Source organism: Aotus nancymaae, unplaced genomic scaffold, assembly GCF_030222135.1.
Source record: "Aotus nancymaae isolate 86718 unplaced genomic scaffold, 86718_ANA_hifiasm-v0.15.2.pri h1tg000036l, whole genome shotgun sequence".
Lineage (NCBI taxonomy): Eukaryota > Metazoa > Chordata > Mammalia > Primates > Aotidae > Aotus > Aotus nancymaae.
The window spans coordinates 91,534,825-91,639,141 of record NW_026988450.1 but is presented as its reverse complement, the minus strand read 5'-3'; the positions used below and the strand labels follow the sequence as shown (position 1 = coordinate 91,639,141).

Below are 104,317 nucleotides of genomic sequence, written 5' to 3'. Positions count from 1 at the left end.
AATGCTTCCTGGAAAAGCTTCAGGCACCAGACTCTACCCCACTGGAGGTGGAGCAAAGCCATGAGTGTGGTGGCCTGAGGCCCTGGGGACCCAACCTGGTGTGTCCAGGAAGCGACCCATGGAGTGAAAAGAGATGATTCTCCAGCTTCAGGATTTAGCGCCTTCCCTGCAGCGTTTTGGACTTGCTTAGCCCTCCCTGATGAAGTGGGAATGTCTGTCTTTTGCCTGGACACCATTATTGTATCTTGGAAGTAGATAACTTGTTTTGATTTCACAGGCTCACAGATGAGATTCTGGACTTTGGACTTTTGATTCCATGCTGGAATGACTTAAAATCTGGGGACACCTGTAATCCCAGCACTTTGGGAGGCCAAGGCAGGTGGATCATGAGGTCAGGAGTTTGAGACCAGCCTGGCCAACATGTTGAAACCTCGTCTCTACTAAAAATAAAAAAATTCACCTGGTGTGGTGGCGGGCACCTGTACTCCTAGCTACTCAGGAGGCTGAGGCAGGGGAATCATTTGAACCTGGGAGGCAGAGGTTGCAACGTGCCAAGATGGTGCCACTGCACTCCAGCCTAGGCAGCAAAGCTAACTCCGTCTCAAACAAAGAAACTGGGGACCATGGGATTGGAACAGATGTGTCTGTGAGAAGGATATAAGTTTTGGACAGAATACTATGTTGAGTATCTGCTCCTCCAAAATTCAAATAGGAATTTCATCCCCAATATGGCAGTACTCAGAGGTGGGGCCTTTAAGAGGTGACTGGATCATGAGGGTGGAGCTCTTATAAATGAATTAACCTACTCTGGCTGGGCGCAGTGGCTCAGGCCTGTAATCCAGCACTTTGGGAGGCCGAGGTAGGTGAATCACAAGGTCAGGAGTTCGAGACCAGCCTGGCCAACATAGTGAAACCCTGTCTCTACTAAAAATACAAAAAATTAGCTGGGCATAGTGGTGGGTGACTGTAATCCCAGCTACTTGGGAGGCCGAGGCAGGAGAATCGATTGAACCCGGGAGGCAGAGGTTGCAGTGAGCTGAGATCATGCCACTGCACTCCAGCCCGGGTGACAGTGAGACTCCGTCTCAAAAAGAGAAAAAATCTGCTCATGGATTAATGACTTTATGGGTTATCATGGAAGTGGGCTTGATAAGAAGAGAGAGATCTGAGATATTATACTCAGCCCTCCCCACATGATGCCCTGTGCTGCCTCTGGACTTGGCAGAGTTCCCACTAGCAGGAGAGACCTCACCAGACGCAGTCCCTTGACTGTGGACTTAGCTTCAGCAATTGTTAGAAATAAATTCCCTTTCTTTATAAATTACCCAGTTCATGTATCCTTTTACAAGCAACAGAAAATGGACTGGACAATTGGCAAATGTCCAGCTACACTGATCAGGAAAACAGAGAAGAAACAAATTACTAACATCAGGAAAAAAAGAGGACATACTTTTAAATACAATTAAAATAGAATGTAAAGGCCGGGCACAATGGTTCACACCTGTAATCCCAGCACTTTGGGAGGCTGAGGCGGGCAGATCACCTGATGTCGGGAGTTCGAGACCAGGCTGACCAACATGGTGAAACCCCGTCTCTAGTAGAAATACAAAATTAGCTGGGCGTGGTGACACACACCTGTAATCCCAGCTACTCAGGAGGCTGAGGCAGGAGAATCACTTGAACCTGGGAGGCAGAGGTTGTGGTGAGCTGAGATTGCACCATTGCACTCCAGCCTGGGCAACAAATGCAAAACTGTCTCAAAAACAACAAACAAAAACAACAAAAAGAATGTAAAATAAAATGCAATAAAATGTAATGGAATGTTCTGAACTTTACGCCACTAATTCACTGTTTTACATGAAATGAATAATTATTTGAGAGATAAAAGTTACCAAACTTGGCACAAGAAGAAATAGAAAAACCTGAAATGTTATAGTTGTTTTAAAAAACTGTTATTTATGGCTGGGTGCAGTGGCTCACTCCTGTAATCCTAGCACTTTGGGAGGCCAAGCCAGGCAGATCAGGAGGCCAGAAGTTCAATACCAGTCTGTGCAACACGGTGAAACCCCGTTTCTACTAAAAATACAAACATTAGCCGGATGTGGTGGCATGCGCCTGTAGTCCCAGCTACTAGGGAGGCTGAGGCGGGAGAATAGCTTAAACCCAGGAGACAGACATTGCAGTGAGCGGAGTGACACACCACTGCACTCCAGCATGGGCGACGGGGTGAGACTAGGTCTCAAAAAAAAAAAAAAAAAAAAGAATGGACAAAGGAAAAAAAAAATTGAATTTTTAATTTAAAAAAATCTTCCCACAAAGTACCAGGTTTCTCCAGAGTGAACTCTCCCAAACATTTAAGGAAGAAATAATAATATCATTATTACATAAACAACTTCAGAAAACAGATGATGATAGAGTAATTCACAAATCTTTGGGAGTAACAGTATCCTATCAAAACAAGGATGTACTCTCACCAATTCTAAGGAAGATGGAACAAGATGTCCTACTCAGTACAATGAGAAAAAGGAACAAAGTCCATATGAATTGGAAAAGTAAAATTCTTTATTCACAGATGATTATCTACATCGAAAATGCTAAAGAATCTAGAAAATGCTACTGGAACTAATAAGTTAACTTATCTAGGTTGCTTGATACAAGGTCAATGTGCAAAAGTCAAATGCATTTCTACATACTAGCAATAACTAGAAAATAGCTTTTTAAAAACCTTACCACTTGCAAGAGCATGCAGAAATATTAAATACATGAATTTAACGAAATGTGTGAGACCTGTAAATTGAGAGAAATTACGAGATCCAAATAAATGGGGCAGTATACCGTATTCAACAATTGGAAAGCTCAGAATCGTTAAAATGTAATTTCTCCCTAAATCGATCTATAAACCCCAGGAGGCTTTCTTTTTGTAGAAATTAGTAAAACTTGTTTTCTGTCGTTAAGATGGAGTTTTGCTCTTGGTTGCCCAGGCTGGAGTGCAATGGCGTGATCTCTGCTCATTGAAACCTCCCCCTCCTGGGTTCAAGCGATTCTCCTACCTCAGCCTCCTGAGTAGCTCGGATTCTATAGGTGCCCAACACGCCCGGCTGATTTTTTTGTATTTTTAGTAGAGATGGGATTTCACCATGTTGGCCAGGCTGGTTTCGAACTCCTGACCTCAAGTGATCCACCTGCCTCAGCCTCAAAGTGCTAGGATTACACAGGCGTGAGCCATGCGTCCAGCCTGAAGTTGATAAAAGTTAACTCTAAATTTTATATGAAAATGCAAAGGATCTAGAAGAAAAAAAAAAAAAAGGAAAAAAACAAAACCGAAGCTCTTCTAGTACCTGAGTATGATACTTATTGTAAAACGACAGATGGCCCGGAGTGGTGGCTCATACCTGTAATCCCTTTGGGAGGCTGAGGCAGGAGTTCAACACCACACTGTTCCACATAGTGAGACCCTATCTCTACAAAAAATGTACAAATTAGCAAGATCTGGAGGTGCATGCCTACACTCCCAGCTACTTGGGAGGCTAAGGCAAGAGGCTCACTTAAGCCCAGATGTTCGAGGTTACACTGAGCTATGATTGTGCCACTACACTCCAGCCTGGGTAACAGAATGAGACTCTGCCTCAAATAAAACTACAGTAATCAATAGTGTCATATTGGTGTAAAGCTATACACAGAAGAAAATAAGGATGGTGTCCAGAACAGACCACGTCTATGTCACTTAAGTTGGGAAAGTGGAGTCTTTCAACAAATAGAACTGAAACAAGCAACTATCCACACAGATACAAAATCTTGATCCTTATTGCATATGGTACACAAAAATGAACTCAAAATGGATCACAGACTAAAATGTAAAAGGTAAAACTATAAAAGTTCCATAAAATAAAACACATAGGGAAAAAATGTCCTTTGAGTAGGCAAATTTCTTAAACTCAAATTATAAGATCTCATAAATCATCATTATTATTATATCTCCCTCACGGCAACCTCTGCCTCCCTCCTGGGTTCAAGCGGCTCTCCTGCCTCAGTTTCTCAAGTAGTGGGACTACAGGGGCACAACGTACCCAGATAATTTTTGTATTTTTAGTAGAGCCGGGGTTTAACCATGTTGGCCAGGCTGGTCTTGAACTTCTGGCCTCAGGTGATCTTCCCACCTTGGCCTCTCAAAGTGCTGGGATTACAGGCATGAGCCACTGCACCCAACTCTTTGATAAATTAGACTTAATAAAAAATATTCAAAAGACACCATTAAGAAAATGAACAGGCAAACCAAACATGAAAGGAAAATATTTATATTTGTCACAAATAGAGACAAAGAATTATATATATTATGTATGTGTTTTTCATCTAGAATATGGAGAGAACTTGAGTCAACAATAAGCAACCCAACTTAAAAATAGGCAAAAGATACGAACAGACACATCACAAAAGATGACACAGAACAGCCATAAGCAGATGAAATCATAGGCGTACATTATCCAGTGCGCAAATACAAATTAAAATCATACGACTAGAGTGGATTAAATTTTAAGAGACTGAAATACCAAGTGTTAGCAAAGATAAGGAGCAACTGGAATCTTCCCATACCATATAGGAATGTAAAACGATTCAACCACTATGGAGGGCTGTGCAACAATTATTATTTTCTTTAAGGTGGAGTCTTGCTCTGTCACCCAGGCTGGGGTGCAGTGGTGTGATCTCAGCTCACTGCAATCACTGTTCCCGGGTTCAAGGAATTCTCCTGCCTCAGCCTCCCAAGTAGCTGAGATTATAGGCTCACACCAGCACACCTGGCTAATTTTTGTAGAGATGGGGTTTCGGCCATGTTGGGCAGGCTGGTTTTGAACTCCTGACCTCAGGAGATGCACCCGCCGTGGCCTCCCAAAGTGCTGGGATTATAGGCGTGAGCCACCATGCCCAGATGACAATTTCTTAGAAAGTTAACAACACTTATTTCAATGGACTGAATGCTTACATCCTTGCACGATTCATGTCAAATTCCGAACCTGCAAGGTGACATGACGTGGGGTCTTGGGGAGGTAACAGAATCACAAGGGGAGAGCCCTCACAATTAGGGTAAGTTTGCTAGTCCATTTCCACCACGTGCAGTTACAGTGAGAAGACAGCTACTTACAAAGGAAGCAGGCCCTCACTAGACACCAAATGCTGACACCCTGATCTTGGACTTCCCAGCCTCCAGAACTGTTTAAGACATAAATTTCTGTTGTTTATAAGCCTCCCTGTTGACGGTATTTTGTTATGGCAGTCTGAATGGACTAACACATTTATAACTCAACAATTAAAGTCCTAGGTACTTACCCAACAGAAGTAAAAACACATGTGCAAATACATACTTTTACACAAATGTTCATAGTTTGAAGAGCTGAGACTGGAAACCCAATGACACATGGAAGTATAAACAAATGTTGGCTCATCTATACAATGGAACACTATCCAGCGAGAACTACTGAAACAGGAAGCAGCTGGTTGAGTCTAAAAGCATGTTGAAGTGAAAGACATCAGACACCAAAGAACACATACTAAATAAATCCACTTGTATGAGGTTCTAAACCAAGCAAAACTAATCTACATGGATACAAGGTGGTCACCTGCAGCTGGAGTCAGCTTAACTAGGAAAGGGCGAAAGGGAACTTTTTTGGGTGATAGAAATGTTCTTGGTTCTGGTGGTGATGGTTAAACAGGTATATGGATTTTTCAAAACCCTGTACACTTAAAATAGGTGTTTTATTATATGAAAATTGAATCTCAGTAAAGTTTATTAAAATGGTGTGGTAAAATCTACAGCATTTGAAACAGCTCTAGTAATGCTGATTTTCCAGAAAATGTAGATGTCTTTTTTGAATTATTTGTCCTCTCAAGGGTTTTAGGGTTGGTAGTAGTTAAGAATTCAAACTATGGCCTCATGAGAAAAAATATATATATATCATTACAAAACTGGACTTTTGGGGTTCATGTTCAGATGAAATTCAGAGGCAAAGACTAAGTTTTGCCAGGTGGTGGTCCACTGTGTATTTAATACACCTGCTTTTGCACAGCCCTAGCAAAACGGCTGTCATGACTCCAGGTTTCTTCAGGATCCTATTTTTTCTCCTCTCCTGGATCATATTTGCTTCTTTAGCTGATCTCTGCTGATCTCTCTGGCTCAGCTGAAATGTCACCTCTTCTGTAAAGCCTTCCCGGCTCCGTGCCACATCAGTCAACCCCCTCATCTGGGCTCCTTCACAACTGACAGCACACACTTGACTCACTGTACTGTGATCTCTGTCTTCCCCACTACACTGTGGGTGACTTCGGGGTGGTGTGTTGCTCATCTGTTCTCCCAACATTTAGGACTATTCCTTATAGATATCAATACATTTTCAAGTAAATGACAAAATGAACCACAGAGCGTGGAAAATGACAGCTCAGTTCAACCTTAGAACTGCTAAAACAGAAGAGTTACATAGTGCACTGAGATTGTCCCCTTGGAGACAGATACAGACAAGTGAGTGAAGACCTTCTCTCAAGACCTGCCTCCTCCTGTCCCCACTGTTCCAGCTGAGTCAGGTGTCAATGCCCTCCAGATCAAGCGGACAGTTCTGCGTGAGCTGTAAGGCAGCACAAAGGTGGGCATGGATGTGCACAGGCTATTGCCTGCAACTACTCAGTTAAATAGGAGCAGCAGACGGTAGCAGGCTGAGAAGATACTTCTAACAGAATCACAGATTATACTGATACAAAATGAACAACCAACCAAAAAACAGCCAAGAGCTGAAATTTTTTAGAATGGCAGTATAGAAAGGACAAAGCAAGAGATGCCAATTACACATAGACTTGGGGGTGCATTTTTTATTGCCTTGTGCTAGACAGTGGACACATGGAAATCAATCAGATCTGATCACTGTCCTCAGGAACTGACAGTATAATGAAAGAGTGTATCAAGTCATTCTGGCATATGCAAGTAAATACAGTAATAGCAGTGATTACTGAGCCACAGAAGCATGGAGAGCACTGCCAGCTAAGCCTGAGGGAAACAGTCCCTGACATGATGTCTGAGGCACGTCCTGAACCATGATTCGGAGTTATTTAGCTGAGAAGAAGAGACCTTTCTTTCTTTTTTTTTTTTTTGCCAGGCACCAGGCTGGAGTGCAGTGGCACAATCTCGGCTCACTGCAACCTCCACCTCCCGGGTTCAAGCAATTCTGCCTCAGTCTCCCAAGTAGCTGGGACTACAGGCACACGCCACCACACTCAGCTAATTTTTTTTGTATTTTTAGTAGAGACGGGGTTTCATGATGTTGGCCAGGATGGGAGGAGACCTTTCAATAAGAACCAGGGTGAGAGGGGCAGGAAGCTGCGTGGAGCATGGGGAAGATGAAGCAGTCAGTGTTGCCACAGCATCAACTGTGTGGCAGGGAGTCAGGCAGAGGGAGACGAGGCTTGAGGAAACAGGAGGCCTTAGAGCACACGTTATGGTACACGACAGGAGGCCTGGAGTTCCTCCTAAGGACAATAGGGAAATGGCTTGGGGGTTATCTTTCAACTTGATTTAATAGATCAAAACGTGATAGGTAACATTCTCCTAAGTAATAAGATTAGATACACAGTTCTGCTCTAAAAGGGATTTAACTCAAGGATGGACTGTAACTGTGGATAACATTTTTTAAAAAACCTTTTCTTGAGACCTGTCTCCTCCCTGCCCCCAGTGTTCCAGCTCAGAGTCAGGGGTCAAGCCCTGTGACTCTCCCAAGGACAGCGCTCACAGCCGAGAAAGAGGGCTAAGCCTGGTAGTGCCACACAGTGGCAGGTGGCACCCACTCCAAAAACAGCCCAATCCATGACTCACAAAATTCTGACATGTCCAAATCTTAAGATGCCACATGAATCCTAATTCCACACATTTCCTAACATCACTCATTGGGCAGAAGAATTACTATTTATAAGTTATCTGTGTGTTCCCCCTGATCTACAGACCTCTCACTCAAATGTATGGGGGTCTTACTCAAGGAAAGTCCCTCTTGGTGAACACTTTGATTATTTTTAAAGTTTGTGGCTGAGTTAAAATCTCTCCCATACTGACTACACTCATAGAGCTTCTCTTCAGTATGAATTTTCTGGTGTTGAAGGAAGTTTGACCTCTGAATGAAGCCTTTCCCACAATAACTACACACATAAGGCTTTTCTCCAGTGTGAATAATCTGGTGCAGAAGCAGCTTGGAGCTCTGGATGAAGGCTTTCCCACAGTCTTTACATTCAAAGGGCCTGTCCCCAGAGTGGATCTTCTGGTGCTCAGTGAGATGTGCTTTCTGGAGAAACGCCTTCCCGCATTCCTTACATTCATACACCCTCTCTCCGGTGTGGATTTTCTGGTGTCGAATAAGGTATGAACTCAGAAAGAAAGCTTTCCCACACTCGTTACATTCATAGAGTTTCTCTCCAGTGTGAATTCTCTGATGCTGGGTGAAGTTTGACGTCTGGCTGAAGCGCTTCCCACACTGATTGCATACGTAAGGCCTCTCCCCAGTATGGATCCGCTGATGCTGAATGAGCTTTGAACTCCGAATAAAAGCCTTCCCACACTCATTGCATTCAAAGGGTCTCTCTCCGGTGTGAATTCTCTGGTGCTCAATCAGGTCTGAGCGATGACGGAACGCCTTCCCACATTCCTTGCATTCATACTGTTTCACTTCTGTGTGGATCTGATAATGGCGAATGAGGCTCGAGCTCCTTATGAAGGATTTCCCACATTCGTTGCACTCATAGGGCCTTTCTCCTGTATGAATCCTCTGATGACGAATAAGTAAGGAGCTTTGACTGAAGCCTTTTCCACACTCTTTGCATTCAAAAGGTCTCTCTCTGGTGTGAACTCTCTGGTGCCTAATCAGGTCTGAACTGTGACAAAACGCCTTCCCACACTGCGCACATTTGAAAGGCTTTTCTCCCGAATGAACGCGCTGATGCTCAATGAGGCCTGCATAGCGAATGAAGTCTTTCCCACACACATTACAGACATAGAGTCTCTCTCCAGTGTGAATTCTCTGATGCTCCATGAGGTGTGAGCTCTGGCCAAAGCCTTTCCCACACTGATCACACGTGTAAGGTTTCTCCCCAGCATGCAAAATCCGATGCCTAACTAGGTCTGAATTAAATGTGAAGGTTTTGCCACAGATATCGCAAGGATTGGCTTCCCCCTCTATGAGCTCTCTTTGAAGTATAAGAAGGTCTGAGTTCAGAACAGGGTGTCTCCCTGACTTGGTGCACACTTGAGCTGTCTCCCGTGTTTGGATCTTCCAATGGGTTACTGTCACCTGCTTGCAGCCCCTGTCCTGAGAGGGGGAACTCCCCAGGCTCTGAACTTCTGGATTTCCCAAGAGCTCCTCTAATCTGGGCTCACAGACTTCCCCAGACTCAGGGGAGGGGAGCTCCATCGCTGTGACTTTGTCTGACATTGTCCTATGTGAGTTTTCATCCTCAGAAATCCAGGATTCAGTCACCTTCTTCTCACCAGTTCCTACATTAGAATCTGAAACAAAAGACAACAAAATCATCTCTCCCCTCACTTCACGGATGGGGATGTCCTCAATGAGGGCAGGATGAAATTCATCTCCAAGAGGTGGGAAGTGTTTCCTCTGCCCCTCGCTCCTGACCCACCATGCTGCTACCCACAGCTCTGGTCTCACACCCAAGATGGCTTCTTTGTGGCTCCTCTTTTAACATCCGACACCAGGACAGACTGGCCTGTAGTGCACAACACTCCTCTGACCCTTAGTGAATCCTGGATGAGTTGCAGAGGGGTGGGGATATGCTTAGACGCCATTAAAAAACCAAGACAGATATTTTAAACAAATGTAGAAACGTATCAACACTGTCACCTCTTCACTGTCCCTCATTCCCTCCTTCATGTCCTCTTCTCCCCTCTGTAACTAGCTTAGACTCCATAGTCTGGCACTGTGTTCATTGTTAAGTTACATGAGAATCACCCTCCTGCATAGAATCCCAGCCCCCTGACCTTTCCTGCCTCCATCATACTTGGATGGGAAAACCCAAGCTTTGGTTAAAACGAGCCTGCGTTCTGATTCATGCCTGCACTCTTACTGACTGAGTTCTTTAAATTCAGAGCTGCTTGCCTAATGGGGCCTGAGAGCTGACAGTAACTCCTACCCTTCCCACTCCCTGACAGGACCACCCACTTCTCCTGTCTTCTTACAGACCCAGCACTCCGTCCTCCCTCCCTACCGGTGACCTTGCTTCTTGCTTCAATGAGAAAACAGAAGAAATGAGGCACGGACAGCCACTGCCTGCCACATCTCCTGCCAGCCTGTATCTCCACCCATCCTCTGCCAGACTTGTTACTTGGGTTAAACTGTCCTTGATTTGACCTAAGGTCAACACTTCCACTTGTGTGTGAGCTCCCGTTCCCTCTTACACATGCAGGGACAGCACTTGAGCGCCCACCCCTCTCCCCATCTGAAGTCCCCGCCCTCCAAGCCCACCACTCTCCTCATCATAAAGAAACTCACCAGTTCCCAGCTACCCGAAAAATGCATTTCATGGGCCCCATGTCCCACTAATTACTACCCCATGACTCTCCTCCTCCACAGCCACATTCAAACAGCCCTCACCCCATGCTCCATTTCTCTATTTCCTCCTTCTTTGAGTCCACTGCAGTGGGGCTGTCACCCCAAACATGCACCACATCACCAGATCAGGGGTCAGCTGTGACCACACTTCCAACTCAACCTGCGGCGGCACTGACACAGCCCCAATCCTTCAAGTCACTCTCCTATGTGAATCCGGGACAGCTTCTCTCTGTTCCCTAACTGCCTCACTGATAGCTCTGACGCCTCAAAGTCCTGGTGTGTCTAGGGCTCAGCCCTCATCTATGTCTATTACAGAGGGGAGTGCACTCATTATTGAACACCAATGCCATCTATGCTGAAGACTTATATGCCTGCCTCCAACCTGGCCTTCTTCCAGCCCCTACACCTGACCAGCTGCTCACCTGACACCTTTATTCAGGCATTCTCAGAAGTTTTTCAACCCTAATGCATCCAGCCTCACTTCTGATTTTTCTCCTTCTATAGTTTTCTCCATTATCTCATTTGTTCAGGCCACAAATGCTGCAATAACCCCTGACTCCTTTTCCCTTTGTTCACATTCCACATCTACTCAAAACCATGCCCAGCGCCAGGTCCCCCCAACCTACAGGGCTGTCATCTGCACTGCCTTACTCCACAAAGTATGACTGCCTCCCTCCCACCTTCTTACTTCTCCCCTTCTCCAGCTTTTTTTTTTTTTTTTGAGATAGAGTCTTGCTCTGTTGCCCAGGCTGGAGTGCAGTGGAACAATCTCGGCCTCCTGGGTTCAAGTGATTGTCCTGCCTCAGCCTTCCGAGTAACTGAGACTACAGGCATGTGCCACCATGCCTGGCTAATTTTTAGATTTTGAGTAGAGACGGGGTTTCACGATGTTGGCCAGGCTGGTCTTGAACTCTTGACCTTGTGATCCACCCGCCTTGGCCTCCCAAAGTGCTGGGATTACAGGTGTGAGCCACCAAGCCTGGCCAGAGTCTCTGGCTCTTTTCTACACAATCAGCAGAATTACACTTTAAAATCATAACTCAAATGTCACTTTTCTACTCAAAACTTACAAGGGTCTCCCATCCCCTATTCAGGCCCCACAAGGGCCCCTGGGCCTGGACTCCTACTGCCTCACCCTGCCCTCCCCTTCCCCCTTCTTTGTCACACTGGCCTCTGCAGTCCCTGCCCACTCAGAGCCTTTGCACTTTCGTAGAAAGACTCCAAAGATATTTGCATGCTTCACCCCCAGAAGTCCTTCAGGTATCTGTGTTGACATCACCTGATCAGAGTCCTTCCTAGTCACATTATGAAACAGCAAGCCACCCCCTTAGCATTCCCTCTCTCCTACCTCTGCTTCCTCTGCCCAGTTCTGACCACTTGACCAATCATAAGTCACCCAATCAAAGCAGCCATCGATTGTGGCTATATACTATTCTATGTACCATGAAGGAAAATAAAAGTACCAATTTAAATGAAAACACTCCATCAAGTCAGGCACAGTGGCTCACTCCTGTGATCCCAAGACTCTGGGAGGGAGAGGTAGGAGGATCACTTGAGACCAGGAGTTTAAGATCTGCCTGGGCAAGATAGAGAGATCTCATCTCTACAAAAAAATTTTAAAAAATAGCCAGGTGAGGTAGCATACCTGTGGTCCCAGCTACACGGGAGACTGAGGCAGGAGGATCACTTGAGCCCAGGAATTTGAGACTGAGTGAGCCATGCTTGTGCCACTGCATTCCAGCCTGAGTGACAGAGTAAGACTCTGTCTCAAACAACAACAAAAGACACTCCATCAATTCTAACAGGCAACTCAATTTCAGAGATATTAAAATATGGAGATGGTATGTCTTAGAATCAATATAAGTGAGTGTGGGCAGGAATTTTGTTCTGTTCTTTGTCCTCAGCAACCCAAACAATTCTTTGCATAAAGCAATACATTTCATAAGTATCTGTTGCATGAATGAATGTTCTAATCATGCATACATAATACACTCAACACATGTTAATAAGCCAGGTACAGTGGCTCATGCCTGTAACCTCAGCGTTTCTAGTGGCCAAACCAGGACTGCTTGAAGCCAGAAGTTCAAGACCAGCCTGGGCAGCATAGCAAGACCCCATCTCTAAAAAAATTTTTTTTGATTAGCTGGGTGTGATGTTGCATACCTGTGGTCCCAGCTACTTGGGAGGCTAAGGCAGGAGGATGGCTTGAACCCAGAAGTTTGAGGCTATAGTGAGCCATAATTGTGTCAAGGAACTCCAGCCTAGGTGACAGAGTAAGACCCTGTCTCTAATTAAAAAAAAAAAAAAAGCTCCAACATTTCTATTATTAAATGCTGAAATAAAAGTGTTATACGCACCTTTAAGAAAGACAGATTAGTAGTGCTTACTAAATCTGTTTTAGGATGTCTAGCAGGTTTCTCGGTTTTTATTGGAAAATCTCCCATAAAAAAAAATTAAGAGACACAAATAAGACAATTATTTACCCACTTACTTTAATGCAGGGTCCCGGGTGGCTGGAGCCTATCCTGGCAGCTCAGGGTGCAAGGCAAGAACCAGGCTGGATAGGACAGGGTTCCACCAAAGGACAACTCACACACCCACACTCGCTCATGCTGGGACCAAGGAGACACCCCAATTCACCTAATGTACACATCTTTGGGACGTGGAAGGAAAGTCAGGCCGATGTGGGGAGAATGTGCACATTCCACACATGGTGTTCCCAGCCAGGAATCACTTTTTCCCTCGTCAACGTTATAATCAAACAAGGCTATTTGAGGCCTTGCTATGTCAGAAAGGGAAGCAGCAGCCAGAATCCACTCTCTGAAAGCTGAAAGCAGAGACCAAAGGAATGGTGGCTGCTGTGAGGGAAAGTCTCTTTCCTGGCACCTGCATTTTACCAGCCTGAAGTCTGAGGATTTGTATTTTCTTTCTTTTTTTTTTAAGACAGGGTATCATTCTGTTGCACAGGCTGATCGCACAGTGGTGCGATCTCAGCTTACTGCAACCTCTGCCTCCCAGGTTCAAGCAATTCTTGTGTATTTTTAGTAGAGATGGGGTTTCTCCATGTTGGCCAGGCTGGTCTCTAACTCCTGGCCTCAAGCGGTCCACCCACCTTGGCCTCCCAAACTGCTGGGGTTACAGGGGTAAGCTACCACACCCAGCCTTGTATTTCCTTTTTAATTTCTATACATATTCTGCTTATGCACTGAGGACCCATTAATGCGGCTCAGGAGAAAGCTGACTGCCTTGCCTCAAGAGCCTTCTCTGTGGGGTTCTTGCTGGGCAGTGGGAGCCGGGCCACTGCAAAGATCAGTAATGCTGCCTTCCCACCCATTACTACTGCCTCTGTTACCTCAAGGCTGCTGCCAATACAATGAGAGGGGGGATCAGCTCAGCCCAGAAGCCAGTAAATAAAACTAGAGGTTCTGTTGGTTTACAAACCAGAGCTGCGCCAGCTGCAGTGGCTTAGGCCTGTAATCCCAGCACTTTGGGAGGCTGAGGTGGGCGGATCACTTGAGGTCAGGATTTTGAGACCAGCCTGGGCAACATGGTGAAATCCCATCTCTACTAAAAATACAAAAAATCATCCAGGCATGGTGGCGCATACCTGTAATCCTAGCTACTCGGGAGGCTGAGTCAGAATTGCTTGAACCCACGAGGCAGAGGTTGCAGTGAGCCGAGATCGTGCCACCACACTCCAGCCTGGGTGACAAATGAGACTCCATCTCAAAAAATAAATAAATAAATAAAAATTATGGGACTCACTGGTAGCAAGCAGCCCCAATGGTGATGATATTTTCAAGGGAATTAGGGTGCTGGAGAAACAGCAAGCCTGCCCTGCAGAAGTCTGTAGCTAGTGTTCTCGACAACACTCTAACACCCTAAATGCCCAGCAAGAGACGATTTGCACATAACAATAACGCATGGGGAAAAAACTGCCACACACAAAAATGCAGGTGGACCTCACAGATGAAATGCTGAGCAAAAACAGCCAGGCACAAAAGAGCTCATATTGTATGACTCCATTTACATAAAGCTGGAAATAAGAGCCAAGCCCTGGTGGGAGGATGTAAGCAGAAATGGTCTTCAGGAGACACTGCTGCTGGCAGAGGCACACGGCGCTCTGAGTCACACAGGTGCTCACTTTATAAAAGATGAATGGGCCTGAGATTATACAACCTAACGCAGGCACTGGCAGGCTCTATCCGGCCCCGAGGTTGAGGGGAATGTCCCAGCTTGCAGTTTGGGAATTGTCACTCTGGGAACTGCTTCCAAGGGGGGGACTCCACCCACCCAGTGCCAAACCCTCTCTCATTCTGTTAGTTGTCCACTGCTGCAAAAACAATTTTCACAAACTCAGCAGCTTAAAGCAGCATACATTTGTTACCCCACAGTTCTGCAGGTCACACAACCAGGCCAGCCCAGCTGGGACCTCCACTCAGGGTCAGACAAAACTGCAACTGTATGTCATTAGGCTGAGTTCTCATCTGAAGGCTCTGGGGAAAACCGGTTTTCAAACTCATTCAGATTCATGGCATAATCCAGTTCCCTGCAATTGCAGGACTGAGAGCCCTGTGTGCTTCCTGGCTGTGAGCAGGAGCCACCCCCAGGGGCCACCTGAAACCTCAAGGGAGGCCCAGCACATCACATTTTTCTCACGCGTCTAATCTAAGCCTCTGTTCTCCAACCAGATGGAGGAACCTCTGCTTCCCAGGGCTAGCATCGTTAGGTCAGGCTCACCCAGACGGCCTCCCTTTTCACCTCACTGACTTGGGACTTAAGGACATCTGCAAATCTCTTCACTGCAGGACCAGATGAATGTCTGAGTAACTGGAAGAAGGGGTGTGTTTATTAGGGGCCAGGAATCTAAGAGGCCATCTCGGAAATCTGCCCTCCACACTCAGGCCAGGTAACAGGAATCCAAAACTACGGCCACTGCTCAGGGCACCATGAACTGCACCCATGTAAGAGGCTGAACTGATCAAACACACAGTGTGTGTTCTACAACCACCACTGACCAGCTGTTCCCATCTCTCTCCCTTTCCTCAGGCCTCCCTCTTCCCTGGACACAATGTTGAGATGAGGCTAATTAGTCACCTTATCACAGTCTCTAAGAAGTGCTCACATGAAAGGTGGAATCCCACGTCTCTCACTTTAAACCAAAAACTAGAGATGATTAAGCTTAATGAGGAAGGGATCTCTAAAACCCAATCAGAAAGCCAGGCCTCCTGCACCAAACAGTCAAGCAGGAATGCAAAGGAAAAGCCACTGAAGTAAATTAAAGGAGCTGCTCGAGTGAAGACACAAATGACAAGATATAGTAAGACAGCCTTATCGCTGAAGTGGAGGAAGTGTGAGTGGTGTGAAGACTAAAACAACTTCCCCTGATGGTTGGTGTGACTGGCAACCAAAGCTGAATCCACAGCAGCAACGTCCTAATCATCCTCAATTCTACGAAAGCTAAGACAGGTGAGGGAAGCTGCGGAAGAAAAGCAGAAAGCCAGCAGAGGTTGGTTCATGAGGTTTAAGGAAAGAAGCCACTTCCACACATAAAAGTGCAAGGTGAAGCCGCAAAAGCTGTGGGAGAAACTGCAGCAAGCTCTCCAGATGTAGCTAAGATTGTTGACTAAGGTGGCTACGCTAAAAAAATTCTCAACGTGGATGAAACAACTTTCTATTGGAAGAAGATGGCATCTAGGACTGTTGTAGCTAGACAGAAGTCAATGTCTGGCTTCAAAGATTGAAAGGACAGACTGACTCTCTTGTTAGGGGGCTAATGCAGCTGGTGACATGAAATAAATGCTCATTTCCCATTCCAAAAATTCTAGGACCCTGAAGAACGATGCTAAATCTACTCTGTGTTATGACAAAGCCTGGATGATGGTGCATCTGTTTACAGCACGGTTTACTGAGTATTTTAGGCCCACTGCTGAGACCTACTGCTCAGAAAAGGACTCCATTCAAAACACTACTCGTTGACAATGCTCCTGGTCACCCGAGAGCTCTGATGGAGACGCACAGGGGGACTGATGTTCTTCCTATGCCAACACAAGATGCATCTGCAGCCCGTGGGTTGGGAGTTACTCCAACTTCCAAGTCTTATTATTTAAGAAATACGTTTCACCAGGCTGTAGTTCCATAGATAATGATTCCTCTGACGGATCTGGGCAAAGTCAGTTGAAAACCTTCTAGGAGTCATCATAGATGCCATGAAGTACATTCATGATTCATGGGAGGAGGTCAAAATATCAACATTTGATATTTGGAAAAACTCGATTCTAGCCCTCAAGGATCTTTGAGGGGTTTGAGACTTTAGTGGAGGAAGCAACTGCAGATGTGGTGAAAACATCAAGAGAACTGGATTTAGAAGTGTAGCCTAAAGGTGTGACTGAACTGCTTCAATCTCCTGATCAAATTTGAATGGATGAGGTGTTTCTGCTTTTTCTTTTCTTTCTTTTTTTTTTTTATATGGAGTTTCATTCTTGTTCCCCATGCTGGAGTACAGTGGCACAATCTCGGCTCACTGTAACCTCTGCCTCCTGGGTTCAAATGATTCTCCTACCTCAGCCTCCTGAGTAGCCGGGATTATAAGCGCCCACTACCACGCCTGGTTAATTTTTGTATTTTTAGTAGAGACGGGGGTTTCGCTAGGTTGGCCAGGCTGGACTTGACCTCAGATGATCCACCCACCTTAGCCTCCCAAAGTGCTGGGATTACAGGCATGAGCCACTGTGCCTGGCTGAGGTGTTGCTTCTAAGAGATGAGCAAAGCAAGTAGTTTCTAGAGATGCAATCTGCTTCTGATGAAGATGCTGTGAACACTGTTGAAATGACAACAAAAGATTCTGAAGATTCCATAAGCTTGGTTAGTAAAACACAGGCAGCGTTTGAGAGGCTTGACTCCAATTCTGAAAGAAGTTCTACTGTGGGTAAAATACTAGCAAACAGCTTTGCATGCTACAGAGAAATCTATTGTGAAAGTAAGATTCCACTGATGCAGCAAACTTTATTGTCCCATTTTAAGAAACTACCAGTCACACCAAACTACAGCAACCACCACCCTGATCAGCCACCAGCCAGCAAGAGAGGCAAGAGCCTCCACCAGCAAAATGATTACAACTTGCTTAAGGCTCAGATGATCATATTTTTAGCAATAAGGTTAAGATATTTACATTTTTTTTAGACATAATGCTACTGCATACATAATACTGACCACAGTGTAGCTTAAACAGAACTTTGATATACACTGGGAAACAAAAACACCCCGGTGACTTGGTTTATTGTGCTATTCGCTTTGTGTAGTGGTCTGGACCCAAACCTGCAATATTGCCTAGGTTTGCCTGCATGTCCCATGTGTGGGATGAAAGGTCCAGAGGACACATGGGTGGCTGCTGTGGTTCCCCAGCATTCCTGTTTCCTTCATCCTTTTAGTGTTAGAAACCCCGTCAAATTACTAATGAATGCCCCACAAATGACATTTCCTAGTGTCCCCTCAAGTTAGGTGACTTTGTGACCAAGATGAGATGAGAAGGGAAGTGATGCGTGCATGCCGTCCACTCTCCTCTCCCCACAGTGCTGAAGAGGCAGGGCAGCCAGAGTCCCTGGAGAACACCCCCCACCTTTGAGAGAATAAGAGAACTCAAGTTTCTTATTTGAAACACGGTATTCTGAATCTCTGTTACAGCAATTTTAACCTACGTCTTAAATAACGCTAATATACAACCCAAATATTCAGATTCAATTCTCTTCGTGATGATAAAGAAATTCAAACTGGGCCAGGCGTGGTGGTTCCTGTTGTAACACATAGAATTTGCTGCATAAAACATCACCTGAATAAAAAAAAAATCACCACCTGAGGCCTCGGGCAGTGGCTCACGCCTGTAATCCCAACACTTTGGGAAAAGGAGGCAGGTGGATGATGAGGTCAGGACTTTGAGACCAGCCTGGCCAATATAGCGAAACCCATCTCTACTAAAAATACAAAAATTAGCCGGGCGTGGTGGTGCGCACCTGTAGTCCCAGCTACTCGGGAGGCTGAGGCAGAAGAACTGCTTGAACTCGGGAGGTGGAGGTTGCAGTGAGCCGAGATCGTGCAACTGTACTCCAGCCTGGGTGACAGAGCGAGACTCCTCAAAACAAAAACAAACAAACAAAATCACCTGAAATTGTCTCAACTGCACATGTTGTGTATCATCGGCAGCCACAGCAGTGGCTCTGGGGTGTCTAGGGATGTCCCATCCGGCACTAGAAGCCCCCAGCTCTTAACTCACACTGGTAAGGGGATATTCCAGCCTCAAGCTCCCAGCCAGAGTCACTGTGTGTAGCTTACAGCCTAAAGAAATAGAAATAAACAGGAGGATACACCAAGCTTCACCCTCAGTAATAACAGAAAAAGCAGAGCCAGAGGGCAACCGAGTGGGACAGTGACCAGAGACCCACCAACATCCGGCCTCCTTGCCCCGTGCCATCACCAAGGGGCCTGCTGTGTGCCACACGCTACGGAGGGAGGGCTTGTCTTCCTAGTGCTCCCCACGATGCCCTGGAGGTTCAGAGAGCGAACAAGCTTAAGGTCAGAGAACTGGAGCCAGCTGCCAGCTGCCCCCGCCCCACCCAGACCACTTGGCTTCTGCCCCCAGCATGCTGCTCAGGGCTCTGCCCAAGCACAACAGCGAGCCCGGTGTCCTCTGCCGGGCCATCTTCCACGACTGTGAGGCAGCGCCGACAAGCTCGGCAGCTCCCTGAGCTGCTTCACACCAACTACCCCAGTCTGAGGCCCGCAACCAGGCGCTGCTCAGACCTTGAAGGTCCCCGGACCATGATGCAGCCTGTGTGCGGAGGGGGCAAGACAGCCTTGACATGAGCACAGAGAACGCCCCCTGGGATTCTTAAAGACTTGAAGGGGAAAGGGAACCTTCAGGGAAAAGCAGGACCGCGCAGCCACAGCACCTCTTCCCATCGGGCAATTCTCCTCCAGGCCCACGTCTTGTACTTAACTCTCATTCTGCTCACCACGTTTCCCTCCCCGCTCCCATCCCAACAGCACCGAAGACGCCGGCGCTGCACCTCCTCCAGCACCGAGAGGCCTCGATGCCCCCGGGAGCAGAGACGAGGTTCAGACACCGCCGCAGGAACGCCACACCCGGTCCCGTGACACCCTCAAAACCTCACGCAGGCCTGGCGGGCCGGAAACTCAAGCCCGCGGCTCCACGGCCTGGGCTCAGGGCGGGTGACGGGGAGCGAACCAGAGGTACCCACACGGCGCTCCGCAGGGAGAACACCCCAGGCTCGGGCCCGAGGGTGCTCGCTGGAGAGACGCTGCAGCCTCGCGGGGGCGGCCATGGCTGCGTCGGGGAGACCGGCTCGCCAAGGCGCGGCTGCTGACGCCCTTGCGGGGCGGGCCGCGGCCCGCGGACCCCGCCCGGCCCCTGAGCCAGCCGGGGCTGCGGCTAGAGCGCTGCCCGACCCCGACCGGAACGCGCCACTCACCCGGCGCGAGCGGGGAGAGGGCGGCGCGAGCCCGACCCCGCAGCCGCTAACGGGACCTCGCGGGCGCGGGCCCCGCAAACCCGCCGACAAAGCCCGCACCGCCGCCAGCCCGCCGCGGCCGGAAGTCGTCCGAGGCCCCACCTGGGCAACTTCCGGCGCCGCTCTAGAAGCGGCAGGGATTGGCTCCCCTCTCGGTAGTGCGGACATCCGGGCGGGGGCAGTGAAGACTCCGGGAAGGGCGCGGGGCGTCCGGGCGGCGCGGCCTCGCTCTGCGGGTGAGAAGAACGCGGGCTCCGAAGCTCCGGTGTGGCGGTCGCGGCGGGGCCCGGCTGCATCCCAGCGCTAGCCTCTTAGGAGGCGCGGACCTGGGGTACTTCACCGCCTTCTGCGCCCCAGAGATGTGGGGAGGCGGCGCGCTGTGGGGTTTTTTTGGTTTAAGACTGTCTTGCTCCGTCGCCCCGGCTGCGGTGCACGGCGCGATCTCGGCTCGCTGCCTTGACCTCCCTGGCTCGGGTGGTCCTCCGTCTCGGCCTCCGAAAGCGCCATCGGTCGGCTCGCTGATGCTTGGTAGACAGTACTCGTTGCTAGAATGAGTCACAGCCCGAAATAATTACATTATCCTGCCCGCCCCCCGCAAAAAAAATTACATTCGTATTTTGGGTTTTCTTTTCCCAATTTTCTGCTAGCACTGAGGAAACTTCTTTACCTAGATAGATGGGATTGGGAGGAATTTTGTTTTTAGCAATGACGCTCAATTTCTTTAGCTTCTTATGTATATGCAAAAAATACACAGCAGTTTATCACCAAGTGTACTCGATGACCTGTTAGTTGACCACTTGAATAGGTCCTTTTTAAATTTGGATGGAAGCAGGGCCTGGCGCGGCGGCTCACGCCTGTAATCCCAGCACTTTCGGAGGCTGAAGCAGGCGGATCACCTGAGGTCGGAGTTCGAGACCAGCTTGGCCAACATGGAGAAACCCTGACTCTACTGAAAAAAAAAAAAAAAAAAAAAAATTTAGCCGGGCGTCGTGGCACATGCCTGTAATCCCAGCTAATCGGGAGACTGAGGCAGGACAATCGCTTGAACTCGGGAGGCGGAGGTTTCCGTGACCCGAGATCGCGCCTTTGCACTCCAGCCTGGGCAACAGAGGGAGACTCTGTCTCAATAAATAAATAAATAAATAAATAAGGCCAGGCACAGTGGATCACACCTGTAATCCCAGCACTTTGGGAGGCCAAGGCGGGCGGATCATCTGAGATCGGGAGTTCGAGACCATCCTGACCAACATGGAGAAACCCCGTAGCTACTAAAAAAAAAAAAAAAAAAAAGTTAGCCACATGTGGTGGTGCATGCCTGTAATCCCAGCTACTCAGGAGGCTGAGGCAGGAGAATTGTTTGAACCTGAGAGGCAGAGGTTGTGGTGAGCCCAGATCGCGCTATTGCACTGCAGCCTGGGCAACAAGAGTGAAAGTTTGTCTCAAAAAAACAAAACAAAAATTTGATGGAAGGGAACAAAGAATTAGAAGTAACCTAAAGTGCAAAACTACAATAGGTCTTTCCCAGCCAATAAATTCACCTACTTTCTTAAAATCAACTGCAGAATTTTGAATTGTCCCTTTGGTAAGGAGGACAGCCCAGGTACGAGGGTGAACAAAGGAAGAGAAGCAACGTGGAAGAAGGAGCAATGGCCGGCCAAGGGGGACACGCTAGGTGTGCGCCCTCATCCAAGGGCCTTCTCTGAGAATTCCAGGGCAGAGTCCATGTGGAAGTCCTGCTGTGATTCTCCAGGGGCTTCCCAACTCTTGGAAAGGCTTTTGCGTTCCAGGGGTGTGTGTGAAAGCCCTGCATTGAGCAACCCCACCTTTCGTCCAGACCCAGAGACCTCAGCTGCTGCAACCCTATTGCCAGCTTACAATCACGGGGCCTGACTCTTAAGGCGAGAAGGGCTTGGGGCCTCTTCCCCACAGGGCTTACAGACCTTTCAGCCTCACTTTCCCTGGACCCAAAGAGCTTGAGAACACACCTGAGCAGGTTGTCACAGACCACATCTCCTGCCTTGTATGCCTGACGACTGCCACTTCAACCCCAACGACAGCTAACACGTGGATGCATCTTGGCACTTAACACTTTGAGTTTACTCGTTTGGTATTGATTGTCCCTGCCAGTAGGAAGAAAGCTCCATGAGGTCAGGGACCCCATCTTATTCCATGTCTAGCCCAGCGCCTGGCCCACGTGGGCCTCAGCAACTGAGGTGGATGCTGTGATGACAGGCCCAGGGAGATCCTTCCAGTGACAGGCTCGGTGTCCCACTTGCTGGGGATGTGGTAAGTGGTCTTCAGCCATTGGCTGCAACTCGCCAGGGTCACACCCTTCCCTGGGACAGCCCACATTGCAAAGTCTCAGCCATCTTGGTCCAACCGAGGACAGCCCTGAGGGCCACTTCTGTTGCAGAGCTCCCTGTCCTTGGTGGCATCACACCCCCCTCCTGCAGCTGTGTCTTCCCCCACAGGTCCAACACCACTCCACAATACATCTGCTACCCGCTTAGGAACCCCCTTCGGCCACAACAGCCTTGTCGGATGACTTCTAATGTTATCTCCATTTTACAGATGAGGAAACTGAGGAATAGAGAAGCCGAGTGTCTCACCTAACACATCAGCCCGGACGTGCTGGAGGAGGCCTCATATGTGGCCATCTGTCTCCAAAGCCCTTGACCTACAGCAAGTACAAAGCCAAAACCAGGGGGTGTGGCTGGAAGGCAGAGGCCCAAGGGGAGGCTGCCATGCAGGATGAGGCTGGCACTGTTGCCATAACCAGAGCTCAAGAAAAGAAATCTGTCCAAAGAAACTGCATTCAGCCAGAAAGAGATTTTGTAGGGGTTTGAGGGGACGGAGCCATTCTGAAGATGAGCAAAAATTCCAATAAAAGATCCCAAAACATAGTTTCAAGCTATCTGGTGTGTGGGGTTTAGGAAAACGCCATGGTGGTCTTGGTGCGGGAGCAAGCCCAAAACTGTCTGGAAAATGGCCCCGAGGAAGGGTGGAGCCACTATGTCTGGGCGGAGGGCAGGGGGCGGTGGGCCGTGAGCAGAGCTTTCCTGCTTTGGGCGGATGGGCGAATGGGGTCTGGGGACAAGTTGATAAGAATGGAGGACTGAAGACACTTGCGAGGGACAGTCTTTCTGAAATAACTGGGTGGGGCAGATTGTGTGGTCCTGGTCCCAGCCACGTGAGAAGCCCATGCAGGCTTCAGAGCAGGAGTGTGACAAAACCCAAATCACACTGGAAAGACACGTTGGCTGCGTGGTGACCGTAGCCATCAGCTGCAGCCCACCAGGGTCACACCCTTCCCTGACAGCCCACGTTGCAAAGTCCTGGATCTATTGGTCGGTCTTGTTTACACTGTTTCTGCTAGATGTGTTAAAATCATAAAGCTATCGGTTTTATGATATTTTCTGATACTTGTTCAATTTTTCTGTGAGCTTGTATCTTTGGATTTGAGCCTTTAGATTTTGAGGTCTAAACAGATGGCCATAGTGAGGCCTGGAAACAGTGTGGAGGGGTTGGGTCCTTCCGGCTTTGGATCCTTTTACAGCTGTACTTTGATCTTGGGCAATGCATCTAGTACATAATTAAGATTGCTTATTTCCTATGGTTTTTACTGAAAATTGGCTGGATATGGTGGTGTGCACCTGTAGTCTCAGCTACCACCCTGGCCAACATGATGAAAACCTGTCTCTACTAAAAATAAAAAAATAAAAAAAAAAAAAAGCCAGGGCTGGTGGCAGATGCCTGTAATCCCAGCTACTTGGGAGGCTGAGACAGGAGAATCACTTGAACCCAGGAGGCAGAGGTTACAGTGAGCCAAGATCGCACCACTGCACGCCAGCTTGGTGACAAAGCAAGACTCCATCTCAAAATAAATAAATAAAATAAATCTCCTTCAGTACATCTCCATCAGAGCACTCAGTGATAGACGTGTTAGCCCCACAAAAGAGTCAGCATGTCCTTTGTAGCTTTGAAGCCTGGCATTGATGTCTCTGTAGCTAAGAAAGTCCTAGCTGGCATCTTCTTCCAATAGACAGTGTTTTGTCTACGTTGACCGTGTGTCGTTTAGTGCAGCCACCTTCCTCAGTGGTCTTCGCTGGATGCTCTGGATGACTTACTGCAGCCTCTCCATCGGCACCTGCTGCTTCACCCTGCACGTTCATGTTACAGACACAGCATCCTTCCCTGAACTGCACATCACAGATAGAAATTCAGGATGAGGACGTTTTCTTCTACTTCTAGTTTGTTGAGTGTTTTTATCATGAAAGCGTGCTGGCTTTTGGACAGATGCCTTTTCTGCATCAGTTGACATGATTGTGAATGTTTTCCTTTATTCTACTAGTATGGTGTATTATACTGATAGTTTCTGTGTGTTGCACCACCTTGTACTCTGGGATAAATCCCACTTGGTCATTGTGTATTATCCATATGCTATTCAGCTCTGTTTCTTTCACTCTGTGATATGGCTCGGCTCTGTTTCCCCACCCAAATGTCATCTTGCATTGTACTCCCGTAATTCCCACGTGTTGTGGGAGGGACTCGGTGGGAGGTCATGTGCATTATGGGGGCGGTGTCCCCCATACTGTTCTCGAGGTAGCGAGTAAGTCTCACAGGAATTGGTGGGTTTATCAGGAGTTTCTGCTTTTGCATCCTTCCCCATTTTCTCTTGCTGCTGCCATATAAGAAGTACCTTTCACCTCCTGCCATGATTCTGAGGGCTTCCCAGCCGTGTGGAACTGTGAGTCCAATTAAACCTCTTTTTCTTCCCAGTCTTGAGTATGTCTTTATCAGCAGCATGAAAACCAATTAATAACACTCTGCAATTGTTTTTGTTTGTTTTTGAGACAGAGTCTCACTCTGTTGTCCAGGCTGGAGTGCAGTGGCATGATCTCCCCTCACTGCAACCTCTGTCTCCTGGGATCAAGCCATCCAGCCTCAGCTCCCCAGGTAGCTGGGACTACAGGCACACACCACCACACCTGGCTAATTTGTGTATTTTTTGTAGAGATGGGGGTCTTGCTATGTTGCCCAGGCTGGTCTCAAACTCCTGGGCTCAAGTGATCCTCCCACCTTGGCTTCCCAAAGTGCTGGGATTGTAGGCGTGAACCACTGCACTTGGCCTGTGACTGGCTTCTTTGACTTAATATAAGGTTTCAAGGTTCATCGATGACATAGCAGGTGTCAGGATTTCCCTCCTTTAAGGCTGAATATTCCACACGTGTAGATGCCGCATTTGGCTCATCTATTCATCCCTCCATAGACACTTGGGCTGCTGCTACCATCTGGCTCTTGTGCATAACGTTGCTATGAACATGGGGGTACAGGTATCTGTTGAGTCCCTGCTTCCACTCCTTTTGGAAATATACCGGGAAGGGGGATTGGTGGATCATATGGTGACGGAAGCCATGCCGTTTTACATCCCAACAGCAGTGCACAAATGTTTTTCCATATTCTTAACAACACTTTTATTTTCTTTTTTCTTTTTATTTTTTTTAAGAGTCTCACTCTGTTGTCCAGGCTGAAGTACAGCGGTGTGATCTTGGCTCACTGCAACCTCTGCCTCCCGGGTTCAAGCGATTCTCTTGCCTCAGCCTCCTGAGTATTGGGGATTACAGGCACCTGCCACTACACTTGGCTAATTTTTGTATTTTAGTAGAGATGGTGTTTCACCATGTTGGCCAGGCTGGTCTCCTGACCTCAAGTGATCTGCCCACCTCAGCCTCCCAAAGTGCTGGGATTACAAGGGTGAGCAACCGCACCCAGCCCTAACACTTATTTTCTATTTATTCATTTATTTATTTTCAAGATAGGGTCTCGCTCTGTTGCCCAGGCTGGAGTAGAGTGACATGATCTCGGCTCACTGCAACCTCTGCCTCCCAGGTTTAAGTGATTCCTGTGCCTCAGCCTCCCGAGTAGCTGGGATTACAGGCACCTGCCACTATGAATGGCTATTTTTTTGTATTTTAGTAGTTTTCAAATTAATTTTTATTAGTTTTTATTTTTGTATTTTAGTAATTTTTTATTTCACCAAGTTGCCCAGGCTGGTCTCAGACTCCAGACCTCAACTGATCCACCTGCCTTGGCCTCCCAAAGTGCTAGGATTACAGGCCTGAGCCACCACACCCAGCCATTTTCTCCCTTTTTATTAGTAACCATCTTAATGGGTATGAGGTATGTTTGGTTACAAAAAGAAATTTTAAAAGTCCTTGTGTATTTATCTGGTTTGCTGTGTACTCGATAACCCTTTGCGCTGTACTGCCTCACCCTTCAAAAAAGACACCACCATAAAATAGACTTTGGGAGTGTTAGGAAACAGATGCTCAGTGATGCAAAGAAAAATCAGCGCTGAGACAAAGGATCCCTCAGCAAGGCAATTTTACTTTCTGTAGAAAAGGTGCTCCTGTTAGCCATCTTGCCACAGGAGCACAATGAACAAAGGAAAGCTGACACATTCATCCCTTATGCATTTGGGGTCGTCCTTACTGCTGTGTCTGATCCCCATTGGTGGGAGCCAGACCTCACAATCTAAACTAAAACCTGATTGGCTGACAACTTAAAACCTTTCTAAACAGGTAAAAGCAATGGAGAACAAAAAGGAAAAGAGGAAGTCCAAATCAGGAAGGGACAGGAAGTTCCTTATGAAAGGTCTTAGAAAAGTAATAACATAATATCTTGGTTAAAGCACATGGACACAGAATGTACTTATTCCTTTATATCTAAGAGCTACATAGGATAGGGTAACAAAGAATTACTAGTAAAAATCAAGAAGGCTTTGAAAGTTAGTTTTTAAAAGAGACTATTATTGGCTGGGTGTGGTGGCTCACGCCTGTAATCCCAGCACTGTGGGAGGCCAAGGCGTGAGGATCACGAGATCAGGAGTTCAATACCAGACTGGCCAACATGGTGGAACCCAGTCTCTATGAAAAAATACAAAAATTAGCTGGGCATGGTGGCTCGTGCCTGTAATCCCAGCTACTTGGGAGGATGAGGTAGGAGAATTGCTTGGACCGGGACCTGGGAGGTGGAGGTTGCAGTGAGCCGAGATAGCTCCACTGCCTTCCAGCCTGGGCTGCAGAGTGAGACTCCATCTCAAAAAAAAAAAAAAAAAAAAAAAAGACTTATTTATAACATTTATTCTTCTTCTTTAACAAGAAAGGAAACTTTGAAGAGGAATCTACTTCCCACAGCCATGCTCATATCTAATGGCAAGACACACCCTCATAGACAACAAACACCAACTGCTATATATTTTTTTCTTTTGTTCCAGTAACGGCTATAAGCAATCAACTGTTATTTTTAAATTGGTTACTAAATTTAATCAGATTGTGCAATGCCAAGTCATGTTGAACAAACAAGATTTTTGTCTGTACTGATGAACTTCCAAAAATGAAAAGAAATTGAGATTAATGAGCATTTCATTGCTTGTACAGTTTTAAAACAGTACAGATTTTGACATAAGTAAAAAAGACTTCTTTTAATCTCAAATTTTATGCACTGATTCAAGAGATTTTTGAAGGCAAACCTACGGACATGGAGCTAAAATGATTGGTAAATTAAAAGGTGAACAGCCAGGATTTGGACTGAAGCAGCAGAAGTATTATTTATGTCATTTATGGCACAATTGGTGTTTTTTTTGGGGATGGAGTTTCGCTCTTGTAGTTTAGGCTGGAGTGCCATGGCGAGATCTCAGCTTGCTGGAACTTCCACCTCAGCCTCCCCAGTAGCTGGGATTACAGGTGCATGCCACCACGCCCAGCTAATTTTTGTATTTTTAGTGGAGACGGTGTTTCACCATGTTGGTCAGGCTGGTCTTGAACTCCTGACCACAGGTGATCCACCCACCTTGGCCTCCCAAAGGGCTGGGATTACAGGCGTGAGCCACTGTGCCGGGCTGATTAGGTTTTTTTGTTTGTTTTGAGACAGGGTCTCACTCTGTCATCCAGGCTAGAGTGCAGTGGTGCAATCATAGCTCACTGCAGCCTCAACCTCCTGGGCTCAAATGATCCTCCTATCTCAGCCTCCCAGGTAGCTGGGACCACCCACATGCACCACCACATCCAGCTAATTTTTTCTTTTTTGAAACAGAGTCCCACTCTGTCGCCCAGGCTGGAGCACAGTGGCACAATCCCGGCCCACTGAAACCTCTGCCTCCCAGGTTCAAGCAATCCTCATGCCTCAGCCTCCCAAGTAGCTGGGATTACAGGTGCCTCCCACCATGCCTGGCTAATTTTTTTTTTTTTTTTTTTTTTTTTGAAGCGGAGTTTCGCTCTTGTTACCCAGACTGGAGTGCAATGGCGCGATCTCGGCTCACAGCAACCTCTGCCTCCTGGGTTCAAGCAATTCTCCTGCCTCAGCCTCCCGAGTAGCTGGGATTACAGGCGTGCACCACCATGCCCAGCTAATTTTTGTATTTTTTGTAGAGACAGGGTTTCACCTTGTTGACCAGGATGGTCTCGATCTCTTGACCTCGTGATCCACCCGCCTTGGCCTCCCAAAGTGCTGGGATTATAGGCGTAAGCCACCGCGCCCGGCCCTAATTTTTGTATTTTTAGTAGAGACGGGGTTTCACCACGTTGACCAGGCTGGTCTGGAACTCCTGACCTCAGGTGATCTGCCACCTCAGCCTCTCAAAGTGCTGGGATTATAGATGTGAGCCACCACACCTGGCCTCTGGCTAATTTTTTATTTTTTCTAGAGATGGGGTCTCACTCTGTTGGCCAGGCTTGTCTCAAACTCCTGCCTCAAGGGATAAGCCTCACAAAGCACTGTGATTACAGGCATCAGTTACCTGCCTGACCCACTGTTTTAAAAGAGGGGTCCCCAACCCCCAGGCTGTGGACCGGAACCAGGCCATGTAGCAGGTGAGTGAGCATTTTGGCTTGAGCTCTGCCTCCTCTTGTATCAATGGTGGCACCAGATTCTCATCGGAGCACCAATCCCATTGTCAACTGTGCAGTCAAGGGATCAAGGTTGTGCGCTCCTTATGAGAATCTAATGCCTGAGGATCTGAGGCGGGACAGTTTCATCCTGAAACCACCCCCACCCCAATCCACAGAAAAATTGTCTTCCACGAAACTGGTCCCTGGTGCCAAAAAGGTTGGGGACTGCTGCCTTAAAACAATTCAGAATCACAAATGCTATTAATATCTTTTTTTTTGGTCTCTTTTTTTCTTTTTCTTGGTGTATTCTCTTTCTTCTTTTGCTATTAATATCTCTTGTCTTCTTTTTGTTAAGAGACAAGTTCTCACTCCGTCCGCAGGCTGAGTGCAGTGGCGCAATCACAGCTCACTACAGCCTCAAACTCCTGGGCTCAAGGGATCCTCCCGTCTTGGCCTTCCAAAGGTGCCGGGACTGTAGGCATGAGCCACTGTCTATTCTCATGCCTTAAGAAATATTTCTTAAGTTAGCCCAAATATTTCTTAAGTTAGCCCAAAGATGGCACATCTTGAAGAAATATGGACCCATTTTGACCTTGAACCCTTCCCTGCGTGGACGCAGGATAGGAATAGTGACTAAATGTTAATCAGATACAATGTAGCCAGGATTTGAGAATCTGAGAGAGAAGGGAAATAACATGAGATACCCAGATGAAGATCCAATTGTCTTTCATGGGAAACAAAGTTAATTTTGAATTTTCACTGCCACAACTCATGTTATTTTTTATTTTGAGATGGAGTCTTGCTCTGCCACCCAGGCTGGATTGCAGTGGCACAATCTCAGCTCACTGCAATCTCGGCCTCCCAGGTTCAAGTGATTCTCCTGCCTCAGCCTCCCAAGTAGCTGGGACTACAGGTGAGTACCACCATGCCCGGCTAATTTTTTTGTATTTGTAGTAGAGACGGGGTTTCACAGTGTTAGCCAGGATGGTCTTGATCTCCTGATCTCGTGATCTGCCTGCCTCGGCCTCCCAAAGTGCTGGGATTACAGGCGTGAGCCACCGCACCCGGCCCGTCGTCTCTAATGTTTTGCTGACTTACAGTCAGACAAGAGCCATCACTTTAAGGATGTTTTTTTTTTTTTTTTTTTTTTTTTTTTTTTTTTTTGAGACGGAGTTTCGCTCTTGATACCCAGGCTGGAGCGCAATGGCGCGATCTCGGCTCACCGCAATCTCCGCCTCCTGGGTTCAGGCAATTCTCCTGCCTCAGCCTCCTGAGTAGCTGGGATTACAGGCACGCGCCACCGTGCCCAGCTAATTTTTTGTATTAGTAGAGACGGGGTTTCACCATGTTGACCAGGATGGTCTCGATCTCTTGACCTCGTGATCCACCCGCCTCGGCCTCCCAAAGTGCTGGGATTACAGGCTTGAGCCACCGCGCCCGGCCTAAGGATGTTTTTAAACGTTATAATGAAACATCCTTTTATAGCAAGATGTTAAAGTGTAGGGGCGGAGCACATTTCCTGACCCTTGTCAGCTTGAGTGATTGCATTTATTTATTTATTTATTTAAGGTGGAGTCTCGCTGTCACCTAGGCTGGAGTGCAGTGGTGCAATCTCGGCTCACTGCAACCTCTGCCTCCCAGGTTCAAGCGATTCTCCTGCCTCAGCCTCCTGAGTTTTGGGGATTACGGGCACCTGCCACCATACGCGACTAGTTTTATATTTTTAGTAGAGATGGGTTTTCGCCATGTTGGCCAGGCTGTTCTCAAACTCCTGATCTCAAATGATCCACCCGCCTAGGTCTCCCAAAGTGTTGGGATTACAGGCGTGAGCCACTGTGCCCGGCCGTGAACCCTTTTAAATGCTTGCATTTCGATAGATGACCAGGGCCTCCAGAAGCCAGAGCTGGGCTGCCACCCCTCCCGCCCCCAGCAGCAGGACTGGGCTCTGACCAGCAGGGGTTAGGGTCCAGTCCTATAAGGTTCAGCCCCTCCCTGCTGGTGCAGAGACAAGAAAGTGTAGAAATAAAAGACAGACACAGAGATAGAGAAAAAAGAGTTTGGGCTTGGGGGTCCACTGCGAAGCAAAGCGCGGGGACCTGCGGTGGCACCAAGTGCCTGGACGCTCTGACTTTTATTGAGTACAAAGCAGTGGGCAGGGAAGGTCGGGTGATGTAGTGGTGGTCAGTGATAGCGTCAGGTAATCACGTGTCTTAAAGATAGAGGGGACCAGGACTTTCAAGTAGCCCAGGCGAGGAGAAAACCTAATGCGTCAGGGCTCTTTGCATATTTATCCGAAATACCAAGGACACTAAGACTGTTACTATCATTAATTCTTACCTTTTAAGAAAAAGAAACCAGGTGCGGAAGCAGGGCGTGAGAATAGACATGGAACGTGACCACCGAAGCACGGCATCACATAGAGACAGCTGAGCCCAGGAGGTCTGCGCGCCTCCTGGCAGCCGTCAGGCCTTGCAACAAGAGCGTGGAGAAGCGGAGTTTTCTCCTAACTTCCCAGGAAGGAGACGTCTCGGCCATGTTGGGCATCTCCTCCCCAGCGCTGGCGCTGCGCACAGCCGGGGCGCCCTCCAGCAGCCCTTATGCGGGCGTCACAGAGGGCTTAGGGCAGCTTGCCTTAGGGTCACTTTGTTCACAGTGTCACCTCAGTTCCATGCTTCATAAGCCGATAGTCATTAGTAAAATTAAAGGTTATATTGAGTATATATCTTTACGATAAGTAACTATAAGATTATACATGACTGTATAAAGGAATAACTACGTGCCTATATTTCTAATTCTTTTTTAAATCAATACATGGGAACAGGCTGAGGCTTCAGAGCCTTGCCCCGCACTTGTGGGGTTCCGCCACACACAGCGGCCTCGCAGGCAGCGGAGGGTAGGAGCAGCTGGCAGCTCGCAGCGCCACCGTGGCCACCCACGGAGACCCACTGTGAGCCGCCGCGATCGTCCTCGACTCGCCGTGACCCGCCGTGACCCATCGTGACCCGCCGTGACCTCTCGTGACCCGCTACTGCCCATCGTGACCCGCCGTGACCTCCCGTAACCCGCCGTGACCTGCCGTGACCCGCTACTGCCCATCGTGACCCGCCGTGACCCGCTACTGCCCATCGTGACTCGCCGTGACCTCCCGTGACCCGCCGTGACCCGCCGTGACCCGCTACTGCCCATCGTGACCCGCCATCGGGATCCGCGGTTGTTTGCTGCACGAGCCGTGGGCGCGAGCGACAGCGCACGTGCTCGGGACGACAAGTCGGGCTCCTCGACGCGTTCGGAATCCAAGAGGCTGGCCACGGGGTCTGCGGGTTCGGGGGCGGAACCCCGGGAGGGGAGCGGAGCAGAGGGAGACACCGCAGCGCGAGCCCGCCCGGCCCCAGCGCCCGCAGCCCCGCGCCCCGGCTATGCGGAGGGCGGCTCCCGAAGCGGTCGCGCTGCTCCGGGTCGGGCTAAGGCCGCGCCCGCGAGGCTCCTCCCGACGCCGTGGGCCGTCCGCGCGGCGCTGCCCTCCGGCCCTCGTCTCCCGCCCCCAGCAGGGGATCAGCCCAGCCAGGGCCCGACCCGCTGAGGAGGCCGCGGCCCCAGATCGCCCCCGGGGTCCCGCCAGCGCACGGAAGGCGGGAGAGACTGCGCTTCCCAGGCTGCTTTGCGGCCGCGAACTCCATGTCCCGGCAGCGCCCAGGACGCTGCGCGTCGCCGGGACTCCATTTCCCAGAGTGCCCCGCCCCACCCCCCGCCTCCCACCTGGCGCTGCGCAAACTCGGAGCGCACCCGGCCGGAAGCTGCTGTTGGGAAGTCGGAGGTGGGGCGGGACGCAGGTGAGGTGACACGGGGCATATCTGCGGTCTGGGCCCTGGATGCTCCGTGAGAGTCAGGGAACGCTGTGGGGGTCTGGGATCGAGGGGCGTGGGGTCGACCTGGGGCCGTGGTATGGGGTTCGGCCGCGGTGGGGTCTCCCGGCATGCAGGGGAGCCGCGCGATGCCTGCGCAGGGACCCCTCCCATAAGGGCTGGCCCTGGGGCCCTGCCGCGGAGCCCGAGTAGGTTTCTGGCTCCCAGGATAGGATCATGAGGGTGGCTGCGCCCGGAGGCCTGTCCTGCCCTGGAGGAATCTGGCTCCCCAGGGCTTTCCGGGACCAGCCTGCCTGTGGTGGGCATGGGCTGCACACAGGCGCCGCCTCTTGCCTGTCCCTAGCATGCGGACTTTGGCTGCGAGCCGTGTTAACGACCTGCGCCAGGGGCCGCAGCCCCAAAGTTGTCTGCCTCCCCTCTTGTCAGCCATAGGGGAGTATAATGTACCTTTTCTTGGTCCAGTGGGTTGGGACCAGCTGCTCTAGGCTGAGTGGTAGCTCAGGACCCCTGTGGCGCTGTAGCCTGAGGGCTCCCTGGGGAACAGGGCTGCGACGAGGGGGGTGCCTCGATCCAGCTGGGTCTTTCTGGTTGCCAGTGGACTACGTCCCCTCCCTGAGGGCTTCACTCTGTACCATTTGCCCCAGAAGAGTGGGGCTCCAAAGGATGGGAGCATGATGGCCTCAGCCTCCCATTATTTGACACTATAGGTGCAGCTGACATGGGTGAACCGCAGGGGTCCATGCGGATTCTAGTGACAGGGGGCTCTGGGCTGGTGGGCAAAGCCATCCAGAAGGTGGTAGCAGATGGCGCTGGCCTTCCTGGAGAGGAATGGGTGTTTGTCTCCTCCAAGGACGCCGATCTCACGTGAGAGAGCCCATCCCCAGATCAGCCCTTCCTCCCCATCCTACCCTGCACCCTAGAACTAAGCTCCAGGCTGGGCCTGTTCCTGAGTCTAGCAGTAGCTCTGTGTCTGGGTCCTCCCTGCCAGGTGGCTGGCCTGGCCTGGTGTACTTGGCTGTGTTCCTAGACAAACATCCTCCCATCTCTTCCCAGAAGCCTGCACCCTCACACCAGCCAGGCCCTGGGGCCACCCTCCTGTTTCGCTGTCCCTCCTGCCATAGTCCCACCCAGTCCCTGCACTTCGCACCCAACCCTGGGGTGCTGGTTCCCTCCAGAGCCTCCTGACAGCCTGGCTCCCTCCAGGGATGCAGCACAGACCCGCACCCTGTTTGAGAAGGTCCGACCCACGCACGTCATCCATCTTGCTGCAATGGTGGGGGGCCTGTTCCGGAATATCAAATACAATTTGGACTTCTGGGTAAGTGAGGGTGGCCCCAGCAATCGCTGGAAACCAGGATCCCAGGTTCTGGGAACTTCCTGGCGGGCTTCCCACTCTCACAGGCCCACATTCCCAGCCCAGGAAGTCCCTGAGGACCAGGGCTTGGCACAGCCTGGTGGGGGCAGCCCCTGAGGTGCTGAGGGGCATGCAGGTGGGCCTGGGGCACTTGGCCCAGTCGGAAAAGCTGTAGAGCTGACCAGCGGCATTGGGAAGCTGAAAGGAGCCAGCAGCGACCATAGGAATGGGAGCTGGTTCCTACCCCGTGAGTCCCCAGGGCCTCCAGAGCCTCTGGCTCCTAGGACTGTGCTGGCCCAGCTCCCCTGAGCTGGGCCCACCACACACTCTGGGGTACAGGGGCGCGAAATACGCTCTGTGCATCTCGTCCTGTGCCTGGGGAAAGGGGGGCGTGGTGTAAGGGCCCTGCCCCGGCTAGCTGTGCCCCGGAGGGTTGGCCCCACAGGTCTCTCTGGGCAGCAGCCTTGCCCTAGCTGACTTGTACGAGGCATGGGTCAGCAGAGGCTCAGACCAGATTCTGCCCAGCGGCCTGTCACCCCAGAGCCCTCCTTGTCTGTGTCTCAGCCTTCTCAACAGGATGCCTGGCCACCTCCTCTCCCTTCTCCCAAGACCAGTCCCCATGCTCCAGCCACACCTTGTCCATTTCATGCAAGGGAAGTGGGGCTTGGTGGGGGGAAGTAGACTGCCCTCTTCCCCGTGGAGTGGGAGACCCAGCCCAGCCCAGGGCCAGACTGGGCCCTCTGGGCTCCTTCCCAGCCTCCACTACCTGCCCTGACCTCTGCAGCCTCCTGGGTAGGGCCCAGCCCTGAGCTGGGGGTGTGATTCTCTTCTCACACCCGGAAGGCAGAGCCAGCCCCTCCTTCAGCCCTGTTGTGGGGTAGAGTAGTGGTGTCTGTGAGCCCGAGAGCCTCTCCTTGTCCCGAAGCAGTTAGGACAAGTAGGCTTGGGTCCTGCCACGTCTGAAAGGCCAAGGCTAGGATCTGACCTGGGAAGCCTGATCTGTCCCGCCTCACCCCTGCAGAGGAAAAACGTGCACATCAATGACAACGTCCTGCACTCGGCCTTCGAGGTGGGCGCCCGCAAGGTGGTGTCCTGCCTGTCCACTTGCATCTTCCCTGACAAGACTACCTACCCCATAGATGAGACCATGGTGAGGGGCGGGGCCTGGTTGTGGGTGGGGCCGGGGAGCCTGTGGGCGGGGCCTGGAAGTAGCGGCCTCTGCCTCTCCCGCCCCCGCAGATCCACAATGGGCCGCCCCACAGCAGCAATTTTGGGTACTCGTATGCCAAGAGGATGATCGACGTGCAGAACAGGTCCTCACACCCGTCCCCCTGAGGCCCAGCCAGGAGTGGGAGAGAGGACCCCGGGATGGGTGGGGCCAGCCGGGTCGGGTCTTCATGCCAGCCTCAGTAAGAGGCCAGCGGCAGCGTTGGGTGGGATCGCGGTCCCAGGACGAGGGCAGGAGACGCTGTGCCTCCGCAGGGCCTACTTCCAGCAGCACGGCTGCACGTTCACCGCTGTCATCCCCACCAACGTCTTCGGGCCCCATGACAACTTCAACATCGAGGATGGCCATGTGCTGCCTGGCCTCATCCACAAGGTGCACCTGGCCAAGAGTGAGTGCATCCACCCCGTCGGTGGTGCCCGGGCTCAGCTCGGGAGGAGGCGATCCAGTGCCTCTGACACCCGCTCCCTCCCCGAATCTGCAGGCAGCGGCTCGGCCCTGACGGTGTGGGGTACAGGGAAGCCGCGGAGGCAGTTCATATACTCACTGGTGCGTAAAGGAAGGCACAGCTCTCCCCAGAGAACCTGCCCCAGTGAGCCCTGGGCTTGCCCCTGCTGGTCTGCAGGGAGGCGGTGCAGGAGGGAGCCTGGGGCCAGGAGAGGGACGGGGCTGAGCTAGAGGAGCCGTCTCTGGTCCTCACGGAGGCCCCGTAGGCTCATGTTTCCAGAAGATACTGGTTTCACTCTGAGCTCGGAAGGAGAAAGGAGGGACCCCTGGTCCCCAGGCTGAGCCCCCACCGAACAAGAGCAGGAATGTGGACTCCCCGGCAGGAGCGTTTGGGAGAGGGGACCTGTGGCTATCTCCGTGGTCTCTGACCCTGCCTGTCTGGCTCTAGGACCTGGCCCAGCTCGTTATCTGGGTCCTGCGGGAGTACAATGAGGTGGAGCCCATCATCCTCTCAGGTGGGCACCACAGTCCCCAGCCCCCTTCCTCCATGATGGGACAGGATCCACGGCTGTCCTGGGAGGCTGGTTGAAGGGTGGGAGCAGGAATATTCATGGGCAGTTGAGCAGCAGCGACGGGAGGCCTGACCCAGTGGCTCCCTGCAGTGGGCGAGGAAGATGAGGTCTCCATCAAGGACGCAGCTGAGGCGGTGGCGGAGGCTATGGACTTCCATGGGGAGGTCACCGTATCCTCTGGCTCCAGCGCAGGGGGTTGGGTGGGCTCATCGGCCTCCCAGTATAGGGCCAACGTAGGTGGGACACTGGAGGGAGGACACTCACCCTGGCAGGAGGAGGGGCTCTGCTATGCTTCCCCTGGGAATGGCAGAGGTTCAAGGGCAAGCTGCAGGGGTTGGGAGTGGAGGTGCTCCTCTCGCTGTGGCCTTGACAAAGAGTCCAGTTTGATACAACCAAGTCGGATGGGCAGTTTAAGAAGACAGCCAGTAATATGAAGCTGAGGACCTACCTGCCCGACTTCCGGTTCACACCCTTCAAGCAGGGTGAGCCCCGCCCCACAACCCTCTACTTGGTGCCCCCCCACACCTGATGGCCTCCCCTACCCCCTCCCGCATGTTCCTTACCAGAGCAGGGGTGAGGCCTCTCCCCCACTTCCTCCCGTGAGCCTCTGGCCCTCCCTGCCCCTGGCCCTCACCTGCCCCCTCTGCAGCGGTCAGGGAGACCTGTGCATGGTTCACTGACAACTACAAGCAGGCCCGGAAGTGAAGCTGGAAGGCAGCAGCGGGCGCCTGCACACCATCAGCCGGCTGAGCCCCGGGGCCACTACCTGCCAACCGTGCCAGGAGCTGAGGGCATCACCCAGCGACCTGGGCCCATGTTCCATCCACTCTGCAGCCCCAGGCGTCTGTCCAGTGGGGCCTCCATTCATGACGGTCCTCAGGGAAACCAGGGCCTGGGCAGGCCCGGCCCTTTGCTCCCCACACAGGCCCCCAGCCCTGCGCGTGCCCACTCTGATCCTGCATCTCACTCCCTGGGAGCCAATAAAGTGCATTTTCACAGGCCTGGCCTTGGCAGCTCTGCTGAGCCGTCCCCCACAATCAGGCACTGGCCCCCAGCCTGGCCAGACCCGGACTCACTGTCCCCCTGCTTGCTGTTCAGCCCCTGAGAGCTGGCGACTCCCTGGGGTGGAAAGGCTGCAGAGGCTGGAGCTGGGAAGGCATGCATGTGGGCGGGCAGCAGGCAGGCAGCAATGATACTGGCATGGACCGTTAGCTGGACAAGGATGTGCAGGGCAGGGCCAGTCCCAGCCTATCCACATGAGGCCACCTGCAGGCCTGAGGAACCCGGGCTCACCCAGGCCTCCCTCATCAGCCTGAGAGCTCTGGGGGAACTGATCTAGTGGGCCAGCTGAGTGGGGCCCATGGATGGATCTGAGGGGAGGCTGATGACTGGGTGGCTCTGGCCTCTCATCTCTGTGGCTCTCAGGCTTGGGTGTGGGTCCTCACCTGCCCTCGTCCCATGGAGAGGAACAGGTGCCTGCTGGACAGGTCAGCTCCAGCCACTAGAGGTGGGCATCATTGCTCCCTGCCATTCTCAGAGGGGAGACATCAAAGTCCAGAGTGGTTCCTGGGCAAGTGCATCAGGCAGGCAGGGTGGCGCTGAGGTCCAGGCCCCGGCTTGCCTGCCACCCTCTTTCTCAGTGCCTCACACAGAGGGAGCCCCTAGGCCAGAGCCCTCTGGTTCCTGGCCCAACCCTGGGCCACCCCTTCTCAGGGTCCCTCTCCTGGGTGGCCTGTGCTGTCCTCATGCACATGATGCCTTCTGACTGCAGGTCGCGTCTGCTGCTTCATTTCTTCCTTTGTTCATTCGGGCAGCAGTGGTGTGTCTTCCCTGTCCCAGCACCAAGTCCAGACCTGTGGCCGGTGCCCAGTCAACCACTCACCTCATATGTCACTGTCCCTTTGTGTCTGGCAAGCCAAGGTGTCCTCCAGGCCTCCCTGAGACTGACCCCCTCTTGGGTCAAGGCCTCCCCACCTTTTAGGCCTCAGCTGGGATGGCCCAGCCTCCAAAACACCTTTCCTGATGGCACCTTCTCAGCCCCTCTCTGAGCATCCATCTGACCTGCTGGGATTGTGTTTTGTCTGAAAACTTCTGGGAGCCCTGCCTCGACCTCCACCCCTCATGCCAATATCCCAGGACCTGGAGCTCCAGGAGGTGGGTTGGCCTCCTTCACAGTGTATCCCCTGGCAACAGCCCTTCATTGATGAAGCCTCTGCCCATGGGGGTTCAGGAAAGGCCTCCTGGAGAGGGTGGTGCCTGTGTGCCCGCCTGGATCTGCCAGGTGAAGAGCAGTGGGAAGAAGCCCCACTAAGAGCAGAGAGGTGCCTTGGACACAAGCCGTGGCTGGCTGGATGTCCAGGTCAGCTGAGGGCTCCCAGCCGATGCTCAGAAGCCCGGCCCGGCATGGGACGGAGAAGCTGAATGCCCCTAGGCCTCTTACCTACTGTGGCCCTGGGCACTCAGCCAGCAACCCTCTTCACCTGGCCTCAGTCCACGTGTTTATGATGAGCTTTGTCCTTATATATGATGGCATGGCGCTGGATGCCTCCGGCCCCTCCCACCTCCCCACAGCCTTGGTCCCAAGCCATCACTGGCCTGGGGGGCCTGGGAGAAAATCCAAGGAGTCGGTTTGGGAAGGGGCTGGCAGGATCCTAGGTGGCAAGAGAGACAGCTGCTGGCACTGAGAGCTGGTGCAAAGCGTCCACCACCTAGCTTTCTTGGCTGTGGTGGCCGAAGCAGCCTCCTGGTGGCTTTCCGTCCCGCTCCGAGTCATTTGCTTCAGAGCCTTACACTCTGGCCATCCCTTGCATGTGCCGACTGGTCTGTCTCCATTGCCAACAAACAGGGCAGTAGGGTGTGATCTAGCTTGTCCCATCTGCTGCTGTGTGGTGGTCTTGCCCAGGCCCAGGGCAGGGCCCAGAGGCTGCAGATGCACAGTAAATGTTGAATCAATGAGAGGATTTAATTCCTGAAGAGTTCAGGAAATGTCAAAGGCTTCAGAAGAAAATAACAAAACATCTGTAACATGAAGCCTTAGATTGGATGATGAAAACAAAACCAGACTCAGATGATCAAACCTAATTTTTCTTGTGTTATTAAAATGACGGCCAGGAGCGGTGGCTCATGCCTGTAATCCCAGCATTTTGGGAGGCTGAGGCGGGCGGATCACAAGGTCAGGTGTTCAAGACCGGCCTGGCCAACAAGGTGAAAGCCCATCTCTACTAAAATACAAAAAAATCAGCCGGGCGTGGTGGCCCGCGCCTGTAATCCCAGTTACTCCTGAGGCTGAGGCAGGGAAATCGTTTGACTCTGGGAGGTGGAGCTGAGATCGCACCACTGCACTCCAACCTGGGGATAGAGCGAGACTCCGTCTCAAAAAACAAAAACAAAAAATCCCGAGCACCTCCGCTCCCCCACTGTCCCTTCCCCTCCCCGTCGGTCTCAGGCCCCTGGCCCCGGCCAGCTTTCCGTGACCTTGGCCTCCGCCCCTAGTGCCGCCCCGCGGCTCCCCCGTCTGTGGTCGGCGGAGCCTCAGGGACCGCATGCTCTAGACCAGCCCCGCAACCCGCTTCGCGACCCCTCCCCTCCGAAAAACCAAGATCCGTCCCTCGCACGCGCCTGGGACCCGCGACCCGGCAGCTCGGAGCGCTACTGCCCCGCCCGCCCCGCTAAACCTCGGTTCCTCTCAGCCAATGGGGAGCGAGGGGCGGTGTAGCCTTTTCGGGCCAATAAGCAGCGAGAGGCAGAGCCCCCGCGCCTTGCGAACCAGTAGAGTGCGGACAAAAAACCGGGCGGGCCCGGAGCGTGCGGGCCCGGCAGCCAATCGGCGACGGGGGCACGGGGAGGCGTGTCCCATTGGTGGGGCCGAGGTCTGTGGGCGGGTCGCGGCCTGCGGATGGGCGGTTAGCGCGGCGGCGGCCAGTGCGACAAGATGGCGGCTGCAGGGCCGGCTCCGCGGCGCGTGGGCTTCGTGGGTGCCGGTCGCATGGCGGGGGCCATCGCGCAGGGCCTCGTTAGAGCAGGTGGGGAGGCGCGGTGCTGGGCTCGCGGCCTGGCATGGGAGCAGCCCCGAGGGAGGCGTCCTTCCGAGAGAGTGGGGCGGAGGCCGCGCGCCCAGCCATCCGGGCCTCCGCTGCGCTGGGCGCAGCCGGGACCACGCCTGTTTACTCTTAATTTTTTCACGTGGCTGCGGGAAGATTTGAGTTACACGTGGCTTGGTGCCGCTTCCGTGGCCGGCTTCCTGGCCGCGTGGCCTTGGCCAGGTTCACCTTTCCCAGCCTTTGATTTTCTCTGCGCGCCAGCCCCTCTCCTGGGGAACAGCAGGGCTTCTCCCCAGACACCTTGGCTCTAGGGACACCTGGGCCAGACCATCCGTCCTTTGCCAGTAGCACCCCCACATTGTGACAGCCAAAAATGCCTCCAGACACTGCCGAATGTGCCCTGGGTGGGAGGAGGAGACAGACAAAATCATCTCCGGTGGAGAACCACTGCTCTATAGCCGGGATATTTATGCTGATCATACACTTCTCCAGGCATTTAGAAGCCTTTCTGCAGATTGTGGGTAGGGAGAGCTGGGTGACTCTTGGCTCTCTGACTTCAGCCATACTTCAGGGTCCAGAGGAGTCATGATCAATCGGAAAATAGCTTACTGTGAGTCTCAGAAGTTTTACCTGTGAAACCCGGCAGTATTACATGCCTCCCAGAGCTGTACAGGGTGATTAGATATATATGTGTAGTGTTGAGGCTAATACTGCTGTGTATGGCTGCCACTGTCATGATTAGTTGCTGTGTTCAGGTTGTGGTGTACACTTCTGTCTTCCTGTTCGACCTTACCAAAATCTAACCCTGTCTCCCCACCCCTGTACCCCACAAAAGCATATGTTTCTATCAAGTAGGCATTTAGCCTCTTCTTGGACATCCCAACAGACTCTCCCTCCTGAGGAACCTGGGCCCCCATTGGGCCTTCTGTGGCCAATCAATCAGCTGCCTTTGTACCCACCACACTCCTCCAAAGCCCGGTGTTAGAGGTACTGCCCCTTCTGCTCCAGGCAGCCTTCCCTTCCCTGGAGGCAGAGGCCCCAGGGATCTGTGTCCTCACCAACGAGACAAGCTCCTGGCCTCCATACCCAGCAGCAGTCAGGGACGTTGACTGCCAAGTAGAATCAGTGGATCTGAGTGCCTGGGCCCAGTGAATGGCGCATCCCTGGTTTGGGTTCCTGAGACCAGAAGGGGGCCTAGGATGGGCCAGGCGTGGCTGAGCCTGAGAGGCCAGGCGAGTTCCTCCCTCTCCTCACTGCCATCCTACCCTACCCTTTCAACCCCTCTTCCTTTTCTTTCTTTCCAGGGAAGGTGGAAGCTCAGCACATACTGGCCAGTGCACCGACAGACAGGAACCTATGTCACTTCCAAGTGAGCACAGAGCCCAGGTTCTTCGTACACTCGGGAGCTCAGGATAACTCTTAGCTCCTGTCCCACTAGGATATTTACCAGAGCCAGGGGGGTGGCTTATTTAACTGAAGTTTGGAGACTGGCTGGTCTGGGCTGGGGAAAGGGATTTTAGAGACAGGGAGGAAAGTAAGGTTGTGGAGAGCCAGAGCAAAGTGTGTGTGTGTGTGTGGGGGTGCGTGCACACATGTGCGTGTGTGTGCATGTGTGAGTACATGTGTGAACGTGTGTGCATGTGTGCACGTTTGTGTGCATTTGTGAGTGCGTGTATGTGTGTGAGTTCATATGTGCATGTGAGTGTGCTTGTGAGTATGTGTGTGCACATGTGTGTATGTGCGTGCATGTGTGTATGTGAGTGCATGCTCATGAGTGCATGCATGTGCACATGTGTGTGTGCGCATGCTGGGGTGCTCGCCACGGATATTCATGGGATGGAGGGCTCAGGGCTTGGGGAGGTGCTGACATCAGAACTGCCTGTGAGGAGGAGGGCTAGTCTGGGTAAATCTTCGGCACTGGTGAAGTGGGGGTGGTCTAGACACTTGCAATGGGAGAGGCCCTGGGACCCTGGGAATGTGTGGCCTCCGGCAGGAAGGGCTGTGGTGAGGAGGGTGTGCTGCTCACACAGCCCCTGAGGCCTGGTCCTGGTGTCCCTGGCTAGGCTCTGGGCTGCCAGACCACCCACTCCAACCAGGAGGTGCTGCAGAGCTGCCTGCTCGTCATCTTTGCCACCAAGCCCCACATCCTGCCAGCTGTTCTGGCAGAGGTGGCTCCTATGGTCACCGCTGAACACATCTTAGTGTCCGTGGCTGCTGGGGTCTCTCTGAGCACCCTGGAGGAGGTGAGTGTCCCTTGGGCTAAGGCCTTGGTCCCAGCTTAGGCTCTGCTGGCCAGCTTGGATGGCAGGCAGCCTCCCAGAGAGCCTGAGAGGTGGCCAGGTGGCCTAGCTGGGGGCAGTGGCTGAGCTTAAGCTTCCCTCCTGGTGCTGTACCTGGGACGCAGCCGCTGGAGCCTGCAGCTAGCTGACGTGGACCTTTCCTGAGGCCCCTGCTGAGGCCTGCCCAGCAGGGCCCAGTCCCACAGGCTCCCTGATTCTAACCTCTCTCTGGCCAGCTGCTGCCCCCACACACACGGGTGCTGCGGGTCTTGCCCAACCTGCCCTGCATGGTCCAGGAAGGGGCCATCGTGATGACGCGGGGCCGCCACGTGGGCAGTAGCGAGGCCAAGCTCCTGCAGCATCTGCTGGAGGCCTGTGGGCGGTGCGAGGAGGTGCCCGAAGCCTACATTGACATCCACACTGGCCTCAGTGGCAGTGGCGTGGCCTTCGTGAGTATTGCCTTGTCTGTCCCCTGCCCCACCCTTGGTAAAGAGGGGGCCTGCCCAAGTCCGTCTGACGGCCTCTGCCCTCAGAGTCCAACCCTGGGGCCTGTGTGGCTGGTCCCAGGCCCACTGGGGGCTCTGCTGTCCCCAGAACTTCACTGCCTTGGGGACCTTTGAGGCCAGCCCCTTTGCAGACTCCTGGGCTCAGGCTTTGGTTCTGGCCATCCATGGCCAGTGCTCTGGGCCTTGTTCCTGAAAGTTCTGAGCCCCCCGGCTTTGAGACCTATCCCTCCGCCACCATGCCGGTACTACAGGTGTGCACATTCTCCGAGGCCCTGGCCGAGGGCGCCGTCAAGATGGGCATGCCCAGTGGTCTGGCCCACCGCATCGCTGCCCAGACCCTGCTGGTGAGTGAGGGTGGCTCCCGGGGACCATTGAGAAGGCCCAGGCGGTACCACTTTCAGTGGGCAGGGAAATAGCAGGCTCGAGAAGCTGGGGCCGAGGTTGAGGGAAGCAGCGAGGGCGGGCCGCACAGTGGGGGCCGCGCCACCTCCCCGGGTCACCAGGCCCTCACGCTTTCCTCAGGGGACAGCCAAGATGCTGCTGCACGAGGGCCAGCACCCAGCCCAGCTGCGCTCTGATGTGTGCACCCCGGGCGGCACCACCATGTACGGGCTCCACGCCCTGGAGCGGGGCGGGCTACGAGCGGCCACCATGAGCGCCGTGGAGGCTGCCACCTGCCGGGCCAAGGAGCTCAGCGGGAAGTAGGCTGGGCTCTGGCCATCCTCGCCCGCCTTCATGCCCCCACTCTCCCTGTGCCCCTTCCCCTGAGGACTGTGACTTTCCCTCCTGCAGGAGGATCTCCAACCGCTCCTTCTCCCCCTGCCCAGGGAAATGCACGGGGCAGGACTTGAGAGGTTCCAGTAGGTGGGGGAGCCCTTCCCAGTGGGGACACTCCTCCCTCCCCCATGGGCAGAAGGCACTGTGGTAATGGCCCTGCCCCTGCTGCAGTGAGCCTGCCTTGCTGTAATGTTGGTTCTGAGGGGCCCAAGAGATGGCGTCTTGGTCAGGTGTCCGCATGGTTGGGCTGTTGTTCAAGGCCATGAACAGAACTTACGGCACGGCTGGCCCAATGCCTGGTCTGGAGCCGGGGCCTGCCTTTGGCTTTCCAGGTGGCTCCATGCAGCTACAGCTAGGCCAGCTGTCTCATCTCAGCTCTAGGGGACACAAGCCATACCGGGTGTGTATAAAAGACCCTCTCCCCCGTGGGCAGCTGGAGCCTGCCCTGAGAAGAGGGTGGCTGTGTGCTCTCCCCTGCTAAGGAGAAGGAGCTGCTGGGCCAAGTCTGCAGCAGTGCTGGGCGGCACCAGGCAGGCAGTGTTAGATGGGGCGGCTTAAGGTCTGGGAGGGTAGCCCCGGCCAGCCAGGATACACACAGACCCCGGCTTCAGCTGGGATACAGGCTCACTCTTTCCTCCTGACCCTAAGCTCCTGGCAAGTGGCCAGGTGGCTCTGGTGCCTCCCAACTCTCACGTGGGTCAGGGGTCCTGGAATGCCCCGTGGCTCTGGCACCACCACACTGGCCTCTGACAGTGGGACTTGGCCCCTCCACATCTCCGTGACGGACAGCAGGTCAGGAAAGCCAGGACTTGGGGGTGAAGCAAAGCCCCAGGATCGAAGGCTGAGGTTCTGGGGCCTTTGGGTCAGGAGGGTCTGGGCCAGACGGCCTCAGCTTCGTCCCCTGCCCCACAAGATTCACCCTGGCCTCTAGTTCCACACTGGCCCATGAGTGCAGCAGCTCTCAGCTTCTACCCAGCAAGCTCTGGAGGCGAGGCGGGGAGCAGGTTCCGCCGTGCTATCTCCTAGTGCAAAATAGGGCTAAGGGCACCTGCAGGAGAGCTGCACGCTCCACCCCTCATGCTCAGCTGCCTCTGGCCATGGACTTATGCCCTCCGCCTGCTCTCTCTTACTCCCTTGAGCCTAGCCCATCCCCAAGCTCCCACCCCCGTCTGCTTCCCAGGGCAGACTGACTCAGTTGACTGGTCTAAGCCTGGCCCTGGCACTTGTGAGGGTCAGCCTAAGGAGATGGGAATAAAGATGCCAGAGAGCACCGAGTGAGCTCATGTTTCACCAGAGATGGATAAAACCAGGTTCCTGGCCGCACGCGGTGGCTCATGCCTATAATCCCAGCACTTTGGAAGGCCAAGGCGGGCAGATCACAAGGTCCGGAGTTCAAGACCAGCCTGGCCAACACAGTGAAACCCTGTCTCTACCAAAAATACAAAAATGGCTGGTGTGGTGGCTCACGCCTGTAATCCCAGCACTTTCGGAGGCTAAGGTGGGTGGATCACCTGAGGTCAGGAGTTTGAGACCAGCCTAGCCGACATGGTGAAACCCCATCTTTAAAAAAAAAGAACAAAAAAAAAATACAAAAATTAGCCATGTGTGGTGGTGCACACCTGTAATCCCAGATACTCAGGAGGCTAAGGTAGGAGAACTGCTTGAACCCAGGAGGTGGAGGTTGCAGTGAACTGAGATCATGCCACTACACTCCAGCCTGAGTGATGGCAAGATTCCGTCTCAAAAAAAAAAAAAAAGTTCTGATGCCTGCCTCATCTAAGCTGAGGCCCAGACCCGTGGGCTGAAGGACAGATGTCAGGCGATGGCGCAGGTTCTGTGGACAGCAGAGGCCCCCTTCATACCCGCTGCAGGTCTCTACATCACCTGGGAGCTTTGTGGGGCACAGACTTGCAGCCTCCCCTGCACCCCGTTACTGCAGGGGACAGTGCGCCAAGCCTGGGCAGGTCTGGGAGGCTGGGGTCTGGCACAGGCTGCCCCCTGAAGGAACATGAACAGCTCTTCTGAGGGCCACCTGCATTCACACTGAGCCCATCTGCAAGGAGAAATCACTGGCTTTGAGCCAAGGCCTGTCCCCCCCGGGACCTCTGACGAGCCCTGGGCACTAGGTGAGCTCAGCCCTGGAGGTGGAGGACCCAAGCTAGCCACTCGTGGCCCAGCTGGCGAGGGCCTGTGACAGACACACCTTTAGCTTCTTGGAGCACGGCAGGGAGTGTTGTGGTCATGCGTTACCCAGGCCTCCCCTGTGCCTTCTATCGCCAGGCAAAAATGTTCCTCAAGATAGAAAACGGTGGATGTGATCATGATATCTTTTTTCTTTAAAGACTTGAGTCTTGCTGTGTCACCCAGGCTGGAGTGCAGCAGCGTGATATCTCGGCTCACTGCAACCCCTGCCTCCTGGGTTTAAGTGATTCCCCTGCCTCAGCCTCCCAAGTAGCTGAGATTCCGGCGCCTGCTGCCTCACGCAGTTAGTTTTTTGTGTTTTTGGTAGATACGGGGTTTCACCACGTTGGCCAGGATGGTCTCAACCTCCTGACCTTGGATTACGGAGTCTTCTTTAATCAGTGTTCCCCTTTTATGCCCTGTGCCTCAACTATTCATCTAGGGGTATTCCAGATCCAAGCATTGGATCAAGAGTTACAAAAATAAGACTTCACAACAGGGATGCTCACGAAGTGGGCATGTCTGGCCTTTATTAGATAAAGCCACTGGGCCCATCCGAGCAGGCAAGCTCAGCTGTAAACAAGCTTGCCAGTTAGAGGAAGGGTCCTCCACAGGTCATGGGCCCCACAAGCCCAGGGACCCTCATGTGCTGTGGGGATCGCTTCCCATGGGCATCTCAACTAGGTAGGTAAGGGGCTGAGATCCCTGCGGGACCACCCCCAGTCCAGGGGTGCTCCCCTTTTCCACCACATTCTGATGTTTCATCCACAGCTCAGCGGACATCCAGGGAGTCCCCCAAGCCTACAGGTTCCTGGGGCAAGGCAGTGGTCTCATCCCCCCGACAACGTGGGTCAGGTGGTTTTAACAGGACCTGCACTCATCTTTGCCTCAGCGCCTTCCCTTCTCCAGCTCCCATCCAGCCCAGGAGCTCTAACAGTGACGCTGACACAGGATCACTAACTGGAAGAGCAGTGAACAGGAGCTGGGGGGTCTGGGGGCCATCTGAGCTGAGGACAGCTGGCTCTTAGCCCCCGCCCACCTGTGCCAGCAGGGAATGTGCAGACTCTGCCAGAGCAAGAGGCCATGCTCCGAAGGCGGTCATGGCTGTTGGAGGAAGCAGATGCAGCCTCACCCCAGCCCGAGCCTGTCACCACAGCCAGGGCCTGGCAGGCAACGGCACCAGCACAACCTTGGGAAAGAGCCTCCCGAAGGGTTCCCCCACCCCCAGGGTCCAATACAGCCACCAACCCTGGGGTCTTTCCATCACTTCAGACACTGAGCAGAACCCAGAGAGGGTTAGTGAGCTGGAAGCACGGCTGGGACAGGGCCCCGGGAATCCATGGCTGGGGCTGCCCTCGGGGCCAGGCATGGGCAAAGCAGCCTTCTGAGCAGTGGGGCCCAGCGGCCCGAGCCTTTGCCACACAGCGCTGTGTGCCAGTGCACCCCATGCTAGGGAGATGCTTTTTAAGCCCTCTAGGAGGATTCCCCGTCCAGTAAATGCCAGCAGGCAGACCCACTCTTCACAGCCTCCTAATGCCCCCACCAGCCTGCACCTGCTTTTTTTTTTTTTTTGAGACGGAGTTTTGCTCTTGTTACCCAGGCTGGAGTGCAATGGCACGATCTCGGCTCACCGCAATCTCTGCCTCCTGGGTTCAAGCAATTCTCCTGCCTCAGCCTCCTGAGTAGCTGGGATTACAGGCACGCGCCACCATGCCCAGCTAATTTTTGTATTTTTAGTAGAGACGGGGTTTCACCATGTTGACCAGGATGGTCTCGATCTCTTGACCTCGTGATCCACCTGCCTCGGCCTCCCAAAGTGCTGGGATTACAGGCGTGAGCCACCGCGCCCGGCTGCTTTTCTTTTTTAATAGCAAAAATCAGTACTGCCTTGTTTACAGAAAGTGACCATCCAGGGACTGCGGGACAGAGGCACCCAGATGAGAGGACGGGGTCTGCCAGCACCAGCGCCAGCCTTCTGGGACCCAGGCTAGCAAAAGAACCAAGACGGGAAGAAAGGCTGGAGATGAGAGCCTCATGGAAGACGCAGCGGCAGCGAGTAGCTGGGCTTGGGCGGCCCCAGCTGCAGATGAGGCCCAGGTGTGCAGCCCTGACTGGCGCTGTGGCCGTGAAGCGGCTCCTCCTCGGAGCCCAGGAGGCAGGCCTGGCAGAACAGAGGTGGTATCCCCACCTTGGGTGCCTGGGCCCCTGAGAAGGTTCTGGCCCAAATGCCTCAGGCTTTCTGCAGACCATTCCTAGCAGTTCAGGCCAAAGGCTCTTCCTATAGGTGGGGCTGGCCTGATGAACTCAGCAGGCCCACCCGGAGGCTGCTGCTCTGAGCTCTGCTTGGGGAGTCTGCTTCTTCCCAAATTTTCCACACCTCCCTCAGCTCTCAGATTTCAGATATAGATATATACATATATATGTATAAATTTTTTGACTTGCGGTAGTTCCAAGGAACTGTTTGTTTTTGGACCTGTACAGAAGTCACTTTTGGGGAAACTCCCTCCAGCTGCCCCACTGCCAAGCTGGTGCACAGCCCGACCCTTCCCTTCCCTGTGCAGGCCTCAGGCCTACCCTGCACTCTGAAGTTCTGGGTTCTCGAGGTTCCCACTGCTAGGACACTGGAGGCAGGTGGGAATGAGGGGCCAGCACCTGGAGGCAAGCTCGGGCAGCGTCTCTGCAAAGGCAGCCCCCACCCCACCTGGGGAGGCATGGGCATCCCCGGCCCCAGTGCCACTAGGACTTAAGCCTAGACCTGGCCGAAGCAGAACAGGACCAGGGCTGGACAGGCCCTGGGGCCCTTTCCACCTTTCAAACTAGGCCTCCCAGGGGCAGCTTGTCAGCCACGGACTGGGAGAGGCAGACAAGTCTGAGAGGCAGTGGGGGAGGAGAGCCCGAAGAGGGTGGCGCTAAGGCACTGTGGATTGCCTTGGTGGCTATTAGTGCCAGGGCCTGCTTCCAGGTATGTCAGGTGGCTCCGGGCCCTGGGGCCAGACAAAATGGTCTGTGGCCGTTGAGGAAGCAGGGGAAAAACTCTCCTGCCATTGGCCAGGTCACCAGGGCCCAAATCCAGGCAGCTGCCAATCCCATGGAGTAAGAGATCTGTTCAGATCAGAATTTTCTTAGGAAAAACTAAAAGTCCAGGGAAACGGAACTCCACCTCCCTGTTGTACCCAGAATCTAAGGAAGCCCCGACTACGGGAATCCATCCCTTCCCACTCCACTGTGATGCTCCAGTACCTTAGGTGTCTGCCTCTGACCTCCAGAGCAACCGCAGGGTGGCCCGAGATCAGCCCACCTGGCCCGTTCTCACGGCCCCTCTGAAGAGTATCTTTAAAAACAGATTTAATGTGTTAAAAAAAAATAGAACCAATTGGTGTGCTTCGCCACTGAGATGATCGCGCCGTGGCTCGGGGACCACGTAGCACCAGGGCTTGACAGCAGACAGGAGTGTCAGGCCCTTGTCCAGTGCATGTGACTGGTGCAGGGACAGAGGCCCAGCCCCACGGGGGCCAGAGCGGGAATGTTCCGACAGGCTCTGTGCCTCGTATGCCCTGCACACGTGCCTGCCCTTGGAGGAGCATGGGCCGAGCCTCTCTTCCAGCTGCGTCTCCAGGAGACTGGGGTGCCAGTGAGGCAGGGCCACCTCTCACCAACAGAGATCCTCCAAGCCAGGCTGGGCTTGGATTCCTGTAACCCCATACCCATGGAGTGGGCCACCCCAGGGGGAGGAGAGGAGAGACAGGAGGCTGTGTGCATCCCCTTCCTCCAAGTGCAGCAGGAGAAAGGTCACTGGGCTGGCCTGGTCACACACTGTCATAGGGGCCTGCTGGAGTGTTCCCAATGCCCCCCAGCCTCCGCGCCATGCTGATGAGTGAGCGCAGCTGCACCAGCCTCAGTGGCCCCACTTCTCTGGGGTCCTGGCTCTCCAGCCACCGCAGAGCTGTCTCTAGCCCCCGCACGGCCTCCCCGGCAGTGGGCACTGAGGCCCCTCCATACTCGGTGGCCTCCTCCTCCTCCTCTCCACCCCCAATGGCAGAGGGCAGGCTGGCTGGGGCTGGAGGGGCTGCAGGGGGCAGGGCTGGGCCCACCTCCTCTCTGCAGCCCTCGGGCAGACCTCCATCATCATCCAGGTGCAGCCACTCTGCAACCTCCTCAGGAGCCAGGCACTTGTAGGCCAGAGCTGCCAGATGAGTGAGGTCGCTCAGCACCCTGCTGTGCTCAGCAGCTTCCTCGGCCTGTGCCGGCTGCCCAGCGCTGTCCCCTGCGGGCCTGGGCTCAAAGGCGGCCCGCAGGCCCAGCAGCCAGCAGCGCTCGATGCTGCCCGCCTGCACCAGGTCCCAGGAGAGGCCGGCCAGGTAGAGCATGTCCTTGAGCATGAAGCTGCGCATGAAGTCCAGCGGGGAGCCGCTGGCGCAGGACACAGCCAGCCGCAGCAGCTCACGCTTGTACAGCTGCTTGAAGGCGGCCACCACGCCCTGCTCCAGCGGTGCGGGTATGTGTGCCCGGCTGCTGCCTTTGGACAGGAACAGCACGCGCACAGCGCCGTCCGGGGTCTGCAGCTCCTCCGGGGGGCCGAGAGGCTCCGGCCTGCACCGCATAGGGGTCTCCTCGCTCTCCTCCAGGGCGGGCATGCTGGAGGCCGGGCTTGGGGACGGCGGGTGGGCCACCAGCAGCACGGCCTTCTGCTGCAGGCAGCTTCGGCGCAGATAGCGCTTGACGCCCGGGACAAATTCCTCAAAGAACCAGCCCCGCAGCAGAGGCCGGCTGAGCCAGGCGTCGGGGCTGTAGCGGTAGGAGGCCGGGAACTTGTCCTGGTTGTGGTGGCGCAGGCTGGGCGGGTCCGGCAGCCGCCCGATGACCAGCGGCTTCAGTTTGTGGCTGCCGGTCAGGTTGGCGGCCAGCAGCACCGTCACGCGGTCGCCCCGCCAGCGCCGGCCGCAGCCCCCAGTCCCGGGGTCCCCTGCGCCCGGGGGCGCAGCCTGCTCCGGAAGCAGCTTCCAGTAGAGGCCGGTGACGTTGGCGTTGTAGATCTGCTCGTCGCCGTAGCCACCCTCGGCGGGGGGCGGCGGGGCCGGGGCGCGGTTGGGTAGGGAGCAGGCTCCGGGAGGCAGCGCGGGCTCCTCCTTGACCGGGGGGCCGGGCGCGGGGCCCGGGGCGGGGGGCCCGGCCTCGCCGTAGAAGCGCTGGCTGGAGATGCCGTGGCGCTTCTGCCAGCGCCAGAACCAGCCGTGGCTGGCCTTGAAGGTGCACTCGGGCCCGTAGATCTGGCGCGCGAAGGCCTCGGCCTGCGCCTGGATGAGCGGCCCCGACAGCGGCACGCCGTGCTGGCGCAGCGCCAGGAACCAGGCGTACACGGCGCGGTCGATCTCCTCCTCGTTGGCCAGCCGCATCTTCTTGCGCTGCGTGCCCACCTCGCCACCCAGCTGCTCCAGGAACCAGCGCAGCTTGGGCTCGTCCTTGAGCCAGCCGCGCAGCGTCCCGCCGGGGACGCCGAAGTCGCGGCACACGCTGGCCTGCCGCTCGCCGCCCTTGACGCGCTCGATGGCCTGCAGCTTGTCCTTGATGGAGTAGGCCTTGCGGAAGGCCATCTTCACGGCCACGCGGGGCCGCGGACCGGGCGCAGCGGGGGTCGGCCGCGCGGCGGAGGCGGGGGCCGGGGCAGCCGCGGGGGGCCCGAGCGAAGGCCGGCGGCCGCGGCGCGGGACCGGGCCGGCCGGGGGGCCCGCAGGGTACATAGCGATGGCGGCGGCGGCGCCGGGGACCCGGGCCGCGGGTCGCTGGAGCCACACGCCCAGCCGCTCGGGGCGGGGCGCTCGGAGGCGGGGCCGCGTGGGTCCCTCCCCTTTGTCCCGCAGCTCGGCGGGCGCACGCGCGCTGACCCCGTCGGGGACGTTTCGGCCCCGCGCCTGCGCGCTGGCCGCCTCGTGCGTCACTCGGCGCCTGCCGGCCGCCGGCCCCGCCCCGCTGGCGACACCACTGGCCGCGAGGCGCAGGGGGTCGCGCGCGCCGCCGTCCCTTTCCCGGGAGGAGTGCAGACTCCTCCCGGAAAGAGCAGCCTCCGCGGTCGTCTCTGATATACCTTTGCCTTTGAAGTGTCGGGGCTCGGCACGTCGAGGGCCCAGGCGGCCAGGCGGAGCGTGCGCAGGGGCCGCGTCCCCCCGGGACCCCGGCCCGCGGCTGTTGGTAGAGCCCAGTGCTTCATTTCCCGTGCGCGGCCCAGGCGGCCCTCTCTTTCCTCAGGCGTCCGGCGTCCGCCCATTCCTCCTCCCTGGTCGCCGCGTCCTTGGCTGGCGTGTGAGTACCGCGGTCCCCGCCGGAAGAAGCCGAGGGCGCCAGAGACGCCCGAGGGGCCGGGAGGGCGGGCAGCCCAGGCTGCGCCAGAAGCTCGCGCCGTTAGGGACTGAGGCTCAAGTGCGCCAGCGCCGGCTTAGGGGCCGTGGGCCAAGTGCGGCTCTTGGGGCGAGCGCAGAGGGGCGGGGCGACTGAGGCCTCGTGGCCCGCCTGGAGGGCGTCCGCGGGCCGGGGCCGCGGGGAACACTGGCTCACTGGGCATCCTGCTCGTGGAAGTCCCTCGGCCAGGCTGCTGGGTCCTAGGGCCTGTGTCTGCTGCGGTCTTGGTGGGAGAGGTTGTTCCTCTGGCTTGCAGACCTTCGTCCACCACGTGTTTAGTAAGCACCTACCGCACGCATCTGCTGAATACGGAGGGGATAGGCAAGGGTGCAGCACTTTTGGAACTTAGACGCTTGTGAATATGGAAAGGAATAAGGCTGTATTGTGACTGGGTCAAAATTTCTGTTTCCTGATTTGGATAGGATGGTCCGGAAGTCTCTGAATTGGGGCGCTAGGATGGTGGGGGTGCTGTTGGTAAGAGGCTTTACGTGGAGGGAAGAAGGCAAAGGGGGTGGAGTGGATTGGGGACCTGATGACAGTCAGGATTGCTTTCCAGAATGAAGGACCGCCTGGCAGCAAGAGAACTGTGTAGCTAAATTTGGGGTCGTTCCTGGCTGACCTGGCAGGGTGCTTCTTGAGTTGATACTGCCGGTGGCTCACCTTCCAGGGAGGCAGGCCAGGCCCTCTCACTTGAGCAGCCTCCTGCAGCTCCGACCACCCCGTCCTCTGGAGCCCATGAGCCTTAAGCAGCTGCCTCAAAGGCAGTGGGTTACTTCTGGAGCCCCTGTGTATGCTCAGCCCTGTTCTGGGGGTCGGGGATGCAGCCAAGGTGCTGGACAGGGTGAAGGGCGGTGTGAATGGTGCTCCCAAGTGTCCTCTGAGGAAGTGGACACTCATCTTCACCTTCTCATCAAATAAGCAGGCGGGCGCATGCGCTGCCCAGCCAGGCTCCTAGATCGACCTCTTCGGGGCTTTCTGGGTGCAGTGCCAATCCTGTGGATAGCAGCATCTCCCCTAGGCTGCTGCAGGGTTCACACGCAGTCAGTTCTGGAGAGTGAGCGCCCAGCTAGCAGAGACCTTGTGTCTCCCGTCCTGTCTGGAGGACTGGGCCCTTGGCTTTGCTCGCTGGGAGCTGGGTGAGGCTGCAGGGTTCAGCCTAGGTGGGCACACATGCTTGATGATGAACAGAGTGCCTGACTGTGCTGTGCACTGGCATCAGCCTTCTGGGGGCTGAGGACAGGAAAGGCGGCCTGGAGCATTTTGTGGGTCATCATCCTGTGCCAGTGTTTTAAGGTGACGTCGCGTGCTGGAAGCTGGTGGCAGCAAGTTATGCTAAGTGCTGGTGTAGGAGCCTGTCACGGGTCTCCAGCTGCCCTGCGTCGCTGACAGCCACGGATGCCATATGAGGTGTGGCGTGGGTGTTGTCAGGGGTTCCAGAAAGTTTCTGGAGTCACCCAGGAGGCATGAGGGCTGTGCCAGCAGGCAGGGTCAGCCAGAGCCCCGAGAGCAGGCTGGAAATGGTGCTGACCTGCAGTGGCATTTAAGAAAGGATGTGGGTGGGGTGGGGTGGCTTGGGCAGCTGCGGTATGGGCTCTGAGGTATGCAGGACAGGCTGGCGTTTTCCAGTAGGGCTGGAATATCCAGGGGTCAGACAGGAAAGTGGCTGAGTGGGAATGTGGAACTGTAGAGTTTTTCCCTTAAAAAGACCAAAAGCAGCCTGCGGAGTGGCTCACGCCTGTAATCCCAGCACTTTGGGAGGCCGAGGCGGGCAGATCACGTGAGGTCAGGAGTTCGAGACCAGCCTGGCAAATGTGGTGATGGCAGGTGCCTGTAATCCCAGCTACTGGGGAGGCTGAGGAAGGAGAATTGCTTGAATCTGGGAGGCAGAGGTTGCAGTGAACTGAGATTGCACCACTACACTCCAGCCTGGCAACAAGCAAGACTCCTGTCACAAAAAAAAAACAAAACAGAAAACCAGAGGCCTCACTCAGCGCAGGAGGATGCTGATCTGTCCTGTGCGCTGTCCTGCTGTGCCATGGTTCTGCCTACGGAGCTGCTTCCTCAGATGCTCTAGCCTCATTTTCAGGGCTAGTCGTGGGACCCTTTGGGCACAGCAGACACAGAAGGTTCCGTCAGTCAATGCCAGTCAGGTGGGCGGGAGAGCTGCTGCTGGGAGGGGTGGAATTGCACAGGCCGAGCCTGGTGGCCGACCACATCCCCTGCCCACTTCCCTGACTTCTCCCTGTGGAGGGTGGATGGTCTGGGAGCCTGTCTGTGTGTGTGACTGTGATGGGGTGGCTGGAGGGCAGGATCTGGGAGCCAGCTCCTCCCAGAAACCTTCCCTGTGTGCCCAGGGGTGTGGTGACCTTCAGGCCATGCAGCGCCTTGGTGGCCACAGCTCTCCAGGCATGTCCTCAGCTTCCCTCAGGGTCCTGCCCTCCTGAACTGCAGTCTTCTGGGAAGGAGCGTCCTTGCCGTGGCTGTTGCCGGGACAGGGATGGGCGCTGTGAGGGACATGCTGCTGCAGTGGGTCTTGCTGGGTGCCGCCTGCGCCACAGACCCTGTTAGATGGGTGGAGCCTTCCAGAGCCAGGACCCTACGGCACCCTCAAACTCTGGGCAGCTGACGGAGGCTCGGGTGCTTGGCAGGCTGTCTGCCCCTCAGTGGGGAGCCTTGGTGGTGAGCTCTGCGTGCATCCTGGAGCCTGGCCTGCTCCCAGGAGCAGAGTCAGGACACTTGGGCCATTTCCCCTGGGGCCTGGCTCTGGCATTTCCAAGACTGCTTCTCTGGCAGCTAGTTATGCCCCGGTGTTCTCTTTAGCAAGCTCTTCCCAAGCTTGGATAAACTTCAGGAGAGAAGTGGTTGGCCATTTGTAGGGATGCAGTTGAAAAAGTCATTGCATCCTGCTCCAGGCTCTCCTGCTGGAGAGGAGAGGAGAGGCTTGGGTGTGCGTGTCGTCAGAGTGAGTGGAAGCTCAGACTTGCCCTCTGTTTGGAGAGATGGTGTGCTTGGTCCGGCAGGTCCTCCTGTGCTCCGGAACGTGGGAAGCAGGGAAATGAGGAGGTGGGCTTGGAGGTGTGGGGGGCTGTGCTGGCTGTCCCGGGAGGATGTCTGCCTGCCGTCAGTGGCCAGCTGCCCAGGTGACGGGCCTGGCCCCTGAGTCTCCGGCATGGCTCACTGTGGTATCTCCTGAGGGCTTCCCGTCTGCAGGGAAGCCCACTCAAGACCCCTCGTACCAGTCCCATGGGCAGCTGCCTCCGTAGTATCCTTTTCTCCACCAGACCCCTGCAGGATGCCTACTTCTTCTCTGCAGGGTGCCCCCTGCTGCAGTGTGGGGTGCACAGAGGTGGGCAGGGCCCTGGGGCCAGAGCTCCGCTTGGTGAAGGAAGACAGATCCCAGCCAGGGCTCTTGGGTTGCTCAGCAGCAGGAGGTGGCCCCTCCTGTCCAGTCCCACCCAGGGCACGGGCTGTGGCTGGGTTTTCAGCTGTGCCCAGCTGCCCTTCCCAGAGCTTGCAGGGTTTATGAAGTGGCTCTTGTGAGATTGGGGGCAGGTCACCGATCATCTGTGCACACTGGGAGAGTGAGTCTGGGAGGCCTTTGCGTCCCTTGAAGTTTTTTGCGGCTCATGCTGGGGCCCTTGGATGGCAGCCCTACCTCGATGGTGGCTCCTGCTGAGAGAGAGGCCCCATACCAGTCTGGGCCCTGGGCTGCTTTCCCCTGGAGGTTCTTTGTCATCTTCTGGGCTTCCTTCAGCTGCCTGGACACGCAGCAGTGTAGGGGCAGCTCCGGGGAGGATTGTGGGTGTTGGCTTACCTTGTCTCAGGCTGCCTTGCTCAGGTGATGACAGGGTGGGTAGATCTGGGAGAGGGTGGCTCAGATAGTGGTCCCTGCTTGTCCCCCAGGGCCTGCCTGGGCTCCAGCTAACACGAATCCCAAGAGCTCCCCTTTCAAAGGATGATGGAGCGACGCCACCTCGAGCGTGTGGACTCAGCTGCCACCTGGGATTGTGGTGGTGGCAGGTCTGTCTGGCACTCAGCTTCCGTCTCCACCAATGTCACCTCCACGCCACCTCGCCAAGCAGCTTCTGAAAAGGCCCGGGCTGCTGCTGCTGTGTCTGAGCCACTCAGTCTTTCTGGCTGCCTCTAACCTTGCTGCTTTTTCCTTCATGCTGTCCTAGGAGGCCAAAGCAAAGTAAGTACCCACCTATCCTGGTGCCCCGTCCCCTTCATGTGACCAGGGAACACCCAGCCAACACTGCACCCACAGGAACCCCAGCCCACCTGTGCATGGCCCAGTCTGCCCGGAGGGGCTGTAGTTTCCTGTAAAGTGGAGGAATTGGGTTTTCTGGGTGGGGCAGCAGCAGGTGGTCACCCTGTGTGACCTTGAGCAGGGTCCTGGCCTGGGCTGGCAGGTCAGCATGTGACATGTTGCTCTGCTCCCTGCGGGAAGTGGTGGCAGTGCCAGGTCTCAGTAGGAACCTCAGAAGTGGCTTCCCCTCCCTGAGTGGCTGCTTCTGCCCGGATCCCCCAAGAATGTGGTCTGAGGCCACTTTAGCCAATAAAGTCTGGCAGGGCATTGACACTGGGGGCCAGGTTAGTCGCACTGCTGATGGGAGCAGAGAGGCTAGCAGGGGTCCCGTGGGGGGCTTGATGGCCAGAGAGGTTGGAGGGCAGACAAGCCCTGCCCAGCTGGCCAGCCCTGCTGCCCCCTCCCACCACCTCATTATGTCACAATGCTCTGCTTCCTGGGCTCTTGCTCCCGCCCCACCACAACTCCTGCCCATCAGCCTGGCCCTGGTAAGTGCTGCCCCAGCCTGGGGGAGGAGTGAGTGGGAGACCCCAGGGAGCTGCTTCTTGGTCCCCGTGGCCTCCTGGCCCTGGTTCCTCACTGGTCCCATTGGAGCTTGCTGCTGGAACTAAGGGATTCTGGCCACATGTCCAGAAAGAACTCCGTGTTCCACTCAGAGGCAGGGCTTCAGAGTGCAGAGCGTGGCCTTCCCCAAAGCGCTGCCTGCCTGGGTGGAGCCTAGACAGCTCAGCACCCCACCGGGGCATCAGAATTGGCCTTGGTTTTGTTGGGGAATGGTGGTAGGAGAGGGGCTAGACCCATAGCCAGTGGTGCGCAGGGCCTGCTCTTCACCAAAGGCTGCCTCCCTCAGTGCAGACTGAGCGGGTGGCTCCGGTCACAGCCACGTGCCCTGGAGCCACTGGGTCTGCCCTCAGGCTCCATCAGACACACTGGCAGAGGCAGCAGCAGAATAGCAGAGGTGTTGGTGAGGGGCTGCTGCACAGCTCCCTCTTGAGGGCGCTCCTCGGTGTTGGTTAGGCCCAGGCACTTTCTGCTTTTGGGGAGCAGAGGACGTGGCTGGGGAGGAAGCTATGGCAGGCTGAGCACAGGCTGGGGCACCGACCTGCATCCCGAGAGCAGATTTGCCCCTGCTGGGCCTGCCCTTTCCATAACACTACGCTGGACACCTGGGAGCAGAGTGTGCCCCCCGCAGGATCCTGCGTGGCTGCTGGAGCACACTTCAGACCCAGCAGCCCTTGGTCGTGCACAGGGGCAGCAGATGATGGAGGTCACCCAGAGCTTGAGGGAGCAGCACGTCCAGTGAGGAGGCTGAGGCTCCCAGGCCATGGTAGCACGTGGGGGTGGAGCCCCATGACCTACCTCCCACCAAGACGGTCCCTCTTACATCACACAGTACCGGAACCTTGGAGGGGACCCTGGCATCCTGGAACTGTGAAATCCCTGTGATGCCCCTTTAGTTAGGATGGACCCAGAGGTCTGGGCTCCGGTCGGGAGGCAGGGGCAGCTGATAGAGAGCCCAGAGTTGTCTCTGTGCTGGAGGCAGTCAGCCTCTCCTTTTTAGAGACTGGTCACCAGCACCCTCCCTGGTGTTTCCCATTGATGTGAGCCTTCATGAGTGGGTGCTCCACCCTCTGCCCAGCCACCTGGTTCCTCCTGGGGAGCACAGTCAGGCCCACGGAGAGGTCTGGGTGCGGCAGTGGTATGTCCAGGACAGCCACAGAGGCCGTTGTGTGCAGTGGGGACTCCAGCCACCGTGGTGGGGTGGTGGCCCGGCCTGGCCTATGCAAAAATGCAGGGCAAGCTAGTTAGCCAGCTGAAGTTTATTTCAGATAAATAATGAAACACTTTTTAGTATGTCACAGATACTTTGTGGGCTATACATTCACTAAAAAAATGATGTATTGTTCATATCCAAGGATTTAACTGAGCAAATCCTGCTTCTGTTTTATTTGACAACTTGAAAGTTCTGTAAGAAAAGGTTTTCACGGCCAGGGAGGCTTGGCATGGTGTCTTCTGAACCCCTTTCGGAGAGCCAGGGCCGTGGCAGATTAGTAAAGACAAGTTCTGCAGTTAAGACATATGTATGTATATATATACATGTATACGTATGCTGTTTTTTCTTTTTTGAGACGGAGTCTTGCTCCTTCACGAGGCTAGAGTACGGTGGCGCGATCTCAGCTCACTGTAACCTCCGCCTCCAGGTTCAAGTGATTCTCCTGCCTCAGCCTCCTCAGTAGCTGGGGCTACAGGCACGTGCCACCACACCCAGCTAATTTTTTTTTGTATTTTTGAGACAGGGTTTCACCATGTTGGCCAGGATAGTTTCAAACTCCTGACCTCATGATCTGCCTGCCTTGGCCTCCCAAAGTGCTGGGATTACAGGCGTGAGCCACCGCGACTGGCCTGTTTTTTCTTTACCACAAAATGTCCCCCACATGGGCCTGACTTTCAAGTCCTTGAATGTCATCGCATGGAAGCCCCACTAGGGAGCATCCTCAGCCCCTGCCCCAGGAGGGCAGGCATGGGAGGGTGGGCGTGGGGCCGAGGCTGCCCGCTCTGTTGCAAATCTGCCCTCTGCTTGCTTTTCATCGCTGTGTCCGGAAGATGAGGAGCGAGAAGGCCTCCAGCGCCCTGGAGACGGTGTGGAAAGACAAGCGCAAGTATGAGGAGGCCGAGCGGCGCTTCTATGAGCACGAGGCTGCACGAGCGGCCGCCTCCGCCCAGCAGCTGCCAGCCGAGGGGCAGACCGTGAACGGGCCCAGCCAGGACGACCCTGAGGACGTTGATGAGGCCGAGGCCCCTGACTGCAGCAGCAGGAGTGATTCCAGAAAGAGCCAGGATGGCAGGAAGCCCCTGCAGAAGAAAAGGAAGCGCTCTCCTGCGGACCTGGCCCTCGTGGGCCTCTCGGCTGACCACGTGTGGCTGGACAAGTCACTTTTCGACCAGGCAGAGAGCTCCTACCGCCGGAGGCTGGCAGATGCGGCTGCCCAGGCAGCCTGGCCTCCTGCCTTGGCCCCTTGGGGTCCCTGCACCCATGGAAGCCAGGTGGCCTGCCACCATGTGACCTGGGGGATCTGGGTCAACAAGTCTGCCTTCGACCAGGCTGAGCGGGCATTCGTGGAATGGTCTCAGGCCCTGTTGCTGGCCCCTGATGGCAGCCACAGGGAAGAGACTCCTGACACAGGCCAGGAGGTGGCTGTCCCCGACCTGGTCCATCAGCCCAGCCCACCAGTCAATGGCCAGCCCCCACTGGGCAGCCTGCAGGCACTGGTTCGGGAGGTGTGGCTGGAGAAGCCCCGGTATGATGCGGCCGAGAGGGGCTTCTACGAGGCCCTGTTTGACGGCCATCCCCCCGGGAAAGTGCGCCTGCAAGAGCGAGCCGGCCAGGCCGAGGGTGCCCGGCGGGGCCGCCGAGACCGGCGGGGCCGCAGTGCCTTAGGGAACAAGCGGGCCGTGACACGACGGGCCGATGGGGAGGCCCCCTCTGCCTTGCCCTACTGTTACTTCCTGCAGAAGGATGCAGAGGCCCCCTGGCTCAGCAAGCCCACCTATGACAGCGCTGAGTGCCGCCACCATGTCGCCGAGGCCCTGCGCGTGGCCTGGCGTCTCGAAGCTGCCTCCCTGTCTCGCCGACCCGGTCCTCGGTCTGGCCCGTCCATGTCCAGCCTGAGACCCAAGTAGGAGAAATGTGCTGGGTGGGCATCCAGCCTGGGCTGTGGGCACAGGGACAGCCGTCCCAGGCTGGGGCTCCTCCAGCTCCTTCCCATGCCCACCTGGGGTAGGGGCTCCCTGAGACCTGTGGGCCCAGCTGAGTCGAATGCAGGAGCAGGCTGAGCCAGAGTTATGCTGTGGTTGGGGTCACCAAGTTCTGGGCTGCTGGGCGGGGGTGGGGATCGTGTCAGCACAGGACAGACTCTCTGCCTCACTCAGGGCCCCTTCCCTCTTTGACTGGGAAACCCCCCAGTCCTCTGTGGCTGACACAGTGCCAGGACTGAGAAGATGAGGTGACCCATGTGGGTGGGAAGCATTGAAGCTGGTTTCTAGCCCCAGCACTCCCCTGGGATGAGATGTAGGAGCCAGTGTGTCCCTGCCTGCCTGTCCTGTGCACCCCCAGCTTCCCTTGTCATCTGTAACCATCTCCGAGGGAAGGTGGCAGCGTTTGAGCTGCGTGGGTGCATGGCCAGCCGGGTGGCCTCCATCCAGGGTGCCTGGTTTGCGTGGCCTCCCTCTAGGTGCTGGGGGCTTGCTCCAGGGTTGCAGGTGCAGCCCCAGCAGTGGTCTCTGGGGCCAGCAGGTGGGTGGGCAGTTAGACGTGAAAGGGAACTCAGAGGGCATGGAAGTGGCGAGGCTGGCCTGCTGAAGAGGGTGACCTGGTGCTGGGGTGGGCTGGGTCAGGGAAAGACTTGGAAGGTCCTACCTGAGTGTCCCAAGCAGCTGCCTGGGCCCCGGAGGAGGTGGTGCCAACCTTGGACCCCCAGGGGTCTGGATTTGCTGGTTGACAAGATCAGACCTGAGGGTGGGACCCCATAGGGGAATGCCACCTCCTGCCCCTCCACCCGCCCTGGTGTTCACAGTGGCCTGATCCCTCCTCACCAAGAACATCCTGGGTCAGGGATGTGGAGGAGGCTTGCAGACTGCAGCCCTTGGTTGCTGAGAGGACACTTGGCGAGGTCCAGTGATGGCTCAGAGTGTTCCACATGGAGACTGGCGGCAGAGCGGGGTGGGAACCCTTCTGTTGCACTTGGTTGGACAGTAGGACGGCCTTGGCCAGTCCAAGGTTGGGACAGCAAACTCCATAAAGAACCAGAAGGTCTGGGTTCCAGCCGCACAGGCATCTGCCCAGCTCCTCTGCTGCCAGGAAAAACCCCTAGGCAGGATTTGTCATAGTCCCTGGTCTAGGGCAGCAGTTCTCAACCTTCTTGGTCTCAGGACCCCAAAGAGCTTTCATTATATCTACTGATTTTTACCATGTTCGCAATTGAAACTGAGAATTGGGCCAGGCACGGTGACTCATGCCCATAACCCCAGCACTTTGGGGGGCCAAGGTGGGTGGATCACCTGAGGTCAGTAGTTCAAGACCAGCCAACATGAAAGCCCATCTCTACTAGAAATACAAAAAATTAGCCAGGTGCAATGTTGGGTGCCTGTAGTCCCAGCTACTCGGAAGGCTGAGGCAGGAGAACCACTAAACCCAGGAGGCAGAGGCTGTAGTGAGCCGAGATCACGCCACTGACTCCAGCCTGGGTGACAGAGTGAGACTTTAAATCAAAAAAAAGAAACAGAAATGCTAAGTGTACTTATTTGTTGAAGAAGAAGCTTGTTACATGTTAGTAACATGTTAGTGTTTTTTTGAGAAATACTTCTCCTATAACCAAAAAGTTCAGTGAGCAGATTGTGTGTCTGGCTTAGTGGGAGGCAGCTGGGCCCCCGTACCTGCCTCCACACTCCAGCTGTCTGCCGTAAACCCAGCTTCCTGTGGCTGAAAGGAAGGGCCTCGTGAGCCCCAGAGGTTTTTGGACCACACCTTGAGAACCCTTGGTCTGGAAGACTGGCCTGGGACGCCACGTGGGGCAAGGGCGATGGCTTGGGGTCACTGTGTGGAGAGCCACTGGTGTTCTCCATGGGCCTGGAATCTGTGTCACCGGGAGCGGCGGTGTGTGAATCAGCAGGGCTGGGATGGCGCAGAGCTGGCGTCTGGTACCGGGGTGCCAGCCCCACCACACCCTGGTGCTTCTGGGCTACTCTGAGGGTCTCTGTAGGGAAGGGTGAGGCCAGGGCTGTCTCAGCCCCTCTTCCCCACCATGCTGACTTTGCCTCTCTTTCCCCTCCCAGGAGAAAAATGGCTACAAACTTCCTAGTACATGAGAAGATTTGGTTTGACAAGTTCAAATATGACGATGCAGAAAGGAGATTCTACGAGCAGATGAACGGGCCTGTGGCTGGTGTTTCCCGCCAGGTGAGGGCTGGTGGCTCTGCTGCCCGACAGGAGTGGCTGGGGCACACGAGGAGGGTTCAGCCAGGCCAGGAGGAGCGCCTCTGCTGGCATCAGGAGGGCAGAGGCACCCTGGCTGGCCCACTGGCTCCGCTGGGGGTGCTGGGAGTGGGGTCTTGGGGCAGGCAGCCTTGGCTGGCCCCCCGGGCTGGGTCTGCTCAGGGCCCTCCTGCCGGCGCCTGTGCAGTGTGTGGGGCCGGGCCTGGCACTGGTTCCCTGCAGACGTGGGCTCCTGGGCCTGTTGTCACGGCCTCAGGCACCTGCTGCTCTTCTGGCCTGCCGAGCTCTTGTTCCGTGCAGTGCTTTCTTGCTTGTTCTCTGTGAGGCTTCATGGGTTTTTCTGGTTTTTTAATTAAAAAATTTTTTTTAATAAAAAAAAAAAGACTGGTTCTTTCTGCACTGTCTGCAGGAGAACGGCGCCAGCGTGATCCTCCGTGACATTGCCAGAGCCAGAGAGAACATCCAGAAATCCCTGGCCGGAGTGAGTACCCGCGGCCCACGGACCCGCGGGCTCCTGCCCGGCCAAATAGCATGTCTGATTTTCCTGATGCCACTGGTGGTTTTGGCTTCACAGCAGAGTCAGGGCGGAGTGTGCGGCGCTGTGCTCTTGGGGACGTGTGGCTCTGTGGCCTCCAGGCCCGGACTGCCATGGGCGGTGTTCTCACCTCATGTCCTTCCCATGCTTCCCGCTCATCTGCCTCCTGGCGGTCACACTGACCACTCCTGCAGGGCTGGCTAGGGGCTGAGTGGTGCCATTTGCAGGGTGGCTGCGGGTACTGCTGTGGGCTTGTGCCTTCCTGCTCGCTCCCCGTGGCAGGACTGTGTCTGCTGGGCCTTCCTGCATTCCCTCTCAGGTCTTGCTCCACCACGGAGAGAGGAGTTGACCTAGAGCTGGCACCATGTTGAGCTGAGACCCCGAGAGGAGCCCTGTTTGGCCTCCAGGCCCCGGGCTGAGATCGGGAGTTGGGGGCAGTGGCTGCAGCCTGACTGGGGCTGCCTGGGGAAGGAGTGTCCTCCAGGAGGTGGCAGTCCTGCTGCTCCCGAGGAGTTGGGACTACGTTGTCCCCGGGACAGGGTGCTGTCCTGGCCCCGAGAATGGGGTCTGTGTTTCCTGTGGCTGCTGCCATGGCATCCCACAGTTTCACACTGGAAACAGCACATATGTATCCTGCTCTGAAACGTGTCTCACGAGGCTAACCAGTGTCAGCAGGGCCTCCGTCCTTCTGAAGGCGCCAGGAGGAGTCTGTTCCTTCGCCTCCCCCAGGCTCGATGCCCACGTTTGCTTGGTTCTTGGTTCAAGGTGCTGAGCTGGCAGCCTCGTCACCTCCACACGCGTCTCACGCCTCTCCCCCAGCCTCCTTCCTCGCTCTGTCACTTACACGGTGCTTGTGCTTCATCTGGGCCCGCCTGGATCCCAGGTCCAGGATGTTCCCCCCTGAAAATCCTGAGTTTCATCCTGTTTGCCAATTCTTCTTTTTGCCATGTGAGGTGGTGGATTCCCATGCTCTGGGGGTTGGGGCGCGGGTGTTGGAGATTCCCATTGCCTCATTCATAAGGTGCGTCGCTCCCCACCAACATCCGCAGAAGCCTGGGCCCCCACAGTTCCCCACAAAGTCCACAATCCCATCCAATCAGGCATGGAGGATTGCATGGTCCATTCCTTTCAATCTGTGGACTGGTGAAACTGGAAAACAAGTTATCTGCTCCCAAAATACAATTTTGGGACAGGCATTTCTCTTCAAAATGGGAAAAAGGGGGAGACAGGATGTCGTCAGTCCGGGCAGTTTCACGGCCCAGCCCGGCGGATCGCTTGAGGTCTGGGAGTGTCCCTGCTGGACCGGTGGATCGCGTGAGGTCTGGGAGCATCCCTGTGTGGCTCACCGTCCAGCCCGGCGGATCGCGTGAGGTCTGGGAGTGTCCCTGCTGGACCGGCGGATTGCGTGAGGTCTGGGAGCGTCCTTGTGTGGCTCACGGTCCCACCCTGCCATTTTTAACATCCCCCTTCCTACCAACAGCATGTTCCTGGCAGTTCAGGTGTAGGTTGTTCTAGAAGATGATGTGTTCGCTCTGCCCTGCTCCTCACCTCCTTCTGAGTCTTCACTGAGGGTCTTAGCATGAGAATTCTGCCGACAGTCTGCTCAAGGCAGGCTAGGGTTTATCTTTTGGCGGGGGGCAGGGGTGGACGGAGTCTTGCTCTGTCACCCAGGCTGGAGTGCAGTGACATGATCTTGGCTTGCTGCCACCTCCACCTCTGGGGTTCCAGTGATTCTCAACTGCATCCTTCCAAGTAGCTGGGACTACAGGCGTGCACCACCACGCCCGGCTAAGTTTCTTTTTGTATTTTTAGTGGAGACCAGGTTTCTCAGTGTTGGCCAGGCTGGTCTTAAACTCCTGACCTCAAGTGATGCCCCTGCCTAGGCGTCCCGAAGTGCTAGGATTACAGGCATGAGCCACCGCACCCGGCCCAGGCTAGGATTTTTCTCTTATGCTCCTCGGAGTTCTTCCAGCCTCACCGCTGCCCAGCTCCAAAGCCTTCTCCACATTTCTAGATGTTCCGACAGCACCCACTTCCTGGGGCCGGGGTCTGTGTTGATTCCCACGCAGCGTTGCTGCAGTGTTGCCACACTTCCGTGGCTCCAAACAGCGCAAGCTCCTATCCTGCAGTTCTGGTGGTCAGAAGTCTCAGATTACCTTACGGCCCAAAATCAACGTGTCGGCAAGGCTGTGGTCCTTCTGGTGTCTCTGGGGGGAGAATCAGCTTCCTCGTCTCTTCTGGCTGCTGGAAGCTGCCCGCAGCCCTTGGCACAAGGCTCCTAGGCAGCTGTCTCGTCACTCAGCCTGCCTCTCCCCTCCCTCCCTTTTTCCTCCTGCCTCTGTGGGCCCACCTGGGTTATCCAGCATCCTCTCCATGTGCACATTCGCCTCATCACAGCTGCAGAATCCCTTTTGCCATGGGGACTATATTTACAGGCCCTGGGGACTTGTAGGTGGTCGTCTTTGCGGGGGCCATTATTCTGTCTGCCACAGCCACAGCCAGCTGGGGGTGTGCCGGCTCCCAGGCCATAATCTGGGCATCCCTGGGTGGGTGGCCCCAGGGAGGGCTGCCACTCCTGTCTGCCAGGCGGGTGCTCCTTTGTGCCTTGCGTTCTGCCCAGATCCCAACCCAGCAGCACCCCTGGCTTGTGCAGGCACCTGACCGAGTCCAGGCTAGGCAGACACGGGATTAAGGGAGCGCAGATTTTTGCACCGAAGTCAGGCGTATTGCGCTCCAGTACCCGGAAGCAGGATGCGGGGCTTGGCCCTGGGCTGCAGGAGCTCTTCTTGCCCTGGCTGTGTGGGGTCAACCCTGAGGTCACCGTCCCTGGGACAGGCGGGTGGGCACACTGTCAGGGCTTAGGAGCTGCTTTGTTGCTATGACCAAGTTCCATAGACAGGGTGACTTAAACCACCTGTATTTTTTCATAGCTCTGGAGGCTGGAAGTCCATGATCAAGGTGGCAGCAGGGCTGGTTTCTCCTGAGGCCCCGCTCCTTGGCATGTGGACGGTCTTCTCTGTGTCCTCACATGGTCATCCCTCTGAGTGTGTGTGTCCCAATGTCTTCATGTTGCACACCAGTCAGATTGCATTGCCGCCGGCCCTTCAGTGACGATTACCTCTGTATAAAGGCCCCATCTCCAAATAAGGTCACATTTGGGGGATAAGACTCCAACATGGATTTGGAAGGACATCATTCAGCCTGTGGCAGGGGCCCAGCCTCGTCTTGGATTTGGGGTGGTAGCGCTCAGCAGACACTGGGATTTCAGAACTGCAGGGTTTCTGGGAATGAGGTGCTGGCACAGGGTTGGAGGCACGGGTCTGGCTTCAAAGCATTCGCCTTTGGCATGCCCCAAGTCCCTGAGGGCCTGCTGTGACGTTACTGGGCGACCTGGGCCTGCCCCACTGGACCTGTGCTCGGGGTCCCTGGATGCGTGGCATCCCCAGTCCCCTCCGGAGTCGGCATCAAGGGAGGGGCTCCTGCTCTGGCCTGAGTGCTGTGGGCTCTGGCCTAGTTGCCTGCAGAGCCACCCCAGGCGGTGGTGAAATGCCCCCCACTGCTCATGATGCATCCTGGGGCCAGTGCTGACCTTTTCCATGTTCTTGGGCCTGCTGTGTGGGGTGCATGAGGCCTCAGGTGCCATGGCCCTGCCACTCACAGATTCTGGCTTCCATGGGACCCAGCCCCACTCCCACAGGAGGTCTGCTGTGATTCTCCATGCCCCATGCCCCCACACCCCACAGCCTGGCCCTCCTGTGCCCCAGCTTCTGCCCCAGAGGTTGTCAGAGTTTCTGCCGGTGTCTCCCGCACCCGCACTGCCATTCACATGTGTTAGGATTCACTCAAGGTGGCCGGCAAAATAGGAAGGGAAATAAAGGGGAGTTAGATTATAGTCTTAAACTTTTGGAAAGCGGAAAAGTTTTAGCGAGACTGGCTAAAGGCAGCCAGTTCTTAATGTTAGAACTTTAAGTCATAAGGTAAAGATTAAGATAGTAAAATCTCCGCCATTAAGTCTGTTTACCTCACATTCCTTTGTCCCCATCTCATTTGTCTATTCACATAAACCATGTGCTAGATGGCGCTGTCAGCACACATCAGACCACTGTTAACCATGTGAATTATCCACAAGCGTGTTGACTTAGAACCTCTGTTATTAAATCTATACTGAATAAACGTGAAGGGGAACAAGGAGTCGTGTTCAGTTAGCTGCAGTCGCGCTCTGAAAGCAGCTGACAAGCATCCCTAGCCCACTCAGATCACTGTACTAGGTGTGTGAGTGTATCCATTCATCCGTCGTTGGGTCAGGTCTGCAGGACGGACGACAGGTGGTGATCAGCGCCCCACACGCGCCCTGCCAGCCTGGCCTTGCTGCCAGGTGGGCCTCCTGGGCCACAGTGTTGGCTCGGCCTTGCCCATGATCTGTGGGGCTCAGCTCCCACACTTTTCAGATACATAAACACGCAGTCCCCATAGCATGTTCCCGAGGACTGGCAGGAGGTCCCCAGGGACGGGGCTGCACATTGGGCCAAGGCTTGAGTGTATCTGCACCTGCTATGAGGAGCGGGTTTGTCTGCCCAGCTGCTGCGGCCCCTCCCCGCAGAGAGGGAGCCCTGGGGACTCAGCTGAGGGCTCCATGCGGCCAGGCACACCCTGTCCTAGGAGCCATTCTGTTGGCGGGTGGGCTGGCTGGATGGTGCGTGCAGGTGGGTGCCCAAGGACTGGCTCATGTCAAGGGCCAGGAGGCTGGGAGCCTGTCTGGGCCCCGGGGTGTCAGGCTGAGCTGTGGCAGAGTATGAGGTGGGCTTGGGGCCCTGGGTCATCTAGAAACTGGTTTGCTGAGTGAGATGGCAGGCGTGTGTCCCAGGGAGGCAAGGCTGTGGGTGGCTGCTGCCCACACAGGCGGGCTCCTTCCTCCTGCCCCCACTGGGCCCTCAGCTGCTCTCCCCTCCCATTGCCAGTGCCACGTGGTCCCCTGAGGCCTGTCCCAGGCTGTCCCCAGGACTGTGAGCCCTTAACCACCTCCCACCCAGCCTCCGAGGCTGGCTGCTCAGCGGGGTCCCACCAGGCAGCAGCAGCCATGGCCCAGCTCCCCATGGCCTCTGTTTGGGGAACCCAGGGTTTCCTGGCCGAGAATTTCATTGTGGTCTATGGCGGCTGCCATCTCTGAGGTCACCACCCATAAGTCTGAGCTGGGTGTTTGCAGGGGGCACCTCCTGCTCTACCTAGCTGGAATTTTCCTTGTGTGACTTCCCACAGTTCCTGAGCATGGCAGGGGGACCCAATGGCGCTTACCAGAGCCTCTGAGGGGCTCTTAGGAGCTGTGAATAAAGGGCTCCAGGAGCAGGCCGGGGCACTGAGCCCTCCCCTCCTCCTGCCTTGCAGAGCTCAGGCCCCGGGGCCTCCAGCAGCCCCAGCGGAGACCACAGCGAGCTCGTTGTCCGGATCGCCAGTCTGGAAGTGGAGAACCAGAGCCTGCGTGGCGGTGAGGCCCGGGCCAGCGGGTAGGGGCTGCCCCTGGCCCCTGCCATCTAACCATGCCCCCCTCGCCCCCGCAGTGGTGCAGGAGCTGCAGCAGGCTGTCTCCAAGCTGGAGGCCCGGCTGAATGTGCTGGAGAAGAGCTCACCCGGCCACCGGGCCACAGCCCCGCAGACCCAGGTGCGTGCCCTCCCCAAACCTGATGCTGCAAGGGGACGACACAGCCCTGCTGGCTTACCAATCTCCCTGTGCGCTGGCCCCAGCAACAGTGATGAGCTGGCAGCCAGGATACTGTCGTCCTTAAGTCCCCAGGAAGGTTTACAGCTAATTCCCTGGGCCCTGTGTGTTGGGAGCCCCAGCTCGGGTGCCCAGGGCCTGCCCTTCCTCCGGTGGAGGGAGGGTGGAGGGCCAGGAGGCGGCCAGGCCGCTCTGGGCCCTGGTTGGGGCGTCTCAGCCTTGCCTCTTGTCCCATCCCCTGTGGCAGCACGTGTCTCCCATGCGCCAAGTGGAGCCCCCAACCAAGAAGCCAGCCACACCAGCAGAGGATGACGAGGACGATGACATTGACCTGTTTGGCAGCGACAATGAGGAGGAGGACAAGGAGGCAGCCCAGCTGCGGGAGGAGCGGCTGCGGCAGTACGCGGAGAAGAAGGCCAGGAAGCCTGCGCCGGTGGCCAGGTCCTCCATCCTGCTGGACGTCAAGCCTGTGAGTGGGAGGGGCAGGGCTCTGGGTGGCTGGGCACTGCCCTGGCACCCGCCCAGCTGGCTCAGCTTGTGATCCTCCCCCTGCCCTTCTGGGCTCTGGGGAGACTTTAAAGCCAAGTTTAGAAGTCTTGGGATAAACACAAACTTGGAGACATGCAGGTGTGAATTTGAACTGTGTTCTGAGGGCCCTTTAAGGAAACGATTGCACACACAGTGGTGGGGAGCACACAGGCATTCTCGAGGTGGCTGACCCCAGCTTTTCTCCTTTTCCACAGTGGGATGATGAAACGGACATGGCCCAGCTGGAGTCCTGTGTGCGCTCCATCCAACTGGACGGGCTGGTCTGGGGGGCCTCCAAGCTGGTGCCTGTGGGCTACGGTATCCGGAAGCTGCAGATTCAGTGTGTGGTGGAGGATGACAAGGTGGGGACGGACTTGCTGGAGGAGGAGATCACCAAGTTTGAGGAGCATGTGAGTGGGCTGGCTGGGGAGGGAAGGGGGGTGAGGAGGCTGGGGGCCCCAGCCCACACCCTGTGCTCCACCCCACAGCAGTAGGGGGCGAGTCCCAGAGTGAACCCTGCCTCAGAGGAGGCTCCTGGCACCAAGTGGGCTGTAGGGAAACAGCCCTGACCATCGCCCTCTGCCTCTCCCCAGGTGCAGAGTGTCGACATCGCAGCTTTCAACAAGATCTGAAGCCTGAATGTGTGCGTGTGCGTGTGCGTGCGCGAGGCCCTGCCATGATTAAAAACTGAGACCGGCCCTCTGGCTCCCGTCCTGGTCATTTCCTGCTCATACCTGGCCTGTCTCCTTCCCTGTCTCAGCCCCATCTCTGCTCTGCCACCTCCACACGGTCCTCAGCTGCCGTCACCCTCCGTGGCCATGTGACCTGCCCTCTTTCTCCTGGCCACTCCCTCCCAAAGCTCTGGCCCTTCCTTCTTTTCATGGCAAGCAAGTCCAGTTCAGGGGGTTTAAAAAGCCAGAAACAGAATCTGTTAGCTTATTATCTGGAGAGGCCATCAACACCCCCCCGCTCCGCCTCCTGTCAGCACTGTCCCCCATGGAAGCAAGTGTGCAAGCCTGGAACCGCCCAGACAGAGGCCCCAGCGGCACCCGGCCCTGCTGCCATGCCCTTGATCACGTGCTGCCCTGGCCCTCCCCTCATTCAGTCCTGGTGCCCCTGCCCCCCTCGATCCAGGGACTGTGCTCCTTCCTTGATCTGGGGTGGCCAGAGTGGGGCTGCCTGTGCTCTGTGGAGCTGGACCTTGGTGTACTGGCAGCCCCATGTGGTCAGCTTGTGTGGCCACGCCCCCTCCCCGGACCACCCGTGTCTGCCCTGGGGTGAAGGAGGGTGGCATGTGATTACTGGATTACTTCTGGTCAGACTGTCTTCGGGGCCCCAAGCCACAGGGAATGGATCCCCCGGGTCCTGAGGGTCCTGACTACCCTCAGAGCTTTAGAAGGTTTCCCATGGGGCTTGGAGTGCAGGACCTGATAAAAGCCATCTGAGGAACACAGCCTTCAGAGCCACAGAAGGCCTTCTGGTGCCAGCTGGCTGGGCATGCGCCCGCCCCCTGCCTCATGCCAGCCTTTCCTGGGTGCCAAGCTCTTTCCAAACGATATTCGTGCCCATCTGGGCTCCCTCGTCCCAGCCTGGCTGCTCAAGCTCCAGCTGGGGCAGCCTCCGGCCTCCACTCCCCAGGCCCAGGGCACAGCCTGGCCGGCGACCGACTGCCATCCGCTGGGTCGCTGCTGGTGCAGTCTGGCTGGCCTGTCCTCCACCTTTTCCACCTCCTGGAAAGCTGCACCTCGTTACCCGACCAAGGGGTGGAGCCCCGGGCCACAGGAAGCACCTCCGGTGACCGGGACCGGACTGCGCTCCAAAGAGGCCGTTGGGCCTGGAGTGGGGTTGGGGGTCCGAGAGGAGTTGGGTGACATCCCCACTCCATCCCGGGTCCAGCTGTTGCGGTCCCTCTCAGCGCGCCGAGACCATCAGACCCATCCCGTCCTCTGGCGCGTCCCGTGCTGCGCCCAAACCTTACGATAAGCCCCGCCGGGAGCGCGCCATAGGCTGGGGCGAGTCACGGGGCCCAGGCCGGGGCGGGTCGGAGTCCAGACGTCGGGAGCGGGATGGCGGCGGAGCAGGACCCCGAGGGGCGCGCGGCGGCGCGGCCGCTGCTCACAGACCTCTACCAGGCCACCATGGCGCTCGGCTATTGGCGCGCGGGCCGGGCGCGGGACGCCGCCGAGTTCGAGCTCTTCTTCCGCCGCTGCCCGTTCGGCGGCGCCTTCGCCTTGGCCGCCGGCTTGCGGGACTGTGTGCGCTTCCTGCGCGCCTTCCGCCTGCGGGACGCCGGTAGCCCCGCACGCGCGACGGGAGCCCCCACCCCGGGAGCCCCTCCACGCCCCACGGAACCCCTCACCCCGGGAGCCCCCCACACCCGACGGGAGCCCCCACCCCACGAGCGCCCCACGCCTGACGGGAGCCCCCACCCACCCCAGGAACCCCCCACGTCCGACGGAAGCCCCCACTCCACAAGCCCCCCACACCCGATGGAAGCCCCCACTCCACGAGCCCCCCACGCCCGATGTAGCCCCCTATGGCCTGTGTAAGTCCTCGCCCGCCCGATGGAACTCCCATGCCCCACAACCGGTTTGTCCCCGCGCTCAGTGAGGGACACCTGCGCTCGCCTTCTGCTTAGGAGCCCTAGAGATCCCCACCCCTCACCTTCCTGCCAGGGCCTGCACGTTACCTCTGGTCTCAGCGCAGTAACCTGGTTTCCAGACGTGCAGTTCCTGGCCTCGGTGCTGCCTCCAGACACGGACCCCGCGTTCTTCGAGCACCTTCGGGCCCTCGACTGCTCCGAGGTGACGGTGCGGGCCCTGCCCGAGGGCTCCCTCGCCTTCCCAGGCGTGAGTAGGGGTGAGCGGGCCGGGCGGGGGCGCGGGGGCGGGTGGGGCGCGGGGGCGGGGTGGGGCGCGGGGGCGCGGGGGCGGGGTGCGGCGCGGGGGCGGGGTGCGGCGCGGGCGCAGAGCTGACTTCGCTCCCGCAGGTGCCTCTGCTGCAGGTGTCCGGGCCGCTCCTGCTGGTGCAGCTGCTGGAGACGCCGCTGCTCTGCCTGGTCAGCTACGCCAGGTGGGCTGCGGGCCGGCGGCCTTGGGACGGCCACAGCGGCGGGGTCCCGCGCTGCCCAGGGGTCCCGGGGCTGGCCTCCCGCCCCCACTGTGCAGGGTGTAAGGAGGGGCCGGGTGAGGGTAGAGCTCCGGGGCTGGGAGTTCCAGGCCCCAGGTAACTCTGCCATCTTGGGTGGTCTGGCGACCCCCTCCCTGTGCCCCCCACAGCCTGGTGGCCACCAACGCTGCGCGGCTTCGCTTGATCGCAGGGCCAGAGAAGCGGCTGCTAGAGATGGGCCTGCGACGGGCGCAGGGCCCGGATGGGGGCCTGACGGCCTCCACCTACAGCTACCTGGGCGGTGAGGGTCTGGTGCCCGGGAAGGCAAGGGCCGGAAAGGAGGAGCCCCGGCTTGGCCGGAAGTCCCCCAATCCCACCGCCTTCCTCCCCAGGTTTTGACAGTAGCAGCAACGTGCTAGCGGGCCAGCTTCGAGGTGTGCCGGTGGCCGGGACCCTGGCCCACTCCTTCGTCACTTCCTTTTCAGGCAGCGAGCTGCCCCCTGACCCGGTCAGTCCCTCCTCTCAACCCTGCTGTCTCCAGGCGACAGGCCCCAAGCAGCCCTTGCCCAAGAGAGAGGCATGCCACCCGGGGAAGGTCACCCCAGTGCTGTCCCAGGAAGCTGGCATGGCCTGCATTACCTTTGCCCTCAAACCAGGGTGGCCCTGGCTGCTCCCAGGCCTCACCCAGCATTCTTGGCCCCCATTCTTCACCAACCCATTCCACAGATGTTGGCGCCAGCGGCTGGTGAGGGCCCTGGGGTGGACCTGGTGGCCAAAGCCCAGGTGTGGCTGGAGCGCGTGTGTGCCCACATGGGGCTGGGGGTGCAGGAGCCACACCCAGGCGAGCGGGCAGCCTTTGTGGCCTATGCCCTGGCCTTTCCCCGGGCCTTCCAGGGCCTCCTGGACTCCTACAGCGTGCGGAGGTGAGTCCCAGCACTCTAGGAGTGGGCTCGGCAGAACCTTGGCAGTCCCTGACCCCCTTATCTGTCCCTGCAGGAGTGGTCTCCCCAACTTCCTGGCAGTCTCGCTGGCCCTGGGAGAGCTGGGCTACCGGGCAGTGGGCGTGAGGCTGGACAGCGGTGACCTGCTGCAGCAGGCCCAGGAGATCCGCCAGATCTTCCGAACCGTTGCTGCCCAGTGAGTTCTCCAGGGAGCAGGTTTGCCTGGTGGGAGACCCCCGGGGAGCCAGGATTTGGGGGTGGGGCAGGGAGGGACAGTGAGGTCCTCTCCTGCAGGCCCTGGCAGGGAGGTAAGGGGTGGAGCTCCCTAGGGGGCTCCTAAGCAGAAGGTGAGCACAGGTGTCCCAGACTGAGGCTGTGGGGAGGGGCGGTAGGTGAATCAGAAGACCTGAGGGGCAGCCCCCACCCTCTCTCCACCCACGCGCAGCTTCCAGGTTCCCTGGCTGGAGTCAGTCCCCATCGCGGTCAGCAACAACATTGATGAGGAGGCGCTGGCACAACTGGCCCAGGAGGTGGGGTGGGCAAGGGGGTGGGCAGAGCGTGGCTGGGGGGCTCCTGGGGCCCTTACAGGTCCTGGCTGGGCTCACTGCCACCTCCTCTCCCTCACCCAGGGCAGCGAGGTGAACGTCATTGGCATTGGCACCAGTGTGGTCACTTGTCCCCAACAGCCTTCCCTGGGCTGCGTCTATAAGGTGGGGACAGTGTCCGTGGCCCGGGTCGGGGCAGGTCTGAGGGATGGTGAGGGGTGGGAGATGAGGCCCAGCCAGCTCAACACCCTCTCCTCCCAGCTGGTGGCCGTGGGGGGCCAGCCACGAATGAAGCTGACCGAGGACCCCAAGAAGCAGACATTGCCTGGGAGCAAGACTGCTTTCCGGCTCCTGGGCTCTGACGGTGAGCGCCTCCCATCCCCCCATTGTCCGCCTTCAAGGCACCAGGGCCCCCCTTATTCTTGACCCCACCCTCACAGGGTCTCTCCTCATGGATGTGCTGCAGCTGGCAGAAGAGCCAGTGCCACGGGCTGGGCAGGAGCTGAGGGTGTGGCCTCGAGGGGCTCAGGAACCCTGCACCGTGCGGCCAGCCCAGGTGGAGCCACTGCTGCGGCTCTGCCTCCAGCAGGGACAGGTGGCTGCTCCTCTGCCCTCATCCTGCCCCCAGCCCCAGCGGAGCCCTCACCGGGAGCCAGCCTTGAGTGTCTCTTTCCTTGCCTTTTCCCTGCAGCTGTGTGAGCCACTCCCATCCCTGGCAGAGTCTAGAGCCTTGGCCCAGCTGTCCCTGAGCCAACTCAGCCCTGCGCACAGGCGGCTGCGGAGCCCGGCACAGTACCAGGTGGGGGGATGCCCACCCTGGTGTCCTGCCCTGGGTGCCCCCACCCCGCCACCCACCGCTCCCCTCCTCTGCTCCCTGCAGGTGGTGCTGTCGGAGAGGCTGCAGGCCCTTGTGGACAGTCTGCGTGTGGGGGCGTCCCCCTGAGTCTTCCAGCGGGGCTGCCTGAAACAACACGAGTCACTCGCTAACCCCACGGCTTGTCCTGTGTCATTGCTCACCCAGCCGCAGGGCCTCCCGGGCTGGGGCTGGGGCGGGGGCTGGGCTGGAGTCGGGAATCTGAGCTCGAGGAGCAGGAGGGTTTGCATCCCAGGGAAGGCACGGGTCCTGCTGGGGTGGGAGACAGCCCTGCACTGAGGCCTGAAGGGCAGCCAGGAGCCCCCAGCTGCGGGTGGGCTGTGGGGAGTCAGATCCCACACGAGCTGCAAGGCCACAGGCAGGGAGGGACTTCCTGCAGAAGACACCTCCTTGCTAGAGGCAGGCTGGGGGCGGGACAGGGTGGGGTGGTGCCAGGTAAGAGGGTCCAGCCGTGGCCCTGGGCTCCCACAGCTGCCTATGCACTGCCCCCAGGCTCAGGGTCAGTGAGGACATTTCAAACTCCACAGTCCACAAGTGAGAGCTCAGGTGTCTCCTGCCACTGCTGATGCCAACCCGGCACCACCTTGGCATCTGTCACCGGCCAGCCAGGCCTCAGGGACACAGCTCCCGACCCAGCAGCCCAGGGGAGGGGAGGAAGGATGGGGAAGAAGCAGAAGCTCCAGGAACTGACTCAGTTGCAGACACCCGGCCCAGGTGGCACTGTGCCTGGCTGTGTGCTGGGCTGGCCCTGACTCAGCGCCAGCAAGTTCCTGATCTCAGGGTTCCGCCAGTTTTGGCAACACGAGCTTCAGAGGAACTGCTCGGGAGAGAGGTTCTAGGCTTGGCACGAAGTGGAGGTTGGGGGCCTGGGCCTCACTTGTCCAAGCAGCCTGAGGGGGCACAGATAGGCAAAGGTGTGGGAGGAATGCCGACCGCCTGGGGTGCGTCAGGGACACTTCCGCCTGCCCAGGCATTCCACCAGACCAGCTCATCTGGCTCCCCAGGGCTCAGGGCTGGGCAGCACCCACTGTGTGGTTGGCTGAGGGTGGAGGGCGGGGACGGAGCAGGGGCCCATCCAGCCAGCCCTGGGGAGTATGAGCTGGAGAGAGATACAGACTCACACACACACTGGGCAGAGCACAGCACGCCCCAGGCACCCGCAGGGCACCTCGCACTCCAAGGGGCCCAGCTAGGGAGTGTTCGTCCGTTGTTGCACTGCTGTAAAGAAATACCCGAGGCTGGGAAATTTATTTATTTTATTATTTTTTTGAGACAAGTCTTGTTCTTGTTGCCCAGGTTGCAGTGCAACGGCATGACCTCGCTCACGACAACCTCCGCCTCCTGGGTTCAAGTGACTTTCCTGCCTCAGTCTCTGGAGTAGCTGGGATTACAGGAGCCCACCACTACGCCTGGCTGATTTTTTTTTTTTTTTTTTTTGAGAAGGAGTCTCGCTCTGTCACTCAGGCTGGAGTGCAGTGGCACTATCTCGGCTCACTGCAACCTCTGCCTCCCAGGTTCAAGCAATTCTCCTGCCTCAGCCTCCTGAGTAGCTGGGACTACAGGTGCATGCCACCACACCCAGCTAATTTTTTGTAGTTTTAGTAGAGATGGGGTTTCACTGTGTTACCCAAGATGGTCTTGATCTCCTGCCCTCGTGATCTGCCTTCCTTGGCCTCCCAAAGTGCTGGGATTACAGGTGGGAGCCACTGTGCCTGGCCTAATTTTTGTATTTTTAGTAGAGACAGGGTTTTGCCATGTTGGCCAGGCTGCTCTCAAACTCCTGACCTCGTGATCCACCTGCCTCTGCCTCCCAAAGTGCTGGGATTCCAGGTGGGAGCCACCGCGCCCAGCCAAAACTGGTAATTAAAAAAAAAAAAAAGGTTTAATTGGCCCATGGTTCTGTAGGCTGTAGAGGAAGCATGGCTGGGGAGGCCTCAGGAAACAACGTCATGGCGGAAGGGAAGCGGGCAGGTGTTACATGGCGGTGGGGCGGTGCCACACTTTAAAACAACTAGATCTTGAGAACTCTTATTATGGGAACAGCACCAAAGGGGGAAGTCCACCCCCGGATCCAATCACCTCCCACCAGGCTCCCCCTCCGGCATTGGGGATTACATTTCAACATGAGATTTGGGTGGGGTTACCCTTCAAAACTAGCCAGGACCCAGAAGGGGCCCCCCGACAGTGGTAGGTGCCTGCACAAGCTCTGGAGGGGCCACTGCTCCTCTGGCATCTTCACTGCCCCTCCACCCCTCCGGGCTGCCCCAAGCCCACCCAGTCATGCCCGTTCCAGGGTGTCTGACAGAGCCAGTGGGCGGGGGGCAGGGCCAGCCCCTAGCCCCAGGCCCAGTGGGGAGCTGACTGCTGGGCAGGGGCTGAATCAGGCCTCAGCTCAGGGTGGGGCCCAGACTCCTGGACCCAGCTAGGACCTCCTCAGGGCTGTCCACAACTGCCCCAAGCCCCCGGCCAAGAGAGGCTGGTAGTCAGGGTTAGGGCCCTTCTCCCCCTTTCTTTGTGATTCCGCCAGCTCTTGGGGATCCTGTTCCCAGGGTCCTGGTGGGGAGAGCCAGACCACGACACTCAGGCTCCAGGCTGGCCACTCCCCTCCAGCAGCTGGGTCAGGAGGGCCCCTCACAGGCCCACAGCAGGCACCTCCGTGTGGCTCCCCAGCCCCCACAAGCTCGCGCACGCGCCACCACGCCCGTCCATGGTCCTGCCCGGGCCAGCTTCTAGGTCAGGCCTGGGCACGACTTCCCGGGAGGAGCAGCAGCAGGTGCTACAGGCAGAGGCAGCTATGGCTGGGGGTGTGTGGGGCTGGGTCCAGGAGACGCCCGTGGGGGCTCTAACCCTGACAGCTGTGGCCGAAGGAATCCGGGCCAGGCAGGGGTGGTCCCGGGAACCCCCTTCCACAGGCCCTCAGCCTGAGCCCTGGGAGCTCAAACCTGAAGCCGAGCCACAGACCCAGGCACTCGCCACCCATTCTGAGACTGAGCCTGGGTGTGGGGCCACCGTCCCTGAAGCTGGCAGCGAGCCCCGCTCCCCTGAGGGGCCCCACCAGGTGAGGGGTGAGGGAAGGGATGCTGTGTGGACCGCCGGGACTCCCGTGAAGGCTAGGTGGAATGGGACGTGCTGGGCCTGGCGGAGGTCAGGGCGAAACAGGCTGGTGAGCAACAGAGGAGCGAGGGATTTTGTAGGAAGCAGGGTGGGAAGCTGTGGGACCGGGAGGAGAGCTAGGAGAGGCTTGGGCACTTCAGACACGCCACCCGTCCTGCCCTAGGTTCCCCAGAGTTCCTGGGAGGAGGGGGTTCTTGCTGACCTCGCATTGTACACGGCTGCCTGCCTGGAGGAGGCTGGCTTTGCAGGGACCCAGGCGACAGCGCTCACCCTGTCCTCAGCCCTGGAGGCCCAGGGGGAACGGCTGGAGGACCAGGTCAGCTTCCACCCACTCCATGCCCTACAGACTCCTGCCGGCTGGTGCCAAGGTGGTGGGAGGAGCCTGGAGAGCACAGCCTGACCCTGCCACCTTCAGGCTGCTCCAGCCAGGTGGGGCTGGGGTGGGGGTGAGGTGGGTACAGGTGAGAGGGAATGGACAGTGGAAGAGGCCTGACTGCTGAAGTCTGCTCCTCTCCACCAGGTGCATGCTCTGGTGCGAGGGCTGCTGGCGCAGGTGCCCAGCCTGGCGGAGGGGAGGCCCCGGAGAGCGGCCCTGAGAGTGCTGAGCGCGCTGGCCCTGGAGCATGCGCGGGACGTGGTGTGTGCGCTGCTGCCCCGCTCTCTGCCCCCCGATCGGTAACCCAACCCGGCTGGCCCTGCGGCCCCCACGCGGCTTCCTTCCCCCTTCCCGCTTGGCGATGGAGTCTGGCCCCAGACAGGGGAGCTGAAAGGGAGCAGGGCCTCCTTACTCCATCCCCGCGGTGACTCCTGCCCCGTATCCATTCCTGCTCCCCTCACTGTTAGTTCTGCAAACTCCGCCCACCCTCCTGCCACAGAGTTTCTGAGGCTGGGCCCCTCTGGGTGCCGTCTTCTATCTCCACGTAGTCTCCCCTGGAGACCATGCTGGGGTTGGCTCCGGAGTGGGGTGAGTGAGCCTGGGGGGCCAACGTGCCTGGACACCCCTGGCTCTTTGGTTAATTTTCCCCAGAAGTTATCTTTGGTTTTCTTCTCTGTAGCGATTAAAAAAATAATAATGCCAGGTTTATTTCACTGTCGCTGACCCAACAGGACTCCCAGCGGGTCTCCACCCGGCAGCTGAGCTTGAGACAGGCTATTTTGTGGTCTGCACAATTAACACTTCATTTGTTTATTTGGGATTTGGGGATGGGGGAGACCGGGGTGGTGGTTTCCCGCCCCTCCCCTGCTGGAGTCCTAGTGCCTGCCTCCACCCTAGCTGGGGACCCCCTACATCTCCTCGACACCCACCCTGCACCATCCCTTGTCTCACACCAGCCCCCTCCGAACCCTCAGGGCAGCGGCCGAGCTCTGGCGCAGCCTAAGCCGTAACCAGCGTGTAAATGGGCAGGTGCTGGTGCAGCTGCTGTGGGCACTGAAGGGTGCTTCAGGGCCTGAGCCCCAGGCGCTGGCGGTAGGTGGCTCCAGCCATTACCATGGGGCAGGCACGGTCGCGGGGTGGTGGGGAGGAGGGCGGTGACGGGGAGTTTGCACCTAGGTCACTCCTCCGGGAATGTCCCACGCGTGTCTGAGGCTTAGTCTCTGTCCTGTCTATGGCATGCCTGTCCGCCTGCTGTCCAACGCAGCTCCCGGTGCCCACGGCCTGAGTGAGCCACTTGCTCCACAGGCCACTCGTGCTCTTGGGGAGATGCTGGCTGTTTCAGGCTGCGTGGGAGCCACGAGGGGCTTCTACTCCCATCTGCTGCTTGCGCTAGTCACACAGCTGCACGAGCTGGCCCGCAGCCCTCGCTCCCCTGACATGCCCAAGATTTGGGTTCTGTCCCACCGAGGACCACCACACAGCCACGCCAGGTGAGAGGCAACACCAGGGAATGTGGGACGGGCCAGCATGCTGTCACCCTCTCAGCCTCACTGCCCACCTGCTCACTGTCCCCACCGCCAGCTGCGCTGTGGAGGCCTTGAAGGCTCTGCTCACTGGGGATGGAGGCCGCATGGTGGTCACGTGCATGGAGCAGGCGGGAGGCTGGAGGAGGCTGGTGGGAGCCCACACCCACCTGGAGGGTGTCCTGCTGCTGGCGAGGTGAGGAGGGGCCCCAGGATGTCACACCAGGAGGAGACTCGTTGCTGGCCAGGTGCTGGCGCCGGGCAGGGGGACAGGGAAAAGGCAGGGGCACGAGGGTCGTGTTGGGATGGGGTCTTCTTGAGGAGTAAGGCCGCCAAGCGGAGCGAGAGCTCCCATTTCCACCTACCCCAGTGCCATGGTGGCACACGCCGACCACCACCTGCGAGGCCTCTTCGCAGACTTGCTTCCCCGGCTGCGCAGCGCCGACGACCCGCAGCGCCTCACGGCTATGGCCTTCTTCACCGGGGTGAGCCTGCTTCCCGAATGGGTGGCGAAAGGTGACCGTGGACTTGATTCCTAAGCCGCAGCAGCTGACCCCGTGTGCCTCGCCTAGCTGTTGCAGAGCCGGCCCACCGCACGGCTCCTGCGGGAGGAGGTTATCCTGGAGCGACTTCTCACCTGGCAGGGAGACCCCGAGCCCACCGTGCGCTGGTTGGGCCTGCTGGGCCTGGGCCACCTCGCGCTGAGTCGCAGGAAGGTGAGACAAGGGAAGGGGTGGAGAGGAGCCCGGCCAGGCTGCGGCAAGGTCTGCAAGAGGCTGACCACGAGTCCCAGTAGGTGCGGCACGTGAGCGCGCTGCTGCCGGCGCTCCTGGGCGCACTGGGCGAAGGCGACGCGCGGCTCGTCGGTGCAGCTCTGGGCGCCCTGAAGAGGCTCTTGCTACGGCCCCGGGCGCCTGTGCGGCTCCTGAGCTCGGAGCTGGGGCCCCGCCTCCGCCCGCTGCTGGACCACGTGAGCAATGCCCCGCCCTCTCAGGCCCCGCCCCCTCAGGACCCGCCCCAGCCTCTCCCTCCCAGGCCCCGCCTTACCAGGCCCCGACCCCAGTCCATCCCCCCCGGCCCCTCCCCCAGGCTCCCTCCCCGGCTTTTCCTCCCTTGCCCAGCCCCGCCCTTCCAATCACTCCCTCCCAGGCCCCGCCCCACCCCTTTAGTCTCTCCCTCCTAGGCCCTGCCCTGAAAGGCCCCGCCCCGCTCCCCGTCTGTTCCTGCTAGGCCCCTCCCTGCCCCGCCCCGCTCCCCGTCTGTTCCTGCTAGGCCCCTCCCTGCCCTGCCCCGCCCCGCTCCCCGTCTGTTCCTGCTAGGCCCCTCCCTGCCCTGCCCCGCCCCGCTCCCCGTCTGTTCCTGCTAGGCTCCTCCCTGCCCCGCCCCCCTCCCCGTCTGTTCCTGCTAGGCTCCTCCCTGCCCCGTCCAGTCTCTTCCTCCCAGGCCCCGCCCCTCCGGTCTCTCCCTCCGAGGCTGCTTCCCTCCAGCCCTCCCCGCCCGCCCTCCCGTTGTCGCCCAGCTCCGTCCCCCCAGGCGCGCCCTCCAAGATCCTGTCCCGCCAAGCTCCTCCCCGCTAGACTTTTCCTTCCAGACCCCATTCCCTAAGGCCAGCCCTCCAGGGGTTCCCCAGGCTTCCCGACCAGGTCCAGCTCCAGGCCCCGTCCCCAGATCACACCAAGTCAGCAGCCTTCCCTAGACCCCCTGCTTCCTCGCTCCGCCCTGGCCGCCCCCTGCCACCCTTGCAGTCCCTCTCAGCCTCTGTCCGCCCTGACGGCGCTCTTCCACGCAGACCCGGGACTCAGTCCGCGCTTCAGCGGTCGGGCTCCTTGGGACTCTGGTGCGCCGGGGCCGGGGCATGCTCCGGCTTGGGCTCCGCGGCCCCCTGCGGAGGCTGGTGCTACAGAGTCTCGTGCCGCTGCTGTTGCGCCTGCATGACCCCAGCCCAGATGCTGCTGAGGTCAGCCGCCCCACACCTTCCCACCCCTACGCCAGCCAACACACCCCACTCCCACCGCGCCGCCCCTCCGTCCATTACAGGTCAGGGACTCCCCCACCCCAAGGACCTCAGGGGCAGGCGTCACGGGCTGCCAGATTACTACTGCTCTTCCCCTGGGCAGATTCACTCCAGCCCCCTGCCCTGGGCTCTTCTGTCCCTAGCCCGATGCCCCTGTTCCCCCTCTTCCCACCCCACCTTTTGCCTTTCTACTTCCTGGACCCCTGACCCGGCTCCCTTCCCGTATCCCAGAGCTCAGAGTGGACCCTCGCCCGCTGCGACCAGGCCTTTTGCTGGGGCATGCTGGAGGAGATGGTCACTGTGGCCCGCTACGATAGCCCCGAGGCCCTGAGCCACGTTTGCCGCCGCCTGGTCAGTAGGGAAGCAAGGTGACCTCGAGAGGGTGTGATCAGCTGCCCCCTTGTTCCAGGGTTCACCGGGGCCCCCAAACCGTTTCTACCGCAGCCAAACCGGATAGTCAGGCTGCTGGTGGGGCAAGTCCAAGGCCTCGGACCATGCCACCTGCCCTGGGGGCTCCCCTGGACCACCAGCCCCTGGATTCAGCTCTGCAACCTCCTCCACACTCAGGATCAGCCCTCCTGTCCTGCCACTAGCCCTTTTATCCCCAGGTTCAGCGGTACCCGGGCCACGTGCCTAACTTCCTGAGCCAGACTCAAGGCTACCTGCGGAGTCCCCAGGACCCTCTGCGCCGGGCAGCCGCCGTGCTCATAGGTGAGGCCGCCCAGGTCACACTGCTCCTGGCACCCGGGCTGTGGGAGCTGGGCCAGCCCTGCCCTGCGGGTGTGGGGCCCGCACTCATGCATCTGCTGTGGTCCAGGTTTCCTTGTCCACCACGCCAGCCCCGGCTGCGTCAACCAGGACCTGCTGGACTCGCTGTTCCACGGTGAGGCCCCGCCTTGCCAGGGAGTGGGATCCTGGAGAAGTGGCGGGTTCTGGGGCGGAGTGGACGGGAGTGGTGGGTGGAGGCCAGGGCCCGTCCTGGGAGCCGTCTGACCCGTGATCTCGGCCGTCCTGGGCGCCCCCGTCTGAGCTGTGATCTCCCCGCAGACCTAGGGCGGCTCCAGAACGACCCCGAGCCGGCCGTGGCCACGGCAGCACACGTGTCCGCTCAGCAGGTGGCGCTGCTGGCCCGCTCCCGGGGCCGTCCCCGAGGGCTACGCCTCCTCCGCCTCGCCCCCCGCCCCGCCCGGCCCCCACCAGTCTTCGCCGACAGCCCCTTCCCGCGTAGGAGCCTCGCAGGCCGCTGGGGCTGCTCCGGACCCCGCCGAGCCTGAGGCTCGGGGCTGGGGCCCGCGGGCCGGGATCCGACTTGGGCACCCCATGTGCACAGCAGCCCGTCCTCGCCCCGACAGAGGGGCTCCCTGGGCCTGGTACTGGACACCGGTGCCCGTTCCCCCCCACCTACTCCCCCCACCTACTCCCCCCCACCCCTCTTCAGGCACCCTGACGGCGACGGAGAGGGACAGCCAGCACCCATCTGTTCCCGTCAGGTCTCTTGTTCTCCCAGCCTCCTGGAGCGTCCCTTGTGCCCCAGTTGGGCATGGCTCCTGGCCCAGATGGTACCTGGTCTCGAGTCTGGTGGGGGACTCTGAAGCTGGTGATCCCATAGGCTGCCCTCCTGGGTCTCCATCTCATGCCTGGATGGGATGCTGTGGCCTGGCCGGCCCTGCAGCTGGCCACCCCTACATCCTCGTCCTGCACCCCATTCCTTGCTGGCATCCTGAGGCTCCTGACCGGTGTCCTCTCTGCTCAAGAGTGTTGACCTGTCACCCTGCCACACCTGCTGTGCCCTCAGCCAGGGCATCATGCCCTCCGTTCATCATGTCAGGCCCCATGGGAGCCTGGCCTTTGGAAGCTGGCCCCGGCCTCCCTCCCAGCTGGACCATGTCAGCTCGGGATCACACCTGTGGGTCCAGATGTGGGGTGCCATGTGCAAGCCCAATCAGACTGAGCAGTGGTGACAATGCCCATCACCCCTCCCAGGGTTGAATGAGGAAGGTGCCACTGGACACACGAGGAAGAGGCTGCTCTGGGAGCCGCCAATGCTGTGAGCTCACCCCTCTGGCTCTGGTCGGCAGGTTCCTGCAACCTAGGATGCCTGCCTGGAAATGTCCTCACATTCAAGGCCCCCTCGCAGCCTCCTCCTCACAGAAGCCTCCACACATGCACAGGGAGTGTGGGTAGCCTTGTGAAGGGCTGGGACCATTCCCCCTTGGGGGCAGGCATGGGAATCCTGCTGACCTGTCTCCCCAGCTGCTGCACAGAAAGCATCTAAAATAAACACGTGGATGGAAAACGTGGGGCACCTATCTTGAGTGTGGTTATGGGGAACTGAACCGGTCCAAGATCTGGCTCCGGCTGGGGTAATAGGCCACAGGCCCTGATGTGGCCCCAGGTAAGAGCCAGTTTGGCAGCAGGGTTAAAGGTCAGGCAGGCTCCAGGCTGTGGCCAGGTCAGGCTGGGTTAACCCTATGACAGAAGCTGTGCTCTGGTCCAGCAGGCACTGAACGGGTGCAGTTAGAGCTGTCAGCTGTGGGGTCAGGGTCTCTTTACAGGTTTAAGCAGGAAGCTGAGGATCAGGCCCAGGGCATGGGTCTTTGTGGAGCCGGGGGCAAGGTATGGTGGGTTAGTTTGTATCCTCCATGGCAGATACCAAAACGGGATTCAACGTATAAGAAATAGCTCGAGAAGGTGGGAGAGGGCGCCATGGACATCCCTGGCCTGTGTGTGATGTCACAGGTGTGATCCCAGGCCTATGTGGTCCAGCTTGGGGGGAGGCTGGGGCCAGCTTCTGGAGAAGACCAGGCTCCATGGGGCCTGACATTATGAACAGGGGATGTGATGGCCTGGCTAAGAGAGCACAGCAGGTGTGGCAGGGAGACAGGTCAGCATTCTTGAGCAGAGAGGATGCAGGCCTGGAGCTCAGGAACCTTCGAAGGCTTCAAGCCAGTCATCTGTCTGAGGTCCGCACCGCCCAGGATGGGTCGGGAGCACCCGTGGGGGGCACAGGAGGGGACAGGCTTCAGGACCCAGCCACATGGTCCTCTCAGTAGCAGCCCCAAAGAGGGAAGCCAGCCTGGCCTCGCTCACCTTGCAAGCTGGGGTCAGACCTCAGGGCAACTATGCACAGCCCACCCCTCCCACCAAGCACAGCGCTCGCCTGCACCCCACAGCACACTGGAGAGTCTGCTGAGCAAACACAACGGTGAGGCTGTGTTCCCCCCACTGTGGTGCCCGGGAGAGTCCGTGCCATCCTGCAGCAGGCTGTTTATGGCCCAGGTGTGGCTTGCACCACACAGCTGCCTGTTAGGAGTTGTTCGGCCCCGCCTTGCTCTGGCCCTGCCTAGAACCTGGCAGCCCTGCCAGGGTGAGTGAAGTTCATGCAAAGTCCACATGGCCTCTGGAGTGTGACTCTTTCCTGTTGTAATTCCTGGGGGGCTTCAGGTGGCATAGTGGCCTGGTGCCTCCATGGGGATGCTGTGGCCCCCGGGGTCTATTAGATCTACCTGTAGAGAGCCCACTCCAGGGTAAATCTTCCAACGGAGGCTAAGATTGGCGGGCAAAAGGGCAGGTGCACCCTGACATAGTCACTCCCTTTCCACCTCCAGCCAGTGAGCCAGGGCAGTCTTGGCCCGGATGCCCACATGATCTCTAATGGGCGATGTTGCCAGAGAGCTCATTGGTGCAACTCTCGAGATAGGGTCAGGTGTGGCCTGTCACGTGGCACGGCCTTGATGGTCTCAGGGCCCCGAGGCTGTGCCTTGCGTGCCCGCCTCTTCAAAAGCTTTCTAGGACCCAGGCTTCTCCTACCACACTCACCCTTTCAAGTCACCTGAAAGGGTTTTTCAAGGACGCGGCTGAGAGGTGTTGAGTTTGCTCTACATTTAGCTCAGGAAAGCAGTGGGGGTGAAACAGATCAAAGGTCAGTTTCTTCAGCACTGCTTCTCCAGGAGCCTCCTGTGTGGCCCTAGGAGGGTGGGGTCTGTTACCAGCCACACCTGCACCCTCTAAAGCCCCTGAGGGCTGAGGATGGGCCACGCCTTTCTGCAGCTTGTCTTTGCTGCCTGAAGCAGACGCTTCTGCCCTGCTTCAGCCACGGACCCGCCTGGTGAAACCTTCTCACCTAAATCGCCCTGCCCCTCCTCGCAGGCAGAGAAGCACACAGGCAGGGCTGGGCAGGGCCGTGGGTCCATGACTCTAGAGCGGCCAAGCCCAGCATGGGGCTTCCCTTAGCTCCAGGGTGCAGAAGGAGCTGGACGGTGCAGACATCACCTGCTCATGGCCCTGGCGTCCCTCCTGATCCCACATGGGTCCTGTCCTCACCCCTACCCACCCCACCCCAGATCTAAGACCCCTCAAAAACTCTGCTACCAGCCTTTCCTTCGCATGCCAGCTTTACTGAGTTTCCCCGACTCCTGAGCCCCACAGGAGACTGACCACGCGGCTGCTGGGCTCCTGGCCTTCCCAGGGCTGGCAGCTGGTGGGCAAACACTCTGCCCTGCTGGAGAGCTGCCAGCGCATGCCCGAGCACAGGCTAGCGGGGCTCCTGGCTCAGTTGTGACAGCAGTGCCAGGGAGGCGTAGAGTGCACACACGCGGCCCTGGGCCTGTGGCTCCCAGTGCACGTGGGGAGGGTCCTCCCTCAGCTCCAGGCCACACTCCTCCAGCAAGATCCAAGCTGGTGTCTCTCCACCCCAGCCGCTCTTCAGGAGCTCGGGGGGCAGGGACAGGGTGCTGCGCTTCTGCCAAGGGGCACTCTTCTCCAAGAGGCTGCCCACCTACCAGGACAGGGCAGGAGTGTGTCAGATGGGGAGCCCTGGGCATCTTGTGCCTGCCCATACCACCCCACCCCAGGTGCAGCAGGGCCCCTTCCGCTGGCTCAGCCCACCCTCCCGCAGCCCAACCCTCTCACCAGCTCGAGCTGCCTCGACAGGGTCTTCAACGCCACAGCCTCCACCAGCAGCTGGTGTTGGGCTTTACTCAGCGCTGGGAGAGAGTCGGGTAAGAGGGGGTTCCTGAAGCCCCACCTGGGAAAACCCACCTCCCTCCTTCCCACCCCCCACCTGCCCCACTCCCAGGGGCCGCTCACTGTTCAGTGCCCCCAGCAGGTAGACAACAGGGACCGCGAGTTCCGGCACCAGCATTCTGGAGGGTGACACCAGGCAATCCAGGACAGCATCTGCCAGACCACCCAGGGGCTCTACCGGCCCGGAGCTCAGGCCCTGCTCCAGCTGCGGGCACGGGAAGGGCAGATGAGCCTGGCTGGCTGGGCGGGCCCTGTGTGCCCCGGGCACCCTCCCCTGCTCACCGCCTCCTCCAAGGCTTGTAGGGCCAGCTGGTCCCGCAGCACCCGCTCCAGGCCCTCCAGCAGCTGCTGGCACAGCTGCCCGTCCATGAGTGCCAGTTCCTTGGAGACAGCTTCCACCTCTGCCTGAAGGCCCTGGAAGTCTTCAGTAACTGTCTCATTCGCAGGGACCCCATCTGTAGGGACAGAGGTCTGGGAGCTTACAGGGCCCCGGAAAGCCCTGGTCAGGACAGGCAGACCCCAGATGGCAGAAGGAGAGCCCACCAAAGGTCCCGGGGCAGTCAGGAGGGCACTGACCTGTCTGAAAGTTGCCAATGCACCCCCTCATGGAGAGGTCCATCCGCCCGGAACCTTCGCTGCTGAAAGGCCTGTAGCCTGGGCAGGGGCACGGGAGGGCAGGGCTGGTGAGTGCAGGGCATGGGGGGCTGTGGCCTTCCCCGGCCCTCACAGCCCTGGTCACCTGGCAGCCCAGGGCAGGGAGGGTGGCCGGGAAGGCCGAGGATCAGCTCTTCCGTGTCAGCTGTGTGTATGGGGGCTGCCCGACCTCCCTGTGCCCTGAGCACTGGAGGAGAAGCCCGCAACTGCCAAGGGAGTGTGCTTTGCCTGCTGGACACCCCACGCTGGGGGCTCTCGGCTCACCTGTCGGGGGCGGCTGGAAGGTCTTCTGCTTCTTATCCGGGAAGAGAATGACTTCTGGCAGCCAGGAGGGAGCAGACAGGAAGAGGCATGTCACCTAGATCCCAGCCTGCCCTCCCCTTCCCTACCGGGAGCTCCCCTGTCCAGCTCAGGCCCTGCCCGATCACCCACACACCAGAGCCAAGGAGCTCAGCCGCCTGCCAGACACAGTAAACTGTCCAGCCAGGGGCCCACAGCAGCCCTTGCCGGCAGGTGGCTCTCCCCAGGCCTCCCTGCTTCTCTGCCAGAGCCTGGGCCTGAGACACCCCAAACTCCAGCTCACCCAAGTCAGAGTGAATAACCAGCAGGGCCACCCGGAATGCGAGGATGCTGCCCGAGGGAATGGTGACCGTCTTCTTCTGGCTCAGGTGGCCCTCGCCCTCACCCTGAGGCATGAAGATGGGCTCAGGGCCGGGTCCTGGGCACCGGGTTTTGGGGCGTGGGTGTGGGCTGGCCGCCGGGGACTTCAGCTCCACAGGGCTGCCTACACACCTGCAAGCACATGGCTCCGGCCAGGGAAAGGAGGCCCCAACCCTCCTGCCGGTGGGTCCGCATGACTTCCACCTCCTTCTGCGTCTGCAGCACCTCCGTCACCACGTACACGTTGTCCCCTCGGCACCGGAGCTGCTGCAGGACTCCGTGCTCTGGCTGCCGCAGATGCCTGTGGCCCGAGGAGCAGGAAGCTCACTGGGCCGCAGCCCCTAAAGACACCTTCCCTCCCACGACGACCCCAAGCCACTGGGGGAGGTGGCACAGAGGGCGCCTCCAGGGTCTGCGGATGCCTGGGCACCAGCAGCCTCTCTGCACACTCCCCACGGGGACGGGGTCCTGTGAGGAAAGGTGCACTAAGGGAGGAGCCCCTCACCCGGCCCCCATGAACACACCACCACTTGTCGTCACAGCAGCCTGGGGCTCAGTCTGGTCCTTAGGATCAGTCCTGGTGGCCAAGGCTCCCAGTGACCCCTGCAGCTTCCTTCCCGAAACCCGCTGCCGGCCACAGTGCTCCCTTGCCTCTGGGACTTTCCTGATGCCCCAAAGTGGTGACCTTCCCAAGAGCAAGTCTGGGACTGGGCGCTGCGGCTCACCCCTGTGATCCCAGCACTTTGGGAGGCCGAGGCAGGAGGACTGCTTGAGGCCAGGAGTTCAGGACCACCCTGGCCAAGATAGTGAGACCTCACCTCAAAAAATAATTAAAAAAAAATAATAAAAGCAGGGTTGCTTGGGGTCAGCGGGGCCCTGCCCTCTCTGGGCCCACCTCTCCTGGAGCAGGGCCTGCCAGGTGTTCGGGCCCACGCTCAGCGAGAACACGTTCAGCGAGGTGCTGGAGCTGTCAGACACCGAGGCCCCGCCTGCGACCTTCCCCTCTCCTGGGGCTGCCACCTCCACGCTGGTGCGTAGTTGCCCGTCCACGGTGTCATGGATGTGGAAGGGGCCATCATGCTGCAAAACTAAAGCAAGGCCAGACCTGAGGCCCTGCCCACCTGCCTCACCCCTCCCGCCCCACTCCTTCCGCCGTGTCCCAGGCCCTGCCCTCTGGAAGACAGACCCAGAGCTAGAGGCTGCAGAGCAGGGTGGGTGGCTGGCTGGACGCGCCCTGCTTCCCCTCCCCCACCCAGCTTCCCTAGGGCTCTGCCTCGGCACCCCATCAGGCACCTGGTTCCGGGGCATCGGGCTCCAGGATGTCCTTGATTGACAGGTTGACATGCTGATAGCGGGGTTTCCAGAACCATGACCTTGCGGGCTTCCTGACCACCAGGCAGTAGGGCTTGAAGGCAGTGGAGCTCTGCAGGCTGGTCACAGGGATGAGGGCCCCACCGTGGTCCAGCTCCTGGACCACTCTCCGAACCAGCCACTCAAAGGCCGACCCCATGTTCCTGAGGAGGGGAAATGGGTCAGGCGTTGTGCCCTCAGGGATAGAAGAGCAGGAGGGGGTGGGGGCAGCATCAGCACTTGGATGCTTCCAATGATGGGAAACTCCTTCCCTTGAGAGCAGCCCTGCCCAGCTCATCCTGGGATGCTCCTGCCAGCAGAAAGCTCCTGTCCCTGGCCACTCCCCAACACAGAAATACAGCGTCCACCCTGTTGTCGTTGGGGCCATGATACCTCCAGTCCGGGACAGTGGGGTCTAATGCCCATACCCGCTCTAACACACAGAGGAGTCTGTCCGTCCGCTAGAATGGCTGCCTCTGGCAGGGAGGAAGCAGAAGCTGTCACCTCCTGAGCATGGCACAGGGACCCACTGCAAAACCCAGACAGAGTCTCACCCCACCCCAGCTGTGTCCTCCAGGGCCTTCTCTGTGCCTGGAGCTCCATGAGCCACCTGTCCAAGGCTGAGGTTTCCGGAGGCAGAGGCCACAGCGACCTCCGCGGCCACTGTGGAGGGCCCGCGGCTGCCCCAGGAAGCCTCGCCTCTGAGTGCTGGGCCTGCCCAAAGTGCAGGCTGGGCCCAGGAGGCAGCTGGGGGCGGAACCAGCACCGGTCCAGGCATCTGGATGGTCGACCTGGTCACGGTCCAAGGGCGGGGCCTCGGGGCTGGCCAAGGGCAGCATTCCCCGAAGTCTGGGCTGCCGCCCCCGTGTGGGGCGCGGGGCTTTCTGGGACCCTTGGGGGCGCAGCAGGACCAGCATCCCCCGCCCGGGAGCGCCGGCGGCAGCGGGGGAGGTGGCGGGGGCGGGGGCGGTGGCGGGGGCAGCTCACCGTGACCGTGGGCGCCCCGGGGTGGGGCGTCTGCTCGCCTGGGAGCCGTCCGAAGAGTGGGAGCCGGAAGTGCGCAGAACCAAAAGTGAAATTACGGCCCGCCGCAGGGCCCGCCCAGGAGGCCCTCCAGGAACCGCCCCCGAGAGCCCTCCCGGGCCCCCTTCCCGCCCCCTCTTCCCGGCAGCCCGCCTGGAGCACCAGCCTCTCCCGTCCCGAGGAAACTTGGCCTGGCACCCCATCCTGATAGCCTCAAACTTCATAGCACTTTGTGGTTTTTCTTAAAACTCTGGTCGGGCGCGGTGACTCACGCCTGCGATCCCAGCACTTTGGGAGGCCGAGGCAGGCGGATCACGAGGTCAGGGGATCGAGACCATCCTGGCCAACATGGTGAAACCTTGTCTCTACTAAAAATACAAAAATTAGCCGGGTGTGGTGGTGCATGCCTGTAATCCCAACTACTCGGGAGGCTGAGGCAGGAGAATCTCCTGAACCCAGGAGGCAGAGATTGCAGTGAGCCGAGATTGCACCAGTGCACTCCAGCCTGGGTGACAGAGTGAGACTCTGGCTTAAAAAAAGAAAAAAAGAAAAAAAAAATCTAGTGCCCAGTAGCAACACCCAGTCTTGTCACAGGCTCCCTCAGGGCCCTACTGACCTGCGTCACGGTGGCCTGGGGCCAGGGGCTTGCTAGTCCTCACGCCCGGCCCTCCCAGCCGCCCCGAGGTTGTGGGTGGGGCCACTCGGGCTTGGACCCCGCTCCCGGGCCTGACCACAGCGTGGGTCCCTTCTGGTACTGCCTCCTGGCTCTTCTGCGTCGTTTCTGTTGTTTGTTTGGTTTGGTTTGAGGCAAGATCTCTCTGTGGCTCAGGCTGGAGTGCAGTGGCACGGTCACTGCTCATTGCAGCCTCGATCTCCTGGGCTCAAGTGATCTTCCCGCCAGCCTCCCGAGCAGCTGGGGCCTCGGGAGCTCAGCACCATGCCTCGCTAAGCTTTGCCCAGGCTGGTGTGTAATGCCACAATCTCAGCTCACTGCAACCTCTGCCTACTGGGTTCAAACGATTCTTCTGTCTCAGCCTCCTGAGTAGCTGAGACTACAGGCATGTGCCATCACGCCCAGGTAATTTTTTGGTATTTTTTGTAGAGACTGGGTTTCACCATGTTGGCCAGGCCGGTCTCAAACTCCTGACCTCAAGTGATCTGCCTGCCCTGGCCTCCCAAAGTGCTGGGATTTCTGGCGTGAGCCACCAAACCCAGCCTTTTCTTATTTTTATTTTTGAGACACAGTCTCGCTGTGTCACCAGGCTGGAGTGCAGTGGCACTTGTATTTTTTGTAGAGAGTGGGTTTCACCATGTTAGCCAGGCTGGTCTCGATCTCTTGACCTCGTGATCCACCCGCCTCGGCCTCCCAAAGCACTGGGACTACAGGCATGAGCCACTGCACCCGGCCTTAAGTTTTTAAAATTATTTTTTAGTAGAAAGGTCTCACTGTGTTGCCCAGGCTGGTCTTGAACTCCTGAGCTCGAGTAATCCTCCTGCCTCAGCCTCCCAACATGCTGGGATTACAGGGATGAGCCACGACACAGCTTGGGTACTGTTTTGCAGATCGGGTGAGTCTAAAGTTTCATCTCAGGACACACTGCTGGCAGAGCTGGCCTTCCTCCGTGAACCCGGCAGGCAAGGAACCCACTTACTGCTGCCCCTGGGAGCCAGCGCCCTGGGGTGTGGCAGTGCCTCCCTGCTGGGCAACAGGGCCACAACCGTGGTGTGGCAGTGCCTCCCTGCTGGGCAACAGGGCCACCACCGTGGTGTGGCAGTGCCTCCCTGCTGGGCAACAGGGCCACCACTGTGGTGGGCTGTTTTGATGCAGTCTCCATGGTAAGGCTGGAACAAGCCAGGCACACAGCATCCTGGCAAGGCCATAGGTGTCAGGGGCAGCCTCTCCTGAGGGGTCATTTCCTGGCTGGGGCAGGGTTGGGCAAAGAGGCTGCAGGCTCATTTGCTCACCCAGATCCTGCAGCCCAACCTTGAGCCCAGCTGGAGGTGCCAGGGCAGGGGTGTTGTGGTAGCCTGGGGCCTCTGCACCCCCATCCTTCACTACCACATCTTCCCCTTGCCCTCCAAGACCTCTGGGGCCACTCCAGCCCCCAACCCTGCCTGGCTGGCCTGAGCCTCACCCTGAAGGCTCTGTCACACTCATTCATTCATCCAGCAAGGGTGTATTAGCGCTTGGTGCTTGGTGATCTTCCAGTGACCCCGGGTTCCAGCAGCAAACAAGACAAGGTCTCTGCCCTGGGAGGCCGGAGGGGCCCGTGCGCTGCAGGGCGTTTTTGACAGTGTGTGTGTCGGGATGGTGCAACCACAAATAACTGGAAATTCAGATGCCAGCAAAGGAAACGTTATCTTGTGTCGTTGGAAACCCAGAGGTGCTGTGTACCGCAGGCCGTCACCAGCAGGCCTGAAAGCTTCGGCTGGCACTGGGCACCTGGGGCCGGGGTGCCTAGCTCAGCCTGGCGGGCTTCTCACTCTGGTCCAGCTGCAGCCATTAGCCGGGTGTGAGCCCAGAATCCTTGCTTGTGGTAGCAGGAGGCTCCAGGAGCCTGAGCAGAGCCGGCCGCATGTGTGTGCACGTGCATGTCGTGTGTCCACAGGTTTGTGCTCGTGTCGCACGTACACGCCCGTGTGCTCCAGTTCGTTGATGTGTCTGCATGGATAAGCGTGTGAGTGGCCTTTGTGTGTGCATGTGAGGTCAGGGTGTGCAGCCTGCGCCAGGTCGGTGGCTGCTGCTGCAGGAAGGTGAGCCCACGTGGGCCTCCCGCCTCCTCCCCTCCTCCCCTGCAGGAAGGTGAGCCCATGAGGGCCTCCCGCCTCCTCCCCTCCTCCCGCTTCCCTCCTCTTCTTTGCAGCAACATTCCTGGAAAGCCCAGCACAGCCTTGCCGCCTCTAGGTCTGTGGTGCATCAGGCAGCTCCCAGACGTCGCAGGAGGTGGCAGCCTCCTGAGTGCCGGTGGGCCTTGTCTCTAGCGGGGATGTGAAGAGGCTTGCTCTCCAGGAAGGCCTCGCTGCCTTGTAGGGGAACAGGGTGGAGGTGACCGGCATGGCAGCCCTGTGGGACTCCGTCCGAGGCCAAGCAGGGGCCGTCTTCGGGCAGGAGGGGCAGGCGATGGCTCTGGTGGCTGAGGAGGGTGTGGCCCACTGTGCCTGAAGGTCAGTGGGCAGTGACGAGGTCACCTCCGCTTCCAGCTGGGTGCTGGCCTGGACGGGTGCAGTGACGGCTCTGTCCACACTCTCAGTTCTTTCATAATAACCTGGAACGGGAAGTGCTGGAAGGAGGGCAGAGACCAGCCTGAGAGGGCAGTTCCTGGCGGGGAGGAAGGAGAGATGCGGCCCTGCCCCATCTGTTTCTTCAATAGTTTGACATTGAGGAGGCTGCAGGGTCCAGCCCCGCAGGGTCTAGTGGGTGTTCTTTTGTGTGCGGAGAGACAGATTGCAGAAAAGACAGACATAAGGACAGAGAGAAGAATTCAGCTGGGCTGGGGCCGCTGCTGCCAAAGGGCAGAGTCCAGCAGTGGCCCGGGTGCCTGGACCAGCTGGTATTTATTGTATACAAGGCAGGGGGCAGGGCGGGAGAGTGACTCATCTGACATGACGCGGGGCCCGCACAGCACAGAGCGCCCCTCCCTCTCAGGCAGCCGCCGCACGGAGGGGAGGCGCATACGTCAGTATCTCTCTATGCACTTATCAGAGAGAGCAAAGGCTTTCAGGATTCCTCTATTCTGACTTCTCACAGCTTCTAAGAATTTATAAGGGAGCATCGGGTGGGAAAGCGGAACACGAAGGTGGACAAGGATGGTGACCGTCGGAGCACAGCACCATGGAGAGGGTTTAAGCCCCCGCATGTCTGCGGGCCAGCCTGGCTAGTGTCAGACCTTCCTCAAGAGCTGGGCAGAGCGGAGTGTTCTCTGAACTCCCCCTCACGGCCTGCTAAGTAGCAGGCACCTTCCCAGGCGCTGGTGCTACCGCAAGGCTCTCACTCTGACCTCCTGATCACTTCTCACAATGGCCCTTCAGTTCTGAATGATATTTCACCAGATTATGTCTATACTATAAGATTGAAATGTTGATGTAGGAGAAACCCCGCAAGAGCCGAGTCAAGGGCCTGAAGTCTCAGCCTGTTCTCATATGTAGAATTAAAAAAGAATTAGAGACATAGTTACATAGTTATTCCCATATATAATCATAAAATAATCACGTAGCTATTCATGTGCAATCTTAAATATATATATATCTATATAATCATATAATCTTTAATCTTACTAATAAGTCTCAGGTCAAGAAGCATGGGACTGAAGTGGCGTTGGAAAAGAGGTGACCCTAAGGCAAGCTGCTCTAAGCCCTCTGTCACCTGCATAAGGGCTGCTGGAGGGCGCCCCGGCTGTGCGGCAGCCAGCGCTGGGAAAGCCCCGGTGTTTAGCCAGCTAGGGAAGGAGACGTCCAAGATGGCCGAGACGTCTCCTTCCTGGGGAAGTTAGGAGAACACTCCGCTTCTCCACTCTCTTGTCGCAAGGCCTGACGGCTGTCAGGAGGCCCACAGACCTCCGGGGCTTAACTGTCTCTGTGTGAGGCTGGGCTTCAGCGGTCACGGTCCATGGCTACTTTCCAGTTCTGCTTCTGTACCTGGCTCCTCTTTTTCATAGAAGATGAGAATTAGTAATAGTGACATAAACTTTAGTGACCTTGCTATTTCTCGACAAGGATGAAAAAAGTGCTGACACCTCAGGTTCTGTCCTCGCCTCGGCTTCTTCAAAGTCCTGGGCCCCCATCTCCAGGACACGTGACTTACCTGGCCCTGTCACTGACCGCCATGACCTCACCCTACCTGCCCTGCCCCCTGCTTTGTACTCAGTAGAAGTCAGAGCGTCCGGGCACCCGGGCCACTGCCGCTCTCCCAGCTTTGGTAGCAGCGGACCCCGGGCCCAAACTCTCTTTTCTCCATCTGTGTCTGTGTCTTTATTTCCACAGTTTCTTGCCTCTGCACCTGCAGGGAGGGACTCATAGGACCTCGTAGGGCTGGACCCTATATGTCCCTACACTGTAATACTAAAGACTAATAGAGAATAATGATGCAATAAGATTATATAACTATGTGATTGTATCTAACATCTATTTGGTGTCATTTCTGTAACTGAGTACTCAGTTGTTTATTACACTGGGACAGATGGTGCCTTCCGTCTCTTGCCGTGGCACCTGGCCAACTTTCTTCCCACAGAGGCCTAATTGCTTTTAAATTATACAGCATTTCCTGCCTAAATTCCCTTTGATAACATTTTCACGACTTTCACAGACCATCTTCAACTTTCTGACCTGTAAACGTCCCTTTCTTTAAACAGCCAGTTACTATATTTCAGCACAAGAATTTGCCATTTAAGATTCTTTGGCCGGGCACGGTGGCTCAAGCCTGTAATCCCAGCACTTTGGGAGGCCGAGGCGGGTGGATCACGAGGTCAAGAGATCGAGACCATCCCGGTCAACATGGTGAAACCCCGTCTCTACTAATACAAAAAATTAGGTGGGCACGGTGGTGCGTGCCTGTAATCCCAGCTACTCAGGAGGCTGAGGCAGGAGAATTGCCTGAACCCAGGAGGCGGAGGTTGCGGTGAGCCGAGATCGCGCCATTGCGCTCCAGCCTGGGTAACAAGAGCGAAACTCCGTCTCAAAAAAAAAAAAAAAAAAAAAAAAAGATTCTTTTTCACATAAATTCTACTTTTTCTGTCAAAGATGATAACCGTTCTTTTCCAAAACAAGCTTCTTTCGTGTCTGTGGACTAGACTGCCTAAGGCCACAGGATTAGAAGTTAGGATTAATACACGTTACGCTGTTAGCTTTTGGCAAACTTTATAAACAAGTGCTGTCCTGTAACGCATTCGGGCCACCTGCAAGTTACTGGGTTAAGGATTTTTTACAGGAAGGCCACTAGTTGTCAGTGGCCTCCGTGCCTTTGGGTCAGTATTTCTTCTTTGTTTTTTAAAGGCAGAGTTTCACCATGTTGGTCAGGCTGGTCTTGAACCCCTGACTTCAGGTGATCCACCTGCCTCAGCCTCCCAAAGTGCTGGGATTACAGGCGTGAGCCACTGCGCCCGGCATGGGCCAGTATTTCTTAGGCTATGCCCTTGTTTATGCTGACAAAAAGATGGAATGGCTGCTTGAGGAGGTAACCTTTCCACCTGTTGGATTTCTGGTGATTGCCAAGTGAGGGGGTTTAGCTTGTTTTGTGTGAGCTTTTCGTGTAAGGGCTTTATTTTTAGGACGTAAGAGTCTATCCGTAGCCGGAGACTCTGCAAACCCTTGGGCTAAGACTATCCATCGGTTTGCTGTTTTCCACCGGAGTGAGGGTCTTCTCACTCAAAGGCAAATAGGTCCCGGCTGTTTTCTGCCAACGGACAAGCCCAGAAGGCATCTTTTAAGCCTATTACTGTAAACTACTGGTGATTGTAGTAGCATAAGGATTGGGAACAACAGGGTTTAAGAAGCCCAGCACGGAGAAGACCTTCAATTATCAATTGTAAGTTTTAAATTTACCCTGGCTTTTCAAAGAATAGGGCACATTGCTTTCTCTTCACTACTTGTATCTCTTCTTTTCTCTCTGTTTGACTCTGTCTCTCTGACTTCCTCTGTTCCTCCTGTTGGTCTTTCTCTCTCCTCTAGCCTTTCTTTTCCTTTTCTCTCTCTCTCTCCAAAGTTCTTTTCAACTTACCCTTACGGTACTTGTTGACTATCCGTCTCCTGCCAGTATTTAGCCTTAGATGGAGTTTGCCACCTGCTTGGGCTGCATTCTCAAGCAACCCGACTTCAGGAAGACCCAGCCCCACGAGCTGGGGCCACTACTGGCCACATACCGTCCACGGGAGTGGTGGAAATGCACCCTGTGGCGTAGCCGGCTGGGATGGTCCCCCGCAGACCCCACCCCCGGCCCCGCCGGCCGGAGCCCACACCCTCCTAGGAGGAGAAGGGGCTGCTGGGGAGGGAGGACGGGTGGAGGGGTGGGGAGGAAGGTGGGGGGCAGGAAAGATTCGCCAGGCCACTGGCATCTCCCGACCCGCCGCCGGGTTCACTCCTCCCGGCAGACTGTGTGGACCCACACGTTTACCTCTTAACAGTTTCACGCCTTCTTGAACTCTCTCTCTTTTAGAAGCTCTTTCGCGGGTTTATCTTTCTAGTTCTCTATTTATTTATTTTTTTCTTTCTTGTTGATATTTGGCCAATTGTTAGTGACAAAAAAGTTCCAACATTCCCTGCCCAAGAGAGTCCTCAGGACCCAGCCCAGCGTGTTGTCCTGCGTGTCTCGTGGGCTGCTATTGTCCCGCCAGGGGTCTTGGGCGGGATATTTTTGATCCCCTGTAGGAACGTTTTGGCTTGTGGCGGGGGGCGGGGGGATGTTCACGTTCCTAGGCTCCCGTAGCAGCCCTACGGAGATCATACCTCTTTCTTCCCCCGAGAAGAGGGGAAAGGGAAGTTCTGATCATCTTTTTTCCCCATCGCTCTCTCTCTCGTTTTCCCCATTTTTGGGGTGAGGCTCGATTTCCCTTACTAGAAACGTCTCGCCACCCCCACTGTTGGAGGTTTGCGTGAGTTTCAATCCCGCCCTCACTGGAGAGGTCTTGCCTCTTTTTAACCTGCGAGCCACCCCGGCCGAGGCTTTTCTTGCCTCGGTATGTCCTGAACAAGTAACAGTTTACTGACCCGCCGCGGCTTTTTTCCCTTGGTCCTGACCACCAAGGAAATACTTGACGGGTCCTGCGGCGTCTTTTTCTTGGTCCGTGCGGAGTTGCTGCGTTGCCGCGGTATCCTCAGGACCCTCATTTTTCTTTCCGAATTGCTGAGAGGCGGGGCTCGTTGGTCACATCGGGTGTGTCTGGACCCCTTACCCACGAGGCTGCTGAAAATGAAGCAGCAGGACGCACCTCCTCACGAGAGGCCACGACCCGCCCGGAGGACAGCCGTGAATCCCGCGTGAGCCCCAGAATCTTATAAGGAAAATTTCGATGCCACAAAAGAAGTAGCACTCGCAGGTATGTCCTCTCAGCGAGGCAGTTTCCTTCTATAGAAGGGTTTGTCTTGGATGGAGCACTGGCGGCCGCACGCTTGGGCAGGGTGGGAAGGGAACTGATGCCTGACGGGGGTGGTCCCTGCAGCCGTTCGTCCCCTGTTGGCCAGGGTTAGACCGCGCGAGCTAGACTGATCCTAATGGCCTATTTTAAAGAGAGCAGCGGTCTGAGCTGGAGCGGCAGGGCGGGTGTTTTGGCGGGAAGGACGGTCACGGGAGTGTCAGAGCAGGTAGCCAGGGGTGACCAGGTGACCAGGATGAAGTGGGGGGCAGGCGGAGCAGCTGTGAACTGTTGATTAGAACCGGTGGAGGAGGTTGTTTACTGGAATTACAAGAAAGTTAAACTTTAAAATAGAGAATTAATAAGAGAGCTGAACATGCTGACATATTGATTCTTTGAAGAGAACCTTGGGGTTCACTATAACATGGTGGGGGAAGCCCCCACCATGTCCTCGCAGCCTCACCCCTGGACAGCTTCTCTGCTCTGCCCCTTCCCTCCCCCCACACTCCTCCCTTCACACTCCCATTCCTCCCCTTCCTCTCTCCACTCTCTTTTTCCCCCTCCTCCTCCCTCCTTTCCCACTCCTGCCCCACCCCCCCTCTTCACGGCATCACTTTTGCTGCTCCTCCCATCCCCTGCCATACCCGCCCCTCGGAAGGGCTCTGGACTGCCAAGCCCATGTGGGGCAGATTGTGGTGACGGTAACCCAGTGGGAGGGCGTGTCCGGTTCAGAGGTGCCCCAAGAGTGAGGAGAGGCAGGTGGCAGAAGAGAAGCTACCCCAGCAGCTCCCGGGCACCCCATGGCTCACACTCTGTCCTGGGGCAGGGGCGATGGGATTAAAGGACAGTCGCTTTCCCAGCACTCCTCCCTGGCACACCCCTCCCGCCCTGTCTCTTTTTGGGGTCCCTGCTCTGAGGCTGGTCTTTTCCTCCCTGGCTCTGGAAGGAGTGTCCTCCCTGGGCAGGTTTGGGTGGGCTTGAGGGAGGGTGACACAGAAGTGTGCCCCCCTCCCCTGCCACCTTGGCTTCTGACCTTCTGAGCCTCTGCCTCTCTTTATTCACTAGAAGAAGCCGTGATTGCCAGGATCCACACATTACATTGTGGGTGCGGAGTGCTTTCCACGCAGGTGGAGACACCTGTGATTTGCCCAGAGCTCAGTGCCCATGGAAGCCTGGCACGGAGAGATTCACACCTGTTGGAAATAGATGCTCAGTGACACAATGAAAAATCAGCACTGAGACAAAGGATCTTTCAGCAACACAATTTTTACTTCCTGGACTACAGGAAGGGTACTTTCGCTAGCCATCGTGCCACAAGAGTACAAAGAACAAAGGAAAACACACACATTTATCCCTTACGCATGTGGGGTCGTCCTCACTGCTGTGTCTGATCCCCATTGGTGGGAGCCAGACCTCACAATCTAAACTAAAACCTGATTGGCTAACAACTTAAAACTTTTCTAAACAGGAAAAAGCAATAGAGAGCTGAGACATGCCTGTGAGCATGTCCAGCACAGACATCTTACTTAAAATACAAGGACGTAGAATGTGCTGCGTGCCTGTAAGTGTGGCATGTCTAACAGCTACACAGGATAGGGCTTAACAAAGTTATTAGCACACTTATGATTTCAAGAAAGGAAACTTTAAAAAGGAAATTTTCTACTTCCCACAGCACCCTCCACCCATTCCTGGTCCTGGACAGCCTGATGGCAGTGCCTGACCTCAGGAAGAGGAGATCAAGAAAATATACTTTCTTGGCTGAGTGCAGTGGCTTATGCCTGTAATCCCAGCACTTTGGGAGGCCAAGGCGGGCGGATCACAAGGTCAAGAGATCGAGACCATCCTGACCAACATGGTGAAACCCTGTCTCTACTAAAAATACAAAAATTAGCTGGGCTTGGTGGTGCGCGCCTGTAGTCCCAGCTACTCGGCAGGCTGAGGCAGGAGAATTGCTTCAACCAGGGAGGTGGAGGTTGCAGTGAGCCAAGATCGTGGCACTGCACTCACCCTGGTGCCTGGCAACAGAACGAGACTCTGTCTCAAAAAAAAAAAAAAAAAAGAAAAAGAAAAATATGAAAATTAGGCAGGGGCACATGCCTGTGATCCCAGCTACTCAGGGGGCTGAGGCAGGAGAATCACTTGAACCTGGGAGACAGAGGTTGCAGTGAACTGAGATTGTGTCATTGCACTCCAGCTTGGGTGACAGAGTGAGACCCCATCTTGAAAAAAATATATACTTTCTCCCAAGGGTCCCAGCCCAGAGGTCTAGGGGCCTTGCAGTGAGGGGTTTGGGGAACGGGATATGGGGGACCCACTGAACCTCTAGGGCAGTTTTCTCCCACTGCCACTTTCTCCCTCCACAATAGAGGGCACAGGGGGCATCGTGAGGCACTGGCCACAGCTGGCAGACACCTGATCCCACCCAAGTGACGCAGAACTTTCCTCAATCACTTTTGCCAGCCCAAAACACCCAGCTGGCAACACCCTTATCCTGCCTCGGCCCTCGACTTCAGGACTGGCTCAAGTCCACTGCCATTTCTGTCACAGAGGGCACAGGGCCATGGTGTTATAGCCTCCTCTGTGCCATATTCAGTGGGTCCCAGGCTCTTTTCCTGCATCCAAGAAGAATGAGGGTTTGTCAATAATCAAATAGTGAAGAGGGGTCGGGCACAGTGGCTCAGGCCTGGGAGGCCGAGGTGGGAGGATCACTTGAGGTCAAGGGTTCAAGACCAGCCTGGCCGACATGGTGAAAACCTGTCTCTACTAAAAATACTATATATATATATATATGTATATCTCCAGGTGTGGAGGTGTGCACCTGTAATGCCAGTTACTCAGGAGGCCAAGGCAAGAGAATCACTTGAACCCAGGACGCAGATGTTAGAAACAAGTGCTTGTTCCTCAGTGCCCAAAAGAAGAACTAGTGTTCTTTCATCAACATCCCGCAAAAACGTTAATTAAAAAAAAAAAAGAAATAAAAATAGAAGAACTAGTGCTCAAAGAATTTTCTCAGCAAGGCAATTTACTTCTATAGATGGGTGAATGTCGCAGATGGAGCAATGGTGAGACAGCACACCTGAACGAGAGGTTCTTACTGCTGACGGGGGTCGCCCCTATTCTGTGTCATTTCCCTATTGGCTAGGGTTGGACCACACAGTCTAAGCTAATTCCGATTGGCTATTTTAAAGGGAGCAGGGTTACCATCCAGAGTGGCGGGTGAGTAGTCTGGCAGGAAGGACGGTTATCAAACAGGTAACTAAAGGTGACTCTGGTCAAAGCAGGTGACCAGGATGAGTGAGGACAGAGCAGGTGACCAGGGGAACAGATGTGAACTACTGATTAGAACTGGCCGGAAAGTTGTTTACTGAAACTAGAGGCAGGGGGTGAAGAGAACCAGGAAGTTAAACTTTAAAATGGAGAACAAAAAATAAGAGAGCTGAACATACTGACATACTGATTCTTTGAAGAGAAACTTGGAGCTCACTATATTTAACACGAAGGCTATGGTGAGCCGAGATTGCACCACTGCATTCCAGCCTGGGTGACAGAGACTCCATCTCAAAAAATACGAAAATTAGCTGGGTGTGGTGGCAGGTGCCTGTAGTCTCAGCTCCTTGGGAGGCTGATTTGCAGGAGAATTGCTTGAACCCAGGAGGTGGAGGTTACAGTCAGCCGGAATTGCGCCACTGCACTCCAGACTGGGAGACAGAGCAAGACTGTCTCAAATGAACAACAACAAAACCCCACAAAGAGCGAAGAGGATGGAGAAGAATTGTACTGAACAACGGAATAGCTGCCAGCGGAGAGGGGATGATGCCAGGGTGGCTTCTCTCCCACTGTGGCTGGGTCCCAGGCTTCTATGGGCTCAGAACAGGGGAGGGCGTGCTGACTGGTTTGTGGGCTTGAAAAGAGAGGTTAAGCGAAGGCACCACTCAAAGGTGGGCACAGCAGTGTGGAAAGCCAGTCAGGAAAGGGTAGGTGTATGTTAGCAGGCGCAGGCGAAGGGTGGGGTCGATCAGAGGAAAGCACTCCAGACAGGAAGACGAGTTCTCAAACCCGCCTGAGGATTTAACCTGCAGCTTGGCTTCCAGGCTGACTTCGGCTTGGAGGCCGGGCTCCACCAGGGACCCACTCCTACCGCACAGGCGTGGGTCTGCCTCCTGTGGCTGTCACCAGTGCCTCTCCCACCACGCCAGAGCCCATGAATACATGAGTTTTTGCTATGTAGCAAATCACCCTAAAATGCAGCAGCTTAAGACCACATCCACTGATTTGCTGATAATTATGGGACTTGGTAATTTAGGCTGCGTTCACCTGATATGGCTCAGCTCCTGGTCCCTGTGTTGCCATCTGGGTTCACTGGCTGGCAGTCAGGAGGCGGTCAGCAGGCCGACATGTTGGGTGGATGACTGCTGGCAGGAGGGTCAGTGGTAGGAAACTGGTGCCTGAATCAGCTTGGGCTGCTGTGACAAATCACCAGAGAATCAGTGGCTGATGGCTGGGCATGGTGGCTCACGCCTGTAATACCAGCACATTGGGAGATTGAGGCAGGTGGATCGCCTGAGGCCAGGAGTTCGAGACCAGCCTGGCCAACATGGTGAAACCCCATCTCTACTAAAAGTACAAAAATTACCCAGGTATGGTGGCAGGTGCCTGTAGTCCCAGCTACTTGAGAGGCTGAGGCACGAGAATTGCTTGAACCCGAGAGGCAGAGGTTGAGTGACCATTGCACTTCAACCTGGGTGATGAGAGCAAAACTCCGTCTAAAAAAAAAAATCAGTGGCTTAGATGATGAATATTTCTTATAGTTCTGACGGCTGAAAGTCTGAGAGCAGAGTGCCAGCCTGGGTGGGTTGTTGGTGAGGGTCCTCTTCCTGGTTTCAGTGAGATGGGATTTCAGCAGGACTTGTTTCACAAGATACGTACAGGTCACAAAGATCCGACTGATAAAACAGGCTGCAGTAAAGAAGCCAGCCAAAGCCCACCAAAACCTGTGTGACCTCTGTTCATCCTCACTGCTCACTATGCACTAATTGCAACTTGTTAGCATATTACAGGAAACTCCCACCCGAACCATGACAGTTTATAAACACCAGGTATCTTCTGCAAGTTACTTTATGTGGTCCGAAAGGGGGAGGAACAATCAGTTCCAGGAACTCCCCACCCCTTTCCCAGAAAACGCATGAGTGATCCACCACTGGTTTAGCACGTAATCAAGAAATAATCATCACAAGAGTCAGTCAGGCAGCCCACACTGCAAGTTTCCTTTCTTTCTGAAGAATAAGTGTGCTAATAACTTTGCTAAGCCGTATCCTACGTAGCCGTTTGACATGCCATG

General features: G+C 56.9%; 8 protein-coding genes and 2 long non-coding RNA genes across 25 annotated transcripts; 7 read left to right on the top strand and 3 right to left on the bottom strand.

Annotated features, from left to right (window-relative positions):
- Positions 1 to 4,279: 4,279 nt before the first annotated feature.
- ZNF623 (zinc finger protein 623) lies at positions 4,280 to 19,734 on the bottom strand. 5 transcript variants are annotated; one of them, XM_064384683.1, is made up of 3 exons: positions 19,022 to 19,181; positions 18,853 to 18,914; positions 4,280 to 18,708 (listed from the first exon to the last, which is right to left on the bottom strand). In XM_064384683.1, exon 3 carries the CDS (start codon positions 9,549 to 9,551, stop codon positions 7,941 to 7,943), a length of 1,611 nt encoding a protein of 536 aa, XP_064240753.1. In that variant the 5' UTR covers positions 9,552 to 18,708; positions 18,853 to 18,914; positions 19,022 to 19,181; the 3' UTR covers positions 4,280 to 7,940. The 5 variants fall into 5 exon arrangements, with proteins under 5 accessions (XP_064240753.1, XP_012316637.1, XP_064240750.1 ...); XM_012461214.3 differs by lacking the exons at positions 18,853 to 18,914; positions 19,022 to 19,181 and adding an exon at positions 19,529 to 19,734 and having other exon boundaries at positions 4,280 to 9,526; XM_064384680.1 differs by having other exon boundaries at positions 4,280 to 18,411; positions 18,593 to 19,181.
- A 631-nt stretch (positions 19,735 to 20,365) lies between these two features.
- Positions 20,366 to 23,010, top strand: LOC110568545 (uncharacterized). The gene is made up of 2 exons (XR_002478802.2): positions 20,366 to 22,393; positions 22,679 to 23,010. It is a non-coding gene; the product is annotated as an uncharacterized LOC110568545 (long non-coding RNA).
- Positions 23,011 to 32,749: 9,739 nt separating this feature from the next.
- Positions 32,750 to 37,455, top strand: GFUS (GDP-L-fucose synthase). Of its 3 annotated transcripts, none has more exons than XM_012461219.2 (11): positions 32,750 to 32,825; positions 33,566 to 33,722; positions 34,062 to 34,176; positions 35,234 to 35,362; positions 35,452 to 35,525; positions 35,695 to 35,828; positions 35,922 to 35,986; positions 36,333 to 36,399; positions 36,547 to 36,626; positions 36,839 to 36,938; positions 37,106 to 37,455. In XM_012461219.2, the coding sequence occupies exons 2-11, from the start codon at positions 33,577 to 33,579 to the stop codon at positions 37,159 to 37,161; spliced, it is 966 nt and encodes a 321-aa protein (XP_012316642.1). In that variant the 5' UTR covers positions 32,750 to 32,825; positions 33,566 to 33,576; the 3' UTR covers positions 37,162 to 37,455. The 3 variants fall into 3 exon arrangements, with proteins under 3 accessions (XP_012316642.1, XP_012316641.1, XP_012316643.1); XM_012461218.2 differs by having other exon boundaries at positions 32,750 to 32,871; XM_012461220.2 differs by lacking the exon at positions 32,750 to 32,825 and having other exon boundaries at positions 33,572 to 33,722; positions 34,034 to 34,176.
- A 2,896-nt stretch (positions 37,456 to 40,351) lies between these two features.
- On the top strand, positions 40,352 to 45,328 carry PYCR3 (pyrroline-5-carboxylate reductase 3). 2 transcript variants are annotated; one of them, XM_012461222.2, is made up of 6 exons: positions 40,352 to 40,478; positions 41,801 to 41,865; positions 42,560 to 42,739; positions 43,012 to 43,224; positions 43,533 to 43,625; positions 43,804 to 45,328. In XM_012461222.2, the coding sequence occupies exons 1-6, from the start codon at positions 40,388 to 40,390 to the stop codon at positions 43,984 to 43,986; spliced, it is 825 nt and encodes a 274-aa protein (XP_012316645.2). In that variant the 5' UTR covers positions 40,352 to 40,387; the 3' UTR covers positions 43,987 to 45,328. The 2 variants fall into 2 exon arrangements, with proteins under 2 accessions (XP_012316645.2, XP_064240749.1); XM_064384679.1 differs by lacking the exon at positions 40,352 to 40,478 and adding an exon at positions 40,646 to 41,106.
- A 1,413-nt stretch (positions 45,329 to 46,741) lies between these two features.
- On the bottom strand, positions 46,742 to 51,977 carry TIGD5 (tigger transposable element derived 5). Its single transcript, XM_012461221.3, has one exon. The coding sequence runs from the start codon at positions 51,975 to 51,977 to the stop codon at positions 50,046 to 50,048; it is 1,932 nt and encodes a 643-aa protein (XP_012316644.3). The 3' UTR covers positions 46,742 to 50,045.
- A 462-nt stretch (positions 51,978 to 52,439) lies between these two features.
- Positions 52,440 to 70,407, top strand: EEF1D (eukaryotic translation elongation factor 1 delta). 6 transcript variants are annotated; one of them, XM_012461223.3, is made up of 9 exons: positions 52,937 to 56,824; positions 59,546 to 60,618; positions 62,774 to 62,897; positions 63,343 to 63,414; positions 68,851 to 68,950; positions 69,024 to 69,124; positions 69,429 to 69,650; positions 69,925 to 70,119; positions 70,303 to 70,407. In XM_012461223.3, exons 2-9 carry the CDS (start codon positions 59,546 to 59,548, stop codon positions 70,339 to 70,341), a joined length of 1,926 nt encoding a protein of 641 aa, XP_012316646.2. In that variant the 5' UTR covers positions 52,937 to 56,824; the 3' UTR covers positions 70,342 to 70,407. The 6 variants fall into 6 exon arrangements, with proteins under 6 accessions (XP_012316652.1, XP_012316651.1, XP_064240748.1 ...); XM_012461227.3 differs by having other exon boundaries at positions 52,942 to 56,824; positions 59,546 to 60,240; XM_012461228.3 differs by lacking the exons at positions 52,937 to 56,824; positions 59,546 to 60,618 and adding an exon at positions 52,442 to 52,536.
- Positions 63,437 to 67,659, top strand: LOC135278068 (uncharacterized). The gene is made up of 2 exons (XR_010345652.1): positions 63,437 to 64,839; positions 64,879 to 67,659. It is a non-coding gene; the product is annotated as an uncharacterized LOC135278068 (long non-coding RNA).
- A 1,356-nt stretch (positions 70,408 to 71,763) lies between the features above and the next one.
- Positions 71,764 to 75,296, top strand: NAPRT (nicotinate phosphoribosyltransferase). 2 transcript variants are annotated; one of them, XM_064384152.1, is made up of 13 exons: positions 71,764 to 72,001; positions 72,431 to 72,558; positions 72,699 to 72,781; positions 72,988 to 73,118; positions 73,210 to 73,325; positions 73,544 to 73,740; positions 73,814 to 73,954; positions 74,204 to 74,288; positions 74,388 to 74,468; positions 74,565 to 74,667; positions 74,744 to 74,898; positions 74,995 to 75,102; positions 75,184 to 75,296. In XM_064384152.1, exons 1-13 carry the CDS (start codon positions 71,776 to 71,778, stop codon positions 75,244 to 75,246), a joined length of 1,617 nt encoding a protein of 538 aa, XP_064240222.1. In that variant the 5' UTR covers positions 71,764 to 71,775; the 3' UTR covers positions 75,247 to 75,296. The 2 variants fall into 2 exon arrangements, with proteins under 2 accessions (XP_064240222.1, XP_064240221.1); XM_064384151.1 differs by having other exon boundaries at positions 71,776 to 72,001; positions 74,995 to 75,289.
- Positions 75,297 to 77,913: 2,617 nt separating this feature from the next.
- Positions 77,914 to 84,499, top strand: MROH6 (maestro heat like repeat family member 6). Its single transcript, XM_064384150.1, has 14 exons — positions 77,914 to 78,235; positions 78,455 to 78,607; positions 78,812 to 78,966; positions 79,642 to 79,759; positions 79,973 to 80,157; positions 80,249 to 80,386; positions 80,561 to 80,675; positions 80,763 to 80,906; positions 80,987 to 81,160; positions 81,980 to 82,147; positions 82,436 to 82,555; positions 82,813 to 82,915; positions 83,022 to 83,087; positions 83,252 to 84,499. Exons 1-14 carry the CDS (start codon positions 77,972 to 77,974, stop codon positions 83,476 to 83,478), a joined length of 2,130 nt encoding a protein of 709 aa, XP_064240220.1. The 5' UTR covers positions 77,914 to 77,971; the 3' UTR covers positions 83,479 to 84,499.
- A 2,081-nt stretch (positions 84,500 to 86,580) lies between these two features.
- GSDMD (gasdermin D) lies at positions 86,581 to 90,962 on the bottom strand. 3 transcript variants are annotated; one of them, XM_021672075.2, is made up of 11 exons: positions 90,881 to 90,962; positions 89,837 to 90,057; positions 89,439 to 89,631; positions 88,676 to 88,844; positions 88,467 to 88,569; positions 88,148 to 88,201; positions 87,806 to 87,883; positions 87,512 to 87,684; positions 87,293 to 87,434; positions 87,116 to 87,189; positions 86,581 to 86,981 (listed from the first exon to the last, which is right to left on the bottom strand). In XM_021672075.2, exons 2-11 carry the CDS (start codon positions 90,051 to 90,053, stop codon positions 86,739 to 86,741), a joined length of 1,446 nt encoding a protein of 481 aa, XP_021527750.1. In that variant the 5' UTR covers positions 90,054 to 90,057; positions 90,881 to 90,962; the 3' UTR covers positions 86,581 to 86,738. The 3 variants fall into 3 exon arrangements, with proteins under 3 accessions (XP_021527750.1, XP_012316654.1, XP_012316655.1); XM_012461231.2 differs by lacking the exon at positions 90,881 to 90,962 and adding an exon at positions 90,448 to 90,555; XM_012461232.2 differs by lacking the exon at positions 90,881 to 90,962 and adding an exon at positions 90,322 to 90,441.
- Between the last annotated feature and the right edge of the window lie 13,355 nt (positions 90,963 to 104,317).

Excerpts from the sequence above, each read along its gene's own strand:
- ZNF623 (XM_064384680.1), bottom strand. The coding sequence starts at position 9,551 with ATGATTTTGTTGTCTTTTGTTTCAGATTCTAATGTAGGAACTGGTGAG.
- GFUS (XM_012461218.2), top strand. Across the intron at positions 33,723-34,061 it reads TCCAAGGACGCCGATCTCAC|GGATGCAGCACAGACCCGCA; the intron begins GTGAGAGAGCCC and ends GGCTCCCTCCAG. Across the intron at positions 35,829-35,921 it reads CAAGGTGCACCTGGCCAAGA|GCAGCGGCTCGGCCCTGACG; the intron begins GTGAGTGCATCC and ends CCGAATCTGCAG.
- PYCR3 (XM_012461222.2), top strand. The coding sequence starts at position 40,388 with ATGGCGGCTGCAGGGCCGGCTCCGCGGCGCGTGGGCTTCGTGGGTGCC. Across the intron at positions 41,866-42,559 it reads GGAACCTATGTCACTTCCAA|GCTCTGGGCTGCCAGACCAC; the intron begins GTGAGCACAGAG and ends GTCCCTGGCTAG. Across the intron at positions 43,225-43,532 it reads GTGGCAGTGGCGTGGCCTTC|GTGTGCACATTCTCCGAGGC; the intron begins GTGAGTATTGCC and ends CCGGTACTACAG.
- TIGD5 (XM_012461221.3), bottom strand. The coding sequence starts at position 51,977 with ATGTACCCTGCGGGCCCCCCGGCCGGCCCGGTCCCGCGCCGCGGCCGC.
- EEF1D (XM_012461223.3), top strand. The coding sequence starts at position 59,546 with ATGAGGAGCGAGAAGGCCTCCAGCGCCCTGGAGACGGTGTGGAAAGAC. Across the intron at positions 63,415-68,850 it reads TCCAGAAATCCCTGGCCGGA|AGCTCAGGCCCCGGGGCCTC; the intron begins GTGAGTACCCGC and ends CCTGCCTTGCAG. Across the intron at positions 69,125-69,428 it reads CCACAGCCCCGCAGACCCAG|CACGTGTCTCCCATGCGCCA; the intron begins GTGCGTGCCCTC and ends CCCCTGTGGCAG.
- NAPRT (XM_064384151.1), top strand. The coding sequence starts at position 71,776 with ATGGCGGCGGAGCAGGACCCCGAGGGGCGCGCGGCGGCGCGGCCGCTG. Across the intron at positions 72,559-72,698 it reads GCTCCCTCGCCTTCCCAGGC|GTGCCTCTGCTGCAGGTGTC; the intron begins GTGAGTAGGGGT and ends TCGCTCCCGCAG. Across the intron at positions 72,782-72,987 it reads TGCCTGGTCAGCTACGCCAG|CCTGGTGGCCACCAACGCTG; the intron begins GTGGGCTGCGGG and ends TGCCCCCCACAG.
- MROH6 (XM_064384150.1), top strand. The coding sequence starts at position 77,972 with ATGGCTGGGGGTGTGTGGGGCTGGGTCCAGGAGACGCCCGTGGGGGCT. Across the intron at positions 80,907-80,986 it reads TCGCGCTGAGTCGCAGGAAG|GTGCGGCACGTGAGCGCGCT; the intron begins GTGAGACAAGGG and ends GAGTCCCAGTAG. Across the intron at positions 82,148-82,435 it reads CCAGCCCAGATGCTGCTGAG|AGCTCAGAGTGGACCCTCGC; the intron begins GTCAGCCGCCCC and ends CCCGTATCCCAG.
- GSDMD (XM_021672075.2), bottom strand. The coding sequence starts at position 90,053 with ATGGGGTCGGCCTTTGAGTGGCTGGTTCGGAGAGTGGTCCAGGAGCTG. Across the intron at positions 88,845-89,438 it reads CAGGCCCTGCTCCAGGAGAG|GCATCTGCGGCAGCCAGAGC; the intron begins GTGGGCCCAGAG and ends CTCGGGCCACAG. Across the intron at positions 87,190-87,292 it reads CCTGCTGGGGGCACTGAACA|CGCTGAGTAAAGCCCAACAC; the intron begins GTGAGCGGCCCC and ends ACTCTCTCCCAG.